The sequence below is a fragment of the Protopterus annectens genome, chromosome 5.part1 (genome assembly GCF_019279795.1).
Source record: "Protopterus annectens isolate FY-2018-M chromosome 5.part1, PAN1.0, whole genome shotgun sequence".
Lineage (NCBI taxonomy): Eukaryota > Metazoa > Chordata > Ceratodontiformes > Protopteridae > Protopterus > Protopterus annectens.
In genome coordinates, this window is record NC_056736.1 from 248,151,914 (window position 1) to 248,296,092 (window position 144,179).

Below are 144,179 nucleotides of genomic sequence, written 5' to 3' on the forward strand. Positions count from 1 at the left end.
TCAACTGTCTAAGTTTGTTGGAGCAATATTTGGAATGTGTCCCTGTTTTTGGGCCTTTGCTCCACATTTTTTATTACTTAGTCTGGATGTGTTGCTGTAAGAGGTTGTGGGGTATGGGCAGTGATTATCCTGCTGTGACTATGTGTGTGGCTTGCAAGGTGCTACAGTGACATTATTACCTACTAGCTACCAACTAGCATGGCTGTTTCTGTTCACACACTACTATTATAGAAATCCACTACATTTGACAGTAAATATACATGACATGCTTTGTGTACTACACATCCTATATTCCCTTTACATTCATTCCTACTATTACATGATATATTTATTGTAGCACAATGTTCTTATATAACAGTCATGGCTTAGTGGTAAGTCATGCAGACTACTGTTTCCAGGGTTCAGGACTGACAGTGGGATTTTATTTTCCTTTTGAGCAGACTACAGGCCTTGTCATTTAGAGTGACTAAGGCACTTTTAAGCAGTTGTAACCGGGTTAGCGCTGGTTTGCGTGGAGCTCACGCATGTGCACTGGCGTTCAGCTCCGCGCACACCCACTTACAACTGCTTAAAAGTGCTTACTCTTGCGCACACCCACTCTAATTTCTTTGAAAGAAATGAAAATGGGGAGACAGGAAAGTGGTGAAAAAGGGGTCACAAAGAGGGTAAGACAGTAGGGAAACAAGCTCGGGTTTTGCAGGAGAGATGTAGGTAAGGCCCATAGCTGCCCATTTCATCAGCAACAGCTGTGCATATGTTTGTAACTTGGTGTGACATTTGAAACCTTCCACCCCTGAGACAGGTGTAAGGGCAACAATAATACTTGTTGTACAGCCAATTGTAATTGACAGTTTCCATGTCCAGCAGACATGTGTGCAAAATGGGCAGCTATGTATGGGGTGTAATTTTTTTGTGGGTACAGAGTGCCCTTTTTTTTTTTTTTTCCAGGTGAGAGTGGTATGTCAGGTACAGGACGTCGGTATAGCTGGGGAGGTAGGTTTTGTAGGTTAACAGACAAGACAAGCAAGACGCATACAGGGGCAGTGTATGACACATGTGGGGGGGTTACACAATTGACTGGGATGGATGTTTGGATATCTAGAGCCCATGAGCCCACAGATGGCAATAGTGGAACTGATATCCCCACCCATGAGCAGTTGCCACTGTTCCTTCACTGCCCAGGATGGGGGTGTGCTGGGGGCTGTGTAGGCCGGGCAGCAGGCACGCCCGCTAGTTGTGCCACCCGTGCCTCAAGCTGGCATAGGGGCCCAAGAATAGCGTCCCGGATCTCCCTACACACCACAGTCCGGACATTATGGAGGGTGAGTGGATGTTCTCCTCCGGCCACACTTGCAGAGGGGGGACGAGCCCCATCCCCTGCAGCGCTTCCACCTGCAGGTGGCACAGGGACACCGGAGGAGGGTCCGGCCTGGGCACTACTGCCAGGTGCACTCACCAGCTGAGGAGGGAGAGGTGGGTCCGCTGGAACCCGCCTTCCCTGTCGTCCTATGTTTTGCATTATGTTATGACAGTTTGGGTTAGTAACGTACAATACCATTCACAATTAGTTGTAACAGCATGCATTAGTATTCCCATTAACCAAACACCCATATATTCAAATCATTGAACAGCAAGCATAACACATGCATAATTTGAACAGCAATACACAGTCCAACAAAATGCAGGGTTGATTGATGGCAACAGGCCATCAGGTTTGGATGTATGAACAGGGCAGATGCATCAACGTACATGCAAATATGTATGAACCAACAGGACAAATGTCCAGGGGTGTTAATTGTGATTGCACATACCAATTTCATGTGGAATGGATTATATGTGGTTATAGGGTAGGGTGAAGAAAATTTAATTAGCAACTTCAAATACCAATACATATGCTGTACATTTCTAATAGCTGCAGATATATACACACTACAGTTCTGCCTACAGTTTCCTATGTGATAACTACTTCAGGTTGGTGATAGGAATGTTACTGCTACATCAATATACATTTTCATTTTTATTCATACACATTCATATCTGGCTCTGTTCAACTACATCATCCTGCAACATTTGCTTTATATAGCTATAGACAACTGTGGATGTTTGATATTTCAGACAACCATACTATCTGCATATTGCAGACTGAGAGCAACATATCCAGATTTTGGGACACACATTCCAGCTGCGGTACCATTTTCAACACTTGTTACTGTTTGGCTCTGCCTGTCACATTCATTTCATTCTGTACTGACTGCAGTATACTTTATTCAGTAGTTATTACTACTTTATTGGTGGATTCATAACTCTTTCTCACACTCTCTCACTTGTTTTATTTTTACAATTCAGGATGGTACTTAATTCTAGGCTTTATTGACATGTTTTACCTGTAGTTCTAACAATCCTTTCCAACAGTCTCACTTCTGTCATGTTTCTGTATTTCAACAGGGATATATTTCACACATGTGTTTTACTCAGCTTCTGCAGCTGTACTTTTCAGCCTGCTGCAGGTTATGTACTATTATATTACAGGTGGGACATCTTTATTTCAGACTTGTTTAATTTTTATGTTTGGATTACAGGCTGCATCACACTTTTCTAATCAAGCAATACTTGCAAACCTTCTTACACTGTTACTTGCACATTTTATTAATTAGTGACTACACTGCACTCTTTTGCTAACTGTCATACTTATATATTTATTTACAGTTACAGGGAGAGAATTACTGACCTGCCTGGTGGCACAACCGTGCCAGCCTATCGCCATAGGCTCTACAGTTCGCAGAACAGACACCTACAGCTGTAATATAAATAAAGTAATATTGGAATACACATCTCCATCTTATCAGCTAGGTTAATTTCTTACATAAATAATTAGATGTAACTTAGTAGTGGGGCATTGGGCATTTGCCAGGCCTCCTGGATCCAACGGTTCAGTTGGTCCTGCTTCCATCTCTTCAGGTCCGCATGGTGGTGATGGACCTGCTCACCAGTCCTTGGTATCCCTGTGGCACTGGTGAGATCATGAGCCAACCGGTCCCACGCCTCAGCCCTATATGCTCCCCACAGGACCTGGCCCTGCATGAGTTGGGCCTCATGATTGTGGACAAGGAGCCAAACCATATATTTGGACTCCTCAACACCCCACCTCTGTGCTCGGAAGCAACTACCCTCACCTACACCTGACATTCTGGCTGCAAGTCAGTTCTACAATCGGTTATGCTGTGTATTCCCGCCTATGGGGCTTATATATGCCGTTTTCCCCGCACTTATCTGTGATTGGCCATTATGGAATTGTATCAGCTTCACAAAACCTGCTTTGTCATGCTCCTCTTTCTATTCATTCCTATATATATACTATTACTGCATTTCTAAGTGCAGCTGTCATGGCTTAATGGTTCAGTACCTTGACTATGGTGCATGGTATCCTGGGTTCGAACCTGGCCATTGCTTTTTATATTTTATGACTGTCTACACAGGCTAGGAGGTGTGTCTGTGTAAAGGCAGTTTTGATACAGCTTGCTCAACGTTGCCCGTCGGTTAGCTTGTTGGCGCGGTGCGCAGCTCCATGCAAATGGGTCACTCTGGCTTACGCATGGTTTGGCTGTCAGCACGCATATTATGCTCAGCTCAGCTATGGGCACACAGTTTCAGCATGTTAAAATGCTGCTCAACCCCGGGCACTCATTTTACACCTGTTAAACCACTGCTCACCTACGGGCACTCATTTTATACCTGTTAAAACACTGCTCACCTACAGGCAGATGTACTCAACTTGTTAGAATGTAGCTCAGCTATAGGCACATCTGACATTTTTTTTTTTATTCTCTCACATTTCCTCAAAATACATGGCCCATTTCATTACATTTTACATAAAATATAATTTTATATGTGTACATATATGTCAGGGACTTGTTTCGTGCTTATTTCACTAAAAAAAATTGATGTTGTGGGGGCTCGAACCATGACTGCATGCTCTTCAGCCGATGTCTCTACCGCTACGCTATTGCTTCGTGGCTTACTTTGCATATTTAGTTCTTATATGCTTTTCCACTGACTGCTAACTGTAGCTAAGCTACGGGCACGCCCGCACAAACGAGCGCACACACGGGCAAACATCTTCACAATTTAAAAAAAAATTATGAGATGTTCATTTCTACATTTTATGTTCGTAGTCTGTGGGGGCATGTGTTGTGTTGTGTTTATTCACATTTACATGGACTCTGTCATGGGGGTTTACTTTCAGGACTTTTACTCTTCTGGGGGCATGTCCGTTTGCAGGGCTCGGCCTACGGACACACCCCCTACTGTCTTCCATGGACCGTGTTAGCCTTTGGTGCTATTCAGCATGCCCTCATGCATATGCATGACATGCTGACGTCACACCGTTTCACTACAGCCTCCGTGTAAGCCTTGTAACTCTTACACGGAGGCTTCGTGAATCCTGCCCAGTGAGTTTTCATTCTGTATTCTAGCTATATGGAGATCTTTCCATTTTGAGTTGTAATTTGGATCAATTCAATTTAATGTAGTTTGTAGCAATGATGGTTTGATATAGGTTTCCAAGTCAGAGAATCTTAGACCACCACCATCCCAAGATCTAATATGGTGTGTATACACAATCCTGTTTTTTTCGGGTACCATAGGAAGCTTAATAACATTTCATTTATGAGTTTAATATAATTATTCCCAGGATGGGTGTCTAGAGCCAGAAAAATATATAACATTTTTGGAAGGACAGTCAATTTTAACAATTGCAGTCTGTCCTGGAATGAAATGAACATATTGTTCAGCTGCTTATGTATGTATTTACCTGAGATATTATATTTTTAGAATTTGTTTCTTTTCTTTTTTCCAAGTTTTTGCATAAGGTTATCCCTAAGTAGTTTAGTGTATTAACTTGTTCTCCAATGATGCTTTGGTTAATTAGTTGAGATTTCCCTTTGTCATTAAGAATAATATGTTTACATTTTTGCTTATTAAAGTGGATGCCTGAAATTTTTTGAAAGTTATTTATTATTGTGTCTAGTTCTAATTATTCTTTATTTAACATAGGTAAGGTAAGCAGCATATCATCCACAAATAGCGCTATTTCAGAATTGTACTGATTATAAATATTAATGCCTTTGATTTCTTCATTATTTCTTATTGATGACACTAATATTTCTACGACAAGGACAAATGATATCGTGGATAAAAGGCAACCTTGTTTGGTGCCTTTTTTATGGGGATGCACTTTGAAGTGAAGCGGTCTAATTTGATGTATACCAGATTATCTTTATAATAAATATCCTTTATCATGGAGATGAAAGATATTGGAAATGAGAATGATTTTAATATTGCAAACAAAAAAAAATCACAGTTTACCACGTCAAATGTTTTTTCTATGTCTAGACTCACCAACAAAACTTCTTCATTTTGTTTTGTTTAAGAATTCTATTAATGTTAATATTATTTTGGTATTATCATGAGTGTGCCTATTATGAATAAACCAAGTTTGGTCATTATGAATGATTTGTGAAAGTGGAACCTTTATTTTGTCCACAAATATAGACATAACAATTTTGTAGTCATTATTTAATAAGGAAATTGGCCTATATTTTTACATGACTGCAGATCTTTGTTGGATTTAAAGAATAGGGGTAATCAAGGAGTATCTCCAAGAGGGAGGGATCAATATTTTAGTTTGTACTTCAACCAGAGTGTTAAGAAGTAAAGATATAATTGAATCTGGAAAAAGATTCTAAATCTCTGCCATAATGTCATCTGTGCCAGGAGCCTTGTTAGGTTTAACTCATTCACTCCAGTAGAGCTCAGGAAGTTTGCACTGTAATTTCCAATGGGTGGAACCTAAGCCTTTTGACAGAATCAAATTATGTCCTCACATTTCAAACCAAATGTTCATATCTCTGGAACCGTAGTGATTATGAAAGAAGTATAAATGGAAAACTCTTCAGCTCAGACTGTTTTTTTACAGTGGTAGTATTCTTTAGGTTCTAGGTCTTAAACTGAATTTTATAAGTCAGAGTAAATACAGTAACTGTTACATTTTTGTAAACAGCTTACAATATCTCAGCAATCACTCAAGGTACATACATACTGTCAGCAGTATTTTATTCATCTAGCTGTGAGCTTCCATATGAGGCTGAAGAATTCTGTCTGTGATACTTGGTTAAGATAGTTAGAAAAATGTAAAAATTATACCTATATAAATTAATATAATAAAAAACAACAGTTAATATCTATTTACCTGTACTAGACAGAGGTTAAATATTAATTCAGTTAAGTTTGCTATTGTGTAAGCTTTAAGATGAAATCTTGTAAAACCTTATACATAGCATGGTTTTGGAATTATTGATGCAAATATCAACAAGCAATATTTGACACCTAGAGATATCAGTAGGAGTTAACTGCAGATGCACCTGAAGGTGTCACTCAGATGTAATGAGTTATGGTTTTTATTTTATTTTTGATTTCATTTAGACATTCATTTCTCAAGAGTTTTACTAAGATTTTCTGGGATGTCCTTCAAATTTAAAGTGATTAATTCTTGGGCTGTAACTTTTTTGTTTATATTATCAGAGTTATAATGTTTGGTGAAAAATATATAAAGGCTTCTAATATAGCTCTGATATCAGAAACAGTCTTGTTAGTACCTTCATGTAATAATTTTTAGATATTATTTGCTTTGGAATGTATGTTTGCTCTTAATGACAAATTGTGCATCTGTTAGGGAGTAAGAGCATAAGTGTTTAATTTCATGTTTTTTAATGGCAATTTTGTGTGCCAAAACATATAGATATTTCTTGTTTAATGCATCAATTTCTTTCTTGTTATTTGAGTTTGATTGTGATGATCTAGATCTCATGGAGGTTAATTGAGATTGTAAGTTCTGTAGTTACGATTTCCATTTCTTAAGTTTTTTCTTATACCAGACTATATTTTTACCATAACTATATGCTTTTAGAGCATCCTAAACCATAATAATGCTTGCTTCAGGTTATTATTTATCTCTAAGAAGTATAATTCTGATAATAACCATGATTTGAAGGTTTTTAGTTTGGTGATTACAGGCAGGAATTCTTGTAATAATATTTAGTTTCATGAAGTCTATTTGCATATCTAACATAAGACAATCATGGTCTGAAAAAGGACACAGAAGAATAGTGAAGGATGTAAGCTTTAATTTTCAATAATTGGAGATAAGGACTTTATATATTCTGCTTTAAATTTTAAATCTATGATCATTGTGTGTATAACAGAGTGATTTGTTATTTTTAGAGTTATATGTACTGTACAGATTATTAGGATTTATCCATTTCTTAAGAATTTTAGCAATGGATGTTAGTCTAAGTGGGTGGCTACTTGTTGTATCAGAAGTATATAATAAGCAGTTAAAATCATCCCCTAGAATAAAATTCCCTCTTGATGTACTATCAATAAAATCAAGATGTTGTTTGGCAGTTGAAGCACCCAATCCTGGTTAGCAAGTGTCCAAATTCTATGATTGAATTTTGGGATAGTAATAGCAAATAGCCCCTTGGGGTCTTCATGCTTATATAATATTTGGGGGCAGATAATATTATTCTTCCATAGAGTCATCACTTATCTCCTTTTAGACTTAAATGAAGCATGAGCTAGTACTGTATAAGTGTTTGGTTTCCAAACATCCTTCTCTGTATTTTTAAAATGGGGTACCTGTAGGAATACTACTTGTGGTTTATTTAATTTAAGGTGTCTTAAAAGGTTTGACCCTTTCTTTGAATTACTGATGACATTTTTATTAAGTGAGGCTAAAGACAAAGACATGCAGAGTTATAGAAGTAGTTTATCTAATGGTCAGTAATAATTGATTTTATTATCTCGAAGCAATCAATGAAAATTTGAGACTTCCAAACTTTGAATTATATAAGTGACATGTCTGCAAGAATCATGACTGTGAATATTATGTGAAGTATACAGCAATAAAAACAACGAAGTCACCAAACAAACAACTATTACCTCTGCTAAAAAAATGTAGTCCAAATGAAAATCCAAATAAGGTGATGAAGCTGTATGTGAAAGCGCTAGTGTTATTAAAGCTGAGCTCTAAGAATATCTTCTCTGCCTTCCATTTCTTGGCACTACGTATCATTTGGAATTAGTGACTGTTTATACTGGAGCCATACCTTTGCTATTTGGATTTTCATTATGTGAAGTATACTGTAATCAGGCCTGAGTGTAGAAAGAAAGAACAAAGTAATTATATTACAAAATAGAGAAACAAATAGTGTATTTCTACAACACATACATGGAATTAAATACATTTCCAGTTTGAAAGATGTGATAAAATCAACCAAACTGCTATCTCAAACCATTGTGAACATACCTATCAGCTCTAAAATGTACTAATAAAGAGACTTGTGCTGTAAACATACAATTCATTGAACAGTTTCCACTAAGTTATTAAAAATACAGTGAGGAAAAAGAAGAAACACACATATATTAGTGTCTTAAGTTACATATGTAATACTGGATGTTGAGGTTCCTATCTCTGACATGAATTATAAGAGATAAAAATGAGTTTAAAATAAATACAAAATCTTTATCTATTAGAGTCAATAATAATTAATATTTTAATTACTTCATCTAAAAATGAACAGGTAAAAAGATCAAAGGAGCTTATAGTCTGGCTCAGACATTTATATCTAGTTAGAGTGTATGTCAGTCCAACTGTAAGTCTCTTATTTTATATTTAAAAACATGTTAGTTAACCAACAGCTTGTATAAAAATCCTTGGGACAGTGTAATGCATATATAAAAAAATGCATAAATGATTGCTTGAGCACTGTTATTCATCAACATTTTAATCTTTTGTTCATCTATATTGTTCTTATCAAATGAAAGCTGAATGCAAGAGTAAAAGGTCCCAAAGATTTCTCTTAGTTTAACATTAAGAGACTTCACAATTATCTCAGTGAAATACATTAAGGTACATTATGTTAAGATGAACAGGTAATGTTGGACTGTATTTATTTTTATAGGATGAAAAGTCTGAATATATTGTTATCTATATTATTTGTAGCAAGAATTAGTGAATAACCAAAGCAATAAAGGGAAAGTGTGGTGACTACATTAAACTGTGCTTAACGCAGACTGTTCACCAACATTGCAAAAATAAAACTTCTTATAGGCTATTCTTATAATGGTAATAACGCAGCATCACATAACTACTAAGCATTAAGTATGAGTCAGTGATGATTATTACATTTCCTATATTATTAAAACAAACTTCTTTATATTACACTCTTTCACCTTCTATGTAGATGCAAATAATTTATTATGTGTTATATTCTAACTATTCGTCTTCCATCTATTTATTATTTCTTTTACTCCTGCAAGGTCTTCTTAACTTGCTCTTGATTTCTAAACAAACTCAGCTGAAGTGTAGCCCTTTTAGATATTTTACATATGATAGCAGAATTCCAACAGACTTTATAATAGAGATTCAAGTTATATGTTTATTAAGGAAAAGAACCTTATCATTAACTAGGTTGTACTGACGTAACAATGCTTGCAGTTTTTAAGTTTACCACCAGAGGCTTTAAATAACAACTTGTGCATTTTTTAATCTATGTTAAATCTAGCTGTTTACACCTTTCATTTACCTTATAAAAGACAGATGATTCTTAGGAGTTTCTCTTGCTCAATATCCTTACATTTATAAAAGCTTCCATACAGTCAAAATCTGCCAGCTAGACTAGATCTGAGGCCACCATCATAGTGCAGTTATCTGTGGCATCATAATCACATTTAACTGTGTGGCTATTCACCCTAAGAGCTGTCAGCAAAAAGTTCTGAGTAGTACTATTTGAGAGTGGCATCCAGAACCATCTCACTCCTGTTCTTGTCCCTATAGTAATGAATCATGTGATGCTTTTTTTTTTCAATGTAACTGCCTTAACTTGTACATTTAGCAGAGCTATAACACCTTCTTGCCAAAAATAGTATTAGATGACACCCATATAGTCCCACTAGTCTTATGCAGCAATATGAAAAAGCTGTTAATCAGGTTTTGCTGCACAAATACTCTGCACTTGTCTTCAGTCTAATAAAACCTGAAACTTGAGGGTAAAGTTATAACAAGATGTTCTCAAAAGCTTGCACAATTTGCTGTCTTCAAGTATTATATAATCAGGAAACACTGCTAGAGACTTTAAATTTTGTGTATATTTAAGTTTTTAAGTCTGGACTGATTTAAGCTTATACTTGTTTCTGTCAGCTTTAATTTAAATTAGTAATCATATTAAACTGCTATTTTCCAATTTTTAAAGATTAACTTGAAATTAAAAACTTTTTGTATAAATAAAAGAAGATAACTTACTTAAGTGTAGCAGTCCAAGTGTTTTCACCTTTAATTAGCACATTTGAAACTAAGGGTGCATTTCCATTACTGTTCCCTACATTTCCTGTAGGGTGCAACATAACGGAATGGACCAACAGCTTCCAGAAGCCTTAGAAAAGACAGAGCAGTTTTAAAATGGCTAGAGGGTCATCTTGAGGTAAGAAAAAGCTTCACCTCAAATTTAAACAACATTACCTGAGTAAAAAAACAGCCTAATGATGTTAAAAAAGGAAAAATAAAGCTAAAAAATGGTGTCATATTTATTTGCATCTGTTTCCCAGTTTTACACAGTCTAACATATATTCTAACATTAATAAAACATTAAATGGAGAATTTAAGGCTAAATAAAAAAAAACTGTTTATCTAATGTAATGAAGTTATTGTGACACTTTATATTATATAGTTGGTTAAACAAGCTGCATTAGTATTTTAATAATATTTATACATGTATGCAGCATACAGCCCTCCCCCAACTCACTTAGAGAAGCAGCTGCACACATTAGATTTACTAACAATGCTGTATCTGGAAATCAACTCAGTTTTTTTCTTTTTGGCTATAAATTATCTCAGTATGCAAAGAGATTAAACTTTTTAAACAATTACTTAATATTATTGCAGTAAGTTAACTATTTGCTCTGTGTGTTAAATGATATTTTAAAAGCATTAATTACCATAATGGTGCAGTAAGCATGAATTAAGAAACGTTAATCACTAAAAAAACAAGATTTGATTATTTACCAGTTGATTCTTTGAGAGATGAATTTGCCGTGGCAGCTAAAGTCTGTTTTTTATTTCTTCTTTTTGACTTCATTCCATGTATTTTTTCACAGATTTCTTTGTTAAAGAAGACAGGGAGAAGTCCATATCATCTGGGATGGTTGTTGGATTATAAAGGAGATAGCTTCATCCAGGTTGGTATGGGTCCTTTTATCAGAAGAGAGGTGCATTTTGATTTTTGCTCAACACAATATTTGGACTCTAATGCATTTTGCTTCAAATGTTTAACCAGTGGCCAACATTTCTTCCTCATTTCCAGAATTCCCGCACAGTAGTCATTGTCAAATTTGATGGGGTGTTAGTTCAATTTTAATGGGGCTTTCCTCCAAGCTGTTTTAACACTAGTTCCTTATCAATATAAGAAAGGAATTTTACAATAGATCTTGGTGTTGCTGTGGAGGATGTGAGCACTGGCATTCCAGTTGCCATATGAGCTCTTTGTATACCAAATGAGTGCCCCTTTTGTAAGTCTAAATTTTTTGGAATCCAGTTATTCAAAAATAAAGTCATGTTCTCACCTTCTGCCTTCTCTGGTACTCCAAAAATTTGGATATTGCATCTTCTCTCCGATTTTCAAGATCATCAATTGTATTCATTAGCCATATATTTTGTTTGAGAAGAAAGTCTGTTTGCAGTTCATCCTCCTTTAATCTTTCATCTATCTCAGTTATGGCTGCCTCCATGTCCATTATTTTATTTTGAGGTTGTTGAAAAAGGTCTCTAAAAACTTCAGTTTGTTTAGAACTGTTCTCACTTAAATTCTCCAGCTTTTGTTGGAAGTCATGTATCTTCAGTGGTAGTGACTGTAGAGTGGAAGGCACCAGATGTAGTTCCTTCTCAGTGCAACATCAGTTTGTGAAGACTTGGAGCTGTTCATTTTTCTTCAAGTTTAGTCTCAAATAATTTGGCAGGAGTTGTTTGGAATAAAAACTTCAAAGTTTGCAAAGTTAAAATTTAAACTACTAGTAACTAGAGTTTATAAAATTTAAGTATATATATATATATATATATATATATATATATATATATGTATATATATATATATATATATATATATATATATATATATATATATATATATATATATATATATATATATATATATATATATATATATACACACACACACACACACACACACACACACACACACACACACACACACATATATATATATATATATATATATATATATATATATATATATATTTCAGAGCTCAGAAAAAGTGATGTGTTTAGCTGACCATCTAGGCTCCGCCCCCGCCATCACCACTTCTAAAGTGAGATTCACTTCTTTGTTTTCTCCCTCTCATTATATTGGTGGATTTATTTATTTATTTATTTACTTATTTGTGTATTTATTACACATTGCTTTAGTTCATTGTTAGCCATCTCTGTCAACTCACTTTCCTGTTTTCCTCTCACAAGTTAGCAATTGATGGTATAGATAGAGATATGTTTATTAAAACCAGTCTTATATGCTGGTTTGAAAATAAATACAATAAATGCTGGATAAAATTGCTTATATTACAGACCATTTTATGATTCCTTCAATGCATTGCTACATGTTTCCAGTGTAAGCAATAAATGACTGATTCACAATCATTTGCAAAACGATTGCTTGAGTACAGATGAGCAAAAACATATTTCCATATAACGCACCGTCAAACCTAGAATTACAGTTTTCTCTGGGAGGCAAGACCCAATGCACCCCATCCCCCACCATGAAAGTACAATTCTTTCACCCACACAAAATTACTAATCCCACATTCACAAAATAGTAAGAAAAGCTAAGCTACCTGTTAAAGCACACAGAGTTTTTTTTTTTTTTTTTTGCAAAAACAACACTCCTGCTGTGGAGTCTAAACTTCAAGCCAGTAGATCTATCTGTATATCCCATACAACTGAACAAGAACATCCATAGAAGGGTCATTGTACTTGCATTAAAGTAATAGAGAAACAGGAGAAGCAGAATTGTTCAGGAGGTTAGTATTCATGCATGAGTGATTGAGCAACTTCTGGTATAAAACTATATGCTATGACATGCAATCTGTGCAATACATACGATGATATCCATGTAATGACAGCTGCAGTGATGATCATAATACAATGCATGCTGATAACTGCTTTTTCTGAATATCTTGGCATCAGGCATAAGCACTGTTTACAAGACCCCTGTCCAGAACACTACATTAAGCAGAACCAAAATTTTCACTACAAAGGGTTTGCTTCCCCTGCACACTTGGCTAAGTTAAGACTTATAGTGTCTGATAGAATGTTAGAATTGAATGACATGCCCTCAGAAACCACGGGCTCACCATATTATATAGTGCATGGTATAAGCACTGGACTTACTGGACTGGAGTGCATATAATAACCAATATTGTCTTAACTTGCAACAGATATTGACTTTCAAGATGTAAGATAAATATTGTACCTCCACCCTGGAAACATCTGAGCTGAGCATTGGGTGAAAAAATTCCTGAAGAGCAAATGCCACAGTTTTTAAATAGCACTGTTGCAATCCTATAGGTCGCTTGAAATCAGGAAGAACATTTATGCATTTAATCTGCCTCTTATCCAGTCTGCCTATATATGTAACATTTTACCTTTCAGCCCTGTTATCGTAAAATGATGGGACACACCATGTAATGCCCCAGTCAGGCCTAGATAGTAATCAGTAATCTACTAACAGAGGTATTCATTGGACAGCCCCAGTTTGTGCATTGGGAATCATATATTTATAGCAGCCCATGGTCCCTATGTGCGACTATACCTTTGGGTATACCACCTTTATTAACAATTGGCTGATTTTCACAGAATCTTTCCCTCTGGTGGCACTGTACACAGTGTGTTGCAGCATCCAGTTGCCACTCAAGTTTGATGGACTTCAATGAAAGTCGCACAGGAATCTGTCATTTAATATGTTCTGTATATTGATGATTGCTTGACAAAAACTGCATCATCCCTGACCAAGCCCAGTGTAGCATTGGCAATGAATTTGTTTCTGTGTGCTGTGCCAGAAGCCATTCATTTGGTCAGAAGTATTGGCAACTTATATGCTCACCTGTTATAATTCAGCTTCAGTCTTTGATAAAACTGAAATCATATGACACATCTATGAGTCAATGCCAATATTCCAGAAGCATTTCATCAACAATAACATAAATATGTACGGCAAGCAAAAGATAAACATGACCATGTAATGACAATGTGATAGAGATTGCCCTGAAACATGTGTGCACATTGTTGTCTACATGTATCTACAAACAGCATCAGTACAAAGGTGGGAGAATCAGTTATGCAGTGTGCATACTTTAGCACCATAAAGTACAGGCACAACATGGGTTGCAAGAAATGATAATGGAAACATATATATATATATATATATATATATATATATATATATATATATATATATATATATATACAAAATGACCAGGAATGCATTTCTGCCATAATACAAAATTACATGCAAATACACCCATTTGCAGTGTCTGTATGTATATGTGCATCCCCTATTTCTCTAGCCCATTGCCATGCAAAGTCTTGCATTTTCATGACATTACAACAGCAGGTCTGCACTTTGTGGTGCATGGCTATCAAGCACAGTTAGCCTGCAGCAGAATTATCCTACTTCTTCTTCATATGGATGTAAATACCCCTGTTAAAAAAAAAAAAAAAAAAAAAAAAAAACATGCCATCTTGTCTCACTGCTTTTAGCAGGCCTCATTGTTAGCTGCTGAGAGGCTGTCATTGTGCAGATGTTTTTGCCCTGATATGTTATTAAATAATCGATAAAGATATTGATTAACAAGCCTATTCCAAAGCAGTATATGCTAAAGGTCTGTAATACCTGCAGTTTACAACCAATGCAGCAGTATGGAAGGATAACATCTCTGTAAATACCAGTAAACTGCTACAGAAATAAGCACCTAAAAAAGTACACATTTTGAATGTGGGAGGGGTATTGTGCATTTCTTTCAAAGAGTTCAGCATTACATGATGGTATTAATAAAGACTGAGTTCGTGAATTAGCAATGAGAATTCACTTCAGGCATAGGAACTCATAGAGATTAGTGTAGAGACACATAATGGATGCTAAAATGAATGCCTGAGCATTGGAAAGGTAGGGCAGTCTGTCATTAGAAACGGTGAGCCTAAAATGCAGCCAAGCAGTCTTGAGCTCTGAGGTAGAAGATCTTAAACAAGGGGCTGTGGAGGAAGTCAAAATCATTTATTTATTTATAAAATTGATTACTTCAGACTGAAATATGCAAATGTTCCCAAACAGCTCATTAATATGCTGCAAAAAATGATAAGAAAAGCCATCTGGATCAACTGTGCTGAAGCAGTGAATGGAAGGAAAAGCTTTGCTATTGCTTATTGAAAACTGAATTTGTGGCATAGCAGAGAAATCAGGACATGTTGATATCCAGAACAATTGTGTGTACTGGCTGAGATAGAGGCAAAGCAGCAGCAGCCCAGACAACTGAATTTGATGTGCCACAGTTTTAAACTGGAAGAATGGTTATAAATATAAACTATGTGTATTACTGGCTGATCAGTCAGGGACAGAATCTCTGATTTGGTGAGGATTTTGACAGATATTTTAAGAAGAAAATGATGTTTTCCACAGTATTCTAACATTCATCAGGACGGGCATCTTGGCTGTTTGTTATCTGGCAACACTCAATGTGCTGTGAAGAAGACAGAGAGAACTCTTTGGACTGCTTAGCACAGTTTTGATATTGTGTCTCCCCATTCTTTCCTTTCTCCTGCATGATTATGAGCTGTACTTCTGGACCATTAAGGGGAGAGATCTACTACCAAATGGTAAGGATGATGTGAGAATGAAGAACTGCTGCTTTGTCATATTGGAGGAATATAACCTATTGACTCTAAAGATGTCCAGCAGAGGTTGTACTGGATGTGGAAGAAGTGAGAAAACTGAATTTGATTATCTATAAGCGGGAGCAGTCAGAAGTAGAAGTAATAAAAGCAGTAGAATGGAGAAAGCATCCTGGTAAGAAAATTTAGGTAGAAGCAATAACCTTTTACAAGTATGTTTAGTTTTATATAAATATCATGTTTCATAATTGCCTAAATTTATGAACAGTTGACACATGCCAGCAGGGGGTAGGGAAATAATTTAATGGCATTAATGTGCTGTTACATACATTTTATATTTTGCTCTATTATGAGGGAAGGAGAATAGTATATACACAATGATGCTTCTGGATAGGCTGCTTTGAGTTAAAGCCGGGTTTGGCTGCAAAGCAGTTAAGCTGACAAGGGCTTGATCTTCTGTGTATGTGATTACTTATCAGGTGTCTGCCATTGAGTAATAGATGATACTAGCATTTTTCCTGACCACCACTGTAGATCCTTGACAAGTGTTTATATTACCCTCCAGGGATGGGGATTTGGGAGAAAAAAATAAAAATAAAATGTCTTACTGTGTAGGCCACCAGCATGGTAGACAAAATGGAAGTTCAGGGCAAGAGTCAAACTACTGGTTGAGCTTGCTGCAGGGGAGGGTCAGTTGGGTGGTATTGGCTCTCTCCTGTTTACTGTGGGTACTGGAGGATTACTGAGCCACTCACTGGAAATAGACTGCAGGGAAGGTTGATGGTAGGGATAAAATGATCTTCATAACTGCCTGGATAATTGCAGGTAACATATTCATACACCATAAAGGAGACTGACATATTAAACCAAAACTATTACTCCAAAAATTACATTACTGTGTCTTCTCTACCATTATCTGTAGCTGGCTTGCTGACTGTCTAGCCAACAAAACCTTTGCTGTTTCAGCACAAGGGCATAGTATTCGTAGTACAACAAGTAATTTTTCTTGTTCCCCGGGAATCAGGACTAAGACTTCTTTTCTTCTCAGTGTTTATTAACGATCTTCCCTGGGATATGCCTAAACTAAATTGTCTTCTGTATACTCATGACATAATGATCACCAAAACAAGTAATTTTGTGCAAAATATAAAACACTTACTTAAAAATTCCCTAGCGTTACTGTGAAACTGACTATAAAAAGAATAAACTCCCCATAAATACTCAAAAAGCAATAACAATGCTACCTTAAACCCTATATGGGCTTTTTAATTTCCACCCATTATACTAACAGACACTGAGGGAAAACAATGACCCCCAGTGATCTAATATAAATATCTAGGACTTGCATTAGATCTCACTGTAACACAAAATTTTCTATAATCTTACTAAGGAAGCTAGGTAAAATATTGATATTAATATACTGTTGCCCATTATAGACTATGCTTTTTCAGTCACCACCCTGTTCTCATCACAAAACACCATCATCTGTCAAAGAGCTGAACATAAAATACTGATGCATGCATCTGAGCCTTATGACAGAACATTGTTGTTTATTAATTATACATTCCAAATGGTTACTCACTGCTATCAGAGCTACTTGTTTTCTCAGTACTCTAACTTTCAAACCCATTTATCAAAGCTACTGCCCACCACTGAAGAACAACGTACACACAGAGATCAGCCTTTATTATCTTGGAAAATCAGGTAGTACTTCCTTATTCATTGCAATTGACAAAAAACCCTGCATTCTGGAACAATCTCCCTGGCAAAATTAGAGAAATAAATCTTGAAACATTTATGAAAGAACTAAAAAGTATCTGATAGAATCAAGCAAATGTGACTACTTTTCTTAATCTAACAGGTATAGCTATGTTTCACTTTGATTCATCGATAAACCTTACAAAATTGTTCACTAACTTGGTGCAATATAAAATGTAAGTTATTTTAAAGATTAGTACATAGTGCTTACAATATGCATTTTTCCTTTATTAAGCTCCTGTCTTGTACATTGTACATAAGTTTCTTCCTACATGACATTGCCTTTCTTACAGTTGCAGAGTTTATTGCTGAATTAACTGTATCCTTTACATTTCTTTGACTATTCCCAAAAGTCCTGGGTTGTACCTAAAAAGGGTCTCTGGACAAATGTACATACCTAGTCAACAAAAAGTAAATAAATAAAAATAAATAAGTAAATAAATAAATCTGACACAATTGTTTTAGGTGATCTGAATGCTGACTGGAAGTTGTCAAAAGATAAATATGGACATCCTTATCAAGCACTGCAGATTTTTGATTTTGCACAACTTATTTGAGTCACTACAAAAAACTGACAAAGCCCCTCGTAAGTAAACTTGTTCTAATATGTTTTTTTTTGTTTGTTTTTCATAGCATCAGAAATAGCATGATTGCTGACAATTTCAGGAGTTATTTCCCTGCTTTTTTTCATTCTTGTTCCATAGCAAAATTCATAGAAAGTTATCATGTCTATTTGATCCCAGAAATTTCAGTAAAGTCTCATTCTCCATAATCATGGATTTCCTGAAGTAAATGCTACTTGTTGGGATAGCACAATACATCACTGACAACTTTCATTAAGCCACCCACAGTATGTTTCCACTACAGGAAAACAGAATTAGGTTTTCCTGTTTCCCTCTAAAGTCTAGCAAAAATTAAATCAATGATTTTACATAGAAGTCATATAAGAACACTTTATTACATTAAAAAAATGCCGGCTGAGTGCAAAATTGATTTCATGAAGCTACAATACAGTACAGTTAACTGTTTATTCATTAACAACAGAATCTGTAGAAACAATTATCAAAAAGAAGAAAAAAATGTTTTGGCATATCACTGACAAGCTTTGAATCCTTGCCTTACACATGTATGCCCAACCATCCCTAATTCAAGAATATAACCATGCCAATATTGAAATCTGCTCTGTAGTCCTTTTTACAGAGTTAGTTTAAAAAATAGCGTGAAATGATTGTCAACACACCATGATATGACTCTCTCAATGTCATTATCCTCGTCTCACATTTCAAGTTATTGCTATCTATATAGTCCATAAACTCTTTTGTGGAATAAAATACGATGAACTACCATATAACTATACAGTAGCAGAACTTTTACAAGCTGAAGTCACATTTATTGCCTGCCTATGCCATTTCTAATCATTTGCTTGGTCAAAGAAAGAATGCATAGCCCTCACACATCACATCAGACCCTGGGAACAAGGAGGGATTAACTTTCCAGATGTAGAAACTGATATTAAAGCCTCCATTTTTAGAATCATTATAAATTGGGTAGATCCAAATTATTCTTCCAGTTGAAACACTTTACACATTATTATTTATTCAAATGAAAATACCATTTTAAAGAACCTAATGTTAAATGACCACATTAATAAACTATGGCATATCTTATGTGCCATTTTCCAATATAATCTAACAAAACCTTCTAATTTAAAATCATAAATGACATGATTAATTCATTTAGAAAGCTTGTAACTTCTTATACAGACATAAAGCTATGGATAGATTTGCTATATCCTTTTAGTGTTACAAAAAAAGTTTCATAATAAGATACATAGGATGGTTTTTACTACAAGGGAAGCAAAAAACGTTATTTGTTTGCAACAACGTTTTAGCAATTGTAAGGTTATAGATAGCCAGCTTATAATAAAAACAAGTGACCTCTCTTCATCAGATTGGCTCATACTTCAAAGTATATTATTATATTCACAAGATCTATGCAGAATGATCAATAATTCTTCCTTCAAAGATAGACCTAAATTTATAAAACATCTATTTGAAATAATATATAATAATTAAATTTGTGAAAACATAACCGAAATTATACAAAATTTGAATTAATCACAAAGTTAAAATCAATCAGAAATTTTGGAACTATATTACTAAAGGACATTCAATAAATTTATCCATGGAAAATAAAACTAAAATATTAAATTCTATTAAATTAACATCCAACATGCAATTCTGGAGAATTTACACATGAAAATATCTACATAGATCTTTCTATACACCTAGTAAACTAGCTAAATTTAATTCTTCTAAGAATGTCATATGTTGGAGATGTTTGCAAACATACAAAGCAGATTGAATGCATATTTTTCATGATTGTATCAAAGTTAAAAAAATCTGGGAAGATATTAATGACTTCCTACAAGCCATATTTTCAGATGCATTTGTGTTATCTAAGACTTTAATCCTGTTGAATGTCAATAAGAATTTTGAATTGAATAACAACAGTGTCTACTTACTTTGGAATATACTAGCAAATGCTAGAAAATGTATTTCTAGAAAATGGAAATCTAATTTTGAATCATCTTTAGAAGAATTCTTAACACTACTGAACAAAACTGTGCTGATGGAAACTAAATTTAAAGAACTAAGGATTACACCCAAACTATGGAACAGCAATCTATGAAAGAAAATATTATCTCTTTACATCTGAGCTGAGACTTTTCATAACTGTAAAGGAAAAAAAAAAGAAAAGAATGGAAAATACTCTCTTTTTTTTGTATGACATTATTTGATTGGATTGGTTAATTCTACAATTAATCTTCAGGCCAATTGTACATATTGTGCATAGCAATCTTGTTTAAAATTATTAGACAATGTATTAATAAATTATATGATACATCTTTTTGAAAAATCAATAAAAACTATTTGAGTAAAAAAAAAAATAAGAAAGAATGCATTTGTAAGCCAGAAACAGACTCTTGTGATAACTCTTAAAAAGGATGTATCTTGACTTATATAAACAGGTTTTATCCTAATGCCTTCCTGTTCCTCTCAAAACACCTAGAATTATATTTGTGCTCAGCTCATCCAACAACTTGCTAATAGTAATTTCATGTGTAGCATATATGGCTTTAGGCCTTGTCATGGCACAGGCAGATATTTGCTTGGTGAAATTCATTATCTCTTGTTCATGTACACTGTAGCAGTGTTGTTACAGCACTGCTCTTAGACATGCACCTACCATTTGCTTCCTGAACCTTTAGCCTAATATTGAGTCTTCTATAGTGCCAATTGCTTTTCAGCTTAACATCTTGTCAAAGAAGATGCAGTGCCATCCCCAGCAGAGATTCAGTGTTTCAGAGGTTTTACATCGGGGTCAGTACTTGGCTGTTTGCCTTTGTTGTATTCATTAACAGGTTGATGGGCAAGAGTGGTGATAAGTAGCATGATGGAAAGCAACGGTGATAAGAAATTTGATGACTAGATGTCCCTACCCTCCACTTCCCAGATGATATTGTCTCTGCTGTCATATCTAAAATGAAGACCATACTCACTGTCATAAAGAACTGCAAAAGTGCATCTTGATTATATCATAACAGTACTAAACACAAAATCACAAAAAATGCATTTTACAAGTGGATCCCAAGAAAATGAATTTAGATTGTGCTTTTCCCAAAGCACAAAACCTACACTGTATTGTTTTGATTGTTCCATAGCTGAAACAATTAGTACATGTAGACCAAGTAGACTAATTATTGATAATTGCCAAAATTTGATAAATCAAAATAAAATAAAACAAAATAAAATACTATTATCATGCTTTAATCAAATTATTTTATGAAATCAATTAAAAGCGAATACAAGATGAAACACATTAAAGAGGCATGCATGAAAATGCAAATTACTAAATAATTAAATAAAAAAAAACTTGCAGAACTGTAATTCTGATATGATACATAATTCCACAACATCTCTAGCAAATGAACGGCGTTCAAGTGAACATGGCATGAGATCTAGGAGAACTATTATTTCAGTTAAATTGCAAAGAATGCCACCCACAATACAGAAAGAAAAAAAACATGGCCTATTTCTTACCAATTTTAAATAAATAAAATATAATTCCTGAATGTCTTCAGAAAGCCACATAGGAGACAAACTCAATACATTGATCCTTCCAAAACAAATGTACTCCTTGAGTTACTTTTATAAAGTTACAGCAAGCACAACAGCATTGTCTAGCCAAGGGAACATATATAAGTGCTGTGTTAAACATTTACAGAGATAAACCCAGGGATTCAATAAACTCCATGTAGGCTTCTCATGGAGATTACATGTTAGTGAGATGAGCAGCAGCACTCCTTGCAAATTCATGCTGCTCCTCACACTTGCACAAATACAAGCACTGTGTCATGGCCATCAACAGTGTCACTGGACAGGAAATCATGCAGAGCAGCACAAGCACAAAGAGAAGATGCATTCAAGTTTGCTTACAAGCAAATTTGCTTGGCAAATTGTGCAGACTGCCACAATGACTACCAGGGATGACAATACTGCAATACCAGCAGTAATAATGCAATAACGAAAAGTGTTTTCAGTGCATTGTACACTAAAATTAGTATCTGAAGAATGACATAATGGAGGGAGGGGTTAAATGGGAAGGCCAAATACAAAGAAACATACAGTGGGTAGGTAAAGTGTGCTGATGAAAATGGGCACAGACATTAATGACAGGAATGAATAAAGAGTAAGAGGGCATGGGAAATATGGCAATGTTCCCAAAATAGGATATGGCAATGAATGTACACTTACAAGTCAGTAGTATAACATTAAGCACAGTACATACTGCTGTTTACACCTCCTAAGCAACTGTATTATGATATATGCACATGTAGTATTTATGTGATGGTCACACAAGATTGCATGTCAATGGAGGTAAATGGTTATGATATAGACATCACAGACATGCTCACAGGAGAGGAACCTTAGCAAGGACAGTGTATACAGTAGGGACTATGTGCATAGTGTAAACAGCTGCAAAATCACTTTCTTGAATATGACTGACATATCACTAAAACTCTCAACAAATCAGGGACACAAAGCAACAGACTGCTGGACAAATGTAGATAGAAACAGGCACAATAATAGACACTTTTACAATATTATGACCATTAATCTCTGGCATTGACATATTTTGTGATTGTAACTTATTACACCATGTTCTTCAGAGATAGACATGTAGAACTGTAATGATTGTCAGTATTCTGTAAGTGGAATTCACCACCTCTTACCAAAAATGACCAATTTTTGGAGAGTTTAAGAGAGACATTGTTGTAAGTGGAGTTGAAATCAGAGCCAGACATGAACATTTGATAGCTTTGAATGACACATAAGCTAAAATCACCACTTGCATACCCATGCTATCAATGTCATCACTGAGCAGTGTGTTTACTGGGTGCAACACAGGAAGATGTATCACATAAGCAGCAAGTAGAACACCTTGAAGGGAAGTCTGCACTGCCAAATCCTAATGGGTATATATCCCAAAGAATAGTTCTGCATGGCTTACCAAATGTGTAGGATCTTACTATGCCAAATGGGATACACTTGACTGAAGCATCCCTGGCTGATATAGGTATCAGCCATATGGATAATAACACATACAAACACCACACTATTATGAGTGGATTCCCTAAATACAGCTTAGTACAGCATGCATCTGATATATGTAATACTAATGGATATTGTTTGAAGCATCTGCAACTGATGTGTGAATTAAGAAGTGATTCATTACAATGCATGGTACAGCAGTATGTGAGAATGATGACAATGCATTAGTTATGCCCATGTGCACAGAAAGTACAGCAGTGCAAAGTCAAATGTCAATGATCGAGGAACCTGTCACTGTAATATTGTACACATACCAAACAATACATGGAGCACCATCTATAAGTACATGTCAAACCTCAACACATTTACCACACAATCACTGTCCCCTAACATTGCCAGTCAAAATGTTATACTGCCATGAAATCCAGACAAACATCCATATGTGTTCATGTAAACTATAAAGTTTTAATACTCACATGATGTACAGGTATGGCTGTGATGCAGTACAGTCACACTATAGCCTAACTTGGCTACATTTGCACTTCATATGCTCATAGGTTCATAGGAGAGTACTAGGTTAATTGGCCAAGTGACCATACAAGCATAGTCAGATTTAACCTGAGTTTAACATTTTCAATGCCTAGACGACAGGATTGGACACTGCTCTGTAGGCCAGACACAGATCATATCTTAGTAGTCCATAGAAGACAAAATACAGTAATATGGCTTTCAATATTTCTGCATAGGATTTTTTTTTATATAACCTGTATCTTCCTGGTGAAAAAAACTCTGTATTCACTGCAGCTGTCTAGTGAGGCACACTCAAAAGGTGTATTGTGCTCAATTACTGGTGTGATGAGGACTAAGAACAATGGAATTGTAACATACTTTGATCTGGATGCCATGCTCTAAATTATAAGTTGTGCTGCAACATGAGTACCCAGATCACATACCACTGGATCTACTCTGGAGGGTGCTGTCTGCATTGTAATTTGGTGGTGTATTTGCTTTCCAAAAGGGAATAATTATGAATTTGTTTGCATTTAGCTTCTCTCCATGGCTCTGGCAACAATCATTTGTGTGCATTAATCCTTTCACCAGCATATCAATATCATTCATGGATTCCATGATTGCCTCCAATTTGCAGTCAGCCATAAACTTGGCCAGACAAAGACTGTCTAAGTTTGCATTGACTTCTGAGAAATAAATACAGAGCAGGAAATGGTCTAGTACAGAAACCTGTAGTACACCTCTGATAAGTGGCCTCTTACAGGTGAATTCACCCACTTTGACAGGATGTAAGCTGTTAGTGAGCCATTTGGCTACCCAACTGGTGACACAGAGGTTTATGATCAGTTGAAAGAGTTTCTTTATATACTTGAGTGGGAAATTGTGTTAGGTGCCTTGACCAAGTGAAGTTAGGTGGGATGCTCACTCTTTCCCTCATCCATAACCTTGCTGAACTTCTCAAAGTGGTCAACCAGATTTAACAGACATGATCTATCCTTAATAAATTAAACTGGGTTGGTTCCAGAGTTGAAAGATTGCCTATGTCCTTGTTGATAAGATCCATGATGATTATTTTCATGGCCTTACTGATGAGGCTATTCAGGCTTGTGTGTCTATAATTCCCTGTGTATGTTGATGGTCCCTCTTGCCCAGAGGGATGATTGTTGCTGTCTGCCATTCTGCCAGACCATAGGCTGTCTGGAGGCTGTTGGTAAATGGGGAGCCAAGTGGATCTGCTAGGTCAGGTTTGAAGTTATTTTAAAGGCAACCTGGGATGTCATCAGGGCCCATTGATGTTGTGATTTTAGCTGTAGAAAGGGTGGAGATAACTTCCTCTTTTGAGATAATAGGCTGAGGAATGGTGGGAGGTATACTTTGGGTGATGACTGGTAGGGACAGGGGGTTGAAGTTTGATCCAAATCTGTCAACTAGAAAGTTGTCTATTTCACATGGTTGAATGTAGATGGTGCCATCCACAGCTAGTTCTGCACATAGCTGGATATTCCCCTTAAGATTTCCAAAGTAGTTGCAAAATGCATTGTGACATCACCTCCAAATAAAATGTTGGGTGTGAAACACATACAACACAATGGAATTGTTAATACAATAACACAACTCAAACCTATTTCATGTCATTGCATCAGTTGTAAATCATATGCCTATATGTTTAACAGTGGAAACGTATGGGTGAGGGCCCTGACATCATACATGGACACATTGCAACTGCAGTGGATGCAGTTCATGCAGAGCAGTTAATGACACAAATGCTGACTGTCACACAATGCATATGTGGAACACCTGAATAATCCTTGAGAATAGCAGCACAGTCATGCATACAATGAATTCTCCAAGGCTGCAAGTGAAGCTGAACATGGTATATGTTTGTGTATATAACAGCATTATAACATACGGATGAACCCAGGAGTATGTGCCCATGTAATCAGTATGATGTAATATTGCTATATGTCAGATAACATTTCCAGATAATAGTGTGCCATACTGCAGCTGTCACTGTGATGGTTAAATGAGAACAGTGTAGAATGTTGATATTCTCCACAACAAGAACACATGCCTTAGTAAGGCAACAATATACATAGCATCATCTCATGTTCCCAGTCATCAAGAGGCATATTACTAATGCAGTAGCTGAAATCACAGGCTGGAATAGACTGTTGTAGGGCTACAGTACATCCACACTTCAGCATAGCACATGTGGATGACAACATTGATATATGCAATTTTCAGAGCGTCATAAGGTATAACTAGGCTAATGTCCCAGAGCACATAACATCCATTGTTATATCATTTAAACCAAAATTGCTGCATCTATGTGATGGAAAATAGTAGGGGTATGCACATATATATGCATGTGTTGAATTTTATTACAGACTGCCTCTATCTATATGTGACATGCGCACCACCTTGTGATAGATTTAACAATAACGCAATCTATGGTCTGCAGATGAATTGCACAGGATAAAGTAGGAACTGCTTCATGATGTGTGCATGCATCTTTTAGATGATGACATCATCAGTGTCCTACAGAAAGGATATTATGTGTGCAGAGGGAACAGGAGATGTTGCATTCATGGGACTATGTAAAATGTTCTCCTGAGTAGGAGTCAAATGAAAAGAAATGCAATGACAGTAATATACCACCAATCACACACACCAGTTGATTGAGGTTAAATCTGAACACAACACCTGTGTAGATATACAAGCTGTATTTTATACAACATAAGACTAGCACCAACACAGATGTCTGACTTTACCAGTGTCAGAGTGCACTTTATAGCGGATGACATCATCAGTGTATGCTGAGAATAAGATGTTAGGAGGACTGTGCAACAGAGATATAGACTCACATCCCTGTGTAAAATTATCTACAGACTGATTCTTGAATGAACACACACACTCAAAGTTGACTGCTGTGAGATCAGAAGCCCCACCTATCTAGTTACATAAACTAAAGAACACGGTACTTAACACTCATTCCAACTTAGACATCTGAATTGGATACTGTCAGAGAGCACCTTATTGGGGATGATATCAGTGGATGCTAAAAAGAAGATGTTGGAAGGATTGTGTGACATAGATGTGGACTCACTGTGTGAGATTGTCTCCAGATTGATAGTCAAATAAACACACACTCAAGTTAACTGCTGTAAGACTGGAACCCCCACCTATCTAGTTGTGCAAGCTACAGAACACGCTACTTAATGCAAGTACCACAGCACAAGTCTGAGTTTAAGTGTGTCAGAATGCACTTTATAGAGGAAGCTGTCATCAGTGTATGGTGAGAAGAATATATTGGGAGGATTGTGTGACATAGATGTGGACTGAACCCATACACACAAGTTGACTAGGGTGAGTTTAGATCATCTACCTATGTAGCTATATAAGCTACAGAACATGGTACTTAATGCTAGCACCATGGCACAAGTCTGATTTGAACAGTGTCAGGGTGGACTTTATGGAGGATAAAAGCATTAGAATATGGTAAGAAGATGATTTTGGGATGGCTGTATGAAACAGCTATGGAGTCATGTACCACTGTAAAAGCATTTTCTGAATTATACTTGAGTGAGGGTAGCAGGACCTGGTCAAGCTCTTCTGACTATGCAAACACATGCACGCAATTTGACTATTGTGAGATTTGATCCCCTACCTAACTAGTTACACAAGCTAGAAAACACAGTACATAATACTAGTGTCACAACACAAATCTAACAACACAGTCAGAGTGCACATTATACTGCTTAACACTTGCACCATCACAAACATCTGATTTTATCAGTGTCACAATGCTCTTTATAAAGGATGACATCAACATAGTGTCACAGGTAACATATACTGTGACACTATGTTGATGTCATCCTTTATAGAGTATGACATCAACATGGTGTCACAGGTAACATATACTGTTATGAGACTTGTGCAAAGCCAGGACTTTTGAAATGATTGTGTGATTGCAATTGCAAAAATACATTTAAATAGCTTGAGGTAACTTAGGTCAAAGAAGCTGTCATGAATGCATATTGCAGAGCTGACCCATATTTGTACATGTTTCTCAGGATATTGTTTAGATAACACACACACACACACACACACACACACACACACACATGCTCATACACACAAACATACACGCACACTTTGGAAACACCAGTACTGCAGGGATGAAGGTATGTGTCTTCATATTTAAAGTGATGTCTACATTAATCAAATTTACTGACAATACCAATGTAATATGATCATGGATGACCAGTGTCCAGTATCAGTGTAAACCCATGCCAATGTAACAATGCAGTTATGATCTGTATTTCTGTAGTCTGCTTGACAATGGCCTAAGTACTGATATATCATCTGCAAGTGTATTGCTGCAGAGCTGAATATCAGAAAGTATGCCACTGTCCTTCTGTTGTCTTTATGAGTGCCTTTCCATGTAATGGAAGAAAATGGCCCAGTAACCAGAGTAAGACATGCTAAATACCTCTTCACAAAGTGCATCATAGAGAAAATGAAATGCACAGATGAGAGCAAAGTGTTAGAACATGCGTGATTTGCATTTCATGAATTCAACTTGGATTTATGAAGTAGCTTGAAAAATATGTTACTGGAGAAATTGCTGGCAGCTACTGTAATGGTCATGGTGTAGTCTGTCTTTGAAATGTCGGGGCCAAAGATTTAGTTCATAAATAACTGTTGCCATTGCCTTCCCCATTTGCATGATTTTAAGCACTGAGCAAACACGTTTCTCTGCTTAAGGAAGATATTGAAAAATTGAATGTAGTACCCCTTCCTTTGCATAAACAGGCTAAGTGGCAATGCATGGCCATCACCACTCTGGACAGTAGAAAATACACCTGTTGCTTAGCTGTCTCTGTGGCACAGTGTTTAAGAGCAGTGAGCTCTGGGGCAGAGCACAGGTGAACCAGGGTTCAAATTCAGATTATTTTCTTTTTTTTTTTTTTTTTTTTACAAATGGTGTCAGGATGGCATTAGCTAAGAAAATGTGATCAGAAGTGCAAATGTTACTATCAATGACTATGCTAAAGTGTGTGTAATGCCTACCTCAATACAGTTGTACAGGTAATAGCTGTTTTGCAGGACTCACTGCAATTTAAAAGTTAATTGCGTGTACAGCTTTCTAGAAATGACAAGAGGTGGTACATCTTTTGAAATTATTATTATGACTCAGCAAATATGCTAGCTATTTGTGTAGGCTGAATGTCCGGAAAAGTGTGTGAAGTATGATTCTTCATATCAATGACAGTTTCCACATCACATTAGCTGAACATTTCATCCATCATCGCCTAAACATGAGACAAAGGGAATCCTATAGCAGATTTTGAGACCTTGCATACTACAGGAGCACTGTTAACTTACTGAATTAATGTAACATGTTGTATTATCCATCAGCAGAGTCTGTCAGTATACAGAAACCATGAGATAACTTGTACATCCATCAGCCTAATAGCTACACACAGGTAAAGAGGGGTGGGACTGAAGGGGTGTATACAAGGAGAGAGGCATGCACTTAACAATGTTTGTTGTAATGGAACATTCATGAACATGTTTTTGGTCTGTTCTAATCATTAAGTTGTCACGCTGTGTAGCAGAGGGACAACAAGCTTATGATAAGCAGAACGAGGTTGGATAAATATGGGATAGTTGTGGGGATGGATGTCACTTCAAATACTCTTTTTTCACCATTATTCAATATGTGTCCATGAGAACTCATAACTGTGTTAAGATGTGAGTGATAATCATATCATACACATATTACATCACCCTAAGAAATGATGTGAGATGCATCTAGAATTGAACCCTTGATGCAATGGGCAAACAAAAAATCTTTATTCACATGATTTATGTCAACACTCGAAATAGGACGTTGTGCTTTGGTACATTCAATGGTCTAAAGAACTGTCAGAGTAACTGTACCAATGTAGTTCCCGCACTCTGCTTTAACTCTCTATTCCTCTAGTGCTGTGAGTTTAAGCAGCATTGAGTGAAAAGAACCAGACTAGTGGGACTGATGACAGAAACTCACTAGGTTTTGCTATAGGACATATGGAGCCATTCATCACCACTCTGCATTGTTGCATGATACCAAACTGCAAGCAAATGCAGAGGACAAACATTTAAAGTTTTTAATGGGGCATTTCTGGCCAAGTGTGTGGTATGTGATTCTATTTTTGACCAGATTAAAGGTGTGAAAATGTGGCTGATAGGAAAGAGGTGGATAAAAGACAAACACAGGGAGGAGCCAAGGGAAGCAATAAAGGAATCTGCAGGAGGGAATTAGGAGAAAAGAAACATAGTTAGCCATTTCTTCAACACTGTAACGTGAATGTGTAGAGAAAATATGATGAATTTTGACTGTCACCACAGAACAGATAGGTGACAACACAATAATGTTGTATAGCCAATTGGATCAAATTAAGTGTGTTGAGAAGACACATATGTGAAGTGGAGAGCTATGTATGAGACATTTTATTTTCTTTTTGTGAGACAGGTGCCCAATTTTTAGCTTTTAAGAAGAGAGAAATGTTGAGGAAGGAACATAGGCATGTGAGGGTCAGGTAGGTAGACCAGGTGAGGAAACAGGTGCAAACAGGAAAAACAAGACAGGCACAGGGATGGGGATGGGTACAAAAGGTTGGGGGATATCAGAAGCACATGCCCGTTAAGTGTGGGAACAGTGAGAATCAACATCTCACCATCAGAACTGTCATCACTGTCTCCTTCCTCTGTTCACTGTTAGGCTGCTTGACATGGGGGTCTCTTTTCTATTTTAATGAGCAACCTCTCCAGGCAGCTGATGCAGACACTAAGGCCAGTTTTACTGACATTATGCAACATCCCTGACAGCTCCTGGTAGGTGATGTAATTACGACCTTCACCAGTACTCCAGGAGGGAACCAGTGCACCAGAAGCTGGGACAATGCTAAATGATAAAGATGAGACTGGTAGTACAGGGGCTGCAGAGGTAGTACTGCCATGTTGCATTGCAGAGGTGCTGGTGTTGGTGTGGCACTCAGTGGAGGGTTGGCAGACTGAGACACAGCTGTTGGCCTATGTCCCTGTGCTGAAAAGCATTTGGTTTTGGAAGAAAGATTTGTTTTAAGTTAACACATACACACATGCACAAAAAGAGAAACAAGGGGTGAATTGAGACAAAAAAGAAAATAGATGATTAGAATTATTATATGTCACATTCATGCTTTATTACAATAAATATATTTTTATTATTGTATTAGCTATAGAGCTTTCACAATGCCAAACATGCTTATGAATTGTTACAAGTAATCATTGGAATATGCATATATTCCATATATGCCTTTAAAGATATTACATATTAGATTAACAACATGGCATTAAAGCCAATATTGCTGCAATTAAAATGTTAAAATGGTACCTGCTGAATGTGAATGTATAGGTTACTTTTAGGAAATGAACCCACCTAATCTGAATACAGTATTATACTTGCCTAATACAATTACCAACAGCTAAAGAAGAAAGCATGCATGCTTACTGTTACAGTTAAGATCTGCATGTTTAGTTTGCTACTGATCTATAGAATCCCAATATTGTTAGTGCAATCATGTTCATTTGTGCTGCATGCATACCACTTGCCTGTTTGAGTCTCTCCAGTCTGTCAGCATGTGCATCCCTGTTTGCTGAGATTTCCTAAGCAGCTGTAAAATAAAGAAGAGACATGAAAGCATTATGCATACCAGTCTTGCCTATCTACACCATCCCATATAATTTTAAGTTGCTTTATCTGTATAGCTATACAGCTGTGGGATGTCAGCAGTTCTAAACTAATACGGCCACTGGTTGAGTTGTACCAGCTTGTGTCATTTTAAGTCAATGCAATGGTGCCCACACTGCTCCCCAGTGTGTGGTATACCAGTCGCACTGGAGACAGCCTTAGCTAGGCTGTTCCAAGCTTCAGCCTTATACCAAGGCCCAGTATAGTCCCCCTGCAGCATCCTAAGGCTATAATACTTTAGGAGGAGAGCAACACATATTTTTGACTCCTCCACATCCCACCTGTGTGCCGTGAATTTGGCATCATCCTTTCCATCTCCTGCCATGTCTGTAAAGGTCCTCCAATGACAGTACAAGTCTTTTCCCAACAATTTGTGATATTGAGTTTTAAGACCAGTGTGCAAACATGTACAACACAGTTTAAAGAGTGAGTAGTACTATTCTTAAATTAAGCCTGTATGTGCGTGACATTACAAGGTCCTGGATTATGCATTCTCAGGTGTGATGCAGGACTAATGACTGGCAATATACTGGAAATGTATAGTTTTATACTATTTTAGTAACATATTTATGATTTTGATACATACGTCACAATACATTCTGTTTTACAGTTATACTTGGGTTATGAGAGGGGTGTAGGTGATTGTCAGTAAACTTTTATGTCCATCAGAAATACACAACTGCATATTTTAGTACATAATCATCATCGGCGTGATAAACCAGTTACACACATAATACATGTATGATACCTATAAAAGTATGTGCATGCTCAATCAACCTGTTATACATAGCTATTGGTATGTAGCATTATCTTTTTTGATCACAGTTGTGTGTAAAATTACACTGGGACATCCTAGCTATGGGTAATCTGTATCACCTTTTTTAATCACAATTTTGTGAATAATTACACTGGGACACCCTTACTAAAAAAGTGGAATGCACTGGATTAGAGCCCTGGTTCACCTGTGTTTTAAACAAGAATTCATTGCACTTACACCTGGTGTCACAGAGAAAACTAGGAAAGAAGTTTATTTTCCACACTCAGTTCTGTCCAGAGTACCGACTGCCACATATCACTGCTGAGTATGTTTGTGAGAAGGAAGCTGAACTAAATATAATTTTTTATTTTTTTCCTTTAGTAGTGAACCGTGTTTGCACATACTGTAGGTAGGCAACACGCAAATGGAAAAGCTAATAGCTAACATATATTCCTTGTGTTAGTACTTATTATGACCCTTCCTCAGTAAAAATAAGAATTGTGGAACTCCAACCCTTCTTTGCTTATGTTCTCTCTTTTTTAGCTCAATGTATTTACACCTTGTGCCACAGTGACATTTGAGTAACAGGTAGAATTTAAGCAATTATTACCGTCCATGTTACTTACTGCAAAGCAATGCCACTAAGCATGTCTGTGCTTCATAAGGCAACTGACATAACATTTTCAAATTTTTCACAGTTAGCTGTGTTTCTGCTATGTCAAATGCTGCATAAATGGTAAAGCCCCCCACCAAAAAAAAAAAAAAACAGAAAAGTTAAAAACAGTGAAACAAATGTTAAACAATTAGACAGCTCTGGATTTGAATCATCAGACAATTTAACTTACACAACCAAGTTGCAGTTGTTTATCACTCTTTCCACCAGGCACAGCTTTGCAACACCAATCAAATTGTGTGCATACTAGCAATTCACATTTTATACTTGGTATTAACATTTTATAAAGTTGGACATTCTCAGTTGGATGTACTTGTGTGACTAACATATTAAGTCTAATACACTAACATATTAAGTCCAATGAGTGATCACACAAGAATTTATGAATATGTTTGCAGAAATGAAGCTCTGTCTTCTCTTTATAGTGTGGTCATTCTTCCCATATCTGTTCCTTAGTTTCAGATGTGCAGCCTCTAGTGCATTTTTCTATCATTTTGCTTTCAAGGTTTGACAAAAATATATAACAATGAGCAACAGTTTTCATCAAAGACAGGAGACTTGTGCTATTATGGTCAAGATTATACACATGCATTGTTTTGCTTTATTTAAAAGCTCACTGAAGTTAGTTACACAACTCTGTAAGTGTATCCTCACTGACACACCCACTGCAGTGAAGGGTGTCTGAATTGCTGCTGTGTTTTCTTCAGTCAGCTTACTCATTCACAGTTGCAAACCATTAGCATCTAACAAAAGTGTTAAGACTATACTATGCTTACATCTGCTACATCAAGTCAAAGCTTTAGTATTCAGCAATTTTAATGAATTCACACCTCATTTGCATCTTCATAGTGCTCAGAGGGCTGAATCTACACTATAAAAAGGTAACTGTGTACATAGGGAAGTTGAAGGTGAGGAGACTTAGGTATTCAAACAAAACAGAAAATTGGTATTTCTTTGAAGGTGATTTTTCTGCAGAGAATCACTTATTTTGCTTAGATATTCATCTATTATCCAATTACCTTTTAGATTTTGTAAACTATTTGAAATGTATTTATATAACCAGTAGAAAATAAAAGTTGATTTGTGTGCACTTCTTATACTTCACTGAAGGCATAGGTAGTTTTGCAATTTTGAGATAGACAGGTTGCATTTTCAGCACAACTATGTGTTTACCATTTGTTTTTGTAGTTTCACACAGTATTGTAGAGAAATGTAATGTACACATCACTAACAGTGGTGTTATGCCTCTCAAATGGCCCATGACAACCTCTGCAGGAGTGGTGGGCACCATGAAAAGTGGCATTCATAACTTGCATTCTTCAGTATTTATCAATGATAATTGTCATCCAGTAATCAATTACATAATTTTTCAGTCTTCACTGAATGTTGACAGAATGGGTGCTTCTACAGACCATTACATTTTTGCTGGCATGTGTGGGTGTGCAGCCTACCATTCTGCTGTCCTAAATAAGAAGTATGATTCAGGTGATTTTCTGTTGAAAATGTGTAGACAGCCTGACAGTTTGTTGGAACACAATTTTGTTGTACTAAATGAAAAGTGTGTTTCAAGTATTTTATGCTGACAAAGGGTACACAGACTGATTATTTTGGTAAACAAATACATTATATTTGCGATATCAGTGTATTTTATCCTTCTCTGTTTTATGTCACATAGGATTATGACACCCGAGACTACAAATCCATGGAAACCCTCTTTTAGTGAAGCTGACAATGAGGTAATCATCCAGGCTCTGAGGTGACATGCAGCGTTCTTACTTGAGAGAGGCTAGGGGGATATGGCTGCCAGAAAGGAGATTTGGAAACTAGTTAGTTGCTGATGTAAACACGGTTGCTGGTCCTGGTCACTATTGAGATCAGCTGCGGCATTGAGTCACTAACATGGTTTTGTCATCATGGCAGGGTGTGGCTGCAGTTGGCTGAAAACACCTGGCTATGGGGGTGGTCCTGATACCAAGCCACCACTGGCACCAAATGAGGAGTTCCTGTCCATTGCCAGAGGTTCCAAAAGATCAGAGGAGCATGTGAACCATGTGTTTGATGTCAGTGGAGATGTGGCTGAGAGGCTAAGTGTGTCCCATGAACAGATTCCAGGTAAGCTTACATATGGCAAAATTATATTGGCTTGCAGACTAAAATATAATTTTGCTTCTACTGCTTGTAATACATGTTTTTCTATCTGTATGTATTGATAAGTCATAGTTATAGAACAGAGTTGTTCGATAGACATGGGTGTGGGTGGATGGCTAAGGTAAGTTTCATTTAGAGCTATTTCTTATAGGGCATTTAGCCTATTGTGTATTCACTGCCCCTGTGCTATTCCCATTGTGATGCTTAATTGCTGTCCTTTCATTGCTTCATTTCTTCCAGGCCTGTCCTCCCTGTGAGGTGTTGAAATATCTGCACATGCTAAGCAAATTTTTTGTTTTTGTTCTTATTGAGCATTATTTAGATGTATATTATCTGTATGTGTGAGAAGGGTGCAATGAGTGTCTGTATTGCTGTAGCATCTGCAACTGTGCGACCAGTGTTACTTTTTCTTCAGATATTTTGGGTTAATATTTAGGGGAGTAATAATTTTATTCCTGCGTTTGTTGCTTATCATCACAGGTCATCCTGACATTGGAAGTGAAGGACTCCTACCACCTGATATTGGAGTATCAGTAGGCTCTGAAGATGATGGTGGCCAAATGGAGGCAGAGTTGGGGGTGCAGAGGTTGAATCTGACACTGAGATTGTGACTCACACATCCCTTGTAGTCCCTTCAGACAGAGTCAGTATGCCTATGCATACCAATTAAACTGAGCCATCAGATAGTGGAGAGGTTGAGGGTGACACAGTTGATCAGGGTAGTGTAGTTACTGTTGTTTCAGTGTCAGTTGACTCTGCAGTAACCACAGTGTGGGAGAGGTGCCATGCAGAAGGGTTGGTAGAGGTGATTGGAGGAAGCTTGTCATCCCGGTCCGCTTCAATAACACACAACACACCAAATGACATTTGACGAACTTTATTAAATTTCCATAACATAGCTTTGATTAGGTTCATAGGTTCATAGGTTAGTACTAGGCTAACTGCCCTTGCGAGCCATTTTAAGCCTAGCCAATTATCCCCTGTGAGATTCAAACTCTGTACCTTGTGTTTGTAAGGCAAACACCTTAACCATTAGACCACCCTCCCAACCCAATCACCAACTTTATTAATTACCACTGTTCATGATATAATTGATTGTAAATACAGCATAACATTCATAATGTTAATCAGGGCAGCGTACCTACTCACTCCGCCCCAGTAAGCAGCGTCCATACCTCTACTCACTTAGAAGCAGCGTCCCATCCCACTTCATACACCATTCATTGTAACGTTAATCATGGCAGCACACCTACTCACCCTGCCCAACAAGCAGGGTCCATACCTCTGCTCACTTACTTTACTGATGAAGTAGCGTCCCAACTCACTTCATACACCATCCATTGAATTACCTTCCACCAAATAAGCACCATCCTTACCTCAGCTTGCTTATCCATTCAGCAAGCTTCCTCCAACTACTCATTTCCTTTCCCCAGATCCTTGAAATGAACATCCAGACATCAGAGGGGGAACAGAAGAGGGCAAGCCTATCCCTCTTCTCTGCCTACCTCCACTGATAAAATAACCCTACACCCCATCAACAAAAAGAGGGAGGTGGGTGGGTAGTAAGTTCATGCCAAAATGTGATTGCTTAACCCAACTACACTAGACTAAACCTCTTAAGCCCCTCTCCATCATTATCTCATTTCCTTCCAACCATCCCTGCCTCTACTTAACCCTTTCATCTCCCCAACCCACTTAACTCCCCTTAATATTAAACTACCCCCCCCCATGAAGATGTCCCGGGACAACTTAGTTTGTTGCCAAACTTCATTTGTCCCGGTCCCTTTCAATAATACACAGCACACCAAATGACATTTGACAACCTTTATTAGATTTCCATAACATAGCTTTGATCACCAACTTTATTAATTACCACTATTCGTGATATAATTGATTCTAAATACAGCATAACATTCTTGTAATTTTAATCAGGGCAGCGTACCTACTCACCCTGCCCCAGTAAGCAGCGTCCATACCTCTACTCACTTTACTTATGAAGCAGCGTCCCATCTCACTTCATACACTATTCATTGTAATATTAATCAGGGCAGTGTACCTACTCACCCTGCCCAACAAGCAGGGTCCATACCTCTGCTCACTTACTTTACTGATGAAGCAGCATCCCAACTCACTTCATACACCATCCATTGAATTACCTTCCACCAAATAAGCACCATCCTTACCTTGCTTATCTATACAGCAAGCTTCCTCCAACTAGTCATTTCCTTTCCCCAGATCCTTGAAATGAACATCCAGACATCAGAGGGGGAACAGAAGAGGGCAAGCCTATCCCTCTTCTCTGCCAACCAGCCTGACCAGGCTGTTCCCCCTCCCTTCTACCCAAAATTGTTCAACCCACTTCCCATAAAGGGAAGGGTCAAGTCAAACATCATTTGGTGTACCCATCATCTGTAAAGCACCTTAGAATCCCATGATAAACCCCTTTGCCATGCCATCACTGAAACACACCCTAATGAAACTAAATAAGGTACGATTACCATGACGCCATTGTAACACCGGAACATCCACACCAAGAGAACACATACCCTTTTAGCCTGCTGCTTTCAAAGCTGAAATCATGGCTCAGCCTGAATGTATTGACAGCCTATGACCACAACAAAACCACAAACTATAACCCCTTGAACTCAAGACGGCACCCAGTCAAACAACTAGTAGCATGTCTCACCCCAAAGACCTGGTTAACCGTAGCATATCACCTTAGCCCATCCACTACCCAGTTCTATATGTGCAACAACTCCATTACCATAGGAAACAGTCTAACTCCAGCTTTGATGTCCTACCTTCACTGACAGAACATCATTGGGTGTACAATAATTACCAGTACATTACCAGCCCCTGGCAATTACCTAATGCTTACCAAAACATCACCTGCCACTAGAGCAAGAATAGTCAGCCCCAACCACCAAATTAAAGTAATTGCATATGACCCTTCCCAAACAATTCCTTTTACTTGCCTAATGACATGCGGAACCTGAAGAACCTCAAATTACCATTTAACAACCACCTTGCCAACACCAGCTACCCATTCCAACAGTAAAGCATCTAAACCCCATGATAGCTTTAGCAGTATGACCCCTCTTTACTCTATCAATACCCTTGAGTGCCAACAGCAATACACCAAACTGAAAATGCCCTATGCCACAGGTCAAAACCAGATTATACCAGAATGAAATATCCTATGCCACCTGGTCAACACAAGAGTGGTGACATGCCAACCCCACCCGCATGTAGAAATTAAACTACATCAACTATTAAACCTACCAAAGTAACCCACGCAAACTGGCCAAATAAACACGTCCTACATCAGCAAGAAATTACCACTGCCCCAACTGTAATGTGCCTTAATGACCATTGAATAGAATTACCTAATACCCTATAGCCCCTCCAGCACACAAAACATCCACAACAAAAACCCATTACCTTCCAAGTTCATTTCCATCAGGGCATTGACTGTTACTCAACCCTCCATCTGACACGCAAGGTCCACAAAACTGGCCAAGAAACAAACTGGATATCCTCTAGGTGTGAAATGACACAAACTGCTGCACCACTGCATCCCATGATATTTACATATTAAAACTCTTAATTCTACCATGGATTGTACATGAACCTGTATCACAAATCAAATGAGGCCATAAAACATAATACTTATTCCAGAGTTAAACAAAAGTTGGTTGTGCTTCCCTCTTCTTCCGAACCACTGTGCTTTCCTTTTAACCTATCCATTTCTGATTACTCACCAATGACCCCACCGCTTATTCGACACCAAAGATAATCTGGGAACTCACTGTATCTCACCACTGGACTCGGCATACCATCATCTACAAAGAAAAAGACAAAATTAACCTTCAAATAGGAACAAGAAGACTGCACTTTATACCCACCTATTCCAAACTACACCCACAGCATTCCAAGACCAAGATCCCATTTGTAAGAAAGAAAAGACATGTAAAACATCCAAAATACATAACACATTCCAATACATCTTCGAGGCCCACCTATCCTGCCAACCTGGGAAGGAATGTACCACCGACACAATAACGGAAGCTATGCTTCCAATGACCCTAACAAATACCCAAGATACCCCATCTAAACATGCCGGCTTTATTATAGGGTTTCCATATTGCTACTCCATCTCAAGAGCAGGTGTAATGTAGCTAACCACAACAAAGTCCTTATTTGATTATCTAACCTTATACATCTTCCATAACGCCTGTAAGTCTATGACCATCTTTACCCAAGTGGTTGATACTAGTAGAAAAACTCATAGCTGAATCTACCCATACCAAGGTCCCAATTAAATTGCTTTTCCCTTCCATTAACCCTGTTTAACAACATGTTACTGGGCTTTCAAAGCCAGCTTAATGGTAGGATTGAAATGGCAAGCACCGCAACAGTCATGGGGTAATTGCCAATCTATAACCAAACAAACCCCCCTCATGAATCTCTTAGCAGAAGATCAATCTGCCCAAAGCTAGATATAAATGCCCCCAACCTATTCATTTAAGTTATAAATCAAACAGAAATTATCCTAATTTGCCATTGCTCCCACAATCTGGATAGCTGAGGGATATGACATCCCCTCTGCTGACAGTGAGGCATCACGCATACACAGCGACACCCATCAACAACCATGCTCAGAGCCCGCAAAAACCACGTGATGCATGGAGCTCAGTCTCCGTCATTTTATCCATGCCGAAAATGACAAACTCCCATTTCACAACTCAAATGACTATACTAACTGCAGATATTGTAATCCAATTCATTTTAGATATCTCTTTTATCAATCCACGCAAAGAAACTCAAAATAGGCAGTGGCAACCTTCCCCTATAACCCCAATGGTACATAAAACAATTGACTTATAAAGCAGCTCTGAAAAACATTACATAACTTCTCCGCATAGCCACTGTACTACAACAAAACATCAAATGCGAACTCACATACACGAGGCCCAAAGCTCGAGCCTCTGTCATTCCTATTTCCCTCCAGTTTTATTTATTTAATTATACATATTGAGACAATGTTAGAAGCAGAGCATATGAATCAATATACATTTTCTGAAGTCATATAATTCTATATCCTTTTAACTATTGTCCTTATTCAGCAAGTGTAATTCACCACCTACCCTCACAAAGCCACTACAAGCCCCAGGCATCTATAATGGTGCGAGGTTAGTACAAAGCTAAAGCAGACATACCTCTAACCTTAACGGCAGGCTGTCAAAGACAGCAATCCTTCTATGAAATGGCATCTACTCCTGCAACATTTTTGTCTAGCAAAATAACTATGTACCACATCGCTGACAGCAAAACTTTGGCAATGGCTACTTTTCATGAAAAGAGGGACAACAAGGCAGGGTAGGAAGGCTGGAATTCACATGTGACAGTTTCCAACTGCCAAAAGTATATGAATTCTGTGACGCTATGCTCATCCATTCTGATAACTTCAAATCCGCGCTCGCCCGGAAAGCCAAGATCTGTTTTTTTTTTTTCTTTTTTAATTAACCCTGCCCTTCACCAGAACACTGAAACCCTGACATGCATGCACAGAAGGAAGTATCGGCTAAAGCCCACGAAAACACTGAAAGCCGTTACCCATATCTACTATGCTATTCACGTGGGAACCGAAAGGTAACTCCTCAGCCCAACAGATAGCAGAGACAAAAAACCCTTAACCGATCAGCCCTTCCAAACGCGACCAACTATGGAAAATGAAAATACAAACCAAACCCTACTCTGTGTGACCAGAAGCCATTACTTTTTTTATTCAACACCCAACCCACAAAACACTCCCTCCGTCAAACCTCCTCCGACCAGGCATAGCCGCGTTAAAGCTCCAGCCCCACTTCAACAAGTAAAGGATGACGGCCCTCCATAGGGCCAAGTGAACATCACCACCAAAAAGCCAGAATGCCCATGAAACCATCAATCGCATTAGTGGAGCACGAAGTGTCAAGCCCTTTCCTCACCTAGGATTTACAGCAACTGCAGTAAACTAGTGAGGCAGACCACAGCATCACCTGCGCAATACCATCAGATAGACAATTCTCTCTCTCTCTCTTTTTTTTGTATATAAAACCCAAACCAAGCAGACGTGGTGACCAATCGCTACCAGAGTGCACCCCGTGCCTGCAAAAGCCCAGAAACGCACACAAACTAGCCAGCACACCTCAAGAGCAACAAGGCACTGATCCCAACCACGAAGACCGCAGCGCTACAGTCCTGCACCAGCAAAATAGACGGAACCCCAACTCGGGACCACTCTAGGTATTTATCCTATGAACCTAGATCATTGGTAGAATAATGGCCTCTGCATTAGCATGAGGCTCTTCAATGAGTCAACACCAACCTGCCCAAATCACAACACCGTGAACTCAGGCCACCTTGAGTTCATAATGATGAAAGTGAGAGAGGAGCCAGCTCTACAACACAACACTCCGACATGGCGACATTATCATCATGCAGTTGAAAGTCACTGCCAATCTACAGACCACAATGCCCAAACAAACCAAGAGGAAACATACCCAACCTGACTCCCAGCAAACCAATCAAAAACCATCCAACCTGCCCAAAGCCTGCATCTTCACCCAGCCTGAGAACCCCCCCCCCCCAAAAAAAAAAATTACCTTTAACCAGCATACATATGACCATACCCCATACTCTAGATACTCAACTCCTCAAGCCCACCACCAAACCAAGGCCTACCTGACCAAAGAACGCAGCAGTCATCAGGACATGAACCTGCAGCATAGCAAGTTCACACCAAAATGTGATTGCTTAAACCAACTACACTAGACTAAACCTCTTAAGCCCCTCTCCATCATTATCTCATTTCCTCCCAACCATCCCTGCCTCCACTTAACCCTTTTACCTCCCCAACCCACTTAACTCCCCTTAATATTAACCTAACCCCCCTATGAAGATGTCCCGGGACAACTTAGTTTTTTACCAAATTTCATTTGTCCACCCTCCAGCTGATGCTGGTCTGTCATTGCATGCCACTCTGTGTATGTTTCTGGCCATCATGGAGGCACAAGCACATTCCACTAGGCCCTCAGAGGACATGCTTATGGATGAAGATGTGGCACAAGCTGATGTGCATAGCTGCCTCCATCGTTTGACCGATTCAATAGATTGGATGATTGCCACACTGGAACAGGCAGTGTCTGTGATGGAATGTCTGCTGGGAGGGGGGCACCATCTGGCTGTAGGGCCATAACATCATGTGATTTTAGCTGACATGGGCATGCTTGATCCTGCTGTCATAGTTGTACTATTTCCACTGCTCCATCAGTGGTTAAGGTGTCCACACCCAGACATGGTAGGCCACAGGTTCTTGGACCTGGGTGTAGTTGTGAGGAGAATTCACCCACCAGACATCGCTCGCATTCAGGTAGCACCAACACATCTGATCATGGCCATGTATATGCCAGTGCAACTCATGGCAGAGGCAGTTCTCATAGTCAGGGGGCAGCAACAATGAACTGATACCTCTACCATTTACGGCTCGCATCTGTTCAACATGCCAGTATGCAGTGCTAGCTCAGAACTTGGCTGCAGACACTCACACACACATTTCACATAGAGTGCCCATATAGACACCCACATATACCAGATACATCGGGCATTAATGAGGGTTGTAGGCCATTCTGGTTCAGTGGATATTTGATATTATCTATATTTCTGCCTGCTTGTGTTTCTTACTCACACACACTCACTACTATGGTGTCAGCCTTGGCCTCATGCACACCGAAGCCCCACCCTTTGCAAATGATGATAACTGTGCCATCACCTAGTATCTATATTTTTGATTCAGAGTTACATATATATATTTCCTGATGCACACAGTGGATAGCTAAATGAGTGCTTGGGATATGTATTGGTAATGTTATTTGGAATTTTTTCAGATTTCTTAAAGTATTTTATTGTTGTGATTCCTACCTTGAAATCATAGATACAACAATCATCTTTTATCACTCAACTTGTGAGAATGTAGGGATAAGTACAGTTTAGACTGATTTTTCTATACTGGGTATTATAGATACATGAGTCATATTAGCTGGCAAACTGCATAAATATATGTTACATGTTATTCATACTGATGTCATTGATGGACAATTCACACACATTCTACCTGGCTACATTTACAAGTAATAGTATGCAGGTATCTGCAGCTCATTCATATTCTTACACATTTATTTTTATTTCACATGTACTTACCTTGATAGTCTTGTAGTAACAGTTGTTGTCATCTGGGTCTGACTTTGTCTGAAGCTAGCAGTACACAGCCATTACATGGGTAAGTAAAGGTTGTGAGTGTTGCCTGGCGTCAGTTTTACTGTATGTCTGTGCATAGGATGAAAGTTGTACTCCTTTGTTGGTCAGAATGTGTGCTATCTGCTGCCTGTTGGCCAGCGTGAAGACATATTATGCACACCTACGTCTGCCTACACCCATAGCAGATGGGAGCTCCACCTTTGACTCGTCACATGCGTGTGGATGTGGTGACTTTGCCAGTGTTGTTGGAACATTTGCTTCTAGCCCTTGGTGTTCCTGTTGCAGCTGTGTGTGTGAGTGGTTGGTGTGGACCAATTCTATGTTGCCCCATCTAAACATGGCAAATAGCATCTGCTTATCACATCACAAATACAATTATTTACTAATAGTTGTATATAGCCAGGGACAAGGTTTGTATAAAGTGCTTGTATCAATTAGGCATTAGCCACATAGGATAGGAATACAGCACATAAGTTATAACCTACTAGCTACCAATAGGAATAGATATGAGGAACAGGTATGAAAGATGAGACTTACCCTATTGTAGCTTGGATGAACATCCTATGACATATATTTATGATTTCAGCTCGAGAGAGCTAACAATGATCTCTTTGTTAAAGCAGATAAGTACTGCATGTCATGTAAGCTAGATTTAGATCTGATGAAGCTCATTTAAGGGTGAAAGTATTCATCGATTTCTTTGTCAATAAAGAAGTTTTGATTTTTAAACAAGTTATAATTGCTTGATTAGTCTGAAGTCTCATCTGGGCTTGTCTACAATGCATGGTTCTTTCTTCCTGATTTTTTTTTTTTTAGGATTCTCAGTCAGCAGCTTTGTTGCTTACAAGTACCAGTTTTTCCTTTGGGATACACACACACACACACACACACACACACACACACACACACACACACACACATGACAAACTGGTTGTGGATGGGAGGAGAGGGGAGCCAAGGGGGTTGGACCTAGAGTGAGCCATCCCTGTGTCAGTGGATGCTGGATGACTGTAACAGAAAGCACCATTCCAGCTTGTCTCTGCCCTCCTCCTTTAAAGAAAATTTTCCATATAATATGATCCAGATGAGGAAGCTCTGAAAAAGTAAAGAGATTTAAACACATAGTTAAAGTCCATATACTGATCTGTGGTGCTTTCATGCCAGCTTCATCAGATCTGTCCTTAATTATGAAAAATAAAAAAAGTAAAAAAATATATAATAAACGTAAAAACAAATCTTCCATATTGCACTTCGGCTTTTCAATGCAGCCTGTGACTCTGCTTTTACTGAAGGGTTGGTGTGCATGAGCAGATAATGTCAGTGATCAAAATTTAAATGGTCGTAAGTGCCAGTCAGTGGGGGCAAGTCTTAACAAGCGCAAACATATTTAACACAAACATGAACTGGTTATGTATCTATTTTCCCAAAAGCCATTTTGTAAATGAGAAGCATTTTACTTTCAAATTTAGTCATATTTTTCAGACTATGTCAGAATAAATCAGGAAGCTGCCATGTCCAAAGGTTACGAGTAGGGTTCCCTTCCGTTATGCCCTCTCTCTGTCTACCAGGGTTTGGCTGTAAACTTCAGCTGATAAGCCCCTTGAAAGCATCAATCCACCCCCCATTAAAATATATTCTTTAGGCAGGACAAAAGGAGGGTTCAGCCTTGCTCAAGCCCCCTCTGATCTCCAACCAGAAGCAGTTCCCAACCCATAATCTGCCTGCACTAAACAGCTTGACTTGTTCATAGGTTCATAGGTTCATACTAGGCTATCTGCCCTAGGGCATTTATAAGCCTAGCCAGAATGTGTTTGGCTTTCGCCACCCATTTTAAATTTATTTTGCTATGCCCTTTTTCGAGGTTAGTATACTGTGCCTCTGTCTAACAGTGACACAGAAGTGATACCCGGGGTAAACCTACGATCTCCCATCCACTCATCGAGATTCCTCTTGAAGAGAGTCAATGAGGGACTCTGCCTAACCTGGATTGGGATTTTATTCCAGAGTGAAGGGAGCCTCTGGGTTATGAATCTGTCCCTCCAGCATGTCCTATTTATTTCAGTGCTGAGGTTCAAGTCTCTCGAGTGCGTAGCTCGATGGGATTTGGATTTTCTGAGGTGCAGCATGTCCATTAATTCCGGGTTGGACATGGTTTTATATGTCAGGCACAGATCGCCTCTGAACAGGCGGTATGCCACTGAGTAGAGCTGGAGTTTCTTTAACCGGGTAGCATATGGCATCTGTTTGAGCCCTTTGATCCTCTTGGTGAGGTACTTTTGGGGTCTTTCCAGTTGCTGCAGGTGTCTGGTAAGGTACATCCCAAAAGGGGCATTGTACTCAATTATGGGCCTGATGAGGGATGAGTAAAGAGGCACGATGACCTCCCATGATCTAGATGTGAATCCCTTCATGATTAGGTGGGCTATATAAAATGTTTTTCTAACCACTTTGGCCACGTGGTTGTCAAATGAGAGATTGCTATCAACTTGGGTCCCCAGGTCCCTAATTACTTCTTCTGTACTTAATGGATTACCACCTATGTAAAAATGTAATTGCATTTGGTGATAAAAGCCACGTATACAGCAGCATGCATCTGTCCCACAATAAAGGAACTAAGATTTTGGATTGTGGCTTCAAGAGTTTTTCTTTCTGATTTGAACATATTCTAGCATAAACACAGATTGGCAATTTTCTGCTGACCACCAGGGCAACTTGAACACTATTTATTTACATTTGTTTACCAGGAAATTCCAACTGGGACAGAGCCCATTTTCAGTGGAGGCCTGGGGAAAAATGCTCCAGACATATGTTTTTGGAATGTGAGAGGAAAGCTGAGCACCCAGAGGGATGCATGGAGGACATGCAGACTCTGCACAAAAGGTACCCCAGCTAACATTCAAACCAGAGAATCTCTTGCTGGGAGGTGACAGCACTAACCGCTGTAACATCACTAAGTTGACTATAGCCAAGATTAAGAGATATTTCCATTCTATGGCTTTAGCTGAGATCATTTTGTTCACTTATAGTTGTTCTTCATGGGAGTTTTGGCCTCAGAAACTCAATCTTGACTGCTCTGCAGATAGAGAGATAGATATAGATATAGATGTCTGTTGTATCAGAGGAAGCCACTGATACCTAGCACCTCAAGACAAGAGTCGAACAGCAACAACAAAAAAATGGTAATTTTCAGTGTAGAGGAATTCTTACAATCAAACATGATAGTTAATGGGCACCCTATCTCTAATTGTGTATAAAAAAAATAATGGGTAGGAGGAAGATACTCTTGACGGACAGATAGACTCAATTTGTAAAAAATTCTTAAGGGTAAATGTACAAATTACAGTTATACTAGAAAATAGTAAAAGCTTTGACTTATGAGGTTGTTTCTATACTAATGAGTTTTCCTTTTAAGGCCTCCACAGATGCTTAATTACTAAGTTGACTGGTTCCCACAGAGTGGGGAAGGGTACTTCCATGGATGGTTGCTAGAAACATGTTGTGCAAATTGTGCTGTTCACAACCAAGAAATGCTTGTTTTATTGCTGGAGTCATGACACATACTACATTCATACTGCTCCATTGTCTACTGATTATATGATTGATTAGAAGAGTATCTTTTTGGGTGCACACTAAATGAAGGCTGTAGAAAGTAAATAAATGTCTACCCTCTGTGGTATAACAAAAATTCATATGTTAGTATTAGGCTATTTGCCCTTGCTGGCCATTTTCTCTCTGTACAACTTAACCATTATGCCAGCTTCAAACCCTGTTCAGAATAATTTTATGACAACAAGAAAGGTCTAGAAAAGCCTTAATCTGATTCTGAGTGGTTGGTGTGGACCAATTATATGTTGCTTTGACTTTGGTTTCAATATCCCTCTGCCTTTTACATAACACAGATATTGGGCTTTTGCCATGACTGACTTGCACTTACATTGGCTAATAATCTAGCTTGTAGCAGGAAATTCAGGAAAAATTAAACTTCAGGTGGTGGTTTTCCCAGACATCAAAATATTATCACATCATCCAAGTAAGCTGTTGAATATCTGATATTGGGTTTAATAATTTTATCCATCAACCTCTGGAATGTACAGGTGCTCTGTGCAAACTAAAAGGCAGGGCATTGTATTGGAAGAGTCTATCTGATATACAAAATGCCAGTTTCTTTAGTTCTTGGGCCAAGTAGAATCTGTTGGTTGCTTTTGGTTAGGTCAAAAGTGGGCATAAACTTAACCATGCCCATTTTTTTCAATTATTTCTTCAACTTAGGGAATGGGGTATTAACCAAATGTGGATATGCTATCTAATTTTCTGATATAATTACAAAATCTTATAAAACCATCAGATTTTGAGAACAATACAATGGGGATATTCTTTGTGGTTTGGGATTCTTCACTGAGCTCTAGTTTTTACCATTTTTTGTACTTAATTGTTTGATATTGGAACTCTGATATTCAGTACAGTTTCATATTTACTCTCTCACCAACCATGCTTTTCTATGACCATTAGAACAGGTTTAGGTATGTATTGTTATGGGTTAGAATGATTCTACCAGGTATCTTTGTGAAAACATCCTTGCTCTTGAAAAAAAAACTCCTTCACTTCTTTGTAAGGTACATGTAATATCTTTCCTGTTTTGACCTCAGGACATGCTGTATGAACTTTACCTTCTTCTGCAAGCAAACTACAGAATCTTCAGTTTGTCTCATTAGGGTTTCAGAACATATATGTGCTATAACTCTTCTGGTGTACTTTTTCCTGGTTGTCTAAAACTTACTTTTTTTCTATAATTACTTTTTTCTATAATTACAGAATGCCCTTGCCATTTTGCAAGGAATGTTTGTTCGGCAGCAGGAATTAACACATATGTTTTGCCTCTTGGTACGAATACTCTGAGATGAATATTTTATTATACGCTCTTTATCTGGTCAACTGTACTCTGTCCATATGTTCTTTTACTGTAAGCATTATAGTGATAACTATTCGGAATGTCAGGACCCACTAGAGCGAGTCACCAAATGCACTGACTAAATGGCTGAAAGAATGGACTTAATTAAGTCTGAGATGCCGTTTCACAAAGTATTCCCTTTTTTCCAAGGTAAGGTGATCTCTTAGGTTCATAGGTTGATTGACTAGTACAAGGCTAACTGCCCCTGTGGGCCATTTTAAGCCTAGCCAGTTACCCATGTAAGAATCAAACCCTGCACCTTGTATTTGTAAGGTAAACAACTTAACCATTACGCCAATTTCAGGGTTGTGTGGGGTGCAGGGTGACTCCCCCTGTCCCCACAAAAATAAGTTTCAAGGAGAAGAGCAGTTTTCAAGTTTCACTCTTTTTCAGTGTTTTCTGTCTTTTTTTTGAGGGGGGGGGGGTTGTCAACACTTGGCATCTTCAGTGCTGACATTTCATTAGGGAGCCCATTATAGTACTAAACCTGTTCTGATGGTCATAGAAATGCTTTTTATACTTTTAAATGTATGTTCTCCTCCACCTAGGTTTCTTTTGTTGTACTTAGCAAACTACGGGGATATCTACCAAAATGGTATAAATCCTGTTGATATTTGGGATACTTGTCTTACAGCAAAAAGAAGATATGGAGGCAGTTGTTAGTAGTTTTTCCCATCCAGCTCTGTAGCCTTTGGTAACACAGTCTTTTAAAGCACTCAACTAACACAGCAGTTTGAGTGTGGTATACAGCTGTCCTTTGCAGATTAATTTTAAAGAACTGACAAAATTCATGCATTTCTCTGGTCATTAATGGGTTGCTTTGGTCAGCAGGAATATCTTGGTCATTCCTACTCTAGAAGCAAGCAGTACAACTTCTTTGCTATGGACTTTGTATTGTATTTTCTAGATACTGCTTCAAGAAGTTATGTTGCATGATCAGTAGCATGTTTTGATAGCTGTTATGACATTTTACATGTCGGTCCACAGTGTCAATTGCTATTCACTCAAGTGGGGGTGTCCACAATAAATAATGGTATCAAAGGGGTTTCTAATCCATTAATTGGATGCTGTCCTTTAACATTCTGGGTAGGTTACAGAAAAAAATTCCATGACCTTCATAATACCAGACCAGTACATATATCTAAGATACTAGTTTTTATTGTATCTGTTCCTAAATGTCCACCCAAAATATAGCTATCAACATCACTATAAGTGTTTTATAAAAGGCACTGGGATTAACAACTGTATCATTTTTTCTTTGTCTCTGGTTATCCTATTTAGCATGTTATTTCTTAGTTCAAAGTATAGGTCTGAAGTAGTAATGTTATGTTCTTTTGATTCCCCATTCACTCTTGATATATTCTGCATAGTTCTTCCTTAGTGTATTGTAATTCCAATAGACATTTAATGAAATAGAGATAGCTTATCTGGAGGACAGCCGAGTCAGCATTATTTTCATTAGTATTTTGATGTGACATGGGGGTAGTTTTCTTCAACCAGGAGAACTGGTATAGTGGGACTTCCTCTTTGTCATCTTGACTAGTTATTTTAGTCCCTTTACCATTGGTGTCTTGGCTCTGTTTTTTTTTTTTTTTTTTAACTGGTTGTCTGTACTTTTTCAGCAGGAAGAAGTTTAATACTCTGTTCATGTACTCCATTCCCTTTTAGAATATGAGATTCACCTATTTCTTCTTCACTTTATATTCATACTTCCCTTACTGTAAGCAGTGCCATGTCAGTCTCTTATTATCTTAACCACTGGAGTGTTTTGATAAAGACTCACCTTCCACGTCAGTCTCCAAACTGACTTTTTTATTACTTTTAATATAACTATAGTCTTCTAAAATACTCAGGATCAGAGTCATTTACTTACACACAGATTCAAATTGTAGATGTCTATCAAACTCACTTCTCCAGCCGTTTGGGTATATCCTCTCCAGGATATAATGGCCATCTAGTCTTAAAGATCTCTGACACCCCTCCATACATGGACACAGGCTGCTGTGTCATAAGACCCACATGATAAAAACAGCCTGGGTATAAGATCACCTCTGGACTTTACAGAATCAATCCAAAAATGTTCCAGAAAAGTAACCACAGCAAGCCAAGAACCAATGAACAAAGTCACAGCACAGTTCCACAGAAAATATGTTTATTCACCACCACAAAACTTGTCTACTGAATTGGATTCTTTAAATAAGCAGATTCGCGATGATCTGCTTTTTGACCATCATTTTACAAATTATGACAATATTTTTCACAAAGTAGAAACTAGTTGTGATCAACTACTTCAAAGAAAAATAAACAAAATAAGAAGCGACATTGCAGAGTTTGATAGTAGAAACGCATATCCAAAAACCACCAGGTTTCCAAGGAAATGGCCCTTCATCCAATCAGCGTGAGGCAGAGGCTTCAAGTGAAGGAGGAGACAACCACGTCTTGGAATACACCCCTTTAGACTCAGAAACAGTGTGATGATTAGAGAGAATCAGGAGTTACCAGCAGAATGGCCAGGAACAACATTACAAAATGAATTATGTGAACCAGGGAGCTCGAATAAAGAAAGAGCAGTACCGTCGCTAACAGAAACAAGTTTGAATTCAAGTTTACCGCAAGGTATTGACACTTTAACTGTGGTTAACAACTCTAAAAATGACTTTCACATTTACAATTATTCTGACATGGAAGTTTGTGCTATGCATGCAGCTTTGTTAGCTAAAGGTTATCATTTGTTCCATTAAAACATATGGACTTGATAGAAACGATTATTGATGTGAAGATGTATACAAGAAAACTGAATTTATGTCTTTGGTTTAAAAACAATGATTCTACCAATAGGGCAGGCACTGAGTTAAAATGTTCACATTTGTTTAATCCCCCATTGCACTCTTCCATTAATGTTTATGAGAAAAGTTGTGAAAATGCTATCAAAGCATCTAACAAGTGTCACGAATCTTAATAATTTTTGTAGCAATTTAAGTGGCCAGGAATTTGAATAGGAGTGACTGCAGCGGACATCTTAATTTAAAGAACTAACTACAGACAGTAATATTAGGATAATAAAGCCTGATAAGGGGGGGTGGGCTTGTCATTATGAATCATGTAGATTACACAAACAGAATCAATTGCTTGTTATTCACTGATGGTTATGAGTCGATATCAAAGAATGAAATACATGTTGGTTATCGGAAAACTGATGTAACTTTAAATGACTTATGGCTTGAAGGAAGTATTTCAAAGCAAGATTATGACTTTATGTTCAATGATAAACCAGTGGTGGCAAGCATGTTTTGCATCCCAAAGATTCATAAGGACATTAGTAACCCCCCATTTCGTCCTATTGTGGATGTCAAACAGTCAAAAACTTATTATATTGCAAAATTCTTGGATAAGAAATTTAAGTCAGGTGTAGTTAATATTCAACAAGTTTGTAAAGACTCCTGGCAATTTTTGAAAATATTAAATGAAACAGAATTCTCTTGTGATGCTATATTTGTGACTATTGATGTACATAATCTTTTTTCAGTAATACCTCATGACACTGGGTTAAATTGGTTAGAAGAGCAGTTGCAAAAACATGCGAGCTATATGCCAAATGAAGCTTATACTTGGTGTACCCTTATGGAATTAGTGTAAAAACACAACTATTTGTATTTTGAAGGACAATTTTTTAGACAGGTGACTGGAGTTGCTATAGGGGCAACATGTGCCCCCCACCTTTGCCAACTATATTATGTCATTCTGGGAAGAACACTATATATTTAATGGACCCTATGTGGGAAACTGGGTGTTCCATACGATATTTTTGGATGACATTTTTATGCTGTGGAAAGGGTCTTCTAATATATTAAATGAATTTTTAGAATACATAAATAATACAGTTGAGTTTTTGAAATTTTCTTGTACATGGGATATGGAATCCATTTCTTACTTAGATGTAAGAGTATCTAAGGATAGGGTGAACAGTAAATATGTCTCCAATGTATATCGAAAGCCTACATTTTCAAATTCATACCTTCACTTTTCAAGTGGGCACCCCCAACACCAGAGAAAAGGCCGTAGTTAAAGGCCAGTTTGTGAGAGTAGCCCGTATGGTTCCAGAACACACTAATTTTTTGACTGAATGTGGAAACTAAAGGAATTTTTTACTGCAAGAGGTTACCCTCGTGAGTTAATTAACAGCATTAAACATGAGGTAGTCCACAAGAGAGAAAATGGCACTTACTTTCCCATTTTAAATAGCAATCAAAGTATGCTATCTCCAGTGACAATGTAGGTCAACTGGATAAAATGGTATTTATTACTACCTATTGTTTTGATTCACATGAAATAGTGAACATTATGCACAATAATCGGTGGATTTTTTCTAATGACATTGACATAATACAAACACTTTGAACAAAGCCTAAGATAGTATTTAGAAAGGACATATCTTTTAAACAATTATTAGAAAGGGATAACAACCATAGTTTGACAAACCCATGCAAAAAAACTGGCACATATAAGTATGGGAGTTGTAGCCAGTGTAAGCACATACTTGGGAAGGAGCATGCTGTCATAAGCAACAGAAAATATGGATGCAATCAATATTTTAATTGCAATTCTTGCAACATAGTATATGCAGCCTTGTGTGACACATGTTCAAGTTTTTACACACGGAAGACTTCAAGGAGACTAAGAGATCGAGTATACAGACATTTTTCAGATATAAAGAATAAAACACTTACCAATGCATTGTATAGGCATATTAGTATTAATCAGGAACATGATTTTAAGTTTTATGTTTTAGATTATGTTAAGTTTGATGAACAAGGTAAAACTACTGCAGTACATTTAAATTATAAGGAAGTTTTATGGCAGATAAGTTGAACACAACTGTTAAACCAGGATTAAATGACTGTTGTTCATTAGCTCTCATTTTAAAATTGAGGTATTACGACATTTAGATGCATATGTGGGATGCGGGGGGTTCACTTGAGTTAGAATTTGAATTTTAAATCTCTGTGTCTTTAAGTGTTTAGTCCTTGCTGCTCATGTGATTTTTTTGAAATTGTAAAACTACCAAGTTGAGACTGACTTAATCGTTCTGATGAAGTTCGGTATACACTTGAACGAAAGTGCTTAATGTATTGTTTGTGGTGAATAAACATATCTTTTGTGGAATTGTGCTGTGACTTCATTCATTGCTTTTTGGCTTGCTGTCATTACTTTACAGGATTAATAGTTGGTTCTGAACTTCTGTTTCGGATAGACAAGTCTCCTCTTCCACAGGGGGGGGGTGTATATATATATATATATATATATATATATATATATATATATATATATATATATATATATATATACATTTTTTTTACAAGAATTGAAATTTGATATCTTTAAGAAAAGAAGTAATTTAAAATGTCAACATTTTAATATCAGCCATTATCTTAACTCTGGTATTCTTCCTAACGCTTTAAGTAACCATTCCCCTATCTATATACATAGATTTTCCCAACATTCTCTCAAAGCTCACCTATACAAAGAATGTCGCAATCTTACCCATTTTGATCCAGACAAACGTAACTCAATATTGTCTAGCATTAAATGGTCCTTCCTATACAACCTCCCCTCAATGAGCCTGTAACATCCTTCAATCGGTTATTTCTCTATGCAGTTAACTCCATGGCACCTTCCAGAAAACTCTGAATAAAACCCAACTTTTCCCCCTGGCTTATAAAGCATACCTGCTGTATTATGCATGAGAGAGACAGTGCCTAGAAAGTCTGGGTCAAAAATAAGACTCCTCTCCTACTTCAGAGATATAAAGAACTTAGAAATATGTCTAATAACCTAGTTAATAAAGATAAGAAAACTTTATTTGGCTCCAACCAATGTAGCCCACATAACCCCCCCCAAAAAAATTCTGGTCTACTATTAATCTACTATTAATAATCTCCTTTACCCTGGTAAACCTCCTACCCCCAGCCTCTTTTCACTTAACACAGCTACAGAGACTGCCATTCTGTTGAACATTTATTTCATAGAAACAATCCAAAAACTTTCTCAAAATAGTGCTACTTCCTTTACCTTCCTTCACCTCCCAACTTAACCTCCTCCTTACAAACAGTTCCCACCACCTTCATCAAATCTCTCCTAAATAAACTGAAGCCTTGCTCCCCCTCCGCTGATAAACTACCATCCCATTTTCTTAAAATTGCTGCTGAATCTATTGCCTACCCTGTATCTATACTCATATATTAATCAATTACCGATGCTCATGTCACTGAAATATGGAAATCCTTATACACAATCCCTCTTTACAAAAGTGGAAACTCTACTGATCCTTCTATCTGTAGACTCATTGCCTCTATCCAAAATGAAGGAAAAGTCTGTCCATACCCAGTTACTCAAACGCTTACTTGATAATAGCCTTTCAACTCCCACCCAACATAGCTTTGGACTCCATGACAGCACATCCACTCCACTACTTTCATTCACTCAAACAGTAGCAGAAGTCCATGATAACAACATGCTTGTCTCCTGCTTATTCCTCATTCTCTCTAAGATCTTTGACACTGTGTCTCACTCTAAACTACTATCCAAACTTTCAGACCTTCATCTCTCTACCTCCTGTGTAAACTGGATCTCAAGCTGCCTATTCAATAGACAACAATCCATATGCTGGCAAACTGTCTTCTCCCCATTTCTTCCTGTCAACACTGGTGTTCCCCAAGGATCTATCTTGGGTCACACTCCCCTCCTGTTCAATATTTTCACTAACAAACTACATTCTGCTACTAACCTCTCTGCACTTCTACAATATGCCAATGACTCTGCCCATATCATTCCTGAATGCCTAGCTTTTACTCAAGACACTTTCTCATCAGTTGAAACCTGACTCTCAGACAATCAACTCATACTAAATCCTAAAAAAAAACTAAACTCCTGCTTACTTTCCTAGAACACTAGCACAATACAAATCCTCCTTTACCATCACCTCCCTCAACAATACCATCATTAAACCTGAAGCCCATACCAAACTACTTGATGTCATTATTAATGATGAACTAAAACTGATTACACATCCATCAATGCACAAATAAAACAAGAGAAACTTGGTCTCCTCAACCGCAATCAAAAATTTCTTGCACCCTCCTCTAAACCCTCCCTAGCTCAGTCTCTTCTCTTACCTTGTCTACTGTATGCAGCCCCTGTCCTTACTAACCTCCAAACGTCACTACTTTCCAAACTTGAGCAAACATGTAATAAAATAACCAGATTTGCCTCTAATCTCCCTTATAAGTCCCATCACTGCCTTGGTCTCAAGATAGTACAATGGCCTGAATTCTTTAAACAACTACTTCTTCCTCAATTACATATGACCCCTCTTCCTGTGCCTCTATCTCTAATCTAGTGCCTCATTACAACCCCCATCGTCACCTTTGTACAACTGATAAACACCTTCTGAATATCTACAAACTAACTAAAAATATTGGAAAGTCCCTTTGTAAGTGCTCTATAGCTCATACTTGCACTCTTCCTCTCAATATAAGAAGCATCCCCCATAAGTACCATTTTAAACAAGAACTGATACACCATCTAGAAAAGACCAGGTCCTGCCCATGTCACGCTCCCACGTGATATCTTTTCTCTTCTTACTTATGATACTTTTTGTCCTGTTAGATATATCTCCCTTCTTCTATCCACTTCTCTTTATCTCGTTATTCTATTTTATTCCTTCTCTATCTAAAGATACTAATACAATGTCTTTTTGATTTATTACTGAAAGTGAATTTTTACTTATGGTATTTAGTTGTAATATTGCTTTTTACTGCTTTAATGAATACTTGAGCTGTACACATTAGTAGATTGATCTTGTGCATTAGTTGTAGTAAACAAAGCTATTGCAACTGTTGTTTATGTTTAGTAAAATTGTAAATTTCTTTGAAGCTTTTCTCCTCGGGTTTCCACTGAAAATGGGCCCCTGGCTCAGTTGGACCACCCTGGTTAACAAATGTCAGTAAATAAATATAAATATAAATAATAAACACCTTTTCAGAAGAGTTATTTTTAATAGCTGTTTCTAATTTACTAGGTCTGTGGCACTTTTTATGAGAGAAATTAAGGAAGTATTTGTTTAAAGGAATTCTAAGTGTATTTTTTATGCTTGCATACACTTCCTGAGAACTTTTATTTTCACATAATTCAGTGACATTTTTGTGAAAAGGGACTTCTGCATTATGGGTCACTACATTGCACTGTTTATGCATTTACTTTTCTGATATTTGGGGCTAGTGTTAAGAAGCGTAAGAGAATGTGCTGCTTGTGAAAACGAGAGTGACAACTTTCCTTCTGTCCAACTTGTTCCAGCAGTGCTTACAGACAAATATACTTCTCCCTCAGCTGCAGCATGAATACCTTTACTGGTCCTGTGGTTTCTCCTCCCACTTTACCTAAAAAAAAAAAAAAAAAAAATAGAGAGCCCTTGCCTGTCTATACCTCAGTTGTTGGAGGGTGACACTGCAGTGGCCACAACTTGTTGTGCAGACCTCTCATTGATTTCCCCATCTCTCTGGTGTAGTCCCTTCTATCATTATGGTGCAGGGATGAGTTTACACTACATCCTCTGTGGCTATTCCAGTGTCTGTACTGGGCATGGAGAGAATCATTTTCTTTGAGCATGGGAGGTTCTACATGAGGTTCTTTACTGGGTGGCTGGGATAAGGCACTTGTTTCCCCAGAAAGAAAATAAACAAAACATCAATACATACTTCATCTAATGACACTGTGTTTGTTAATGAAGATGAATTACTTGCCTTAGCTAAACTTTTATTGCAGGTTTTGAATCCTGTGGAACAGCAGCAGGAAAATATAAACATGATTCCTAATTCCATAAACCCTGAAGAAGTTCTATTAGAGAATTCTGATAATGCCAGAGACAGGCCTTCTTCTGCATCTTTCTCACAAGCACCTGACTCTAATTGCATGGAAAGTGTTTACTCAGTTTCTCCTATAGAAGAATTTTCTTTTTCTGAGACTGTGTCCATAATAAATGTGTTTTTGTGAGAGCAAATGGATGCTTCTCCTTCTTTAAGGATTTACTTTGATATGTTACAAGTGGATATGTCATATACTACACCTTTTCTCTTACTATGCCGGCTTGGAGGATATTTCTGATGCAGCCTGCAATAATCCTGCTAGTCAGTCTTCAGTTCCTAAAAAGGCAGGTAGACTTTACAAAAGTTCCTCAGTCTAATAGGCATTTGTTTAATCACCTCAGGTCTGACTAAGCAGCTATTTATATTTCTTCTTCAGCTGCTAATAAGGCTCTGGTCAATGCTAATCTTTCTGCTATGGACAAAGATGATAAAGACTTTGACAATTTTGGGAAGAGAAGTTTCTCATTTTCAACTCTAGCCTTCAGAATCCAGCAGACTCATATGCTGATCTACTAGGTAACCTATGTGGACAATTTGAGGAACTTTTCTGCCACATAACCCTCAGAAGGTAGTTATTTTCTGAGTCCTATTTTTGCTATTCTTTCTCAAGTGTCACTTTAAACATTCTTTAATGTATATCACTGTGCTGAGCCTGTGCCCTGAAGTACAGCAACTGCTACTGTTATGAGAGGTGTTGCCTGGATACATTATCAGCAGTTTCCAATTGAAGTCAAATCTGAGATTTTGAATGCACATTTGGATACGGAGGCTTTGTTTGGTCCTTCTGCTCATCAGGTACTCAAAGAGTTTGATGAAAGAGGTAAATTAATCGATGGAATTATTAAGATATTTTAGTTCCATTTTCTAAATCATCCACAAATCCTGTTTCATTTTTTAAAGTACAAAATAAGCAATATCAGGAAGTTCTGAGAAAATAGAGATCTCAAATGAAATTGTAGGAGGAGGGTCAAACAAAAACAGGAAGCCTTTTAGAAAAAGGGACATGACCCTTCTCAGAATTACTATGCCAGCATTCTTTCTTCCCCTCCGTCCTCCTCCTCTAAAAATCTATCCCAGGAACTGGATCTCAATGTTTCTCTTTGACAACAGATTGCTTAGATGAATTGGTTCTGAGAGTAAATAAGGAGGGTTGCATATAGCACTGGATAGACATATGCCCTTTTTGGGGAATCCACCACAATCGTTTGAATTGGATAGAATTTTTTTCTCAGGTTCTTCATCTTATGTGTTCCTTAGGAGTCATAGAACTAGTATATCAAAACCAAAGAGAAGAATAATTCTATTCCAGAATTTTTCTGGTGCTAAAGAAGAATCCTTCTCAGAGACTGCTAACCTATCCTTTGCTGATTTGTTTGTTAAAATACCAAAGCTCCAGATGTTGACATTACAGAGTCTGTAAACTCTCATTCCTCTTCAAGGTTTCATAGTAACTCTAGACTTAAAAGATGCTTATCATCATATCCCTGTTCCCACAGAATTCAGAAGTTCCCGCAGATTATCTGTGTCTGGGACACATTGTCAGTTCTCTGCTTTAACATTTGTGTAATGTACAGCTGCAAAGGACTTTACAAAATGTTCAGCTCTAGTGACTGCTTATTGCAGACTGCAGAGCATTCATATATGCCCTTATTTAGATGACTTACTTATTTTTGCTGAGTCATTTTTCATGTGTCAAGAATCCATTTCATGGGTTGCAAATCTCCTTCTCAACCCAGGCTTTCAGATCAGTAGTCAAACATTCTTCTTAATTCCTTCTCACAAAATTGTGTTTCTAGGATGACTTCTAGTTTCTTACCTGCAAAAGACATTCCTAACTCAGGAGAAAATGGACTTGTCTCTCGAAATCTTCCTGAGCTTCTCAAATCAGTCTCAGACATAAGGCAGAACGTATTTCACAATTCTATGGCTCATAACATCATGATTCCTCTTACCATGATGCACATTGGAAAAATCCAGTGGTACCTAAAAACTATGTGGACCCAACATTCTCACTCTTTGAAATATCTGATTCCAATTTGGGGTGTCGTGAAGAGATAACTGCTGTGGTGGATACAACAGATTGCTCTGAATCCAGGTCTCCCATTTTCTCTTCCAGTGTCAGCTTAATTTGTGACAGCAGACACTTCAGATTTTGATTGGGGGACATATTAAGTGGGGTAAAAGTGCAGGGTCTTAGGAACAAAACAAACAGGCCAAAGCACATGAATGTCAAAGTGATATTAGCTGTGATCCATGCTACAGGATTTCTTCATAATGTGTGGTCCCTGGGACCTCTGCAGGTAATTACAGACAACCACAGTGACATTGCATATAAACAACAGGCAGGTCTTACCCTCTGTGCAGTCTGGTTATTGTAGCTTGGGAGATCACTCTGTAGCACTGTTCAAACCTACAAGCTTCCATCATTATGTCAAAGCAAAACGCAGTGGCAGACAAGCTGAATAGAGTCATCGTAGATATTCAAGAACTGAAATTGAATGAGGGGGGTGTCTTCCAAGAATTGATCTAGTTGTGGGAGACACATTAACAGATCTGTTCACCTTCTTTCAAAACAGACATCTAAATAGATTCTGCATCAGGTCTTCTTACAGACAGGCCAGGAAAACAGATGCCTTTTCAGTTTCATGGTCAGGAATGTTCCTGTGTGCATTTTCACCCTTTTTGCTGATAATTAGGGGTAATTCTGAAATTTCAGAAGGACTCTTTAAAGATCATTCTGGTGACTACCTTCAGGCCCAGGCAACAGTGGTTATCCCTTGTTATGGGATGGGTCAGGGGAAATTACCGCAAGCTTCCTCATTGATTGGATCTACTCACACGACATGGGGGGAGGTTGATACCCCCATTCACAAATATCTATAACAGGCTACCACAATTGTTTGATTTTGATACTTTTCATGCACCTATTTCATGAGAGTATGCAGATGGTACTAAAGGGGGCAAAGAAACCTGCTATTAGGAAATTTTACATTAGCAAGAGGAACAGAAATTGTGGAGAACACCACAATAATAATCACAGCCCCATCAGGGATTATTTAACAATTATTCTTAAATATTTGTTTGAGTTATTATCCTTTGGCCTGTCTTATTCCTCTATCAAGGTTTATCTTTTGGCCATTTCAAGATGTCTGTCTATGGATCCTCCTATTTCTTCTTTGGCTTTGGTCAAGCAGTTCTTGTAGGATTTTGCATGTAAGATCACCTAGAAAACATGCGACTTCTACTTCAGATCTTAGCTTTGTGCTGGAAAAGTTAACTTTGCCTCTGTTTGAACCAGCTAATCTGGCTTATTTCTGGTTCATAACTTGGACAGCTTGGATAGTTACTGTTCTAACTTCTGCAAGCATGGTATCTGAGCTACAAGCTCTCACAGTGGTGAACTTTATATGGTTTTCAGTAGAGATAAGGTTACTTTAAGAACAAACCCCTCATTCATGCCAAAAGTTATTTTAGAGTTTACATTGAATCAAGTCAATATTCCTGTTCTGTTTTGTATCCATATCCTAAAAATTAGGGAGAAATGATTCTCTGTGATCTGGACATGCACAGTCAACTCAGGTATTATCTTCACAGAAAAAAGTCCTTTAGGAAAGCTGAACAGCTAATTCTCTTCAACAACTGGACAACGAAAGGGTAGCACATGTCAAAACAAACTATTTCAAAATTGTTGTCCCTTGTTATTCCTTTTTGTTATTACCACCATGGCAAATCTATTCCAGGCAGAGTCAAGGGTTCTCTATTACAAAATCGAAGCTTTACTTAATTGAATAAGTAAAGCATGAACTTGTAATATCGAAACCATAAATTGTCGAACGGCCAATTTAACCCAGGGAAACACTTCCCCTCAGCCGATCTGTGGAGTATGCCCGTTTCTCTAATTTGGAGCGATCTTGGAGTTGGTACATTTAGGTAGGATGTGTTTGGGAGGGCGCAGCCCCCACATCAGGGGTGGGGGTGGGGCAAAGCCCCCCATTTGGATTTTGGATGTAATTTTTTTTTTTATTCGGCCAAGGGAAGTGTTTCTCTTGGTTGAATCAGCCGTTCAACAATTTTAGCTGTCGATATTACAGATCGAGCTTTAGTTATTCGATTAACTAAAGCTTCGATGTTGTAATATGGATGCAAGTCAAGACACATTCTCTTAGAATCCTGCTTCTTTGATGGCATTTTGTCAAGAGGTAGAATCTAAAAGCATTCTAGAGGCAGCTACTTGGTCCTCTGTACATACGTTAACAAAGAATTAAAAACTGGATTCCTTCTCCAGGTCTTGGACATATTTTGCTAGGATCGTGTTCCAGAGGCTCTTGGATCATAATCCTTCCTCCTCCCAGTTTGTACAAGTTATGGTAATCTACTCAAATAGCCATAGGCTAATGCAGCAGTGAGAATAATGAACATAGTACAGTTGTGTAAATTGCATTTATGATAACAATGTATGTCTATTTATCTTTATCTATATTTAATCAATCTATGTAACTAATCTATATACACACAAACCAGTGAGAAAATAAAAAAAAAAAAAAGATGACAGACAAACCATTCAGTAAAAACTGCAAGAAAGACCTAGTGATGCACAAGTCTTCACTGTGTAATACCTTAAACCTCTTGTAGTGGAAGCCCATGGGATATATGCAAGTGTTTCAGCTACTTAGCTTCTGAATGCACATTAGTTTTTACTTTTTAATGTCTTTATGGGAACATTCAGACCAGCACACACACACACACACACACACACACACACACACACACACACACACACACACACACACACACACACACACACACACACACACACACACACACACACACACACACACACACACACACACACACACACTTATATGAGCACAATTATTGCACTTGAATGTACATGTTTTTTGTAAAACAAATTCTTAACTGCTTTGTAACATATATTGCTCCTTTTCATATATTGTTTACACAAAACTGCATTTCTTATTTAATAATGTACTCAGTTCATGAGCAGACATTTACAATTTCCAGTTTTTACCATTGACTTCTCTACACTTTTTATGTGGCTACGCTATATAATGGAAAATGCTATGCTGACAATCCTTTGTCTGTCTTTGAAAAAAAGACATTCTTGTGTTGTAGAGGTTTAATCATTTCTCTTCTGAATCATGTCCTTCTAACTTTCCGAAACTATACACAGTCTTATAATTCTTTTGTTTAAAAGTTCCCCAATCTCATTCACTTTTTCCAGAAACATGATGTCTTTTTGTGGCTAACAGTGAAGCTTCAGTCATTTGAGAAATGACTATACTCTTGAAATCTGAATGGAAACTACTGTATGGATGGAAACTTCTGTTTTGCAGAAACTTTTACCTGAAAGGGCTAATTATATTATCATATTTCTGTGCTCTTTTCATTATTCTTGCACAATTAGATACTGAGATTTTTTTTCTTATTTAAAGCTTCAAAAGACAGCTGCATCGTAATGGCAGTTCAGCATGGGTCTCTAGATACATGCAATGTAGTAAGTTTCTCTAATAGCTATTAAACAAATGTAACATAGTACTAAGTTGTCAAGATACTACAGTTAATTTTCATGAAGGATAGGGTGCCCAGAAATGCAAACTGTATTATATCAGGTATAAATAAGCATAGCTGTGTTTAAGAAATGTAGTATCTCAGAAGACAGTTTTAACGGAGGGCATTGGGAGGTCTTAATAATCCTTAATCTATGGCCACAGTGTAAGATTTACTACCACCTGAGCAGCTGTTTCCCATCCCAGCAACAGAAACTTGTGGGGGTTGGCTTTATTGGCCTGATCTTGTCCATAAATAGACTTAAAAGAAAATGTCATGCACATTTAGAATTGCCATTTAGCTAAATCACCTGATGTCCTTAATGGGTAATTTGCATATATCCCATGTCATCTCTAATATAAGAGGTTTAAGGAATCACACAGTGATAAGTCTAGCTTTGCTCGATTTTTCTTTTTGTTTTTAACATATTATATAGTTGATAAAAATAGTCCCCGGGATTCATGAAGCTCGGCGCAAGGACGACATTAGCCTTGCACCGACCGTGCTGCATAGACATGGTGCAGCAGCACTACATGCATATTAATGAAGGCTCGCTGCCGCAATGGCCACGTGCATAGGAAACGTGCGCAAGTGCAGGGGGCGTGTCCAAGTGCTGCATGGAGGCGTGAACATGTCGGCTGCATACGTGCAACCTAAAATGCTGACTAGTACAGCCTGCCTCTAATAGTAATCACTCCTGTCAGTGTCTGTAGATACTGAAATGTATGCAAAGCATACAAGACAGGTTTGCGAACACCAAAATAAAAAGTAAGCACAAAGGCACATAGCTGAATATTGAGTCCCCGTCCCTCAAACAAATGACATTTAAAACCCTGTGCCGGTATTCCATTGTTGTGTCGATAGTTATACCAATTGCTAAGCCTAGCCCAATGGTTAAGGTTACCACCTGTAACACATTGTGAGGGACAGTCCCCCTCTAGGCAGTTGTGTCCATACCAAAACCATTATAAATGTCAAATGTCCTGCTATTGTAGGACATAATTATGTCCCATATTTTATGTAATAGTCCCATACAATACTTATTTCCATATGTAAAATACCTAAATGTTACAAGAAACAGAATAAGCAAGTAAACAAAACAGAATAAGCAACTAAACGGCTACAACAATAAGCTTACATTTAGGCATAAAACTAAAGCACTATCCTTTGTACTTACCATGGGTATGTGTTGGCCTGTAAAATCTGATGTGTGTCCTGAAAATGTCCCGTCTTGGTTATATGAAAAGGTGGCAACCCTACCAATGGTCGGAGCATTCGCCCAGTATCTGCTCATTCGCAGTCCAAGTTGTCCTTGTCAGGACAGCCCAAAGATGAACGGGTATTACCCGGGTCTACCTACCATGTCATGAAAGATAAGTATTTGCATGTACCTATGTGCGTGAAGTACAGCATGTGGAATATCAAAAATGCTAGGGTAGTCCTCATAACCATATTGGTACCAGAGATATGTAGTGTACACAATGTGTTTTGTTGACTGTGCCATGGGCCATCAACCAGAGAAGGGATGGATGGTGTGTGTGGAATATGGGGGTGGGGGGTGACGGGTAATGTAATAATTCGCCAAGGGGAGACTGGGTTGGATGCACAATAGGTGAAGTGGAGGTGTACGAGGGAGCAGTGGGTGAATCAGAAAGAAAACCAAAGAACAAACATTCACATCTGCAATATAACCTGACAGGCCATACTGTAGAACACAATCCCACAAACATATGAACATTAAAATGTGTGATACACATGTACAGAAACGTTACCGGGACATACCCACATTATGGTCTGGCCTGAACTAAGCCATCAAACCCCAACACACCTGGATACATAATAGAATACCCATCATCCCCTCCACAGCACACCACTCCCCTTTCCTGAACATCCACCAAAACCACCCATACTCGGGCTGCTAACTTGGTGCAGCCATATCTGCACATAGTGACCCCTACACATATCTAGTAGACAGTCTCACCCTAGGCAGTCTCAGGATTGCAAACTATGTATCCCTTGCATGTATAACCCTACCTCATTTTTGTAAAGCCAAAAGATTTGAGGTCATGGGTCCCCACAATTTTTGAATATCCCTCATAGGATAAGTATCTGTTCTAAACATTAGCCTTGGTGTCATGACACAATGTCCAGTCCTGTAGACATCTGGACACAAGTAGTATGAGCAGTAGTTGTACAAAAGACTGCTCTAGCTCCAGCCGATCCTGCAGAACCTACTACCCGGGATTAAATACGTGACCATGATGCACATTTCCCCACGTGCATTATCAGGGATATATACCTTACACATTCGCATAGTGGCAGTCGGATATAGGGTGATTAAGGCACGTTAAATCAGATGTAAGTAGGGTTGCCACCTGTCCCACTTTGCGAGGGACAGTCCCTTTTTGGGCAGTTGTATCCTGACCAAAGATAATACAATGGAAAATGTCCTGTGATTGTAGGAAATAATTATGTCCCATATTTCATGTAACAGTTCCATAAAACAGTTATTTCTGTATGTATAATATGTAAATGTTACAAGAAACAGACTAAGCAACTAAACTGCTACAATAATAAGCTTTCATTTAGGCAAATAAGTAAAGTTCTAACCTTTGTACTGACCGTGGGTATTTGTCGGCCTGTAAAATCTGATGTGTGTCCTGAAAATGCCCCACTTTGGCCATTTGAAAAGGTGGAACCCTAGACGTAAGCGGGTATGCAAGCAGGTATGCGCGACGGTAAGTGGCGGTGATTCAATGGTATGGGAAATGTAAATAAGCATGTAGGTGTATATGCATGTGTATGTACAAGACTGATACATATATATATATATATATATATATATATATATATATATATATATATATATATATTAACGAATGTGAATGGAAACAGCAGCGGAATCCCCCCCCCCGTAATATTTAGTGCTGTTATATATCAGGATGGCCAGAGGTGAGCACACCTCTGCATTCACACTACAGGTAGGATGCTAAAACTGGAACTAACGATGTCCCCTTGCTAAGTCTGACTTTCACCTAGGTACAGGGCAGTCCCGGTCCCCAGTCGGACAAGCCTAAACCCAGATGACCACATGAACACCCTGACAATCAAATACATGTATGTGCCAGGACTATAGGATTTGGAGGTCTGAATATACTTTGAGTGAGTCAACATGCGGCAAGGGTCCAGAGCAGAAGGGAATGGCGCATGTGTAGTAGTGCGGTTTTCCCAACAGGAAAATGGATGCCTGCTGTGTTAGTGAAGTGTTGAGTCATGTGTTCAGGTAACTATGAACCATGGGTATACATATAAATGAAGCAGAACACCAATAGTGTAGTGGTTAGAGCAGATGTTGCCGGTTCGACTGCAGCACACACCATTTATGACACGTAATCCATATACGAGCATATCTTGCTAATTTTATGCTGTATAATGATATAATACCAATTAAATGTGAACTGGAGTGATGTATCACAGAAAGAATGTAAACAGATTTTGCATGATGTGAATCGGCGGTTAAACAGAAAACTGCAGCTGAAAAGTGTTGTACTCACCCTTTGTCCAACGGCCCTTGTTCCGCCCAGCAACATAATATACCACGTTGGCCAGGCCCAACACCAGGACCCTACACATCACAATCAATGTGATTTACCACTAAGCCACAGCAGTTATACCTAACGTCGATGTTATCATAAACATAGTAGACAGCACATTCATTCAATAGTATGATCAAATTAATTAAATCATATAGATGTGTATGCATGCTTACGTACACACACACACACACACATATATATATATATATATATATATATATATATATATATATATATAGATATATATATATTGGGTAACCACCTGTCACACTTTGCAAGGGACAATCCCTCTTTTGCCAGTTGTGTCCTGTACACTTAGTGTCAAATGACAGATGTCCTGAGATTTAATGACAAAAATATGTCCTATGTTTATGTAATAGTTGCATACAACAGCTATTCTGTATCTGAAACACCTAAATGTCTGAATAAGCAACTAAAATTCTACAAGAGTAAGCTGTCTATTAGGCATAAAATTCAGGTCCTGTCCTTTGTACTGGCTGTGGGTATGTGTCAGCCTGCAAAATCTTGACGTTTGTAACAAATAAGTCCCACTTTGGCCATTTGGAAGAGTGGCGACTATATATCTATATCTATCCATATATATATATATATATATATATATATATATATATATATATATATTTACACAGAACGAACATGGGAACAAGAAAGCAATCATAATGAATACGAAGGAATATAGCTGGCCAGAGGTGACCAAAATCCCTGCAGCTCTAACCACAGGTAGGATGCTAACAGTGGGAGTAACCTTGTCCACGTGCAAAATCTGACTTTCAAATGGGTACAGGGCTGTTCTGGTCCCTAATAGGGCATGCCTAAACCTGGATGACCACATGAACACCCTGACAATCAAACACACGTCTGTGCCAGGACTATAGGCTATGGAGGTGTGAATATCCTCGGAGTGAGTCAACATACGGCACGGGTCCAGAGCAGTAGGGAATAGGGAATGGCGCATGTATAGTAGTGCAGTTTTCCCAACAGGAAAATGGATGCCTGCTGTGTAAGTGAAGTGTTGAGGCATGTGTTTAGGTAACTATGAACCATGGGTATACATATAAATGAAGCAGAACACCAATAGTGTAGTGATTAGAGCATCTGCCTAACGAAAAGGCATTCATGGTTCAAGTTCGACTATAGCACATATCATTTTCCTTGTGGAAAGAATGTCGCTCTGCTGTAAAGTCGACATTTAAACATGTAAAAGTGAATGTGTGTATCGCATGGGAGTATTAACCAGATCCTTTCAATCAAAGTGGCACTGTCATAATGAATAAGGCACAAGTAAGCACAAATAAGCGGCAGTAAACATATGTAATGCACAGTAAGCATAGGCGAGTTCGCCTGCATGGCTGTAAGAAGCTCCCAGCACAGGAAATGTATGTTTGTATGTACAGATGTAATATATATATATATATATATATATATATATATATATATATATATATGTATACACACACACACACACACACACACACACACACACACACACACACACACACACACTCACACACATATATATATGTGTATAGATATATATCTACATACATGAAATATATATACATATATATATATATATATATATATATATATATATATATATGAAGAATGAACGTCATAATAATAAAGCATACACAAGGGATGTGAAGGGAATCAAGAGCAATTATTGTATTATATAGTGCTTTCAGCGTATGTCATAAAAAGCTGCCCAGGAGTGAGCAGAGCACCACTACTCACACCACAGGCAGGGTTTTAACAGTGGGAGTAACATTGTTGAATTGCTAAGTCTACTTTACACACAGATGGAATGTAGTCCATGCTGGGACCACCAAAAATTGTCAAGTGCAAATGGCTGTATTCCATAACCCCAGGAAAGGCATGTATGTGCAAATATACATGGCGGGAGACCCTGTGAATACACGAAGCAGGACAAAATGTGTATAGGGCCCCAAACGCTCTGGAGAGGGCAATGTGTAAAGGTGTGTCATGGCTGCGATAACAAGTGGATAATGGATGTTACAGGTGTAAATTCAACATGGGTGTTATGGAGGAACTATGGGTATGCAATTATGGATCCAGGCATGCCAGGGTTGGATGGCCCAGTTCTAATGGACCACCCCGTGGAGGTCAGCTAGTTCGTAATAGGTATATATGCATACACACATGCAGACAATAATATGTTGAAGTACATTCTCTGTACCACATGCATTCCATTTGTTGACATAAATAATATGAATGTGCACATACAAACATCGACAGTAGATGGAATAATAGGCTGTGCAGAAGAGGGACAGGTTGAATCACACTGTATCACATTCCAATTACCATCGGTAATCCGTACACGAACATATTGCGACATCTGTCCGCTGTATAACATGCTAAATACTGATTACAAGATAACTGGAGTGAAGTGTCGGTGACATAATGAATAAGGCACTAGTATGCTGGTGAAGCATATATAAACACCATTACACATACACAGATGTATATATATTCATGTATATATATATATATATATATATATATATATATATATATATATATAAAAATCCGTGGTGGTGCAGCGGTAGCGTTCTTGCCTCACAGGAAAAGTTTCACCTGTTCGATTCTTGGCTGCAGTGCCTTCTGTGTGGAGTCTGCGTGTCCTCCTCGTGGTCGAGTGGCCTCCGAAATTCATGCGTGAATGGGTGTGCCTTCACTGAAGTTTGGGCGTTGGACTGGCAACTCGGCACCATAAAAATATACTGCCAATCATTAGCAGACCAGAGCTCTGCTGTGGTGACCCCTAACTGGGAAAAGCCAAAAAGACAAACTATATATATATATATATATATATATATATATATATATATATATATATATATATATAAAAAAAATATATATATATATATATATATATATATATATATATATATATTACATATATATAGATATATATATACACGCACAAAAAAAAAAATATATATATATATATATATATATATATAGACAGCGAGATATGAATATACATGTATGCATACATATGCAGATATATCTGTATATATTAATGTAAATATATATATATATATATATATATATATATATGTGTGTGTGTTACAGTAAATATACACATATATATACCTAGGTTATGTTACAGCAGTTACGGGTAACATATGTTCAGACGGGCATATGTTGGTGGGAGGTCCAATAAACAAACGTCTACCTCCCACCCCCCTCAGCTAAGCCGGTGAGACATACAGACACACAATAAATGTAAATACACCACTGCTTCCCAGACCACCAGCAGAAAACCAGTGAGAGAGATCTACAAGGTCTACACTTTAAACATGGACAGCGACGTCCCTTGTGGGACATCAAAAATGTTGTTCTTCCATGCAAGGCCAGTAAAGATTGCTGTGACCAGGATGTAGCTATACACGGAACAGTAGGTTGTGCAAGCCTGATAACACATGGGTTGACACAACGTACAACATGTGTCCCAACATGGCATGAGTGGGCAGTGTGTAGGGGTGTGTTCATACCCCACCTGCGCCCACAGTAAGGATGAGTGCTGTAGAGGATTGGCAGGTAGGGGAACTATGAGTACGCGATTATGGGCCTAGGTGTGCAGGTGTTGGCTGGCAGAGATGTATTAGGACTGCCCTGTGGATGTAAGTAATATTCCGATGTGGGTATAGCAGACGCCCATCCCTCCCAAACCTTAAGAGCACATCTACTGGACAGTCTGTAAACCATTGGTGGAACACATAGGGACCAAATCATTGAACTGTCCCCGATTACCAGGGACGTCCGTGATTACGAATCAGAATCTAACACAGTCCCAACTAAACCCTCCTTGAACTAGTGATATTAGGAGGAAAGGTGGCGGAATACACCTAATGAATAATGACAACATGTAAGAGTCATAAACAGCATGTACCTCAGATACTGTGTATGAATACATATGTGCTCTGGGTCCGTCAATGTGTCAGGTTAATAGCACCAACCTTCTAAATGTGTCCCTGAGGTTATTATGCAGTGTTCCTGATTCAGTGTTCATTCTTCCCCATTCGTATGAGAGGTCTGCTAGTGAGAGAAAGCGCATGTTCCGCTGACTACCTTAGCAAGATGATAGAATAATAGAGTCGGGGTTACCACCTTTCCACCTTTGCGAGGGACACTCCCCTTTGGGCAGTTGTGTCCTGCAAAATAAAATTATGGCAAAGATTTCCTATATTGTCTGTAGTAGTTGCATAAAACAATTATTTTGTCTCTGAAACATCTAAATGATACAAGAAATAGTATAAGCAACTATAATGCTACAAGAATAACCTTTTATTTAGGCAAAACAGTGAAGTACTCTCCTTTCTCCTGGCTGTGGGTATGTGTTGCCCTGCAAAATCTGATGTCTCTATGTACAGGTCCTATAGGGTTGCCACCTTTCCAAATGACCAAAGTGGGACATGTTCTATAGAAATGTCAGACTTTCCAGATCAAAACATACCTACAGCCATGCATAGTACAGAATTATACTTATTTGCACAAATAAAAGCTTATTCTAGTAACATTTGAATTGCTTATGCTACTTCACATAACATATAGAAGTTTCATATATAAAATAACTGTTTTATGCAACTATTAAAGAAACATAGAATATAATATTGTCCTGTAATCAGGACATTTGCTATGTCTTGATTATTTTTGCTGGACAGAACTGCCTAAAGAGGTACTGTCCCTCGCAAAGTAGGACAGGTGTTAACCCTAAAGTCCAACCTTGGCCAATTGAAAAGGTGGCAAACCTATAATAGGTATGCGGTAGCATGACTCAGCTGATGGATGTGGCTCCCAAAACCCAACTACTTGTCTGCATTGAAGAATCTTGGTTCTCATGTATCAGCCAGATGGGAGCAAATTGCATGAGGAACATACAAATAATATGATTAATTCACTGGACAGGCTGCTGATTCCGTACAGTCGAACGCCATGCCGTCATTTAATGGGCAGCCATTCCTGATAATGTAGTCATGTAGTCCGATGTAATATTCATCACAACATGGGAGCAGATTGTATGAGGAACAACACAAATAATATGATTAATTCACTGGACAGGCCACTGATTCCATACAGTCGAACGCCATGTCATCTCCTAATGGGCAGCCATTCCCGATACCGTAGTCATGTAGTCCGATGTAATAGGCATTACAAGGTGGGAGCAGATCGTATGAGGAACACACAAATAATATGATTGATTCACTGGACAGGCCTCTGATTCCATACAGTCGAACACCATGCCGTCGCTTAATGGGCAGCCATTCCCGATACTGTAGTCATGTAGTCCGATGTAATAGGCATCACAAGGTAATATTGTGGTCCTCGCTCCCACCCAGGGGAGTGAGTGACAGATGCAAGCACCAATGTCGGTGCATTTGCAAGTGCAGGAGTGAGTGGCTGTAAGCGTGTTTGGCTACCAGTATGTGAGTATTGCACTGGTAAAGCAATGTAGAGGCTAACTGAGTGGAAAAAGCTGTAACCAGAGGTCAGCAGTGCTTAACACTGTGAAAACCCATGCACACCTACTCCCAGCTACTTTAATGTGCCTTACTCCCTCCATATCCAATGGGCTTGTTCTGCCCTGCAACCAAATAAACGTCCTTTGCTAGGGATGGAACCAGGACCCTGCACACACAGCTAATGTGAATTACCAATATGCCATGGCAGATATACAGACAATGGACAGTACCACAAACATATCATACAGTGCAGTCATTCAACATTATAGGAATGTATCCCATCATGTAGATGTATATGTGAGTGTTTATGTCCAGCATATAGGTACATACATATATAGAGATATATCAGGAACATACCATGTGGCAACAAAGCATTACAAATGAATGAAATGGGAAACACCTGTGATGCCTGTATTATGTAGTGCTGTTGCTCTATGTGATCTCAAGACTCCCTCAGACAGACATGTGTCATTCATACACGCAAATAGTTGTACATTGGCTATATACATCACTCTGTGCATGTAATGTACATTAACAGTACCTGTCCAATCATTATGTGTGAACAGTACTCTTGCAAGGTGCTGTGTGCAACATCATCATCATGATAAAGGTAAATGGGGTAACCATAGAGGGACCGGTAGTGTTGTGTGTACAATGGGGTCATCCTCATCACATGTACCTGGACCATGTAGGCATGATGTGCATACCAAGATCATGCATCTGAGGGACAGGGGTGAGGATAACAGGAGTATCTTGTGATGCATATTACAAGGGTTTCATGTGTCCAGTGGGCACATGTGTGTAATGGGCAGCTATGTATAGGGCAGATGTTGTCCTAGGAGATGATTGGCCTTATATTTCCATAGGTGATGGTTGAATGTAGGGGAAGGAGTGTAGGTATGGCCATGGAGGATAGGTAGGATTACAGAAAAGACAGCAAACAGGGTTGGTATATGACACATGTGGGGGGGGTATACACCCCGGATGGGGATGGGCATTTGCATTCACAAGCCCATGGGAACAGTGGGATGGAGGTCTGCAGCCATGGGCAACTGCCACTGCACATAAACAGCTGCAAAGGAGGCAGTGTTGGGGGCTGTCCAGGAGGGCCAGCAACACCCTGTAAATGTGACACTCCACTCTTGAGCTGGCGTATCTGGCTTCAGAACCCCTTACTAAGCCACCAACACAACATGTCCGGGACCGCACAAATGCAGACATGTACCTGTCTGGTCCTGCTCCCAGGGGGGACATGCTCCATTCCTCAGTGGTGGTACCACCAGAAGGTGGTGCAGAGCCAACAGAGGTTGATGTCTAAGGCTGGGCCCCAGATGTGCTAGTGCCCGGTGCCATGGTCAGCTGAAGTGGGATAGGTGATTCTGCGGGGACCTCCCAACCCATTCAGCCTATGGTGTTGCAGTTTAAACCCACATATGGCTTAGTGATAGACAACAGCATACAGGATTACCTATGACAATATGCATAGATAACACCATCAACACAATACAACAGCATACAGGATTACCTACAACAGTATGCATAGATATCACCATCAACCCAACACAACAGATGGTATACATTTGCAGAGGGAGCACAACACATGCATAGATACTGCATGACGTCTGTACAATATGTAGTAGATGTGTGACCGCAGCTATGAACAGTTGCCCATTATTGGCTTTTCACTGGGAACCTTAGACAGTGTCTGTCATACCACTGTCTCATATGACACATGTCCAGTCAGGGATGCAATGGCAGTAACACATCCCTATCATCATGTACTGTCTGCAATCCTCACACCATGCTTCTGCTGTGCACAGATGTGTGTTCAGTGTGTAACACAGGAAACAAATGGTTGCACACACTGACCAGTTCACAGATGGCCCTACAGATGGGAGTCCCTCATGAATAAAGTACTGTCATGTCTGTATTATAACATGCAGAACAGCCATTACCACACACATGTTAAACAGGCAGTAGTCTCAATGCAGCATAGCTACACTTACATGCTGTAGTCATGTGTGGCACATTACCCTCCTGTCTTTAGGCTATTTTCCACTGTGGAAAATGATTGAGGTACATCCAGATATCATCTGTGATGCCATGTCAGAACACCACATCCTGGTACCACTCACAGCGACTGTCATGGCCAAATAACAACATGTTTTCCCTAGATAGTGTACTGAGTTTATCATGCAGATGGCTATGGGAACACCACCACAGCTGTACCACATGCAATCAGCTAGAGCAGGACTGCAATAGGTGCAGAGGCCATCACCTGACCATGTCCATCAATTACAATACACGTGCTGCTGCTTTGCAGGTGTACTCTTTCGCATCCACCAGAGAGTGTGTGGGTGGGACAGGCAAAGTACACCAAGGAAGGGCTTGGAGACTTAACCATAAGCATCATCTGCCACACGTCAAATTGTACAGGGGTCAAACCCCTGACTGGCTACTCATTACAATTACATGTGCTTGATGTTACTACATGTGCCACAAAGGTGACATGTTGCTGTGCTGTAAGAACATATATGTGTGTAGATTAGTGACATGTGCAACAGAGATATAGTAGACATACATTAGGTGTGGCACACATGGCTGTCCACGTGAATGGATGCCATTGTCACCACAACCACACTCTCTAATGGACACACATTGACACCTTTCCCAGGGCCACAAATACACAATCTAACTACTTAGTTTGCCACTCTGCAGTAATGCACAGGACTACATGCACCACAGGGGATATCTGGAGGTTCTATGGGCTAGGGCATGTGAAAGTGCTTGACATCTGTTGGTATGCCAACGAGGGTTATTCTGGGAGTGACTGTGGTTGGGAGCATCACAACCCACATGCAGACATAGGGCGCCAGTATTGGCATGCAGGTATGCATTGCTTCATGGGTGTGTAGTGGTTGGCTGTGCAAGATAGCTGTACAGGGCTGGGTGAGGGGTAATTATTGGCATCATGTCACCCGACAATAGTGTGCAGTGCAGGGGTATAGTGTCTGCAATGTCCCACACAGATGGGTATGGCATTATCTGACCTGACATCCTGTTTACCAATGTGTATGGCCATAGCTTTGCAATGCATGCCATGTCTGTGTTTCATAGTCCTTCACATGGACATTGCCTCGGATGTGCATGTCCCACAATACTGTACAGTGACATGTACAGGTGTACCTGGTTTGGCAGACACATTTGTACACAGCCTGTTATCCCCCGATATGCCAATACTGGCCTGGTGTAGCAAAACCTGATTATAGTGAGCAGATCCACCATGCACCTGCATTGATAGTATGATACAGGTATTCCGTGGTGTCAGTGGCATGGGTCCATACAGGGCACACGTGTACAGCATTGTCTGGCCTCTGTGTATCACATTTGATGGTACCACATATGTTGCAGGCATTTAGTGTGGAACATAGTGAAGGCACAATGTCTGCATATATGTGCCTATTGAACCGCTGTACAGGGTGCCATGTCCTCTGCAGGCCACTGCATTCACACCATGCCTACTATCTGTCATCAATGTGCATGGTACTAGCAACATAGCGGAATATCCTAGGCAAGTTTGTTTGTGCATGGCACATGGATGCGGGACATATACCGGGTACTAGTAGGCTGCATACTTTGTTCACCAGGCCTTTTGCCAGATGTATGTGTATGACTTGCCAACACAGTCCCATGGCTGACTAACAGCTGTACTCCTCGTGAGGTGGCCAAAGTGTCATAAGATGGACACCATATAGGAAAACTACAAAATCCAATCCCAAACATGTCCAATGGTATGACAATCATGGCCACATCTACACAGGCTCTGACAGACAAACACACACTTTCCATGTCCTGTATACAAACCCCTACCATATCCCACTGCAGCAATATGCATTTAGGGCATGCGCTATGGCAAATACTGGGTTGAAGCATACCTACTGGTGTATACCTAGGGGGTGACAACAGCAGGAATGACAAAGGTGGTCCGTGATTTGTACAGAGAGTGCGTACTCTACAAAGCACTGCACTTGTCTCACACAGGCAGACTCACACACACACACACACACACACACACACACACACACACACACACACACACACACACACACACACACACACACACACACACACACACACACACTTGGCATGTCTGAGATTAGAACACCAACCTAACTACTGTATTACACTACAGCATTACGCAGTTACAGAATGCGTTACCAAGATTACTGGGACACACCACTCCCAGAGGTGTATTTGTAGATGGGTGACATCATCAGCCTTGCCAAAGGTGGGTATAAGAAATGTATGGAGTGTGAGCAGTCAAAAAGTATTACTCAGTCCTCGGGCAGATGGGGACAAATACACACACACACACATGGCAAGTCCGGGATTAGAACACAGACCTAACTACATTATTACACTACAGCATTATGCAGTTAGAGAACGCGCTACCGAGATTACTGGGACACAGCACTCCCAGAGGTGTATTTGTAGATGTGTGACATCATCAGCCTTGCCAAAGGTGGGTATAAAATATGTATGGAGTGTGAGCAGTCTAAAAGCATTACTCATTCCTCAGGCAGACAGTGACAAACACATACACATGGCAAGTCTGGAAATAGAACACCGACCTAACTACTTTATTACACTACAGCATTACACAGTTAAAGCATGCACTACCGAGATTACTGTGACACAGCACTCCCAGAGGTGTATTTGTAGGTGGGTGACATCATCAGCCTTGTCACAGGTGGGTATAAAAAATGTAAGTAGTGTGAGCAGTCTAAAAGCATTACTCAGTCCTCAAGTAGATGGGGACAAACACACACACGGCAAGTCAGGGATTAGAACACTGACCTAACTACTTTATTACACTACAGCATTACGCAGTTACAGAATGCACTACTGAGATTACTGGGACACAGCACTCCCAGAGGTGTATTTGTAGGTGGATGACATCATCATTCCTGCCAAAGGTGAGTATACGAATTGTATGGAGTTTGAGCAGTCTAAAAGCATATTTCAGTCCTCCGGCAGATGGGGACACACACACACACACGCCAGTGGTGGGACCGGAACACCTGCCTATTTACAGATCACTATTACAATACTACATAGTTATGAGTTGCGCCACACAGACTACACATTTCAAGGCTGTCATTATGACCTTCTAGGAATGTGGACATCAACAGGGATGCTGGCAGTTAAGATGTACATACCTGTGAACCTGTATGTTTAAAGTAGGAATCCATCCTGACATGGAGTATGCCCATCTGTGGAATGGATGACTACTATCACTATACAGGTTTACAATGGCCATGCCCATACACAGAGGCACATAACCCACACAAGGTGTCACTGGACATGCTCACACACTTAGTAGCACAGGGCTGTTCGGAATGCACTATGTGTCCATCTACACATGGTTATACTGGGCATGCTCATACACTTAGTAGCATAGGGCTGTCAGGGATGCACTCTGATTCTAAACACGGAAGGCCACAGTGGCCATGCTATTACAGGTAGATGTAAAGAACACATTGTAATGGGCTCTGGTGTTAGTAGTTGTCATTGTTAGCAGGAAAGCTGCTCTACATATATCTGACACCGGTCTTTTACACAACGTCTGCTGCTGTCCATCACCTTAGATGTACCATCCTATACCAAGCACAATATCACTACTTGCAGTGATGTCTTGCTAGGAGTGGAAACTGCTTGACCAACACAATGAGCCTTGTTAGAGGTGGCAACTGCTTGAACAACACAATGAGCCAATGTCCTGCTGTAAGTATGAGGTTGTCCAGTGTTTGTCATTCTGGGATGACATGACTGACAGTAGACAGGCCTTTGTCACATATCACATGCATCCATGATTCAAGGGAGTGGGGATAATAAGCAAGTCGCATCCGCCCATACAATGCCATTCCAAGGCAAATGTCCTAAACACAGGATAACACCCTGACACCTACAGGACAACTGCATTGTATGCTTATGCTAACCAGTGCCAGATGTGTAGCGTCCATAATCACAGCTGCTCACTGTAGATCCAACAATGGGGAGTACTGACATCTGTGCAGTGAGGAACACCTGGCTGATGGCTCTGTAGTGCACAATAACACTACCACCATATACCTCAGAACCAGACATGTGGGACATAACACGCTCCAGGTGGTGGTGTCCCCACATACATAGAGGCCGCTCACATGTACTGACCGGTACTCCCACGAAAGGCATCACAGGTGAGTCATGTGCAGGACACAGTTTCACATGCTGCATTCTAGGATGTAACCCTCAGACACCACCATGCCCTCAGACCACCAACACGCATCCGTACATGTTGTAGGACATATAAGAGTACACCACCATGTGACCCTTGACCTGTGGACTGTACCAAGCTCTATATCAACTTTAGAGAGTACCCATGTATCGACACAGTTGCATCATGTGTTATGCAATGCAATGATACCACTGTCTATAACCAGGTCAGCTGTACACATACATGGGGCCCTTGGTTATTTACAGCATTAGCAGATAACTGTTGCTGTACACCAGTACACACCCTCATGTATGGATATGACATACATGTACCTGCCCTTGGTATGTACATGCCACACACACACACACACACACACACACACACACACACACACAACATGCATGTAAATAGCATAGCTGTTGTTGTCCTTTGTGTAAACAGGTGGCTACAGCCATTACACACATGCGCATGGAATGTAGGTCCATGGCTGCTGAATGCTAACAGTACATAAGGTATGATATCAATGTTGACAGATGTAACATTCCCTCTGTACCGGTCACCCATTACACCTATCATATAATACAACAATCCATGTGTCATGTATGTCATTACACATGTCCACCAATTGCAATGCCTACAAACATGCCCAATTGATAGGATTGTAGGACCTACACACATGTACATGTAGTGGTATGTGTTCAGATATCATGTGTGTGCAGTTGCTGATATATGAAGGTGACGTGTATCCTAGTAAATCATGCAGTTGCAATGCAGCCTCAACTTTGCCAACTGTATATGGTGATATGCTGAATGTATGGAAAGATGTACCTCAGGTATGGACAGATGTGTGGAAATAACTAAGTGATGGGGCATCTTTGCAGATGGATGTTTGTTGATGACAGCTCACAAGTGTGTCACAAGCGGTCCTACAATAACCTGTGTAACTGGTAAGCAATGGTTTTGTTAATTGAAGGACATAACACACAACTTAGACAGTGGTCAGGGTGACACCGAAGGTAAATCACTTGACACCTGTTAACAGTTAAGACGTCCTGTGTGCATATATCAGCACTGTTGCCAAAGGAAGTGTCAGTACACTTTGTAACACATACAATACTGCTGTAAGTCTGTCATACATATCATGAGCTAGGCAGGTCTTTGATTCACAGTACTAAAACATGTGGTTGCGTGTGTGTCCATCTATGTCACGTATGGTAGGGAATACATCTCAATTGCTACTCATGCTCCTGTACACTAGTGTACACATCTGTACAGACTGCAATGTAGAATGCAGGACATAGGCAGGGGTGTGTATCTCACACATGTGAGGTATCTGTATGTGCGTGACATAGGTGTATTCAGTACTGAATGCCAGAGGGCGTGTATGTGTGTGTGTGCATGTATGGCTGTCTAAGGATGTATGTTACCATACTGAACTGAAATGACCCCTCCCCCAGCCAGGTGATGCAATCTACTATCCGTGTTGATGTCCCCAATCTTAGGCCATACTGACTACCTATACATGTGTATTCTCTGTGGCATGTCATGTAGGTGCACACTGCTGTAATGATGATTTGAACATAGGCAGGGGTCCTTACCTCAACAGTAGCAACTGTGTGAGAGTTTGTGTTACTGTGTCGGTGAATCCGTGAGAGTGTGGGTGTGTTACTGTGTCACTGAATACATGTGTGTCAATACCTGAGTTTGTGGGTGCAGTTGTGTGTTGGCATCCTGCCATGGGAACGTGTATTACTGCTTCCCAATGAGGCATCACACTTCCCACTGGCCTCTACCCTTGTAATCAGCTAGACCGCTCTCTTACCTCACCACTCCATGTAACTGTACCTGTGATGTCACCCAGTATGGATGTCACGTCTGTAGCCACAGTAGCTTAATACACAGCTATCATGCTCTTGGATCAGTAGACGTGTTTGGAATGTGGGACATTCTCACTGTTATGTGGCAGCTACACGGTGCATTCTGGTATATTCATACATACCTGTGAGTAGTCCACATTGACATATGGGACACTAACTGCAAACACTGACATCCACCGGCAGACCTGAAGGAGGACAGCAGAACATCATGACCAACATGCATTTACTGTTGTTACACAAGACACATACTGTTAACAGTATGAAATGCATTGTACACCTGTAGTACATAGAATGTCTGCTGCCTGTCAACAGTACTCAACAATTGTAAATTACATCTATTTTCCTAGTTTGTTCACCCTGTGCATCAGAACATATGAGCATGTCTCTGCACCCATGGTGTGGATGTCAGGAATGCGGCACAGGCATCATCATATGCACAGGGTGATAATGTTTGACAGAGGCCTAGACTGCACCATTGAATGAAATCATGTGTGTGGGTTAGGGCTTTTGATCTAACTGGGCGTGTGCGTATGTTATGCATGTGTGTGTGTTGCGGTGCCCTACATATGTTTCCAATGTGTGCGTGTATGTATACACACAGTTCTGGCATGTGTCTGGCTTACACAGGGGTATTATTGACAGCTGCGGACTGTACGGGCCAGGTTTTACAGTTCACGGTATCCAGCCACAGACATGTGACCTGTGCCTGCCAGGGGTTGCACGGGCACTACCAGGCAGAGGTGCAGATTGGGTACTGTCTGATGTCACTTGTCCACTGGAACTGTGTCCCTGTTGAGACCATCCCGGGCCACGTGCATGTGGCCTGCTGTGTCGTGGTGTGGACAGCACAGCGCCAGATGTACTGCTGCTGCTACCGCCACTATGGGAGCGGACATGTGAGGTAGCTCATACACCTAGATCTGAAACATGTGATGTAGCAGGTCTACGTCCACGTGCCTGATGCCTCACACCTACCAGATGTTCCAACACAGACAGCTCACACTCACGGATTGTCATGCCATGGTCAAGGACTCCAACCAAGTCACCCAACTATCTATCAAAGCTTCAGCAATCTGCTGTTGAGCATTTACCATTGCCTGGATGTTGTTGTTTAAAGAACAGACAGCAGCCCTCTGAAGCCTCTGATCTCTATTGTGCCATTCAGCATGTGCCCGTGCCTCCATTACAGCCTGAAACATGTGTCTGGTGATACCAGCTGCTGCGCTCTGTCTTACAGGAGCATGTTGGCCAGAGGTCCTCCTACGAGCAGCACTGGCCATGTGCCTGTGTGGGGCACCCCCAGTCAGGTGGCTGACACCATGGTGTGCAGGCACACCTTCCATAGCCCCCACACTTTTCTGTTCCAAGCTACCACACACCAAATGTCTTTCTTCTATGGCCACTGGTGATTGGGTATGTGCAGACATAGGATCTGTGTGCGGGGATGAGGGGGATATAGCTGGAATGGCAACCAATGGCACAGTTTCAGCCCCTGACAAGCCTGCCTGTGCCTCAATCATACGCTCATCATCACTGCTCAAGTCTGTGGGGACACTAATATCAGATGGACCGCAGGAGGGCACCGCACCTACATCACCTGTGAGGCCAGATAAGAACTGCATATTGCAATCTATACAAAAGACACACACACACACACACACACACACACACACACACACACACACACACACACACACACACACACACACACAGACACACGCATGTGATATGACAGAAGGCATGCAACATGCATGTGATATGGCAGACGGCATGCAGTGCAGACAATAATAGTGGTAGTTACCATGCATCCCTGTGTTGCACACAACAGCATGCATGTGTCATAGCAGACAGCATGCAAATTACACAATCATAGTAGCCTACATCCCTGTGTTACACAATGTAGAACAGCACAGGTTAACAGTACACCTGCCTGTTGTGTGGCATATGACATTGACAATCACATGTAGTATGACATGTGATCTGCTGACATGTGCAATGACATGCATACATGTTTAACACAATGGTGTCCTGTCAAATATACAGTGGGGTAATGGTGTCCCATTGCAGTGTTGTGTGTCCGCCCTAAAGATATACTGCACATTTAGCTGATGTGCATGGCCATTACAGGGAATCATGAGGCATCTCTATTGCTATACAGTGTGAGTTGCAGACACAGTTCATAGCCATGACTGTGTTCAGATACAATACATATATACTGTGGAATGTGACCCACGTCATGGAGGTGTATACACACTAAATCATGATGTGGAATGTGTGACACAGGACACTGAAAAGTATACGGATGACACCCGTGCACATCTGAAACCATATTGCTGCTGCCTGACAACTATGGCCAGACATGGTGAACACATCCATACACCATGTCCCACATGACATCTGTGTACCACACACACACACACACACACACACACACACACACACACACACACACACACACACACACACGAGGAGCAAGTATGACATTGATGTCCAACACCAGCAATGGGAATGTACTGTATCTGTGGGCTGATGTGGATACTTTACAGGTGACTGCTGTCATGTTGTGACACCCTCAAGATGTTCAACACATCTTATGTGGTGGATTGATGTCATGCCTACACAAGATGTGCACAGGCCTGTAGGATGTCTAGTGTTCCACATCTACAATATAACCATTACACAAAGGCCATAGTTGGACCATGTGTATCCATTGTATGACAGGGTGTACACACAACACATCATGTCTACTGTGTGTGTTGCTTCATGTCTCTGGCCATCCTCCATGGCCATGTGTGTACATGTGTTGGCCAAATTATTGTGACGGATGTCTATTCCACATGTCTGTGTTGTCCCATATGACATAAACCCATAGATATCATATACTCCACTGATGACAGAGTTATGCAGACAAAGGGTGGTATGTGGGATATGTTTTCAGGTTAGTTAGGCAGTGTTGTAGCCAGGCCACTAGATGTCATGGACATGTCAAGATAGCACATCACATTGTGTGACATTCATAGCAGGGCTATGATCCACACCAGTGAATCCTGTGGGCTGGCCATACTCCAGCCCACTGTGTAGTACTGTTTGTATTCCCCACATGTGTAGTTCTGATCTGTAGTACATGTCTCTACAATGAACAGCACCTTCTGCATTGTATGCACAGCTGTCCACACATCTGGCAATGACAGTTTGCGAGGATTCATGTCGATGAGGTGATTCACATAGTTTGCAAGTGTTGCACATGGGTAGGCATTGTGATGCATTTGCATTGCAGGTCTGACCTGTATATTGTGACAGGACCATACATTATGTGTATATGTTGTAAATGGCCACATGGCAGATAGATCTGTGCATTACGATGCCTGATAAATTATAAGTCTCACCTGCAACGGGCTGCTGTCGCAGCAGAATGCCAGAGGTACATAAATAGGAGTAACACAGCAGTATGAGCATTATCCACACCTGAATGACGGCTACAGGGTGCAATGTGCATGTTAACACATACACCAGTACATTAGACTATACTATGGTGTATGCACATGCGTGCTTACACAGAGTAGCATACTATAGTATGTGGCAGGTGTGTATACATGCCTTGTATATGAAGTTACATTACATATTGTACAGTGACACATGCAACTATATGGAATATACTTGTTATAGGTGCAGTACTGACTTACCAGGCAACTCAGGGCTCAGTGGTTGACAGACACCCACCTCCAAAATATCGGCTAAGGCTTGTGGATGTGGTTCTGCAGGTGTCCCCAGGTTGGCCAGTAGCTCCTCAGCACATGTGAATGGGGGCTGGGTTGGTGGTCCATCACCTGTTGCACCTTATTCCCTGGCGATTGCATTTGCACGCTGTTTCGCCTGTCTAATGAGGTCTGTACAGTGTCTACGCACCTGCTGGTATGTGCGGTTGTGGCCACCCACATCATTAAACCTCCTGCGAAATTCCTTCCACAGGGCATCCTGCTGTTGTGCATCCTGTGGCACATGGCTGAATAGAATATCATGATTGTCATGTAGGTATGGGATAAGGGCCTCATCCTCCAAGTGGGTAAAATGGGGTAGCCTTGCACATGGCATATCTGGAAGACATAATGATGGAGACAGGTCACAGTAACTCAGAGACATACAGAGCTACAGCTGAACATACATGTATATTGCATTTATTACGATTAAATAGTTGTATTTGCAAATCTACATGACACTGACATGTTTGTGTCACACACATGTGACACTCAATGGTGAGTGGATATTATCACCATATATGTGTGTGTGTCACCTGATTACATTGTTCATACTCCATGTGGATGATGTCTTGATGTAGGCATGTCTGTTTGCCTGTACTGGTGTTTCTACCTATCAGCACATGGCTGGATGTGTCCACATTAATGCAGTTGACCTTGATGCTATGTATATGTCACATATAAAGACTTACACTGCCTTAACAGACATGACCTGTGACCCTGCAGACTTGCTGACATAAGGTTTTACATGTATGTGTTCTGCCATATACATCTACACGGCACTGTACAGCAATTCAACATCCTGCCATGTATCACCTGTATTGCACATGTGATACACATGGGACACTGGCTAACCAGATGGTATTTACAGGGATGAATATCAACTATAGCATGTACAGTCAATGTGAACTAGTAGGCTATAAGCCATGGGCCATGTATGAATCTAGGATGAAAGGTTACCTGGCTGTAGCTGACAGGCGGGCCTCTGGGGCAAGGTGGAGCAGTGCCACATTACTGATCCACAGGGTTAATGATACATTTACCATGCAGTCATCAAAACATGTCTGAGAGGGGAGCGATGTGCAGCTTTGATGGACAGAAATGCATAGTATGGCAGGACTATGTAAAGTGTATGGGACAAGGATCTGTCCAGCATGTGGATGGTGGATGTCCATGAAGTATGTGTTTAAGATCAGCATGTGTACGTGTAGCATATCCAACATCACTGGGTCGGACATGGATTTATTCAAGGTATGCATCATGCTACATAATGGAGATGGGGAATGGAAAGGCTGGTGTAGGCCATATGCCCATGGGCAATACCCCTTAAAGGAAATATGTGATCTGATATGGGTCACTTGAGTGTTGTGTATGGCTGGACAATGATCTCTATATTCATGGATGGCACCCTGTCATTATTAGGGTTGCCACATATGACTACCTGACAGGTGTGGTGATGTAGTTATCACGGGAAAGACAACTGCCCAGCTGCATCCCTTACACACAGTGTCCATTATGTTGACCGCTGCCTAGGTGGTAGTTCATGGGTGCAGGGTTATTAACATAGGGGTGACAATGCAATATGTAGCTGTCAGATTTGTGGCCATATGTAACACACACCTCACCCACAAAGCCCCTTCTGTATGTTGTCCACAACACTCTTGAGTCAGTTATTGCTCCTAGGTCATAGACATTCGCATACTTCAATAGGCAGATGCCTTCTGTTTGTCTGTGTGGTATGGACTAAAATGAGGGGGAATACAATTAATTATCCCTGTCTTACTGTAGCTGGCACTGGTGTGATGAGCATGCATTATTCAGACACCTTCTGCAGTGTTGGTTCTGCCAGCAGTTCCATTGCAAAACATTCCTGTGACATAGGAATGTGCATCTAGTATACCGAGTGTAGGTGGAACACAATATGGGTGATGATGTCCTATGACCTGGCAAGGTAATGATATTCAGTGTAAAATCAACCTTACTGTCATCTAAATCTGTACTGCTGACATCAAATAATTGGATCAAGGTCCATGGCCTTTCAGACCAGACTCAGCTGGGTAGTAGTGCAGTACTTCCCATTATCAGTGGTGACTCCCCCTTTGTGAGTTGCGATACCTGTTGGTGTGCACCATTCAGTGTGTACACAGCCTGACATGGAGCTATGTTTTACATGATGTGTACGTGGAGAGCAACTTGTTTTGCTATATGTGTATGATACAACCTGTGATGTGGACAGGTCCCATGCAGCCTGAGTGCAGCTTGTACCTGCATAGTTGTGGGTACAGGGGCTCTGTGGTGTACATGAATATATGATTGTGTACCTGTTGGGGAGGCAGTGTGTTTATGTTATCCAAGACCCTATCTGGATTGCTTATTCATGCTCAGCACTTGTTCAGAACTTGTAAGCACTACGTAAGCTACTAATTACTATAGCACTCAATCTTCCTCATTAACTAGAGGTAAACAGGTTTTGTACATACTTTTCTCAGTTGCTTAGAGTAAAATAGCTCTTGTACTCACTTTCCTCACTTATCTAAAGGAAATTAGTTTTATATTCAGGCATGTCTAAGCGTCAGCTGCCAGTGTTCTCTCCTGTCTATCTGATGAATCTGGACTTCTTGAGTCAATGTAGACATTGCCTCATGTACACAGACAACCCTCTCCGCCTACCACCCAACACTACAGCCTGTGAGAGATGCACTTATCTAGCCAAACTGGAGATAAAGCTCTCTCTAACCAAGCCTGACCCTGACAGTCATGTGGAGAAGATAAACATTCGCACCACACCACACTCATCACATAGTCTCACTGAATCTACCCCACCATTAACTGAGAAAACTACTCGTGTACCAAATCAGTAGTTCAACGCTTTCTGGAATTCATAAACACCAATGCCTTGGATCAACATATCCACACACCCACCAGGGGAAACAATATCCTAGACCTTGGCATTACCAACATGAGTGACCGGTGTTCCACACCTGAAGTCAACTCCTTGTTGGTCCGATCCAACCATGAGCTGAACACCGTTGATATCCACATCCCGTCCCACCCCCCATTAAGGGAACCACAGTATAATATGTCTACAAAGCCAACTTCATGCTTCTTAAGATGGACGTGGTGAACGTCATGACACCCATGCAGATGGACAATACTATTACAACTGCTGAATCCTACACAACTGCACTCTATAAGCACTTACACGAGTGTATGGATTGTGCTATCCCAAACACAACCAAGCCATTATACTCCTAATTAAGGAAGCCAATCTGGTGGTCCCCTGCTATAAACAAACTGTACAACAAGAAGAAGACACTGTTCCAAAAGAGAGTACAATCCCATGTGTGGAGGAGCTCACTGGTCAGTCTCAGTAAGAAGGTGAGATCCCTTATAGGATCCTCCAAAGCTAGCTACAAAAAAACCCCCACCACTAATCCAACAACAACCCCAAAGCATTCTATAGCCATGTAAAATATCTCTATGTCAACACCCAGATCCGCTCTGAGTTACAGCACAAAGGCATGAACATTACAGAACCAACTGATATTGCCAGCATCCTGGCAGATAGGTTCGGTGTTACCTTTCCCCCTCTCTCACCCCCTAAAGGGCCCATATCTATACAGGAAGTGTGCAGAGTCCCTGTACTCACAACTACACAGGTAAAATCTGCACACTCTAAAGCCAATATCACAGCATCCATGGGACCGGACAACATCCCAGGCTGCATTTTACACAAACTTTGGAACATACTGGCTCCCCACCTAGGCACCATGTTCAATAATAGCCTTGCATCGGGCTTTGTGCCCCCTTAATGGTGCACAGCAACAGTTACCCAACTCCACAAAGGTACCGCCACAATGGACCATGGGACCTATTGCCCTATAGGCCTGACTAGCCTGGTCTGCAAGGCTATGGAGCACATCATCATGGATCTTAGTCACAGAGACATTGGGTACTTCCAAACCTTTGACCCCTCCCAGTTTGGCTTTTTTAAGGGCAGACCATGCCTCCTAAACCTGGTGGACTTCTTAGAGACAGTTACCAAGGCATTAGATGAGGGTATGGAGGTTCACACAGCCTACTTAGATCTCTCAAAGGCTTTCAACACCATTCCTCATTCTGGTATTATCAACATACCCATCCGCATGAACATTAACCCCTACGTCATGTGATGGTTTGCAAAGTGGCTCACGGACAGAACCCACACAGTGGGAGTTGCATACCCTAGGTCTGACTGTATACCATTTACAAGTGGTGTCCTCCAGCAGGGCTCAGTCCTAGGACCCCTCATGTTCAGTATATAATTCTCTGACGTACAGGCAAGCACAGCAGGGCTTTGGCTGAAAAGGCTTGCAGATGACTACAAACTAGGGGACATAATTGTTTTCCCAGTTGTTACAGACACTCTCCGGAAGGGTCGCACTGAGATTGATACCTGGTGTCAATATCATGGCCTCAAGCTGAATGCCAAAAAGTCCATAGGCATCCCATTTGGATATAACTAATTACCCACAGACTACCACATAGGTGCTAGTCCCCTACATACAGAAAAGGTAATAAGGGATCTGGGAACCCCAGTAGATAGCAATCTCTCCTTCGATACCCATAATGACAAGGTGGTTAGAAAATCCTTCTACGTGGCCCCCCTAATCTCTAATGGGTTCCCATCCAGAACAAAGGAGGCCATTGTGCCTCTCTACTCATGACTTATTAGACCCATTAAAGGATACAACACCCCATTTGGGATATACCTTACAAGACAACTGCAACAGCTTGGATGACCAAACAGTACCACACCAAGAGGATTACTGACCTCAAACAGATGACCTATGCAGCCCAATCTAAGAAACCCCAGCTGTACTTGGTTGCATACTGCATACTCACAGGTGATCTCTGCTTGACATACAAGCCCATGTTCAACCCAGTATTGCTGGATATGCTCTATCTAAACAGAGGCCACTGAGAGCCACATGCTGTAGGGATATACACCTAACCACAACGATGACTAGGACATGCTGGATGGATAGATTCCTGACCAAGAGACTCCCCATGCTTTGGAACATGATTCCAATGTACATCAGGCAGGGCCCCTCACTAGCACTCTTCAAGGGAAACCTTGACGTGTAGATGGGAGACAGACATGTACCCCGGGGATCACCGCAGTGGATCTGCTGGACAGAGGCACAGGAAACAAATGTCTCTGCTGTTCAGAGGCACAGGGAACTAACCTATCGGGGTGGCAAAAGCCAACACACTCTAGCTAGGCTTATAAATACCCTTGGTAAGACAGCCTAGTACCTACCTTTGCCTTATTACATGTCTTATGTGTGTGGATAGTTAACTAGCTCTTCCATTTTACTTTGCTATCATGCTGATAATCTGTTGGGTGACTACATGTCATATGTATCCTGTTATTGTGTATTGTAAATGCCAACAGACATAACTAATGTTTGCCTAACATAACAGTAATGCTGTGTAACTTGTAATACATATCTGCCTACAATACTGTACATTACACAGTTATTGACACAATATCCAGCAATGCAAATCATAATTACACAGTGGGACAACCTTCAACATGTTATTCTCAGTAATACACCCATACATATGGCTACTGTTACAATATATCAACATATACTATCCCCTGTTATAGCACATACTTGTTGGACCAGCCCTGCCACTGACAGCAGCTGGTGAGGAATATTTGTGTTCAAAGCCCTTATATAACATCCCTTGTGATGTATGCGGGGTTTGCCTTGTGACCTACAGCAGTACACACATAAATACTACAAGCGTTACTATGCTCAACTATACATCATTACAAGATAGCTGTTTCCACTATATGGATTGCGTGCACTTTAAATATTACAGAACAGGTACTAAATGCACAGACATACTGAGTGTTCTACATACCTTATTAGTAACCCTAGGTGTTGTTGACTGTTGATTCAATCCTTTTCAGTTTTTGTTTCAATCTTCTTTGTAATGTTCTGTTGGTATATGCAGATGGTTTGAATGTGTGATAAGCCATCCTTTTCTAGTTAAATATTGGTAACATGTGCTATCCTGACCATCAATTGGTGTTCCAAAGTAGTTAATTAGATGCACATCAGCTGTGCAGCTACTCCATTAGCCAATACCATGGCAACAGTGGTGTATAACAGAGTACTCCACTTGGGCATTGTCCATTTGCCTTACTTTCGAGGAAGACAGCCTGGATGTGTTGTTTGTGATGTATTTCAACAGCTATATGGAGATAGACAGAGATATATTAGCTTCATGACTGCTGTGGATTGTGTGTAATGGCTAGACGATGTTGTTCTACATGTGAGTACAGCTGTTATATTTCAGAACATTGCTACTTATGCACGGTTTGTTTGTAACTGATACTTCTGTAGATGTTTCAGTCTGGCAAAGATTTTTGGGCAACTCAAGGCTGTATGGCTATGCATGAACTGTTATGTGGTTTACAGTGTGCTCACCAGACATCCTTGATTTGGTGCACATGTGTATCATACTGTGCTGTTACTCAGTAATTGGTAACACTTCCCAGTGTACACACAACCCTCTGAAATGGGATTAGTGCAAACAAACCCTGTAACATCAGCAGCTGTTCCATTGTATAACAGCAACTATTTCACATAGGGCCATGTTATTGTGTCTCTGACAAGGTATGTTAAGGCTTCTGCAGATGTCGTACAGTGAATATATATATATATATATATATATATATATATATATATATATATATATATATATGTATATAAACATACACCTTTCATTGGGTACATGCCGGTTTGTCCTATTTCCATACATTCCTACCTTTTGTGTTTTATCCTGTCATTATACACAACTACCATTGGTACATCTCAGGTAGCTTAGTGGTATGTTATTATGAAGAGTGTGTACATGGTAGCGTGTTCTAATCCTGGTAGTGGTATTTTGCCTCTCAGAGCAGGCACTGGTAGTGCAAGGGTGTTTAACACACATTTCAGTGGTTGTGTGTTCCACATGTGTATTATTTTGTGGAATACTGCCTATATATGCAAGCTGTGTTTAAGGTATACTATGTAACATGTAAACATCTGAGAAGATTCCTGTCACGGATACTCCCCATTATTTGGAACTACATCCCTGATTACATTATACAAAACCCCTCGTTAACACTCCAGGGAATCCTTGCAGAGTGGGTGGGGAACAGTGGATACACCCCATGGATCCCGCAGTTGGCTCTACTCCACAGAGGGACAGTTAGTTAATCAATGGGGTGGTGACAGCAGACACTTTTTGCCTATGCTTATGAGTGACCTCGGGCAGTTAGGCATGTTCCTACTTAGGTATCTGTGAACCTATACATACAGTATGGACACATGCTGATAGCTTAATTTACTGTTCAGGTATTGACTTACCTTGTGCCAATGGCAGTTGTGTGTACAGTTGTTGATGGCTACCTATGTAGGATGCACACAGTAGACCCCCTATACATGACAATTTACAGGTGGTCGTGTGTGTGCCATCCATGTTTGCTGTGTGTGCAGGTGGAGAAGGGTGTCAGTCCATAAATGCCTACACTGTCAGTGTGTGTGCTATATGTTCCCTCTTTGCCAAGGCATGGACATACTGGGCATGCCTCTGTCTGCCTACTGGAGCTAGCACAGGGTGTTCGTGGTCAGAGTCCCTCTGTGCCTGTGGGTCCCTTGGCAATGGTGGTGGGCTGTGAGGGCCTTCACCATTCTGTCCCTGCTGCAGCTTTTTCCGCAGGATCATATTGTGTAGCATGGCACATACTATGAAGATGTGGGCACACGTGCCGGGAGAGTACTGCAAGGCTCCACCAGATATTTCCAAGCAACAGAACTGTGATTTCAGCATCCCAAACACGTGCTTTATGATGATTATGGTTTCTGTGTGTGCCTCATTATGGCATTCTTGCATGGCTGTGTGTGTGCATTTCTTTTTTTTTAAAACAAGTTTATTGTTTTTAACATACAAGAGAAATATCATAACAATTTTATACAAGTAATTAAAATAGATATGATTATAACATTCAACAAAATAACCAAAGTATTTACAAAGACATCCACTACAATCAGATCAATTAATTAAACTAAAATACCATGCTATTGAAGTTAAGATTTTTTTAACAAGTTTTGTAAATTATCCCATATAATATAATAAGATGTTTTTCTAGTAGTTCTTGATTTTATTGTCATCAATTGCATATGGCACACTATAGTCATAACATTTTTAAATTCATTGAACGAAGGAGGTGTATCTGAAATCCAATTTCTGGTTATTATTTTTCTAGCCACTGCTAGAATAGACCATAACAAGGGAATCTTAACCTTTTTAACACTTTGAGGTACAGGTGTGTTGAATAATATAAGAGATTTAGAAATAATGAAATTATCTGTAAAAAGAGCCTGCAAAAATTCATTAATTGACTTACAATATTCTTTCAATTTTATACAGTCATAAAACATATGAGCCCAGTCAGCATTAATTTCTACATTACATCTTTTACATAGATTATCTTTATTATTTATTTTATTCATCATCAAAGGTGTATAAAAGGATCTATGTAAAAATTTCCATGTAAAAAGTCTCCAGACAATGGAAGACGTAGTTTTATAGGCAGATTCCAATATATATTGTTTATCTTGTTGATTTGGTGGGTCACCATTAATGGAAGTGAAATAATTCCAGTAGGTATCTACACTGTAAAAGTTTCTTGTCTGATAATTTTATGTATGTATGAAAGCTTACCTTTATCAGAAACTTTATGTTGTAAATTTAATATCAAGTAATCAATCAGTGTTGGGATAGATTCTTTAACTGTTATAGACATTTGATCAATTTTATCAATGAGATGTTGTCTAAAGGTCTGAACTTCTAACCAACAAGTTTCTCTTAGATCAAATTCTTGTTTTAAGAAATCTAGATTTTTAACTTTATTATCAGATAGCAACTGATACCAGTACTTTAGATCATTATCTGTAGCCAAATGAGTTCCTTCAGAAGTGGATGACAAAAGCATACCTCGAGTATACATTATAGGGAATATAATAAAATTCCATTCCTTATATTTAGGATGCATGAATATAAAATTACGATAACTAATAATAATGTTTAATGGGTAACTAACTATATATTTAGGTGTAATAGGTGAAGTACAAAATTCTTTTAGTAACCATAGCATAGAGTTATTTACAATCATATTTTTATGTGTTAAGGAGATTTTCATGAAGTGAATACTAATTAGCTCCCAGTAATCTTTCCATTTTGCAACATATGACTGATCTATTAACAAAGTAATAACTTTTACAATAGAAGAGATAGTATATAAGTTAAAGTCTGGAAAAGAAATACCCCTTGAGACCAGCTATTAGTATGTTTCTTTAATGCAATCCTAGGTCTATTAGGTGCCCATAGGAAATTTAACATTAGTGCATTTAATTTTTTGATAATTATTTTTGTAGGTGGAAGTATTATTGATTGTATTAAGTATAATATCTTGGGGAATATTATCATTTTAATAATTGTAAGTCTCTCTTCCATAGTAAAAAACATATTATTCCAGGTATTGAAAAGATTTTGTATATTAAGAAGACAGGTATTATAATTATTATGTATAATAGATTTAATATCTTTAGTTAATATTATACCTAGATAAGTTATCTGACCTGAATTGGGTACATATTTAGTAAAATCACTAATAAGAACATTTTTTCGTGTATATATATAGGTAGTATTTTAGTTTTTTATTCATTGAATATTAAACCAGAAATACTTTTAAAACTCATCATTTTATCAAATAGAGACTGCATGGAAGAATTAGAACCTGCTGATGTAATTAGAACATCATCTGCAAAGAGTTGAATTTTAGATGCTGTATTTTCATCTATTTCAAATCCCTCTATATCAGTACTATTTCTGATCAGATTAGCCCAAGGCTCCATTATTAAAGTGAATAATAGTGGAGAGAGTGGACACCCTTGTTTTGTACCTTTAAAAATGGGTATTTTTTGTGAGACATATGTTCCTATCTTAATATAAGCCAATGCTCCTTTGTATAGATGCTCAATTAGATTTACAAATGCATCTGAGAAGTTTGTGCACTTCAGTAAGGTAAACAAGTAATCCCAACTTACTGAATCAAATGCTGAACTGATATCAAGACTAATAAGTGTTAAATCTTTCTTTTTCCTATTTGCAAAATCAATTAATGTTAGAGTTCTCCTTATATTATCAAAAGTATTTCTATTTACAATGAAGCCTGTCTGATCTATATCTATAATGCCAGGGATGATTGTCTTCAATCTATCAGCAAAAATACTCATAAACATTTTATAATCAACATTAAGTAATGAAATGGGTCGATATGAAGTACATCTAGTTGGGTCTTTATTAGGTTTTAAAATTGGCGAAATAAATGTGTATTGCCAAGATGGGGGGTTATTAGCTCATTCTGGGCCAAAATAAAAACCTTATGTATTAATGAGTATGTACTTTTAGAAAGAATTTTATATATCTCTGGTATAATACCATCATTACCTGGTGCTTTGTTTGATTTAAGCTTATTTATTTGTGTAACAACCTCTGCATATGAAATACTTTTATCCAATAGTTTAATCTGTTGTTTATTAAGTTTTTTATTCATGATTGTAGTTATAAATTCCTTTATTTTATCTTTAGGTTCCATGTTAATATTATTATGATTAATTTTGTGAAAGTGATTTCTAAATTCATCTAGTATTTCTGGTAGACTAGAAACATTCTTCTTTTTCCTTAGAGAGAAAATTTCTTTGATATGATTTTGCTTATTCAACCTTTTCGTTTTATTTTTAAGTCTATGTAAGTATTTGGGGCTTATTGAGTAAGACAAAAACTTGTATTTCTCTAAAGTTATTTTAACTTTATGAGTTAAAATTTCTTTGTATTTCTCATTTAGTTTGTTTATTTCTTCAATGACTTTCTTATCCATAATATTTTCTTTATTATTATGTTTATAAGAGTCTAATTTACTTTGAATATCTAACAATTCCTTATCCCAAGATTTCCTTTTATTATTATACCATCTGATACTTTGTCCATATAGATATGATTTTAAAGCATCCCAAACATAAACAATGGAGACTTCAGGAGTATTATTTATGTCTAGAAAATGTTGTATTTCTGAAAGTATATATTCTTTATAGTCTTTTAGTTGAGTTAAGTATGCTGGTATCCTTTTGATCTGAACATTGTAAGTATTTTTTATCATGAACTCAAAAACAATTGAATTATGATCAGATATAGGACATGAAATGATTTTAGAGTAAATTAATTCTGTTACCATCTGGTTAGAAATAAAGACTCTATCTATTTTTGAATAAGTTTTGTATCTGTTAGAAAAAAGGTGTATGGTAATGATTTTGAGTCTATCTGATTATTAATATCATTTAAATGATAAGAATTAACAAAATCCTTTAAATGTTTTGCATTAGATGTAATTTTCCTTTTTCCTATAGTAGTAGTATCATTTTCATGTAGGATACAATTAAAGTCACCAGCTAAAATAATATCTCCTATAGAGAATGATATGATCTTATCAAGATGGTATTTCACTGTATTAATACCAATTCCAGGTATCCAATATACATTGATTAATGTATAAGTCTTCCCATTAATTTGTATTGTAACCATACAAAACATTCCTTTATCATCTTGATAAGACTTAATAGTTTTAGGAATGGGCATACTTTTATTCCATAAAATAGCCACTCCTCTTTTTTTCTGAGTGTGCTCTGAACTAACCAATACTGTATATTTGTTTGTGGCTAATTTATCAATATCTTTTTTCAGGAGATGTGTTTCTTGAAGGAAGACTAAGTTGGCCTTATGTAAATTAATGTATCTTATTAGGCTTGCCCTTTTACACGGATTATTCAGTTCATTAATGTTTAAAGAAATTCCTTTTAGAGAAGTCATTTGGCATTTTTAAAACATATAAAACTTATAATCAAAATAACAATTAACAAAATAAGTAATATTATACCTCCTCCTTTAGGTGAACCTTTAGATATAGCTGTATTTATTGAATCTCTTATGGGATTTTGTATAAGATTCAATTTTGTTTGTAGTGACAATGAGCTTACAAAATGTATTGTGGATGTCAGAACTATATACATACAACAGTGAACAAAAAAAAATAATGTAAGGATTAAACCTTGCACCCAGCCTGGAGCAAAAAACTCCAACTTAGAGTAGTACATACTACTCAAGTTAACCCCCTACCCTAAGCAGCAGTACCTCAGCTGCCACCTTATCAATTTAAAACTAGTTATTATTAACTTAAATTAACAACTTTCAATTAGATTATCTGGTAAGACAAAACTACACATTTGAAAAATCAGCATCATATAAACTAAGAGAAACTTTTTAAAAACTATTCATACTGCTATGTACATCTATTTAATATAATACATTTATACTCAAATAGCATTCAAATAAACTTGATATTAGGAACCAAGAAGAGAGAAAGAAATAAAAGACGTGAAAAAAGGAGGGCATATCTACATATTAATTTATTCAAAGTTTGTAAAAATAAGTTCTAATGTTCATTTAAATCAATAGCTTTGGCTATTATGGTTCAGACATTACATATATTAAGATGTACCTATTTTCTGTCATATAAATGCAGTTAACAGCTTCCAAAAGACTTTAAATTACTTGTATCAGAGCTTTTTTCTCATACTTATTATTGCCAATAAAATAAAATATTATATTTATAGAAATTGTTATAAATCATACTGCATAGCTATGTAAATCCTCATAAACACTTGCATTATTGTGAAGAAAGCCATCTGTATTTTGTATATCTAAACTGCTGCTTTAAAATATGTCACATGACAACTTCTTCCAAAATAGAGTCATAAAGATATTTATGCTTGTCAGTCAGATAAATCAAATGAATGATAGCAATGTATATGTTTAAATCATAAGTTTTTTACATACATTAATATGCTGCAGTCAAGTAAACTTTCAAAAACACTTGTATAAATGTTTCTCTTTCTATGCCTTCTAAAATATCACATTTGCTTACTATGAGATACTGAATCATTTAAAATCATTATAACTTTCATATTTTATAAATTATAACATGAATAAATAAGTAGTTATAAAAGATAACTCACATTTAAATGTTATAGAGTTTATTTTCCATCACAGAGTCGCATATGCAGCAGTTCTACTTCCTGGTAGAGTGTTCTTCATGAATCTGTGATGTGTCAGTGTGAATTCAGGGGTCAAAGTTCAAATTGACTGCTTTCAGCTTCTCTGCGTGAATTCTGAGTGTTGAAGCTTTTAAAACAACTCGAGGACACTGTTCATGAGGTAACCCACATCCCAAATTGTCTCACTTAACATTCTGGTGGGAATTTTGTTAAAAACAATTGTCTGACATTCATTTAGCAGTATAAATGAAGCTAAACAGCAAAACTTTCGCAAAGTATTTTACAAGTTATTACAGCCTCTATGAAAGTGAAACTAAGCCCACAGTTATTAATATGTAATAGAACTAATTATTTATGCCCCAATTCAATTTTTATACAAATCTTATTATTTACTGTACCAGTATGATCAAAAGCATGTCAATATATTAATATGAAAGAAAATAAAGAGAGAGAACAGAGAAAAGAAAAAAAAGAGAATAGAATATAAAAAGAGAGTAAAAGAAAAGATAAAAAAATGTAAAAGGAAGCAATAAAAAGTATTTACAGTGGAATATTACTTGCTGTTTACATTAATAAAGATGGATATGAAACATACTATTTACTATTATTTATTTCTAATTATTATTAATTAAAGCATGACAAATTATTTGTAAACAAGCATAAGCAATATAATCAAGGAAGTATAATTAGCAATAACATTTAAACAACATATATACTTTTTACAAGGAATAAATAAGTTATTATTCCATTTATCATATTTTCATTACACTTCTTTCCCTGCCCTCCCCCACCCCTTACCCACTGCATAATCTAAATAGAATGTCATTATTTAAAATAAAGGAAAAGAAGAAAAAGAAAAAAAAGAAAAAAAATGTATCAAGTTACTAACCTTAGTTCTCTTTGTCAGAAAGAGAAACATATTGAATGATAGCTTGTTATTAGTTCCTCAGATATTTTGACTGATTATGAAACAAAAACAGTTCTTTGTACACAGAAAATAACTTTGATTAAATCTTTTTCAGAATATTTGTGGCTTTCTGAAAATGCAGTAACTATACTTAAAAAGATTAATAATGAAGAAAAATATAGAGAGAAAAAAAAAGAAAAAAACATAGAACAAGTCATTTGTTTTTTAGTCTCTTTTTCTTCTCTGAAGTCTTCCACGAAGTTTCTGTTGCCAACCTCTTTAATGAAGGACTAGCCCATTCCATTTCCTCTATTTTATCCAAAATCTTATTTTTTTGATAAACAGCAATGCAGAGTCTAAGTCATCAAAAATTTTAGGACCATCAGGAAGGAAGATTTTTAGCTTGGCAGGAAACAGAAGGTAGGTTTTAAACTGTGCTTTCTTAAGCTCCCTTATTAATGGCAGAAAAACTTTTCTTTTAGTTATTACCAAGGAAGAATAGTCATTGTCAAAACGCACAGTTGTCTCATTAATTTTAACAGGAGCTTTAGCCCAAGCAGATTTAAGAACCATCTCTTTATCAAAAGATGATAGAAATCTAACTATAACTGATCTAGGATACTTTTTGTTAGAGTTAGTATTAGCTATAGATCTATGGGCTCTTTCGATACCAAAAGAAAATGCTTCTGGTAAGTCTAAAGTTTTAGGGAGCCATGTTGTTAAAAAAGAAGTAATATTGTTACCTTCAATATTTTCTGGCAGTCCAAAAATCCTAATGTTATTACGCCTAGATCTATTTTCCAGGTCATCAAGCTTTGTTTGTAGATGTGTTTTTTGTTTCAGCAAAAACTCAATTTTGATTTCCTCTTCTTGGATTCTATTTTCCATGTCATTTACAGTCTCTTCTATGCCTGTAATCTGGATCTTCTGTTGTTGCAAGTCTATATGTAACAAGTCTATTTGTTTTGTAGTTTTTTCTATGAAGGTATCAATTTTAGTATCCAGTTTATCCATCTTAGCAGTAAGTTGCTGGATTGTAGATATCAGAGACTGAAGTTCTTTCTTGATGCTGGAATCTTGAGAATTTGTCTTACTGGAACTCATTTCAAACAGAGAAACTGACAGGAAAATTTACAAGGTGATTTCTGACAGGAATATTATTAAAATTTTCTTTCTTTTTTAGATATAATTCAAGAAATAGATAAACCAAACATATTTAGAAAGAAAATTACTTCATAAATTAATTTTTAAAGTAATTATTTCCTGTCAGTGCAGTGAAATTGGTGGAGCTGAAGAGATCTGCTGCTATCCTGTGTTCATCCTTGGCCACGCCCCCCATGTGTGTGCATTTCTGATGGGAGTCATCATCCACGGTTCCAGTGCATAGCCAGCATCCCCCACCAGATGGCCATATGGGATGTCCCCCCTGGTAAATACCTGATACAGCTGTGAGGCATGCCAGATGTGGGAGTCGTGATAGCTTCCAGGGCTGCCAGCACACACATCCGTGATAATGCCCTGGGAATTGCACATGACCTGGCGGTTGATGGAGGGGTATCCTTTGCAGTTTATGTAGTGCCTACCCTGCTCACTGAGTGGTGACTTGATGTGCATGTGTGTGTAGTCTATTGCACCAATTACCTCTGAGTAGTCTGCCACACGGTGGAAGAGATGCGTATTGCTGGCCAACTCCTCCTGCATTTGGGGGAGGTATATGTGCTCATTGGCATGTGGTAACATGGCATCCAGTACCTTGGATGCTGATGCCTGTGAGATCCCCATGATATCCCCAGTTGGCCTTTGGAAGGTACCTGTGGCTAGTATTCTCAAGCTTACACATACCTTTGTGTCCACTGGAATGGGTTCCCCTCTGTTACGTCTGGCTCTGAAGCATGGCCGGCACAGCTCAACCAGTTGCTGTATGGTGTCCCTGTCCATCCTGTAATACTCTACTATCTCCAGATCATGTAGCCCCTGGTAGGTTACCCTGGGTCTGAACACTCTTCTCCTCCTCTGGTGTCTGAGATGGTTGTCAGCATCATCCTCCACACCACCATCAGTCTCCAACACATGCTGGTGAATTAAGGCTATGGCAGCCCCTAACATGTATATATTAAAAGTTCCCCATCTGTATACACCAATGGTGCAGAGTGTCTGGGAATACACAAGTGTGTGTGTGGGGCTTTCACACCTTATACTATTGTGCAATGGATGATGCTGGTGTAATTGGGTATGTATGTGCAATTCCAGCTGCGGGGCATCTTAATTATTGGTTTTACAGAAGGTACTGCTATTGTGGGGCCTTTGCTGTTGACTTACGCTTGACTGCCATGATTCATCTATTGCCCTTTACTTTTCAACCCGATTCCCCTGCCATTGTCAGGCAGCATCCAGCTGCCGTATTTCTTGTTTTGTACTTTCACAACCTAGGATTGTGTTGGGAAATGTGTTATGTAGCTGATCTACTGCAAGTTTGCTTTGTTCTGCTGTAACAGTTCTCTTTTATGTTAATAGGTTCATACTAGGCTATCTGCCCTAGGGCATTTATAAGCCTAGCCAGAGTGTGTTTGGCTTTCGCCGCCCAATTTAAATTAATTTTGCTATGCCCTTTTCCGAGGTTAGTATACTGTGCCTCTGTGTAACAGTCACACAGAAGTGATACCCAGAGTAAACCTACGATCTCCCATCTACTCATCAAGATTCTTCTTGAAGAGAGTCAATGAGGGACTCTGCCTAACCTGGACTGGGATTTTATTCCAGAGTGAAGGGAGCCTCTGGGTTATGAATCTGTCCCTCCAGCATGTCCTATTTATTTCAGTGCTGAGGTTCAAGTCTCTCGAGCGCGTAGCTCGATGGGATTTGGATTTTCTGAGGTGCAGCATGTCCATTAATTCCGGGTTGGACATAACTTTATACGTCAGACACAGATTGCCTCTGAACAGGCGGTATGCCACTGAGTAGAGCTGGCATTTCTTTAACCGGGCAGCATATGGCATCTGTTTGAGCCCTTTGAGCCTCTTGGTGAGGTACTTTTAGGGTCTTTCCAGTTGCTGCAGGTGTCTGGTAAGGTACATCCCAAAAGGGGCATTGTCTCAATTATTGGCCTGATGAGGGATGAGTAAAGAGGCATGATGACCTCCTCTGATCTAGATGTGAATCCCTTCATGATTAGGTGGGCTATATAAAATGTTTTTGTAACCACTTTGGCCATGTGGTTGTCAAATGAGAGATTGCTATCAACTTAGGTCCCCAGGTCCCTGATTACTTCTTTTGTACTTAATGGATTACCACCTATGTGGTAATTTGTGGGCACTTTGTTTTTGCCAAAGGGGATGACTATACACTTTTTGGTGTTTAACTTGAGGCCATGGCACCAGTTGTTTGTTTCTATGAGGCCCTTTTGGAGGATGCTTGTGTCGGCCGGAGAGTCAATTATGGCACCCAGTTTGCAGTCATCTGTGAACTTGGTCAGCCACAGTCCTTCCATGTTGGCCTGTACCTCCAAGAAATATATACCGAACAAGAGAGGTCCCAGGACTGAGCCTTGTGGGACGCCACTTGTAACTGGTTTGGAGTCTGACATGGCACCACCAATTCTAACCATGTGGGTTCTGTCCTTGAGCCAGTTTGCAACCCATCTAGTGACATAGGGGTTTATATTTAAGCTGGTGAGCTTATCTATAATTCCCGAGTGGGATATTGTATCAAAGGCTTTTGCGAGGTCCAGGTAGGCTGTGTGGACCACCTTCCCCTCGTCAATGGCCTTGATGACTGTTTCAAAGAAATCAACCAGGTTTAAGAGGCAGGATCTGCCCTTAACAAAGCCGGACTGGGTAGAATCCAGTGTTTGTAGGTCCCCAATATCTTTATTTATGAGGTCCATGATGATCCTTTCCATAGCTTTGCAGAACAAGCTAGTCAGGCTTATGGGGCGATAGTTTCCAGGATCCATTGAGGCACCACCTTTGTGGAGAGAGACCACTGTTGCTGTACGCCACTCTTTGGGCACATATCCTGTAGTAAGGCTGAGATTGAACAGTAGTTTTATGTTTGGGTTTAGCTCTTCTTGGAGTTCATGTAGGACGCAGCCCGGGACACCTTCTGGTCCCACTGATGCTGTGTTTTTTTGCTTTGGAGAGGGCAGCTCTTACCTGAGCATCTGAGATGTCAGGGGGGCAGCACTCTGTTGGGATAGATATTTGCCCTTTTGGTGGGGGGGGGTTGCGCTTAACCTGTTAGCTAGGATGTTGGCAATGTCTGTGGGTTTGGTGTATTTTTTGTCATTTTGGACTAATTCTGAGCATATCTGGGAATTCCCACCCAGGTTCCTAACATAACTAAAGTAAGCCTTGTGATTATCCTTAGTGTCCTGTGCAATTTTTCTCTCGAAGCTGGCCTTAGACGATTTTATGAGTGCCCATAGTTTTTTGCTAATACTGATCAGAGATGCCTTCCCTTTTTGGGATTTTGCTCTATCATGTAGTAGCTTCCTCCTTCTATTGTATAGTTTGTTTATGGCTGGGGTCCACCAGACAGGACGTCTGCCTTTGGAGGATTGGGTCTTGGTTTTATTTGGGATTGCATGATCCATGCATTCCTGAAGGTGTTCATAGAATGCGTTTATAAAGGATTCTGCGGTCTGGGTCGTATTTTCCACAGGCCCGGGGGCTTTGAAGGCCTCCACCTCAGTTTTGAGGAGTGTGAAATTTGCTTTATAGAAGTTTTTCACTGTGGTTTTCAGGGCAGGGGGTGGATTCGGGATGTGAATATCCAGTGAGATTAGTTTATGGTCTGATCTTACCAGTGAGGGATACACTTCTGGTCTGGAGCATAGAGTCCCCATGTTGGTGATGATCAGGTCCAGTATATTTTCCCCTCTTGTGGGAGTGGTAACAAGTTGTTCTATAGCATTTGAGTTTATAAATTCTAGGAACCTTTGGGCTAGGGTGTTGGAGCTAGAGTAATGCTTCCAGTCTATGTTTGGGTAGTTGAAGTCGCCCAATATAATGGTGTTTGGAGAGACCTTCATATTTTCCAGTGTTCTCAGGAAGGCTGAGTGAGGTTCTTGGGTTTGGGAGGGTGGTCTGTAGCAGGCTATAAACTGGAAGGCAGTTTTACCCACTGTTAGTTGCACATGGATAGTCTCTGATGCTTCGTTCTGTGCCACCAACCTGGAGGTGTGGGTATCTTTGATGAATATTGATACTCCCCCTCCTTTTGTGGTACGGTCCAAGTTTTGGGGCCGAAAAGCATGGTATGAGGTATAACCTGGTAGTGCTGGGGTGCTCTCAGGTGCCTTGAACCAGGTTTCTGTTATTGCACAGATATCGATGTTCTCCATGCTAAGGAAAGTTTTGAGTGCATGCATCTTGAGGTTTAGACTTCTGGTGTTGAGTAGCATTACTCTTAGTTTCTTATCCCTTGTGATACCTATGGAGGTGGGTTTGTCTTTTGAGCCTTGCCTAAAAAAGGCACTATGGGGGTAGCAAGAGCCTTTGCCAATATCTGAAAGCCCAGGGGTGACAGGTGCAAGCTGTCCATAGCAAAGCATCGTGGCTTGTCAAGCATGTCATCCCAGGCTGACAGGCCTTGGATCCCCTTTGAATGACACCAATACTTAAGCCAATTGTTGAAATTTATCATCTTGTCTTCATATTGTGGCATCATTCTTGGTGAGGGTAAGATGCTACTCAAGGTCAGGGTCATACCGGCCTGGGCTACATGCTCAGAGAGCTCCTCTATGTCTCTTTTCATGTAGTCCAGGGAGGTACGTCTCAGGTCATTCACACCAGCATGGACAATGACTGAGTCATATTTGCACTTGCCTTGAAGTGACCTGAGTGCTTGTGTTATGTGGCGGTTCCTAGCTCCCGACAGGAAGCTCACCATGACCTTTTCCTTGTTCAGCCTGGTGAGCGGGACATCAGTGTGCCTGATGATAGAGTCATCTATTACAAGTGTATCAGGTGTGTTGTTTAGCCTTAAAGGCTGTGAATGTTCGGCACACTGGCTTTGTGAGCTATGTGTTGCACGTGTTTTGTTTTGGGGTAGCGGTTGCTTGGGTGTCTGCTTTGGAGGTCTCTGCTGCTTAGGCAGATTTTTATTTAGAGCCTCCAAGTATGTTTTGTGTGTTTATGTGTTTGGTTTGCTGTCGTGGTAGGTCTATGTGAGACTGGAATTCTAGTGAGTGTAGTTTCCTTCTCCTCCTGACTGGTTTCGCCAGTACTGAGTTGAGAGAGCTTAGCCTCCAGTATGGCTGTATGGTTGCATCTCTCACATGTGTTGGAATTTGGTGGGAGGAGGAGAGGGTTGTCTGTGTACATGAGGCAGTTGTAACATTGCCTCAAGATTCCCAGATTCACCAGCTGGACCGGAGAGGTGATTGACAACTGACCTTTGGACATGGTAGAATAGTATTGGGAATTCCTTTATAATTGAAAAAAAGGGCCAATGGGGAATGAGGTACTCAAGGGGAGTTTGTGAGGGTGTAGTGCTTTTAATATTTTAGTGCTGACTTATATAATTGCTTTAGTGAGCAAGTGCCAGGTAACTTAAATGCAATGTCTTACAGGTAACTTAAATGTAAAAATGACAAACAGTAACTTTCTTTCAAGTGAAACAAGAAAATAAGTACAGTAAGCAATGCAGATATCACTAGGGATCCACAGAAGTGCTGAAAAGCTGCATTTTAGGTGGAATTAGTGTTTCAGGGAAATAACAAGCAAACAAACAACAAGCATACAAATAAAGCTAGATTCAGCAGGCCTGGATCTAGTCTATGCTACAGCAAACAAGGTGTACCAATTTCAGTAAGAAACAGTTCAAATATGCAGGCACTATAAGCCTTTAACCAGAAATTCCCAGCTCAGAAGGGCAGAGTCCAGCCTCTCCTCCCACAAGAGTGCAGACCACGAACCTTCTTAATATAAAATAACTGGCCTGAAGCCCAAGTGCTTAAACCATAACTAATACACTTTTAGAATAACAGACACTGAGCCCTCAATCAGCAATTCACAACTGAGAAGGATGTAAGCTACCTGTCCTGCCACCACAGTGCAGGCCACAAACCTTCCTAATGTAAAACAATTGGTCTGAAGCCCAAGTGTTTAATCCAAAAGGCTTAGAATGATATAATCAAGTTACTACCAAACAGTAATAAATACAATTGAATACTTTAAAGAATGCCTGGATTAGTGCTCAAGTTATACAAACACAGCTAGATTCAGCAGGCCTGGATCTAGTCTATGCTACAGCAAACAAGGTGTACCAATTTCAGTAAGAAACAGTTCAAATGTGCAGGCACTATAAGCCTTTAACCAGAAATTCCCAGCTCAGAAGGGCAGAGTCCAGCCTCTCCTCCCACAAGAGTGCAGACCACGAACCCTTTTAATTTAAAATAACTGGCCTGAAGCCCAAGTGCTTAAACCAGAATTAATACACTTTTAGAATAACAGACACTGAGCCCTCAATCAGCAGTTCCCAACTTAGAAGGATGTAAGCTACCTGTCCTGCCACCACAGTGCAGGCCACAAACCTTCCTAATGTAAAACAACTGGTCTGAAGCCCAAGTGCTTAATCCAAAAGACTTAGAATGATATCTACCCTTTAATCAAGTTATTACCAAGCAGTAATAAATACAATCGAATACTTTAAAGAATGCCTGGATTAGTGCTCAAGGTATACAAACAAAGCTAGATTCAGCAGGGCTGGATCTAGTCTATGCTACAGCAAACAAGGTGTACCAATTTCAGTAAGAAGCAGTTTAGATATGCAGGCACTATAAGCCTTTAACCAGAAATTCCCAGCTAGAAGGGCAGAGTCCAGCCTCTCCTCCCACAAGAGTGCAGACCACTGCACCTCCCCTTTCCTGTTCTGCAGGTAGCTGCTAGCAGCCTTGTTTGCTGTTGTCAATGGCCCACTGTGAGTTCCTAGGTGTTAATTACTTATTTGTACTCCAATTACCATGCTGCTGCATTTCCTTATTGTCTTCCCATATCCTTCCTGTTTCAGCTGTGGTGCACACCGCACACAGCTGTTTACTGGGTTTCGAGCATGTTTTCATCCCCGTTCACATGCACTTTCAGTTACCTTGTGTGCTCTCAGCTAAGCAAAACTATGGCTACTTCCACACCCCTATCCTGCGGCTTTGCTTAGCAACAGGCAACCCAGATTAGCAATGATCCAATGTGCTTACAGCTATGGTGCCGCACCCCTCTCTTGATGTCATGTTTACCTCCAGGCCATTCCTTAGTGTTGTACCGCTATGCCGTGTGGTACATCCTTTATGCTGGCGGGGCGTTTGCGATTCAGTATTACTTGACTCATTTGCATGGTTTTGACTACTAATTCCTAGTTACTGCACAGAACACTGTCACAGACCCTTAGCAACCCTTGTGGCATGGTTGTGGTGTAGCATGCGTGTCATTGACTATTATGGGGAATTCATGAATTGTGTTACATTGTAGTTTTATGACATCTAAATATATTTTCCTTGTGATCCCGTTTGCGCACCAATGCACTGCGGTTTTACTTTGCGTTAGTGCGGCCATGACATTAAATGTTATTTTTTATGTGTTATGCATTTTTTATGCCATTGGCTATATATTTAGCCATTGGCATATATTAACATTATCATATGCAAGTTTGGTCCACTTTCATGGCTCCGATTTTATGTTTGAAAAAATGTAAACAGTTTTTGTTTTGGTTTACATTTCTTCATGTTTATGCTACGCCTGCACCACTTCAAGAATCGCTATATACCTTCATTTGCATGCTACACTACTGTGCATGGGGTAATTAGCATACATGCGCCAGGAGCTGCATGGTCTGGCATACGCTGGTACTGCACATGGAAACAGCTCATTCCTGAATCGCTCGGTGACCATATTTGGTGCTAGATCGCTGATGCTACTCCGGCACCTGGCACAAACTTCATGAATCCCAGGGAGTGACTTTTCAGCATGTATGCTTCAAGCTGACATCATGTTGATACACATAAGAAAAGGGATAATAAGACTAGTAGGACGTGGATATACTGGGCAGACTGTATATATTCTCCCACCAGCTATAGGATAGCTCTATCATGTGTCTAATAAGTGTTAATGATGAATTGTGAAATTTTCAGGCAGTTTTTAAACATACAACCAAAAAAGACAGAACTGAGCAGCAAAACAGCACTAAGAAACACAGCAACCCACTCAATGACACTCACTGGGTCCAATAAAGGCAGACAGTTCACCAGACAGTTCACCAGTTAACACACTAAGTCTTCTGGATAAAAACAAAGTAGTTTATTCCAGTACAAACAGCAAAATCACAGTTTCCAAAACACAGATTAAGCACTTCCATTCCTCACAAGGGAACTTCTTCAGAATAACTACTCTTTGACTGACTGCTCTACACGTTTATACTCTCTAATAGTTTAATTGACAAAGTTCAATAATCACTTCACTCACATTTAAAGGCATAGTCTAAAAAACTGCACCAAGTGTAAAATACACACACTGGTTTCTGAAATATTTACAAATAAAAAACTGAGTACATAGACATAAAATACAATAAAATTGCATTGAATTAAACATGTCACAGTAACAAAGCCCCTCTTTTGAGAGCAGGAATTATTGAAATATATTCGTTTAAACCTGGTGGAGTACCAGCATCGAAATTCAGCTGCCACATCAGTTCTTTATACTCAAGAGAAGTCTCCCAGTCCCCATCCCTTTCAGGAAGCCATACTTTTTCCAACACCCAAAACTTGAACTTGGCTTGCTTGGAAGTTAAAGTGTGTTTGTATAAAGCGTTTGTTTCTTTTTGTTTATTAATCTCATAAGAATGCTCATATATCCATTTTTCAACTTTCTGTCTGTCTTCCCAGTGTAGTATGATGGACATTGTATGCAATAAGCTATGTATACTACTCATGTTGTATTACAGTTGTAGTATCCATTCCCTACCAATGTTCTTAAATTGTTTCTAATGGATAAATCTTCCTTATTTTCTATATATGTACACTGGGCACAAGCCCCACATTTGTAAGTACCATGTTTGTTTTTCCCTGGTTTTTGATTTATCACCCTTTCAAAAATATTTTTAAATTTGGGCCCCCTTTTATGCCTGAATTTTAAGGTCTTAGCAAACACATCCAGACTACTGGGCATTCTGGAAAACAATTCCCAATATTTTATAATAATTTCTTTGACTTTCTTAGTGTCTGAATGGTACTCTATAGCCATAAATAATTCTGCCTTATTACCCGTATGTTCCATTTGTAGATCATAGTGTGGAACAGCTTGCAGCACATTATTATGTCCCAAAAGGGGTACATATTTTTTACCCCAGTTAGTCAAAAATTCCTACTTGGTTACTTTAATTAAATCCAGTGGGTATCCCCTGTCTATGAATAGTTGTCCAATATAATTCAACTCATTAAGTCCTCCATGTAAGTGGTCATGCATATGGCTCTTACCATCTGCCCCTTTATAATGTTTTTTTTTGCATAAGCGGATGCCCACCCAAGAAATGCAAATATGAGCTGGAAAAGTTTTCTTTACAATACAACGTGGATATCTATACTTGTTCATATGCCTAACCTTTCTAATCTTTACATCCAAGTAGTTGATCTCCTCTGTATCCACGTTGTGGAAAAAGGAAAGGAAACTAGTGGTATTGTTAATATAGGTAATAAAATTCACAATATTCTTGACAGGTCCCTTTTAAATGATAAAAATATTGTCCAGAAAATGAAAATAAGATTTAATGTTGTCTGAATACATGGCTGTGTTAAAAACAAAATTTGTTTTCGAATACAGGAGAACAATATTGGCATATGCAGGGGCACATGATGCACCCATAGCCACCCCATCTATTTGTCTATAGTATTCTCCCTGGAAAAAAATGTAATTGTTTTTAGTACTGTTTCCATGTTTTCTATAATTATTTTGAACTCTTGGTGGGATAAAAAGTCAAACTCTACCAAAACCTCTTCAAACCAAAACATACCATTATCATGGGGAATCACACTAAACTGGTCTTTAATATCCACTGTTATAAATACATGGTTGGCACTGTATTCTATTTCTACCATTTTTTTTAAAAATCCCATGAATCTATTAATATGTGCTGATATAATCCATAAAAGGGTTTGACTTTAGTGTCAACATAGATGGCTAGAGGTTGAGTTTTTGAACCTGCTAAAGAGACTATCGGATGTTGTGGTGGGTTTGTCAATTAAACTATTCGAGAGTATAAAAGTGTAGGGCAGTCAAACAGTAGTTATTCTGAAGAAGTTCCCTTGTGAGGAATGAAATCACTTAATCTGTGTTTTGGAACCTGTGATTTTGGTGTCTGTACTGGAATAAACTACTTCATTTTTTATCCAGAAGACTTCAGTGTGTTATCTGGTGAACTGTCTGCTTTATATTAGACCCAATGGGTGTCATTAAGTGGGTTGCTGTGTTTCTTAGTTTTTAAACATAATCATTGTAAAACAATATTAATATTTGGGAAACTTTGATGCATAATGCAAAGGATGTGTCATTGAAGAAGACTGTTGTACTGTTTACCACTGTGCTGCTTTGCAAGCTGCTGGGAAAATTATTTCTTGGAAGAAACTACAGATGTGGATCAAAGAAATCATGGTGCAGTAATGTAATGGAGTCAGAGGGCTGGTTATGTTATGCATTTTACTGTACTATACTCTCATTGACATTGCAGTATTCTTTATTACTATGTATCTCAACATATAACAAAAAAATTAAGTAATGGAGAAGGCATGGGGGAAGATACAAAAAAATGATGTAGCAGGCCATTTAGTAAATAATACAGGCAGATAACAATAAAACATACCAAACAGCAATATAGTATTAATGCTAGACATAAGCTGGATGCTGATGGTGTGGAAGCCATTCACATTCACATGCACTACACCCTCAGTATTGATGGGGTCCCTATTGCTACTTGGGTGCATCATTTTTAAGCATAGCATCACATGGGTGCTTGTGCAGCCATTTGTGTCATTCCAGATATGTATCACAGAATGTGATGTATGTGAAGACTATATTTACTACCCTTGTGGCTGTTTCAGACATGCTTGGCATAGTAACAAAGTATCACCTGTACATATTAACACATATTACCTGAAGATGACTGCATGGTTCCTCTAGCTGCAATTTTTGCTGGGACATGCTACCTGTTTGCACAGCATATATGATCATTTCCAGGTTAACTACATCTGTTCTGTACCAGGAAGGACTCTTGTCTGTCAGATTAAGAAGGGTCTATCTCACTTGACATTGATGGTACCTGCATAGTTTAGATGCATATTCAGAACTTGTAGCAAAAGGTTGCATGTGACATTTCATTCATTGCTCATTTTTATTAATGCACACAGCAAACTATTGTGTACTCTGCCATCTGTCATTCTCTTAAGATATATTTTTATATTTCAGTGCTCAGTGACATCTTTTGCATGCTGACTTATTCCTCATTACAGTTACTCTGTATGTCTATTACACAAGTATGAATTATTTTATTACAGTATTGAATTCTCTGTTTTATCACTCTTAATCTTTCTTATTCTTCTTTTGGCTTTTCCCAGTTAGGGGTCATCACAGCAGACCACCTGTCTGCTCATGATTGGCAGTGGAATTTTATGGTCAAAAGTTGCCAGCCCGGTACCCAACCTTCCACAGAAGGCACACATAAACACATTCACACCTAGGGCCAATTTAGAGTGTCCAATCCACCTACAGCATGTCTTTCGGATGTGGGAGGAAACCAGAGCACCCGGAGAAAACCCATGTGACCACAGGGAGGCCATGACGACTCCGCACAGAAGGCACCCCAGCCAAGGGATGAACCAGGGAACCTCTTGCTGTGAGACGACAACACTAACTGCTGCACCACCGTAGCCGCCCTGTTTTATCACTCTTAATACAACACTGAATTGGTTGAAGAAGGTATTAGAAAAATGACAAACTGACTAAATGTTTGACTAACCCACTGAATGAATGAATGAATGAATGAATGAATGAATGAATGAATGAGTGACTGAAGGAATTAACTTTAGTATATGATCCTTCAGGTTTACTGAACCATTAAACATCATTTATGCTACATTGTACAGCAATTTATAATTTCATGACTCTCAGCCACGATTTCTTGAATTATAACTGTGAGTAAAAAAAAAAATGTTGCAGTCTATGTAGTGGAAAAAATAAGAAAGTTGAGATGTAGTGTAAAATGAACTGCGCTTTTCGAAAAGAGATGAAGTGAGTATGTGGTTAGTGCACATAACTTTTAATCATGTCAGCAGATTCTTTTAAGCAATGTCGAGAAATATGTATTATGATCTGCACATGTTTATGAATTTTGAAGAAACTGCTAGATAACTGAAACATGTGGACAGATTAAAATGTATCAGCTAGTCTGCTTAAGACTGCACTCCTTCTAGTTTCTTATGAGAACATTTCATCATAACATTACTAATGCTGAGCTGGGAGAAGGATGTTTTAACTAACATATTTTTAGGGCATTGACATATTTCAGTTTAGTTATTTAGTACTATTCTAATGGATAACTACATTTACAGATCATAATAGTAAACAACTTTTTATTAGATACTGGCAGTGGTCTTATAGATAACACTTGTTATTTTCACTTGTATTTTCTTATAAAAATATCTGGATATGTTTGTTCAGGGAGACATTACTGACTTTGGTTCTATCTCCCACACGTGTGATTTCCTTTTTTCTCAAATAGTTTTTATTTTTAGATAACATTATATCTTCATAATATTTTTAAATAACATTTTATATAACTATATACAATAGTTACAACAGCCTGACCATTCAACTGTATTCAATGTATACAAGTACAATATAGAATTGATATTTTAATTATCAGAGTATCTATATTAATTATTGCAAAATGTCCAACAAAGATATCATTTTCTTCCATGGATTGTTTACCAGTGGCCTAGGATAAATCTGTAGTTCTTTGATTTTTATTTCCATCAATGCTGAACTCCTCAGTAGAGTGCAAAAGTCTTCCAAAGTTGTTGATGTGTTTGAATTCCATCTTCTGGTTATACATTTTCTTGAAATCGCAAGTATTGCCCATAACAAGTATATATGTGTCTTATTCAAGTGAGGACCTTCATTCACATTGAAAAGAATCAGTGCTTTGGTTAGGTTGAAAGATTCATTAAATAAAGCTTGTAAAAAGTAATTAATTCCATTCCAATATGATTTAATTTACTACAGTCATAAAAAATGTGATTTCAGTCTGCTTTATGTACCTGTTCACATCTCCAACATATTCCATTTGCAGTGGAGTTGATTTTGGTAATTCTATCTGGGGTTAGAAATGTTCTGTGTAGGTATTTCCAATTAAATATTTTCTAGTATTATATAATAGATGTGTGATTAACTGATAATAAAATATTTGATTTAATTTCTTCTGTTAACTGTAATGACTGATAAAAACTACCAATATAATGATTTAGGTATTGTTTTATAAATTATTAATTCTTTGTATAAATTTGAAATACTATTTGTCTTATTATACCTGGTATATATAGATCCATATAAACAATTTATAAGATTTGGTATATCTTTAAATGAGGAATTGATGATTATTCTGCATAAGTCTTGAGTGTACATAAGAATACTTTGCAAGTTTGACCAGTCCTGTGATGGAATGTTTTAAGTAATTTTTATCATATGTAAGTCTAAAACTTTAAAATTTTTAACAAATTTAAACCAACATATGAATCCATTTTGTTCCCAAGAAGTAATTATTTCTCAATATATTTTATGAGGATAGTTCTTAGTGATGTTGAATGGGCTTAATAGGTCAAACCAAAGTTTTAAATCCATGTTTGCATTAATAAGTTTTCTAAAGGAATTAATATAATGATTAATCAGGAATGTTTTGGTTGGATTTGTTCTATTATATTGTATATTAATACAAACTATGTACCAAGGTTTGTTAGTTTTGTCTAATATGAAGATTTTTTTAAATAAATTAACTCATTTATTAATATAACCATTGGTAATTCTTTCCAGTTAGCAAAATAATTAGGATTTATCCAGTCTATAGTAGTTTTGAGTATGGATGGTTTTATGTATGTATCAATGTATGGAAAGTTCAGTCCTCCTTGTTTCCAAGGTCTAATGTGATGTGTTAGAGCTATTCTATTTCTTTTGGGTACCATCAAATTTTAATAGGCACACTTTATTTCTTTAATAAAACAGTTTTCAGGAGGTAACTGTATTGCTAATGCTACATACAGGATTTTAGGTAATAAGGCCATTTTTATTAATTGTAGCCTCTCTTCAAAAGTTACTATTATTTTATTCCATTTTTCCATATATATTTTATTGTGTCAGTAATGTTTCTATAATTTATTGATACTATTTAATTTAGATTTTTGCATAACATTATTCCTAGATATTTTAGTGTAGATTTTTGTTTCCCTATGATGTGTTTTCCTTTGACTTACAATTCTTTTTCTTATTTAAAAATAAAAATTTTGATTTTGATCTCTTAAAGTAAAGAACCGAGATCATATGACATTTCTCCATCACTATGTCTAGCTCTTCTAAAGAATCCTTGGAATTTGATAGGGTTAATAATATATCATCAGCAAAAAGCATTATTTTAGAGCTATATTGGTCATAGACATCCACCCCTTTTATTTTTAGGTTGTTACATATTGAGTCTGCAAGTATTTCTATAGCCAAAGCAAACAGAAAAGGTGACAGAGGACAACCTTGTTTAGTACCATTTGTTATACGGACAGATTCTGAGGTGAAGGGACCTAATTTAATGTAAGCTAAGTTATTAATATATACTTTTTTTAAGAGTTGGATAAAGGAAGGAGGAAATTCAAATAATGTTAAGAGTTTTAAATACATAATCCCAATTTAGGGAGTCAAAGGCTTTCTCTATGTCTAACCCAATTATGAGCGATTCTCTGTTTTCTTTATTTACATAATGTATAACGGTGAGTATCCTTTTAATATTGTCAAGTGTATGTCTATTATATATAAACCCAGTTTGAAAAATATTGATTGTCTTGGACAGGTGTATTTTCATTCTATTGGCTAAAATTGATATAAATATATTGTAATTATTATTTAGTAATGATATGAGGTGCAAATATTTGGTGTTTTGTTATCTTTTAAAATTGGAGTTATTAGAGAATATTTCCATGAGGGTAGAATTATTACTTCTGAGTTGCCTTCTAATAAAGTTTTATGAAAAAGAGAGATTATCGTTGAAGGGAAAAGTTTATATATTTCCATTATAATGCCATCTATTTCTGTTGCTTTGTTAGTTTTACTTTCTTTTATCTTGTCAATAATTTCTTTTTTGGATATAGGTTTTTGTAAGTCTAATTTTAGATTTTCTGGAATTTTTTTTATATTGATGAAGTCTGTATCCAAATTTGATTGTTCAGTATGTAAGTTTCCTTTTTTTAAATGTTCCATGTAATGTTACCTGAATGCATCAAGGATGTATCCTATATCTGATTCTTCCTTCCTTTTCTTTTCCTGGTATATATTATTAATGTTATTTGCTTTGGATTGCATTTTAATTCTTATAGATAGATTATGTAAATATCTGGGGAGGTGGCTAATGAATTTACTTTTAATTTTTCTAAGGCTAGACAGGTTTTGTGTGTTAGAATTTCATTATATTTTTTATTTAGATCCTCAATTTTCTGTTTGATTTCTGGACAACTTTGATTTTTTTCAGTCTTTGCTGTCATAAGTCTGGATTGTAGATCCAGTAATTCAGAATCCCACTCTCTAACTTGGTTTTTATACCAGCTAAGGATTTTACCAAATAAATAAGCTTTTAGTGAGTCCCAGACCATGACTTTACTGATGTCTCTTGTAAAATTAATTTCTAGAAATAATTGTAATTCTGTCAACATCTAGGGTTTGAATTCTTTATTTTTTGTGATACATGATAGTATTCTAGATAAGAAGATTAATGGTTTAAACTCTGAAATTTCAAAATCAGAGAGTTGTGGCCTGAAAAAGGGCATGGTGCAAATGAAAAATTGATGATTTTTGTTTGTAAGTCTTGAACAACAAATAGTTTATCTATTCTAGTTTGAGTCATAAATCTATGATCTTGTTGGGAGAACAATAAAGACATATCTTCTTTCATGTTAAAAGTATCTATTAAATGAAATGAGTCAACTCATTTTTTTAGAGATTTTGAAATAGAAGTTATACAAAAAGGTCTCTTATTGGTAGTTTCAGAAGCATCTAAGATACAGTTGAAGTCCCCATCCATTATTAAGTTTCCCTTATAGTTATTGGAGATAAAATCTAAGTGTTTTTTAATCGTTCCTATTCCAAATCCTGGGAACCAGTATAGATTTTCTAGAGTCCATATTTTACTATTAAATTTAACTATTACATATGCTATTAGGCCTTCTTTGTCTTCGTATTTATAAATAATTTCTGGAGTGACAATATTCTTCCTCCAAAGAGTTGATACCCCTTTTGTCTTTGTTTTATAGGAGGATTGAGCTAAGATGATGTATTCCTTAGGATTCCAAGTGAAGTTATCATTTGTTTTAAGATACATTTCTTGAAGAAACTTCGACTACTTGTGCCTTGTTAAGTTTTAAATATTTCAATAAATTTGATCTTTTAATTGAATTATTTAATCCATTAGTATTTGACGATAATACTGTTAAATCCATATCAAGTTAATGCTGGAAAAGATTTTTTTTATTATTTTTATTGTTATTATAGCTATTAAATGGTTTCCTCTGATAATAACAAAATATTTATCTGTGCAATTTTAAAAGAACTTGTCTGTCTTATTTCTTCTATGAATACAAATAAGATAAAATGTTGGTCAGGCTTTAAAAAAAGTAATTTTATATAACATTAAAACTAAAATAATAACTATTAGTATATCTGAATTCCCCTCTAAACATGGAATGAAAGTCATTCCTAATCTAATAGATAAAGAAAGATCTATTAGATTATCACTCATACCTTTAACCAGCAAGAACATCTGAGCTCCATAAGTTAAACTATTGTATGGATAATATTTTGTAAAAGAAATATGAGATTCTAAATTATTTTATGCATCAGGATATACTACTAATAGCATAATCAATAATTTTATTAACTAAGGAAATACCTGGTAGATAGTTACCTATATAAATTCTCAAACATGCAGTATATTTACAATTAAATGAAACAGTTAATACAGATCAAGAAGGAATGTCTTTATACTACGTTTATTACTGTTGATAATTTATTATAGATTAGAATATGTCTGTTTCTTGATTATTATTCTTATTCAATTCAAAGGTTGTATGAAGTCCAACCTTATATGGTAGTATATTAATTTATGTTACATGTGATCATAAGTAGTTGGTATTCACTGTTGATTTATTATGGATAAGATTTACATGTTAATGTTCTTGTAGTATTTATTTCATGAGTGTGTACTGTGTTCTCATATACACTGAGATGTTGACCCACTTGAACATTATAACTTGTGAGTATGTTGCTTATGATGCATCACTAGAAATATAGCCCTGGAAAGGGGTTATAAACCAAGGTCCCACATGTATTATGCACTTGTTTACAGTCGTGTTATTTTATCTACTTTAAACATTCATAAGTTGCTGCTTGTGTGTCACAATTAGATATAGGGTTATAAATTGAAGAGTTTCATTTCAAAAGATAATGTCAGCATACTAATTTATGTCTGTGAAGCTTCAGACATTATTCTTTATATCCTGTAAATTTATTTGTATATTAGTCTGTCAATATCACTTGTAATACTGTAACATATAAATAAGTTTAGTAAAAGTATTTATAGGTGTAATCACATTTGCTATTCCTAGTTACATAGGCTATAAATAGACCTTATAGAGTGTTTTAAATATATTAAACACTGCTCTTCAAGTTTAAACTTAAGAGCTTTCAATAGGCAGACATGACTAGAATTTAGTATATTTTACAAATACTATAACTTTTGTCTTAAGTTCTGTACATGAGAAATTTCCATCTGTAGCAGTAACAGTGTATTCTATGTTTCCTTATAAATCAATGCAACAAATTCTCTTGGTATCAGAATCATTAATTGTAGACATTACACAGCAGCCTATCATATGATTATCTCCTCTCACTGCTGCTTATATTATATTCTGATAATCTTTGTTCATTTCTTTATTCTGTTTCTGTCAATTACAATGCTATATCCTTTCTAGACAGAGATTAACAGTATAGTCCTCTCTATATCAGATTTCATGCCTATGCTGATGGGTTTAATACATTAGCAAAGTTTGAAGTTATTAGGTAGAAACTGTTAGTCTCAAAAAGTAACTTGTTTCAAAAGACAATAGATTTCTTTCCACTGTTCTCTATAAATTGTCACTTGCATGTTAACTTATTCTGTATAACATTTATAGTGTGGACAGTTTAGGATGGCACACGTTTCACTAAGTATGACATGTTAATCAGACAGACTCAAGTAAATGACAAGATGTTATGGGATCATTTCAGACAATTTCTTAAAATGATTTCAAGCACATTAAATTAATTCAGGAAACAATTCAAAATTGTCTTATCACTCTCTCTCATCTAAACAAACAACTCATAGGAGAAACAAAATCTACCAAAGCCAAATTTGAGGTACACTTGGCATCCCAGGCCAAGGACAACCATAGGCATTCTTTAGCTGTAAGGCAATACACAATTGTGTGCAGCACTCATTGTTAATGGAGACACCCATGCTGAGCCAGAGTATATAGCAAACCTACTGGTCGACAAATTCAGCTCTAACTTTACCCCTCTATTCCCCACTCAACCTTCCCTTAGGACTACCATCAAATATATCCCCCTGCAGGCCAAGAAAACTGAATCAATGGACCTAGACTATATTTCAGGATGTCTTCTAAATGGTATGAAGTATAACCTATCAGGCCTTCTGGAATTGCTATTTAACTGTAGTCTCCAAACAGGCTTTGTGCCTCATGAATAGAGAAGAACAACATTCATCTCTCTGCACAAAGGTAGACCAGCTATAAACCCTGGAAACTACAAACCCATAAGTCTTGATAGTCACCTATGCAAAACCATGGAAAGAATTACCATTTAAATGATCAATAATGACATAGGAAATCTCCATGCACTGGACCCAACCCAATTTGGTTTCATTAAGGGCAGTTCATGCCTACTGTACCTGGGGGACTTTATTGAGAAGGTAACCAAAGCAATGAATGAGGGCAAAATGATTCACACTGCTTACCTTGACCTGGCCAAGGCAGGTGGCACAAAACCCACTTTAGCATTGTTGACAGCTCAAGAGGTTTGGTACAAACCCTTATGTCACCTCGTGGATATTGAACTGGCACACAGACAAAATGCAGGAAGTTAGAATTGGCAAGTTCACCTCTACAAAGAGGCCAATCACCAGTGGAGTCCCTCAGGGACTGGACCTTGGACGACTTCTTTTTGGCATTTGCTTCTCTGAAGTCAAGGCCAATGTCAATTGTCTCTGGCTGACTAAATTTGCAGATGATTGCAAATTAGAAGCTGTCATTGAATCCCACACTGACACAAATGTTCTCCAGGAAGGGCTGACAAAGGCAAGCAACTAGTGTCAGAACCATGGACTACAACTAATTGCCAATAAATGCATAACAGTATCCTTGGGTAAGTCATCCATCCCTGTTAACTATCATATTGACAATACATCCCTTAGAGCTGACCCAGTAGTCAGGGACTTAGGAACACATTGACAGTAATCTAGCCTTTGACTATCGTGTGTCTACAGTAGTGAGGAAATAATTCTAGGTTATGCAACTTATAAACAAAGGCATGGCATCTAAGTCCAAGGATGTCATTGTTCCATTGTTTTTGCCATTCATCAGACCTATCATTGAGTATAATACCCCCTTTGGTATGTACCTAACCAGGTATATCCAACAACTGGAACATCCACAGACGTTCCTCACTAAAAGAATATAGGGCATATGTAAAATGTCCTATGCAGCTCAACTCAAGGCCCTATCCCTGTGTCAAGTCTCCTGCAGGGTTTTTAGGGGACATCTATGCCTGGCATACAGGGCATTGTCAGATTGCACTCTAATGGACCTTCTGCATATCCACAGAACAAACAGCATCAGAAATACTTATCTTAAAGACTTAAACCTTGCTTGTGATATAAATAGTACCTGCTAGAGAGACAGGTATGTATCCTAGAGACTACCCTGTCTCTGGAACTGGCTCCCCATCCATGTGAAGCAGAGTTCCCCATAACCCTATTTAAGTGGAACTTGGACAATTGAATGAGAAACAGGAAATGTATCCCTGGTTTGTCACTTATGTCTCTAATGGACACAGGCAACCTCTAAATGTTTAATCTCCCAGGGTCCTGCTTATAAATGTTTCATCTCCCAAGACCCTGCTTACACTTATCAACGGTATCAGAACTTATCAGAGATTTTGGATGCATGGTTATGCTTAACAAGTTGCTTGTGTTCATTAGCATAGATTGGGATGCATGGCTAGGCTTAACAAGGACCTTATGGTCGTTAGCCTAGTAAACACCTATGAATCTATGAACCTATCGGTGTTGCACACCATCAAAGAGTCATGTATATTCCCCAGAAAGCATACCTAGGTATGGCCAATAGGTTGTGTGACAATGCACTGTGACATAGTGGTACACTTCAGTTACACATCACTGGAAGATGTGTAGGGAGATACATGAAGAATGGTGCATTGTACACAGTTATTGGTGTGATGAAGGCTGGAAACCATAAAGGTATTATGGCCTCTGATTTGCACATCCTTCACATACCCAGTAGTTGTGCTACATTCAAGGGATTAGTCAGCACTGTGACCACATGCTGGTGGATGTACAACTTACCCTCTATTCCAGGACACAGGTCACAGTGTCTATATTACCTGATCGAACATTTAGGTTAGCGAATACCTAAATGTCAATCTGGTAATATCTAAAAATTAAAACAGTGAACTGCCGATTTAATGTAGGGAATGAATTCCCTTGGCCGCAAAAGAAAAAAAAAATTTAAACCAAAATGAAGTGGGGGGCTTCACACCCCCTAACTAAATATACCAACTCCGAGATCGCTTTACAGTGGAGAAAGGGTCAAAATCCACATAACAGCCAAGGGAATTTTTTCCCTGGATTAAATCGGCTGTTTGCAGTTTTTTGCTATTGCTATTACCAGATCGATGTTTAGGTATTTGCTAACCTAAACATTTGATCAGGTAATAGGAACCCCGTGTCACATACCTATTGGGCTGATAATAGGGTGTGATGCCCACATTAAACTTGGGTGGTGTGTCTGTTTCCTGATTCAACAAATTCCTGCATGTGTCTCTTCAATGCAGATGTCATGGCAGTGACAGCAGTCTCTGGTATGTGTTGATGCTGCCTGTATTATATTAATATCACAGTTGGAATCAATGATTGCCCACAAGCTGTAGTTCTTCAGGCAGCCATTTAGGCACAGCATGTGTATGTCATCTGTGATGTCCATCACTTAACTAATGGGCAGGAAAGGGCTTAGCAGACACCCCTAATGTACAGACCTTATAAATGGACCTGAGATGTATGTCATGTCACATAATTCTACATAGTGAGATGCCACATATGCCATACACTACCCTACCTATTTGGTGATATAGCTGTTCATGGCCACATATGACAGTGTTGATTGAATATCTCAGTGTGGATTTTTTTAAATGCCTTGAACTGTTCAAGTTCCACAAGATGATAGTGTTGTTATCATGCATGCCCTCAATGTCCTCTTTAAGGACATCGATCAGATGTAACGGACCTGATGTAGCAGTAACAACTCAGACAGGTTTGTTCCACACACCAGGAATATTACTAGTGCACATGTAGAAGAGGTCCATGATGACATGTTGGTCTACCTCATAGTCGAGGAGAGTCAGGATGTCCCTATACATACATGTATCAGCTGCTGTGCCCCCAGCTCAGGTGGATGCATGTTGATGTACACCCTTGTATGAAAACATAGGCCATGTGAAGGGTGTGTTGAACTGTATATTCAGTTGATGGGTAAACAATCGACTCACTTACTGAACATATCACTTGAAAGTTGGTGAATCAACCTGTACCAGTAGTACTGTCACCACTGGCAAACTCCAGGGATCTGTGCTTGGCCCTTCACTGTTTGAACTGTATTTCTTGACAGTTCAGGCTAAAGTATATGGCCTTTGGCTTATCAGGTTTGCTGATTGCTGCATATTGTGTGCAGTCATTGAGTCACCAATGGTGATAACACAGTACAGGAGAAGCTAACAAACACAACTGAATGGTGACAAAGGTACACAATGTAGAAATAAATGCAGAAATGTGTGTTCATAATATCTGTCTGAAAAGTGGAGTTCCATGTTAATCACAACATTGACAACAATCATGCTATGCAGAAATCCAGTGCTGCAAGCACTGTGAACACATTTAGATAGCCAATCTGAACTTTGACCACCAAGTGTCCACACTGCTATTGAAAGCCTATGTTGTGCATATCATAAGTTACACCATCATATTGAGATCTTAGGATTGTATGACAGCACTGTAGTCAAATCTCATTACAGCACTAATACAGTATAATGCACATTTTTACATGTAACTCACTAGACACATAGCAGCAGGAGAGACCACAGGGCTTTCTCAGAAAGATAACACAGGGTCTACGCACCATTCCATGATGTACATGGATAGGTTAAAAGCCACGACACTGTAAACTTTATTTTTATTTTATTTATTTATTGTTTATTAACTGGGTTAGTCCAGCTGGGCTTGTGGCCCATTTTCAGCGGAGACCCGAGGAGAAAAGCTCAGAATACAAATACAGACAGACATTTGCAACATCACAAAATATAAGTACAAAGTTTTGTAAAACTTGGAAAAGGCAAAAATACAGAAAGTTGCCACATTAGTAACAGATAATGTGAGTATCTTATATCAAAATTATTATGTACAGGAAATAACAGTTTTACATTAATAGATACACTGCTTAGCAATTAAGAGTGTCAGTTTGAGATACTAAAAACTAACGGTAAAATAAAGCAGGTATAAATAATGGTTCACTTGACACCACAAAGACTTTTGTAAATATAAAATTAAAAGTATCGAGAAATCTGGTTGTGATGCTTAAGCTGCAAAGTAAATTTGTTTGTGCCTGTTATAAAAGACTTAACAAATGTCATTGACCACACTACATTTCTGCAGTAACTACATTACTTAAAACATTACTGAACAACTGGCAAAAGTCACAGGTTTTGGTTCACTTTATCAGCATTTTTCCTAAACTTCTGACAGAAGATATGTAAAGTTCACCATGAAATACGAAAAAACATTTTTTTTCTCAAAAATCACTCACGACCAGCCATTAGAAATGAAACAATTTTGAGAACAAGCTACCTAGTTCTTACAACAGTATTACATCACTCAAGTGCAGTGGCTGCAGTTTGTAATCACAGCTTTGATCTAGCAGTTTTGTGCAAATGTAAAACTGAAGCATATAACCTAAATGTCACAAAGTAGTTCACATACAAGAGAAACAACACTTTGAAATGGCAAATAAAATTGAAGCATATTCTCAGGAGCTTTACAGAATGCTACCAAATTGACTATTGTCCATACTTATCACAACGGTCCACTTTACATCAGGATACATAAACAGGTTCAAAGAAGAATCCTGAACACGAGACACCCTAATGCCAACCTTGCTCATTCTTCCAAGTCTACCCTTTTTATTTAATAAATCAGGTCACAATGTGAACTGTTCCTTGTGTTTTGATACAAAAGAAACACATAGTTACAGAAACTCTTGCATAACAAGCAAAATTTAGTCTGACAGTTTTGTTTCCTTAAGATTTTATAGTCCCAGACAAAGAAAACAATATTTTTAAAAATGCTCATATGGTCAGAAGTATACTAATAATAACAATGAATTTAAAAAGTATGTATTTACTGTATAGGATGAGATGACATCTGCCTGGTCCCCACGCCAGTCTCTGACCCTGCCCTAATAGGAGTATACATATCCAAAAAAGTGACATAACTGATGACATCAGCAGTGCCTGTTGAGGAGAAGATAACAGTGCCCCACATGGTGTAAAATGCTATCTGTATTTTCAAGCAACAACTCACACACACACACTAGTAACTGCAGTGAGACTAGAACCCCTACCAGTATACATACATAGACTATAGAACACAGTACTTAATGCAAGCATCAGAGCTCAAGTGTGATTTGTACCTGAGTGCAGGTGAACTTAAAGTGGATGACATCAGCAGGCCATGTGGGAGATAAAAAGTTGTGAGACTTAAGAAATGGATATGTAGGCATGAGCAAGTATCCAAATACTGCCAATCCATGTAATTGGAGAAGTAACTGTAGGATACTCATGTCTGCTGTGCTTTCTAGACACACACACACACACACACACACACACACACACACACACACACACACACACACACACACACACACACACACTCATACACACAGTTGACTGCAGTGAAAACAGAACCTCTACCTAAGTACACGGACTACAGAACACAGTACTTAATGAGTCTGGTTTATACAACAGTGCAGGTGAACTTTTAGAAGATGACATCAGCAGGTCATGTGGGAGACAAGAGGTGGGGAGGCCTGTATGAAACGGATTTGTAGGCATTAGCAAGTAGCAAAATACTGGCAATCCATGTAATTGGAGAAGTAACTGTAGGATACACACATCTGCTCTGTTGTTTAGCGCCCCCCCCCCCCAGTTGATTGGGGTGAGAACAGAGCCACTACCTATCTAGGTACATAGACTACAGAACACAGTACTTAATGCAAGCATCATGGTACAAGTTTGATTTATACAAGTGTGAAGGTGAACTTATAGCCAATGACATTAGCAGGCCATATGGAAGACAAGAGGTTGGGAGGCCTGTATGAAATGGATATATGTAGGCATGAGCAAGTATCAAAATACTGACAATCCATGTAATTGGAGAAGTAACTGTAGGATATACACATCTGTTCTGCTGTCTAGACACACACAAACACAAACCCAGTTGACTGCAATGAGAGCAGAACCCATATCTAATTACACAGACTATAGAACACAGTATGTTATGCAAGTACCGCAGCACAAATCTGATTTAAACAAAAGTGTGAGTGAACTTATAGTAGATGACATCAGCAGACAATGGGGGTTAACAGGTAGTGAAGCTTGCATAGGCACATAGCTTCATACGTTCATATGAGGCTACTAGCCTAATAGCACTAGGGTCTTTAGAAGCCAAGCTGTGTAAAAACACAAGTGCCCTTATTGAGCATTGCTGGATGGTCATTTTTAGCAGAGCATGTTTGTGAGTAGCATGTTCTCCTCAGCATGTTCTTTTTATGTCACAGACTAAATAGAGAACTCTAGGGCAAATTATAGCTGTCCCATTTGAATTGCAGATGTCTGTCACTTTCATAAGGGTGGTCTGAGACTGTTCTGCAAGGCAGCATAGCCACCTCTCAGCAGCCTGCATGATATCAAGTACAGTAACTGGTATGTCAGTCTTTCCATGTATGTCAATTTTGGAGGCCTTGTATTCTCCCAGGAACAACCCTGTGTTTTTTTTCCAATTGCTGCAGATGTCCGGTGAGGTACAGAGAGAGATGTAAGCAATGTACTCCATATCGGTGTGTCTATGTTGCAGTTTATTGCTATAAACTGCAATGTCACAACAGTAAAAAAAGGTTGCACACCCTCTAGTAGAACCCAGGACCATCTGTACTCCAGCCCTACCCTTACACCTGCTGTCACAGGATTAATTACATGACATTCTCTATCATACTATTCATTCTTAAAGTCTTGCTGTTAACAGCAGTGCAACTTTGCTTAGCAGGTTTGAGCGAAGAGCAGTAGCATTAATTGAATGTATCAGGCTTCTATTTTTTGCTGTCTGTGTCCTGTCTGCTTCCTGGGTTGGCCAGTTTACACACTTCATGCACACCAGATAGATAAACATAGCCAAATCTGACATTCAGTTTTATCTATTTACCCTGTTTGTGCTAAGTGGCACAACTCGCAAACACTGCATGAAAAAAAAAGAGAGAGAGAGTGATAAGGATTCAAACCCAGTACCATCTGGCCCCAAAAAGGAAAGTACCAATGCATTAATACCTGCTTTCACAGAGTCAGCTAAGTAGCAGTTGTTTTACATAGGCTCAATGCCAAATGTCAGACATTAGCAATGCAGCTCACATTTGCGCACTGCTAAGCAGTGTGCAAACAGGTGTATCTCATATGTGCATACACGTTGCTAACTGTTGCACAATAAAAAAGTACATATCATTAACTATTACTGCTGTTTGTTATCCATGTCCTCTGTATGACATGACATTACATATGGAAACATTAAAGAATGAAGGTCTTATCTCACACTATGTCACATATTTACAATACAGCCATGTGTTGCCCCTCTAAGCACCACAACCATGGTGTCTCAGTTCTTTTTCCCACACATATATCACCTACACTACAGAAATTAATATCAAATGTTATGTCATATGCAATGCACATTAATCTGATAGCATACAAAACTACAACTATTGGCCCATAAGCCTAACAAGCCTTATCTGAAAGGTTAGAGAAGGGATCAGCAACAACCTTATCCACAGGGACATAAGTTACCTTCAACACACTTGAGTTGACCCATGTTGTGTTTGTCAAGGATAGATCTTGCCTATTGAACCACGTGGACTTCTTTGTTGCTGACCCCGAAGACCTGGATGACAGATAACAGATCATACCACCTATGATCAGTTATTCAAGGCCTTTGACAATATCCCACCTCGATGTGTCATAGTGAAAATCCCCATCAATAGCTAACTGGCATACCAACAGAACACAGACTGTCAAAGTTGGGGACTGCATCTCCCCACTAGCCACTTACCACAGAATACCCCAAGGATCTGTGCTGGTCCCTTAAATGTATGAAAATACCTTCCCTGAAGCACAGGCAATGGTAGATGGCTTGCGGTTTATCACATTTGCAGATGACTGTTAATTGGACACACTCATATAGATTTTCCCAATGATGGTAACATATTACAGAAGGGGAAGACAGAGTTAAATGATTGGTGTCAAACTCAAAGACTGAACCTTACAGCAAATAATGCCTCATGTCACATAAACAGAACATGCTGGGGAGAGAGATATATCCCCCAATGACTCACACTCCTCTGTAATAGGCTCCCACTGTGTGTGAAGCAGTGCTCCTCATTGACCCTGTACAAATGCAACCTTCACTACTGGTTGAGTGATTGTAAAGTCACCTCTGGGGTGGCACATTTATCCCACATAAACAGGCCTAGTTGGTGGTCACAAAATTGTTGTGCTAACAATGACCATCTAACTATGCTTAAAAAGGGTTTAATAAGGATACTTGTGTTTTTACAGAGCTAAGCTTCTATTGCCTCATGTATACTGACAACCATGTACTTCTAAAAACATACAAATACAATATGTGAGAGATATAGGTATACAATGAATTTAGAATAAATGCTCTCTCTCAGGTAACAACAAACCAGATATCAAACATATTGTTGGCACAGTCACTTCACCTCCTCAACAAACTAAACACACAACAAATAACCCCACATACTCAGAGGTGCTTAGAAGCTTACCAAGAGAGCAAAGACCTCACATATGCAAACCTTCTGCACACATTGCATTCCTAACAGAACCCACTACACGTAAAAAATGTATCAGTATGTCATCCATTAATCCCTTAAGGCAAAACAATTGAAAAAATTGCCTTGGTCATAGGCAAATCCACAGTGAGATAGACAGATATCCCTCTTAACAGGTTGTACAGGCAGAAAGTCACAGTCAGCTGCCTGTCAGGTGCCAGGATCCACAAAGTCATGCATGCACTCAAGTCTCTCAACAGCAAGCACAGTTGCTCCATGTTGGAGTAAATGACTTGAGATGTATCTCACTAGATTACATTAAGAGAGATATGACTGAGCTCTCAGATTATGTGTCCCAGCCTGGTATGTCTGTAGCCCTAAGCAGCATTTTGCCTTCTTCCAGGATGATACAAAAAACAGAATTATCACCTTCAACAATTGGCTTAGCTACTGTTGTCAAGCCAGTGAGATCCAGTATTTCTCAGCCTGGAATGATATGGTCAATAGATCACATTGCTGATTTGCCAGGGATGGTCTTCATCTGTCACTTCTTGCCTTTTGGTTACTAGCCAAGGTACTTGCCTCCCCCATAATGCCTTTTTTAGGAAATGTCACAAGACCAACACTTATAGACATAAAAATATCCTCAAAAGACAAACTTAAGCTTATGCTGCTTAATGCTAGAAGTGTAAATCAGAAACTACACTCAACTGAGGTACTACTTACTTGGGAAGATGTTGATGTTTGTGCAGTCACAGAGACATGGTTTAAGGCCCCAGAGAGTACTCCGACTATGAAAGGCTATAATGCCTTCCACATGTTCAGGCTGCAAAATGAACATGAAAGAACCAAAGGAGGAAATGCATCTATCTCCATGCCTCAAGACTGGTTAAGCAGTATGACTCCCTAAAGTTACTCCAAGTCCAACTAGCTGTAGGGAAAACACCTCCCTTCACATCATTGTTAGGTACAGGTCCACCAATAAGAACCATGAAAACCACACAGTGCCTTCTTGGATGTACGTGATTCATTCATAATACAGCCAAACACCCTAGGCATGGGTGACTTTAACTATCCTTCCATCGACTGGGACACATATACGAGTTCAAACATGCTCACCCTAAATTCCATGTGCTTTGTAAAAATAAATGCTCTGGAACAGTTAGGCTGCACCACCACAAGGGGCTGCAATGTCCTTGACCTAGTACTCACCAAGATAGGAGATTGCTTTACCACCCCATTTGAGACACCCTCCCTGGTAATGTCTGACCATAAATCAGTCACATTCAATGTAACAATTATACCCAATCCCCCCAAGGATCCAAAATATTAAAATGTTTCGCCAAAACAAACTATGGTCTCCTAAGCAATGGCATAAATAGTTCAATCCTCCTGACACCAATGACAGTAAAGATTCCTATAAGGAGGTGTATACAAATGCCAAGTAAAAACACTGTTACAAGTATATACACTTAGTCATACCAGAATGGATTAAAACATGCTCATGAAAGCAAGCCACCCTGGTGGACATCTACTATAAATACATTATACAAGGAAAGAAACTGATGTCCATGAATTAGAGGGATCAGTCTCAGCAGAACACCCTCCATAGTTTGAATCAAACAAATGAGACATCCTGTAAAGTCTTCTAAAGCTAATTACAAAACCAAATTAGCATCCATGGCTAAGGATGATCACAAGTATCCTGTTTGTTTGCTTATTTTTTGTAGTTATTGCTACTAGCAATTTATATAGAGCACTTTTTATTGTCTGCTGCATACTTTTTACTTTATTTTATTGCTATTAACTAATCTGCATGGTTAAACGAAAATTGTCTGCCTTACAGGGCCTGATAAATAAGGTTTTTACTGTCACACTGTTTGTAAAGCTTTTTATCTAGTTTCACTGTGTGAAAGGTATTAACGGGAAATTTTCTCTACTTGTTAAGCACCTGTTTGTTTGTTCTGATTTCCTGCCAAGGAGTGTATCATACAACTGATTTTTTTGCAGTTAAAAGTATTCTGTAGAGTCTCCTTGCTCCTTTATTTGTTTAAAAACTTTCATTTTGTGGCTCACTGCTGTTCTCCTGCTGTGATAAACATTTCTGTAGTGTCTACTGTCTAAAGGAGTGTAGGCTAGTAGTTGTAGTATTGTCCCAGTTCATATTTGCTGTCTCTGGGCCTATTTGTTTTTGCAGTGGTTGTTCTGAGCACATGCCCAGGCCATCTTGAATTATCAGAAGCCTTTCTTTACCTTTGTGGCAGGATTGTGTTGATTGGCTGGTGGCTGGTGGAGGATGGATGGTCTAGGGATTGGAGTAAGCACTCATTGGGTCTTTTGAGCTTTTTTAAAAAAAGTTGCTTAAGGTTGTATCTTCTGGTATTTAAGCACTAACCTTGAGAGTATTTATGTCTATACACACTGAGCCAAGTGGAGGAGGGACATTGACTACAACTCTAATCTGAGATATATAACAATAAGTATCTTTTTTTGCTTATTTTTACTAGTTATTGCTTCTAGCAATTTATACATAGCACTTTTTATTGCCTGCTGCATACTTTTTACTGTATTTTATTGCTATTAATTAATCTGAATGGTTAAACTAAAATTGTCTTCTTTAAAGGGCATGATAAATAAGGTTTTTACTGTCACACTGTTTGTAAAGCTTTTTAGCTAGCTTCACTGTGTGAAAGGTATTAACGGGAATTTTTCTCAACTTCTTAAGCACTTGTTTGTTTATTCTGATTTCCTGCCAATGAGTGTATTATATAACTGATTTGTTTGCAATTAAAAGCATTCTGTAAAGTCTCCTAGCTCTTTTGTCTGTTTAAAAACTTTCATTTTGTGGGTCACTGTTGTTCTTCGGCTGTGATAAACATTTCTGCAGTGTTTAGTGTCTAAAAGAGTGTAGGCTGGTAGCTGTAGTACTGTCCCAGTTCAGATTTGCTGTCTCTTGGCCAGTTTGTTTTTGCAGTGGTTGTTCTGAGCACATGCCCAGGCCATCTTGAATTAGAAGAAACCTTTCTTTACCTTTGTGGCAGGATTGTGTTGTTTGGCTGCTGGCAGGTGGATGTTGGATGGTCTAGGGCTTGGAGTAAGCACTCATTGGTTCTTTTGAGTTTTTTTAAAAAAAAGTTGTTTAAGGTTGTATCTTCTGGTATTTAAGCCCTAACTTTGAGAGACTTTCTGTCTATACACACTGAGCCGAGTGGAGGAGGGGCATTGACTACAACTCTAATCTGAGATATATAACAGTAAGTAAACTTTTTTTGCTTATTTTTACTAGTTATTGTTTCTAGCAATTTAGATATAGCACTTTTTATTGCCTACTGCATACTTTTTAAATGTATTTTATTGCTATTAACTAATCTGCACGGTTAAACTAAAATTGTCTGCCTTACAGGGCCTGATAAATGTGGTTTTACTGTCACACTGTTTGTAAAGCTTTTCAGATAGTTTCACTGTGTGAAAGGTATTAATGGGAAATTTTCTCTACTTGTTAAGCACCTGTTTGTTTGTTCTGATTTCCTGCCAAGGAGTATATCATATAACTGACTTGTTTGCAGTTAAAAGCATTCTGTAGAGTCTCTTTGCTCCTTCAGCTGTTTAAAAACTTTCATTTTTGTGACTCACTGCTGTTCTTCTGCTGTGATAAACAGTTCTGTAGTGTTTACTGTCTAAAAGAGTGTAGGATAGTAGCTGTAGTATTGTCCCAGTTCAGATTTGCTGTCTCTGGGCCTGTTTGTTTTTGCAGTGGTTGTTCTGAGCACATGCCCAGGCCATCTTGAATTAGCAGAAGCCTATTTTTCCCTTTGTGGCAGGATTTTTTTGATTGTCTGCTGGCTGGTGGTGGTTGGATGGTCTAGGGCTAGGAGTAAGCACTCATTGGTTCTTTTGAGCTTTTTTTAAAAAAGTTGTTTAAGGTTGTATCTTCTGGTATTTAAGCCCTAACGTTGAGTGGATTTCTCTCTATACACACTGAGCCAAGTGGAGAAGGGGCATTGACTACAACTCTGATCTGAGATATATAACAATAAGTGTCCTGTTTTTTTTGTTTTGCTTATTTTTACTAGTTATTGCTTCTAACAATTTATATATAGAGCACTTTTTATTGCCTGCTGCATATGTTTTAACTGTATTTTATTGCTATCAACTAATCTGCATGGTTAAACTAAAATTTTCTGCCTTACAGGGACTGATAAATAATGTTTTTACTGTCACACTGTTTGTAAAGCTTTTTATCTAGTTTCACTGTGTGAAAGGTATTAATGGAAAATTTTCTCAACTTGTTAAGCACCTGTTTGTTTGTTCTGATTTTCTGCAAAGGACTGTATCATATAATTGACTTGTTTGCAGTTAAAGACATTCTGTAGTATCTCCTTGCTCCTTTATCTGTTTAAAAACTTTTATTTTGTGGCTCACTGCTATTCTTCTGCTGTGATAAACATTTCTATAGTGTTTACTGTCTAAAAGAGTGTAGGCTAATAGCTGTAGTATTGTTCCCCACCCTTCCTCCCTGTTGGTGTCTTGCTGTTATACTTGGTGTTTTTGCAGTTGACCACCCCTATAGTAAATTTGGTCTGGGACACTCCTCCCAGTCTAATGTCATTAGCTCATTCAACCTAATAAAGAGAGAACATTTGAGAAAGCCAACCCACTTAATTTCCAAACCATGAATTATCCTCTGCTTCTCCTCTCTCCCTTTCCTTTTCAAAAAAAAAAGAAAAAAAAACATTGCTAGAATCTCCCTGTGTTCTGCTTAACTGTAAAAAAATATGCTTCTTTCCTGCCTTTCATGTAACTAGTCTAGTCCAGATACAGATTTGCTATATCCAAGACTGTTTGCAATCTTCTGAGCCCCGCAAGCCTGTCTATGTTGGAGGGAAGCCTTTTAGCTTATCAGTGGGAGTGGTAAGTACTACACAACCTATCTACCACATAAGAAGTGGTTTCCGGCCCAGAAATAGTTGTTATTGACCATTTGGGCAATTTTTCCATCTCTCTAAACTTTCTGATTTAAAAGCCCACATTTGCACTTGTTTTCCCCTTCCTGTAACTAGTCTAGTCCAGATACAGATTTGCTGTATCCAGGACTGTTTGTAAGCTCCTCAGGCCCCCAAGCCTTTCTATGTTGGAGGGAAGCCTGCTAGCTTATCAGTGGGAGGGTTAAGCACTAGGTAACCTGTCTACCACATAACGAGTGGTTTATGGTCCATATATTGCAGTTATTGGCTGTTTGGACAATTTTTCCATCTTTCTCAACTTTCTGATTTAAAAGCCCACATTTGCACTTGTTTCTTATCTGTAACTATTCTAATTCAGACACAGATTCTTAGTTTTAGCACTTGAATTTGCTTATTCATGCTCAGCACTTGTTCAGAACTTGTAAGCATTAAATAAGCTACAAATTACTACAGCACTCAACCTTCCTCATTATCTAGAGGAAAGCAGTTTTTGTACTTACTTTCCTTGCTTGCTTAGAAAAAAAACAGCTCTTGTACTCACTTTTATCACTTCTCTAGAGGAAAATAGTTTTTTATTCATGCATGTCCAAGGGTCAGCTCACACTGTTCTCTCCTATCTATCTGATTAATCTGGGCATCTTGGGGCAATGTAGCAATTGCCTCATGTACACAGACAACCTCTCCTCCTAGCAGCTAACAGTACAACCTGTGAGAGCTGCACTTATCTAGCCAAACTGGAGGTAAAGCTCTCTCCAACCAAGACTGAACTTGACAGTCAAGAGGAGAAGTTGAACACTTGCAACATACCACACTCATCACATATTCCCACTAAACCTACACCACCACAATCCACACATAGAAACACAAAAACATTTGTGGAGGCTCTCAATAATAATCTGCTCAAGCAATAGAGATCTCTAAAGCAGAAACGTAAGTAACCTCCACCCCCAACACAACCCAAATGACACATAGCCCATAGACACAGTGTGCTACTCAACCACAGCTCATAAGGCAAAACAATGTACCCAACACACTAGTCATAGGTGACTCTATAGTCAGGCACACTGATGTCCCACTCACCAGGCTAAACAAGGAAAAGGTTATTGCAGGTTACGTCTTTGAGGCAGTCACCATAGCCATAGATGAGGGTAAGGTGGTTCACACATATTATCTTGACCTCGCCAAAGCTTTCAACACCATCCCCCATTCTGGAATTATAGCTAAACTCACTAAACTAGGTATAAATCCCTACATCACAAGATGGGTTGCCAACTGGCTCATTGACAGAACCCACATTGTAAAAGTTGCAGACTCCAAATCTGACTTCAAATCAGTGACAAGTGAAGTACCACAGCGTTCAGTCCTGGGACCTCTCTTGTTTGGTACCTACTTGTCTGAAGTACAGGCTAACAAAGAAGGCCTTTGACTAATGAAGTTCACAGATGACTGCAAATTAGGAGCCATAGTCAAGTTTCCAAATGATGTGGGCATCTTACAGAAGGGCCTCACTGAGACAGATGCCTGGTGTCAGAGCTATGGCCTCAAACTCAATGCCAAAAAGTGCATTGTCATCCCCTTTGGTAAAAGCTCTGTACGCATTAACTAACACATAGGCGGCTGTCTACTTAACGTCAAATGTGTGATAAGAAACCTTGGGACCCAGGTGGACAGTAGCCTCTCCTTTGATAATTACATTGTCACAGTAGTCAATAAATCCTTCTACGTGGTACACCTCATCACAAAACGGGTCTCATCCAGGAAAAAAAGAGGTCATAGTTTCCCTCTACTCAACACTTATTAGACCCATTATAGAGTACAATGCCCCTTTTGGAATGTACCTCACAAGACATCCACAACATCTGGAAAGGCCACATTAGTACCTCACAAAGAGGATTATTGGCCTCAGACAGATGCTCTACACTGACTGTCTCAAAAAACTCCAGCTTTACTCTGTAGCATATTGCCTACTCTGAGGAGATCTGTGTCTAGCATATAAAGCTATGTCAAACCCAGAGCTGTTGGACATACTACACCTAAAGAAATCCCAACCCCTCTGAGCTACATGCTCTAGCGACCTAAACCTTGTCACCACAATAAACAGAACATGTTGGAGGGATAGATTCCTGTCCTAGAGACTTCCCATACTCTGGAACAAGCAACCCATCTATGTCAAGCAAAGTTCCTCATTAGCACTCTTCAAGAAAAATCTTGATGAGTGGATGGGAAATAGGAAATACACCCCGGGGATCACTTCTGTGGCTCTGCTCAACAGGGGCACAGGAAAATAACTTTCTTGGGTGGCATAAGTCAGAGAACCTTGTTGGCTAGGCTTACTTAGGCTCTTGGGATGATAGCCTAGTACCTACCTATGAACCTATGAACAACACATTCTTTAGCTAAGTCTGCAATGAAAAAGGGAAGGACCAGCTTTGCACTTGATTCATAGTGGACAGTACGAGTCATACTGAACCTGAGGGCATCGCTGACCTGTTAGCAGACAGGTTTGGCATAAATTTCACTCTCCTGTCACCGGCAATCATACGCCAAAGCATACCTTTTACTAGTTATCTACCTATTGTCTCCAAAGAACAGGTCATAACCGCACTTGCCAAGGCCAAAAACACAGCCTCTATGGGACTGGATAACTTCCTAGGTTGCCTCTTAAATTGTGTAAAGCAAGCGTTAGTGGAACCACTGGGTAGTCTCTTCAACAACAATCTAAGTACTGGCTTTGTCCTTGCAGAGTGCAAAACAGTAACTGTAATCCTCTTGCACAGAGGGGGTTCCTCAAACAACCTGGTGAACTATAGACTCATAAGCCTGGTCAGCCTTATCTGTAAGGCCATGGAATGAATCGTCTTGGACCTTATCAACAAGGACATTGGCGACCTTCAAACTCTTGACCTGACACAGTTTGGCTTTGTTAAGGGCAGATCATGCCTGTTAAACCTAATGGAATTCTTCAAGAGTGTCACCAAAGCCCTGGAAGAAGGCAAATCAGTACATACAGCCTACGTGGACTTGGCCAAGGGCGTTGACACAATCCCCCACTCAGATATCATTGAGAAACTCACCTAGGTGGGGATTAACCCATACATTATTAGATGGGTAGCCAACTGGCTCACCAACAGAACACATGCATTCATAGTTGGGGATTCCACCTCTACCAGCAGATATTTTACCAGTGGTGTTACACAAGGGCATGTGCTGGGCCTCTAACTGTTTGTAATGTATACATAGGCAGTATGTACACTTTTTTATTTAATAAATGTTACAGTGTGTCACTTAGGTGCTTTTATTTATTTTATTCTTGTTCCTTTTTGCACCTTGGTTTACCTGCAGCCGTTTTTCTTTTATATGTACTGATTTGTCTTCATCCAGGGCTTTGTTGACACTTCTGAAGAATTCCATTAGGTTTAACCTGGGCACAGCATTACAACAGCTCTCCTGTCTTTCCTATATACAGTTAATTGTGCCAGAGATTCTGGAGAAATAGTATCCACAGTGCTTCTGGACCTCTTCAAAGTCTTTCATACTGTTTCCCACACCCATCTTCTGAGCCACCTCTCAAACCTAAATCTCTCTCAAACTACCCTCTCCTGGTTCTCAAGCTACATGTCCAATAGAGCTCAGGCTGTAAAATGGAGGAAAAGCATCTCTCCTTTTCTTCATACTCACACAGGCATACCCCAAGGATCCATTTTTGGACCAATGCTGTTCAACATCTTCATCAACTCTTTTCACTCCGCCATTCCCAATACCAATATAATCCAATATGCTGATGACTCAACTTTAGTCTGCTCTGCTTCTAGCCTCCCTGAACTCTTAAAGACCCAAACTGCCTTCTCAAGAACTGAAGCCTGGATGCTCCAGAATCATCTCTCCTTAAACACTGACAAATCCAAAATTTTAATCTTCTTTCCCTCATAATCCTTCTCTTTTGACAAAACCTCTTTCCAAATCCTAAGCCAAAATAACTCTCCTATTGAAGTCAACTCCCCTTGCAAAGTTACTAGGTATAACTATAGATGAATACCTAAAATTCGACAACCATGTACTCCTAAACATAAAAAACATACAAAAACTGAGTATACGTTATAGGAATAACCACTTTCTCTCACCTCTTAGTAGACGTACTCTCGCCTCCACTTACCTCCTCCCCTCCATGATGTATGGTGCTCCCCTTCTAACCAACTTATCTGCATCTATTACATCCAAATTAGAAAACTGTTATAACAAAATCTCCAAAATCTCCACTAACTCTAAAACCTCCTCCCATCATTGCCTTGCCCTTAACTCTCTAAACTGGCTAGAACTTCCAAATTTTCTGGACTTCTTCCAACTCGCCATTGCTCACAAATTATTCTTCAATGCCACCAAATGCCCTGCTCTAAAAATCATCCTAGTCCCCTATGTACCAAACAGAACTCAAAGATCGGCACAACAAAATCTAATATCTGTAGATAAATCCAACCGACCTCCAGGACAACTACTTCTCTATTTTTTCCTTAGCCAAAAAATAGAATTCTCTCCCTCATTCCCTAAGAATAAGAGAAAATATGACAAGCTTTAAGGCACAGCTTCATTCCTACCTTTCCTCCATTTAGAAATGTACCAGCATTCTTCCAATGTAGCAAGCTCTTCCACCACCCTTTCTCACTTCCGGTTCCATGCTGTACCTCTAACCACCTTCTGCCAATGCTTCAGTCCTGCACTCTAATTCCTAAACTCAATGGAATATTTGCACCCAGGTGTCTATGATCTTGGGGTTCTAGTTCTCTAATGCCAACTTCTTATAATCAGAAATGTTCTTCCTATGTCAAGATTACAAATATACCTTTGTAAATATAACTTTCTTTATTGTAAATAATCTAGTATTTGTATTAAGCAGGTAGGCATAATCTAGTATTTGTATTAAGCATAAGTTGCTAACTGTATACAGTTTTTTTACTTTTATTTGTATTAGAAATCTTTACTGCATTTTGCTTGTTGGAGCTTTTCTCCCCTGGCCTCCACTGAAAATGGGCACACTGGGACCAGTGGACTTTCCTGGTCAACAAACTGGAAATAAATAAATAAAATAAATATCACGGAAATTCAGACAATAACAGATGGCCTGTGGCTTAAGTTCACTGGTGACTGCAAACTGTGTGCAATCACTGAATCCCCATATGATGTCAGCATACTACAACATGGGCTAACATACATAAATAATTGTTGGCAAAGCCACAGACTTAAACTTAACCCACAAAAATGCACTAATATCCCTTTCAGCTAAGAAGAGGTCCCTGCAAATTACACTATTAATAATGACACCCCCTTAGTTCTAAACTAATAGTGAGAGATGTGGGAATGCAGGTTGATAGCAACATCAACTTTGTCTACATTCATAAGGAAGGATTTTTACATTGCACACCTCATAAGTAAGGACATAGCATCCAAGACTAAGGATGTTATGAATCAACTTTACTCATTCCTCATCAGACCAATAATAGAGTACAATGCTCCCTTTTTCCTGTACATCAGCAGACATCTGCAGCAGCTGGAGAGACTAAGAGGTTTCAAACAAAAAAAAAAAAAAAAACAGGGACTTCAACACATGACCTACATGGACAGAATGAAGGCCCTGTCATTGTACTCTGTATCATATAGACTGCTGAGAGGTGACTTGTGCCTGGCCTACAGAGCATTCTCGCACCCTGCATTAATGGAAATGCACCTCCGCAAATCAAATGGGACAAGACTCAGTCACTGTAAGGATGCTAATCTAACCTGCAACATCAACAGGATATGCTGGAGAGATTATGACTGCTATGGAACAAACTCCCAATTTACATGAAACTGAGCTCCTCAATGACCCTATTTAAGTGTAACTTGGACAATTGGATAGGAAATCATAAATTTACCCTGGGATTTTCATGTATGTTCCTCTTAGGCAGGGGCAATCAATGCTGATCGCAGATTTACAAATATGGACTACATATCTTGGTCTGTAAAGGAACAATGGTAAAACTTTGCTAGACTTGAAAAAGCCATAGGGCTATTAGCCTAGTAACCTCCTATGAACTTATGAACCTAGGGCCATTATGGTAGTAGCCTCGTGTGAACCTATGAAGCTATGAACCTATGCAGATCTGCCAATATCTTGTCTCACACATGGCTTGCTAATGTCATGTACTATAAGTTCAGCTGCAGTCTTGCAAAAGTCAGACTTGTGCCATGGTGCTTGCATGAAGTACTGTGTTCTGTAGTTTGCATTATTCTCACTGCAGTCAAGTGTGTGTGTGTGTGTGTGTGTGTGTGTGTGTGTGTGTGTGTGTGTGTGTGTGTGTGTGTGTGTGTGTGTGTGTGTTTGTTCTTGCTTGACATTGCAGAGAGCATTTTATCATAGCATGTGGGAGAGTGTTATTACCATATTCTGACCAGACACTGATGATGTCATCAGCTATATCAGATTTTTGGATATATAGCCATCCCACCATGGCATGGTCAGATGTCACCTCATTCTATACAAGACCGATTACAGGGACATGGCTTTTAATCTATCCACATACATCATAGCATGGTCTTTATGTTGTCTGTTATCTTGCTGAGAAAGCCCTGTGGCCTCTCCAGCTGCTGCATGTGTCTGTTAAGGTGCATGCAAAAGAGATAGCATTATACACTGTTACTGTTCTGATGAGGCTTTACTACAGTGCTGTCATACAATCTTTTAAGATCTGAATATGATGGCATGACTTATGATGTGCACCATACATTTGTTCTGGAAAATCATTAAAAGGAGAAGTTAGAAAATAATGATACACATTGCAGTTTCTGACTTCATGACCCTTACAGGAGCATTCACTATATAGTTGTGAAATGCTGATGTTATCAACTGTCTAATTTTCAAAGACCAATATAAGTCAAAGGTAGAATGAGAAGTTCAACAACACAACTGCAGATATACTAAGCTCTAAGTTAGCTATACACTTTGAGCATCAGACACAGCTTTGTGTGTGTGTGTGTGTGTGTGTGTGTGTGTGTGTGTGTGTGTGTGTGTGTGTGTGTGTGTGTGTGTGTGTGTGCGCACGCGTGCGCGCGCGTGCGTATGCATGTCTGTAGGGGTCCTCCAGGTGAAATTGGTGTGTGAGTGTCTGCATGAACACAGCCAAGCTCTGTGCTAGCTCTATGTCTTGGTCTGCTGGACAGGTGTGAGCTGTGCATGGCAGAAGCAGCATTTCATCTTTGTCATCCCGAACCATGAGAACTAGCTCTTCCAGTAGTTGCACTGGCATCTCCATGCCTAAAGTCAAATGCAGTGCTGCGACCTGAATGTAAATAATGTCTTCTGGATGAGCTGCCTTCATGGGGATGCCCAGGACCATGACCCCTTGGTCTCCTTCATCTGGATGTGGACAGCACACTCACTGGAGCAGTGAAAGTTCTGCCACTATGGGAGTGTGATCAGGCACGGCCACCTTGGCTGACAGCATATTTTGTGGTTGACCTATGTCCACAAGGATGCAGACTTTCCATCACAGACACTGCTCATTCCATGACAGACATCCCTCAGTCCATCACAGGCACCCCTTGTTCCAGCATGTCATTCATCTTATCTAATGAATCAGCAACATGGTGGATCCAGTCACACAATATCAGTGTGTGCCACATCCACAACCCTGAGCATTTGCCTGAAGAACTTATGGGAATGTGCCTGTGCCTTCATGATGGCCCTAAACATACACTGAGTGGCATGGGAAGTGACAACTGCAACAGGTGGAGGAGGGACAGTGCGCCCTCTCCGAGCACCCCTATCAAACCTCTTGTGTGGCAGCTTGCCTACACTTTGCCTATGGATAGACTCAGCAGACACTGAAGATGCAGTAGCCACACTTCCCTGATTAATGTCCTTGCCCTTCACCTGTCCAATATCTGTGGGCCCACTGGACAGAGTAGGCATAGGCTATGTCCAGTGGAAATGCAGGGGATGGCTCTATGTCAACCTCTGTGTCAGATTCAGCCTCTGCACCCCCCTGATTTTGCCTGAGCTTGGCCACCATCATCATCATTAGAGTCTGCTGATACACTGTCATAGGTTCATAGGTTCATAGGTTCATACTAGGCTATCTGCCCTAGGGCATTTATAAGCCTAGCCAGAATGTGTTTGGCTTTCGCCACCCATTTTAAATTTATTTTGCTATGCCCTTTTTCGAGGTTAGTATACTGTGCCTCTGTCTAACAGTGACACAGAAGTGATACCCGGGGTAAACCTACGATCTCCCATCCACTCATCAAGATTCCTCTTGAAGAGAGTCAATGAGGGACTCTGCCTAACCTGGACTGGGATTTTATTCCAGAGTGAAGGGAGCCTCTGGGTTATGAATCTGTCCCTCCAGCATATCCTATTTATTTCAGTGCTGAGGTTCAAGTCTCTCGAGTGCGTAGCTCGATGGGATTTAGATTTTCTGAGGTGCAGCATGTCCATTAATTCTGGATTGGACATGGCTTTATACGTCAGGCACAGATCGCCTCTGAACAGGCAGTATGCCACTGAGTAGAGCTGGAGTTTCTTTAACCGGGCAGCATATGGCATCTGTTTGAGCCCTTTGATCTTCTTGGTGAGGTACTTTTGGGGTCTTTCCAGTTGCTGCAGGTGTCTGGTAAGGTACATCCCAAAAGGGGCATTGTACTCAATTATGGGCCTGATGAGGGATGAGTAAAGAGGCACGATGACCTCCCCTGATCTAGATGTGAATCCCTTCATGATTAGGTGGGCTATATAAAATGTTTTTCTAACCACTTTGGCCACGTGGTTGTCAAATAAGAGATTGCTATCAACTTGGGTCCCCAGGTCCCTAATTACTTCTTCTGTACTTAATGGATTACCACCTATGTGGTAATTTGTGGGCACTTTGTTTTTGCCAAAAAGGATGACTATACACTTTTGGCATTTAGCTTGAGGCCATGGCTCTGGCACCAGTTGTCTGTTTCTATGAGGCCCTTTTGGAGGATGCTTGTGTCGGCTGGAGAGTCGATTATGGCGCTCAGTTTGCAGTCATCTGTGAACTTGGTCAGCCACAGTCCTTCCATGTTGGCCTGTACCTCTGAGAAATATATACCGAACAAGAGAGGTCCCAGGACTGAGCCTTGTGGGACACCACTTGTAACTGGTTTGGAGTCTGACATGGCTCCACCAATTCTAACCATGTGGGTTCTGTCCTTGAGCCAGTTTGCAATCCATCTAGTGACATAGGGGGTTATATTTAAGCTGGTGAGCTTATCTATAATGCCCGAGTGGGGTATTGTATCGAAGGCTTTTGCGAGGTCCAGGTAGGCTGTGTGGACCACCTTCCCCTCGTCAATGGCCTTGGTGACTGTTTCAAAGAAATCAACCAGGTTTAAGAGGCAGGATCTGCCCTTAACAAAGCCGAACTGGGTAGGATTCAGTGTCTGTAGGTCCGCAATATCTTTATTTATGAGGTCCATGATGATCCTTTCCATAGCTTTGCAGACCAAGCTAGTCAGGCTTATGGGGCGATAGTTTCCAGGATCTGTTGAGGCACCACCTTTATGGAGAGGGACCACTGTTGCTCTACGCCACTCTTTGGGCACATATCCTGTAGTAAGGCTGAGACTGAACAGTAGTTTTATGTTTGGGTTTAGCTCTTCTTGGAGTTCATGTAGGACGCAGCCTGGGACACCGTCTGGTCCCACTGATGCTGTGTTTTTTGCTTTGGAGAGGGCGGTTTTACCTGAGCATCTGAGATGTCAGGGGGGCAGCACTCTGCTGGGGTAGATATTTGCCCTTTTGGTGGGGAGGGGGGGGTTTGCGCTGAACCTGTCAGCTAGGATGTTGACAATATCTGTGGGTTCAGTGTATTTTTTGTCATTTTGGACTAATTTTGAGCATATCTGGGAATTACCACCCAGGTTCCTAACATAACTAAAGAAAGCCTTGTGATTATCCTTAGTGTCCTGTGCAATTTTTCTCTCGAAGCTGGCCTTAGACAATTTTATGAGTGCTCGTAGTTTTTTGCTAATACTGATCAGTGATGCCTTCCCTTTTTGGGATTTTGCTCTATCATTTAGTAGCTTCCTCCTTCTATTGTATAGTTTGTTTATGGCTGGGGTCCACCAGTCAGGACGTCTGCCTTTGGAGGATTGGGTCTTGGTTTTATTTGGGATCACATGATCCATGCATTCCTGAAGGTGTTCATAGAATGCGTTTATAAAGGATTCTGCGGTCTGGGCCGTATTTTCCACAGGCCCGGGGGCTTTGAAGGATTCCACCTCGGTTTGAGGAGTGTGAAATTTGCTTTTGAGAAGTTTTTCACTGTGGTTTTCTGGGCAGGGGGTGGGGTCGGGATGTGAATGTCCAGTGAGATTAGTTTATGGTCTGATCTTACCAGTGAGGGATACACTTCTGGTCTGGAGCATTGAGTCCCCATGTTGGTGATGATCAGGTCCAGTATGTTTTCCCCTCTTGTGGGAGTGGTAACAAGTTGTTCCATAGCATTTGAGTTTATAAATTCTAGGAACCTTTGGGCTACGGTGTTGGAGCTAGAGTAATGCTCCCAGTCTATGTTTGGGTAGTTGAAGTCACCCAATATAATGGTGTTTGGAGAGACCTTCATATTTTCCAGTGTTCTCAGGAAGGCTGAGTGGGGTTCCTGGGTTTGGGAGGGTAGTCTGTAGCAGGCTATAAACTGGAAGGCAGTTTTACCCACTGTTAGTTGCACATGGATAGTCTCTGATGCTTCATGCTTTGCCACCAACCTGGAGGTGTGGCTATCTTTGATGAATATCGATACTCCCCCTCCTTTTGTGGTTCGGTCCAAGTTTTGAGGCCAAAAATCATGGTATGAGGTATAACCTGGTAGTGCTGGGGTGCTCTCGGGAGCCCTGAACCAGGTTTCTGTCATCAGGTGGCACATGGCCTACACTCCAACTGTCATGATCACCTGTGATGAAAAGCAAGAAACACAGGAATACATTAATATCTGCACTACTATAGTGCAATATATACTAACAAACTAACAGTGCTGCCACTATTTCAGACAGTACAACAATACACACATCAGGCCTGTGATCCAAATCACACACTACAATATTTCTTTAAATTGCTCAGTATTGGCATAAAACTAATTGCCTTACCATCTGCAGAAGACATATTGCGCTGTAGTCCAGATGGTCCTGGAAAAAGGTAAGCAAGAGGTAAGGACAACATGGTCACAACTAACAGTAACACAACAGGGTAATGCATTTACCTCTTTATATGTGCATTGTCTGCTTTCAACAAGGAAGCGGCTGACAACTTCAAACTAAGCTTATAACTGTAGTAATTTTCAATTCCCCCCCTCCAAAAAAGACATTTACACAGAATTGACTTATTCATTTCAATTATTTTACTATAAAACTGTATTCAACTGTTCCGATAACAAAGCCTACCTGGAAGCTGCTCCTGGGACATGCTTGCTGTCTTGGTAGGTGTTGTGCCTACATCCAGTACATGCTATTCTGCATGCTGCTGGGAGTTGTCTGGATCTCTGATATTGGCTTGTAACTGTTCATTGGGGGTTAGTGGTGATCCCTAGCAGGCCCTCCCCGGGAGCCATTTGTTCACGGCCCACTGCAGCTGCTCACCTCTGTGCAGTTGTGATCATATCAGTGGGCCTGTGGTGCACCTGTTCATATGTTCTGCCATGGCCACCGATGGCACTGACATCTTGGACAATCTGCTGCAATATTTGCATCTTGTGTGCCATATCTCCCTGCTCCCTTTCCAGGAGAAAAGCACCAAGTTTTCAAAGCCTGTCCACAACAACTTCATTTTCAGCAACATTTTGCATTTATTGCAGAGTTTGTTGATGCTGGAAGTCCACCATAGCAGCTTGATTTTATATGGTGCTGTGGCTTTGATTCTATCTGGTACGGCCGAGTTTATACACTTATGCAAGTGATAGTACAGGGCATTAGTGTAAGCTTCTGCATAGTTACCACTTTCAGTTTGGGTGGGGCTTGTAATGGATTTATACCTTCAACTAGGAGGGTATAGTTTGCCTTGGTGAAGTTTTTTAGTCTGTCTTAACTCTTTGTGAGTTCTGGTATTAGTGTCAGTACAAAGGTGACTGATTTGTGGTCAGTTTTAACTAATGAGGGTCCAACAGTTGCAGCAGTGCACCTGTTTGACATGCTGGTGATGACCAGATCTAGAATGTTTGTTTGACTTGTTGGGGTATGGACAATTTGCTCCAGGGAATTTGAATTCACAAAGTCAAGGAAGTTTTGTGCTGGTGAGTTTGGCCTAGAGTAGGTTTCCCATTTGATAGTGGGATCATTGAAATCCCCCATAACCAGTGTGTTTGGTAATATTTGGATTGCCTTCAGTTTGGTTATGTAGGCTT